The following is a 124,246-nucleotide window of genomic DNA, read 5'->3' on the forward strand; positions in this document are numbered from 1 at the left end:
ACACACACACGCACGCAACACAACACTAATAATGACATTGAAAAGCCTCATCGTCTGTCAACAGAATTGGCGAGTTAATGCTAACTTTATGTGCTGTTAACACAACAGAGCACAACAGAGAGCATTCACACACACACACCTCGTGGGAGAGCCGAGAGATGAGAGACTGTGAGAGAGCTACACGCAACCGGTTAGCTAAACGCAACTGAGAGGCAACTGGTTTTTATTTTGTTTTCTTTCTTTTCTCTTTTAGCATGGGATGCAGAATCAGAAGCAGCGCTTGCTGTACTGTGGTTAAGATGATGGAATGTAGCCTGCACATTGCTGTGGCTTCTTCAGATTAATTACAGTGATATTAATGCAGGATTCTTAATATAAAGCTATTAAATACCAGTTCTTTTTTTTAATGTATCCTTTGCATGCTTGCCTTTGTCTGGAATTTCAAAGCTTGAAAATAAATCTGGCTGCCAACGGTTTCTTGATACAAGTATTACTTATTACTTATTCAGGCAAACTCAACTTTATGTCTTCTTCTTATTTGCATACAGCACACCAAGTAAATAAATAAAGGCATGACACTTGAAAAATTTTGTCGCCGCCTAATTTGCATACATTTGCATTATCTTACCGGAAAATGTATTAACATTGTCATAATTAGCATACGTGCCGCCGCCTGGCAAACACTTAGCAAACAAACAGACAAACAAAATACATAACAACACTCACCAACACACACGCACATTTACTTTTGTTGACAATGTTTTTGTTTTTGTTTTGTTTGCGGCACTGCACCTGCTACCATGCTGTTAACTTAACAGCACTTTGCTCTCCGCTCTCTGTAAATGTAATGCGCGCTCAATGGTTTTATTGCTCTCGCTCTCGCGCTCAGCTGTGACGCATGCGCTGCGGCGTTGCCATCATCCCCCCTTGGCTAACCGCCTGTAGCAGCGTTGTAAACAAAAGTTGTTGAGCACTTTCTCGCGCTCTCACACTCTCCATCTCTGCTGGCGCTGCAGTCAGCGTCAAAGGTGAGTTCGCCTATGCTCGTTTCGCTTCGAATTTGTTCAGTTATTTTCGAAGTTTCAAAGCGAGCGGTTGCGTGTCGGACGACGGCGTTTTAATAAAAGCAAAACTCGTCAAGTTGAGCTAAATCAGCAGCCAAATAACGAGGGAGAGCAAACAAAAAAAAAAAACTTCTAGATTGACACCAAAGTTGTGCGAAATTTTTAAAGTAATGCAATTTGTGCATTGATCAAGCAATCATTAAACATACAAATTACATGCAGGCGTAAGTAATTGCGGTTTCACACACACACACTACAAACGCCGAAACGCCGAAACGCCGTTTTGTCAACAAAAGGCGCGAGTGTGCTCTGTACGAAAATCAATTTGGAATTAAATCAAAATAGATGTACACACAGCAACCTAAAATCGCGTTACATGCTCAATTCTAACGAGCAATTCGGACATTAACCGTTACGCTAAAACGGAACGGAACGTCGCGTCGCAGTGCATTTGTGTCACAGTGTATGTAAGTGTTTGTGCATGTGTAATTGTATGTGTGTGTGTTATGACAGTGAAGTTGACAATAGGCAAATAGGCAGCAGCAAAAGCAAATCATATGCCGCCCACGTAATGTGTGACGAAATTTAAATTTGCCAGCTATGTAAATACAATTGCACCAGAGTGTGCGTTAGTATTGGTGCAAGCGAGATATTCATGTGGATGTGGATGTGGATTACCATAAACATAAACAAAGGATTAAAGCAACAGCAAAAAGCAGAAGAGCGAGCGAAAGAAGAGCAATAAGAAGAAGAGCGGGCATAAACCACAGAAACATTTTTGGGATTACAGCTGAGGCAGAGGCTGAGCGGCTAGGCAGCGGCAGCAAAAGAATTTCCTTTGCAAATAACTCAGCATAGAACATTTTTTGGCAGGCTCACAGGTGAGTTTTAAATGATGCATTACCTCAGTGTGTCTGTGTGTGTGTGTGAGTCTGCTCGGCTCAGCTTGCACTTGCGGTTTACTCTGTGTGGCATGTTAAGTGCAATCCATTATGCAGATATGGATACGTGAGGCGGCTTTCTATGTATGCGTGTGTGTGTGTGTGTGTGTGTGTAACAAAGTTTATTGCTTGAACTAAGGCTAACCGCAGAACTTGTCTCAACTTAACTGAAAACTGTGTACGCCTCAGCCACAGCTGCAGTCAAAAATGCAACAACAACAAGAACAACAATAGCAACAACAACAACAATAGCAACAATGCATCCATCAATATGCGGGCAGGCATTCAATCAAATTACTTTGCTTTTCATTTTCACATGCCAAATTGACATTATTTATATAAATAACATTAAGTATGATGGATTTAACTGTAATAGTTATAAAGCATTGCTAATATTTTGCTAGCATTGAACTCTTTAGGGTACCATAGGTAGGAGGAGGCGGGGGAGGGTTCTAGCCATATGCTACGCACTACGTGACAAAATTTAAATGCCCTCGGGCATAGATGCATAAAAATATAAAATACTCGTTGAACTGCAACTGTAACAATAACCGAAAAATGGAAATTTTGCCACTGCCGCTGCTGCTGCTGAAAACGGAAAAAAAGGGGAATAAACATTTTTCACAGGTGCTACAATAGCTGCTAAAGTTTTATTTTCTGCGCCAAAAACTTCAATGCTAGAAACTAAAGAACAAAAATTGTATAAAATTTTGCAGCCAAAACTAAAACTTTTGTTAAGAATATGCATAAAGCATAAAGTGGAATAAGAGATGAGCGCGCGCGCACGTAAAAAACTAATTGAACAATTTCTGATATCAGTTTTTGGCTAACCTAATTTTTTGACAATTTTTGTTACTTCTTTTTTTTTTCTGGTTTTGTTGGTCTTTGTGGTGAGAACAAAAGTGAATGCCACAAGTTTGGCGGGGGGTTAAAACGAAAGGAAACGAAAGTTTTCGTGTCATTGTGCAAGTAAAAGCGGAAAAAGGCCAAGCTGGAAAAATAGATTCGCAGAAAATTATTAAAGCCAAACAAAAAAAAGCAGTAAAGCTAATGAACAATGCTTAACAGTTAACTTGATGAGTTTTCTCTCTGAGCTTAAAGTGCGACTAGATTTTTATGATTGATTAAGCTTAAAGTCAAGTTGAGCAGAACTTTCTATTTTTGTTTATATGTGCAGCTGCTATCGAAGGCAAATAGATTGCTCATTTAGCGCGCTGCTCTCTAAATTTTTGATCCTTTTAGAAATAGTTAGAGAAGCCAACATGTGCACATATGTGTTTTGGCTAGTAGCAAAATAATCCTCTTAGCTACATTCATGTTTTAATCAGTTCATTGTCACAATGATTGATGTAGGTCGTCTATGCAACACACACACGCACACACACACATACACAAGCACATTCATATTTATACGGGCATTGTTATATTTTAAGTCTAGACATGCATTCGTTACAAGAGTTTTCCCCCTTTTATTAACTTTTTGTTGCAATTTTTGATTCGGGATTCAACTTTTTTAATTACTCGCTCATATTATGATTTTGCTTTGTATTTTGTATTTTTTTGCTTTCAAGCCATGTGCAAATATTGAAATAATATTTTTTCTACTCTGCTGTACCGCTTGTCATAAATATTTTAGCAAGTTCGGCCCAAGCGGTTACTAACACACACACACACACACACACACACACATATGAAATATACTACACACCGGTTCAGTTCAGCCACTGAAAAAATAATCAAAAATAACAGCGGCCATAAAATTGGCGGAAACCAAACGAGAGGCCCAAACAGAAATCCTTTTTCATTGCTGCTGCTGCTGCCACCACGAAAAAGAAAATATAACAACACACCCACACACATACACACACACACATACATACATATGCATATGTATATGTGCTATATACAGTTCTAGTCGCAGTAGCAAACGAGGCGACAGTAAACAAAACGCAGTTTGGAAAATATTTACACAAAAACCAAAGAACTCGAATGGACACAGTTTGACACAGAGAATAAAGCAGCAGGAGTCCCAAAAAAAGAAAAATAATAATAGCGACTAGAAACAAAACTAAAATGCATAGACAAAGTTTAAAAAAATTAAGTAAAATTTGAATAAACTTCGCTTTGATTACAAGTCACAATATAAAAATATTTAATGAAGTAGAATTTAGAGGAATCCTCTTGTATTCCTTGCTGTCATATTTTGGCAATGCCACCTGTACAGTAGAAACTTGGGGGTGCTACAAACAGCGGCCATTTATTTACTTTTCTATCTTTTTGTTGTTGTCACCAGCGCTGTCTTTTGTGTGGGCGGCCATGGGCGGGAGTTTGCCCGCCTCGTTTCGCGTAGCTGTAGCTGTAGCTGTATTTGTATCTGTGTATCTGTGTGAGTTGCAGTAAATAAATATACGCGTATCTGATGGGGATTTATGGCAACGAGCGCGCATCCAAAATGCTTTGCATTTGTTTTGCTGCTTTTGTATCTTCTGCAGGGCGGCCTAGGACTTAAATAAATGATAGATTGAAATTTATATAACCAAAGCGTGTGCTGGGCTCCCCCCTCTCGGCTGCCCCTCATGTTGCACATTTTTAGGCAATTTTCAAGCTAAAAATTTATTCAGATTTGTTCGCCTGGTTTTTCTGCAAAATTGTTGTCATATACACACACACACAAATGCATAAATTGACTAGCTAATAAAATATATATGGCAATTTATGAAGTTGTAACTGTATATGGCTAGTTTGGTAAATAACGTTTTTGTATAGAAAGCGTTATATATGTTACTACGATATATATATATATATATATATATATGCATTTTTGATGATGGAAAATCTGTAGATTTTTAGTCGAAAATAAACAATTGAATGCGTCGCTTTATTGACAGTTTGACAAGCTGCATCGCTTTTAAGATTTAAATATCGAAAATATCGAAAACTGTAGGTAGGGTTCATAATAATTGCCCATATTGTTTGCATATGCGTAAATCAGCTTAATTGTTTTTATTGCATTTTGTTTAGCTGTTTACACAATTTCTAACCATGTTTAATAATTAATTTTTGTGATTTACTTTGTGCCGTCGGCACAAATGTCAACAAAAATTAAAGATAGCAGGCAATAGAGTCTAAGCGACTAGCAGAAGCTTAAAAATCCAACTGAAAAATAAGTTTAATGATTAAAATTCAACATTCAAAGCAATGCAATTTTTGCAATTTGCGAACTTTAGGGCATGTGCAGGGTATTTTGAATTTTACACTCGTGTTTGGCATAATTTGATGCTTCTAATAATAAATTTTGCCGTAGGTATTAAAAAGCAAAACCAATGCAATTTAAATGAGGCCAACGAGCAAAAGCGAGTCAGACTGCGAAGCTTAAATGCATTTAAAATGCCGAGCATGGCAATTGAAAATTAAATCGTTCATTTTAATTTTTTGTGCATTATTCTATTATTTTTGCACATGGCAGAAAAGCAGAAAAAGCAAAAAACAAGCCAAGGGTAAAATTAATGTGCATGCAATGGAAATGGAAATGAAAATGAAAATTGGCAGGACTGCAGTATAAACATTGTTAGCATAAGTGATACAGGCCTGAATGCTATTTGGGCGAAAAATCAAAATACAATCAACACTTGAACAATTGAAACAACAATCAAAAAATTTGCCAATTCAAAATGTAAACCGAGTAGCAAAATGTATAAACTAGCCCCAATATGCATTTTGTCAGGCATAAAATTCAATGCCTGAAATTGAAATATCAGTCGAGAGGCGAGAGCGAGAGTCGAGACTCGAGAGTTTTTGGCAAGTTCTAAGCGCTTAAGCAACAAGCAACTCTTAGAAATATTAAATAAAATTCCAGAGCTATCTACGGCTTCAATAAATATGCGAGACAAGCTCAAGATCCCCCCGAAACAAGCTGAAGTTATAGCTGGCTGGGGGGCGAAGCTTTTAATTTTGGTTGCCGCACTCGAATGTTAATTTCATTTCCCTTGGTGTCTTTTGTCTGCCATGCGTAGCCTTTAAAATTTATATATAAAAAAATAGATGATATTCGTATTTAATTTCAATTTCAAAGGATTTTCCATGTATTTATTCAAGGACTTTATCTTAAGCATAAATTACGGGCCAACGAACGAACGAACGAACGAGCGAACGGCTGCGGGTCCCATTTGTTGCCTCGACTCGTCTGCTCTGCTCTGCTCTGCCGTTCACCTACTTTCTAGCCAGGCACACACACACACACACACATAAAGGTGCACAGTACTTTTAGCCAAACATTGTCTGTGGCGACGCTGCTGGTAGCAAAGGCCCAGACTGGCTGCTGCTGCTGCTTCTGCTGTGTTTGCCAAACTGCGGCTGCCAGGTTATCTTTCACAGTTGCTGCTATCTTCTTCACACCGCATGTTGCTTTCTTTCTCTTTTGACTGTGTGTGTGTGTGTGTGTGTCATGCTTGCGCTCGTCCTGTTTGTCTGCGTGTGCATTTGGTTTTCATTTACATATGAAGCTCCTTAATAATCCTTTTGTGCTTGCAGTCAGGCACAGGCCCAGACCCAAGCCCAAGCCCAGGCACAAGGCACGTGCATACATTTCGTTTTCCGCTTGCTGCGTACAAGGAAATGTTTAAATATATGCAAATCCAGTTAAGTGTAATCATTTAGCAAAAAAGAGAGATGAAACCAACAAATGCTAACTTTGTCAGTTCCCTGCCAGTAGTAGCTCTCGGCTCTGCTCTGCTCTGCTCTGCTTATTTTTTTCAATTGCGAAAATTAGAATTTGAATGCAACTAATACAAAGCCAGCAAGTCACATAAAAGCCACACATGAAAAATAATATTAAAATTAAAATGTAAATAAAGTAAGGCTGGGGGGCTGCCTATGAATACAGCTTTGGATTTTGGGCAGTGGCGCGTGTAAATAAATATGCGAACTCTCGTTCGCCCACAGTCGAAATTTAAATGCCATTCAAAATGTGCTGCCTACTTTTTGGGGGCGAATTTATGGCTTCATAGGGGTTATCTGGGCTATTTGGGGGCGTCAAGGCGTGCTTAATTTTATCTCCTACGCTGATTTGCTCTGCCACATAAACATAAACAATTTTAATATGCTTTTATGCGAATTGTTTGCCTGGAAATATAGGCGAATGTATGAACTTCAAGCCAGAGCGCTGCTGCCTCTGCTAAGTTCAGCAGCTGTTTCTATAGCCTAAGCTGGAAACTTTTGCATTTCAGTCGCATATGTTGTTTGTCAGTCAATTAAAATGAACCCCCCCTAAGATAAAAATAATTCTCAGACTCTACTGCAAACACACTGACACACATAAGTATGCGCACAAACACGAGCAAAGCATTACCAAGTGTAAATAATAAAGAGCAGCAGCAGCAGCAGCGGCGGCAGTGGCAGCAAAATGTGCAAAAAATTGCGCTGAGCAACTGAGAGAGTGAGAGAAAAATCCATTAACGCTTTGTGGCATTGCATTTAAGCCGCCTCATCCGCATATACGTCCGGGGCGACTAACGAGCGGCGTTAGTTTAATTTCTAGCAAAAGCATCAAGCGAAAAAAAAAATATAAGTATAAAATAAAATGTTATACATAATGAATGCAAATGCTTTTGCGCTCATAATTTCATCATCATCATCGCCACCACGAGCGAGTGAGCGACTTGGCTGAGCAACAGCGTCCTCGTCGTCATCATGGTGTTCATCTTTGTGGCGGCATTGCAGACTGCTGCGGTTTGGTTTGGTTGGGTTTTGGTTTGGCATGGTTTTGAGTTTGGCTTGGCTTTTGGGTTATGAGAGGCGGGCAGGAAGTTTCATGTGTCTGCAACGGATATGAAGGCATCACAAACAGGCCGAGGCACACGACGACGAGGGCTGGCGAGCTGGCCGACTCCGACTGCAGCTGTTTGCCTATTTTCACAAAAAAGCACACGGCATAAGGATAACAACCTCTTAACCTAGTTTGGCAGCCAACTGCAGCCTGGCTGGGCTGCCTGGCTGGCTGGTTCCTGTCATCCTGTGCTTATCCCTAGTCCTAGTCCGGGACGCTGCTGCTGTTGCTGCTGCTGCAGCGTTGTTACCATTTTAAATTGAACTGTGCGCATTTAAGCGTAAACTGACAGCTTGGAAAATCGAAAGCAAAATAAATTGTCTAGTGAACTTGGTGGTCCATGGCACAACAGCTGAGCTGATTGTAGCCTTTGGGCTTAGTGTCAGGCTAAGGCACTACGTTGCCAGCCAGGAAGTGTCGCTCTCCCTCTCCCTCTCTCTTTCGCATTCTGGGTATGGCCATTAATTGAAATTCGTTGTGCCGTCGCTGCTGCGCTTAAAGGCCGCCCGTGTTTGGGCAAAAGTTTTAAAAGCTTGCCGGACCCGTGCCATGCTCTGTCTGTGTGTGTCTGTGTGTGTGTGTGAGTGTCACATGCAGCTTGGTCCTTAAAGAACATTAGAAACAGGCGGCGAAACTTGTCGCTCTTGGTCTTAGTTCGCCAGCTCCGCATTAGCTACAGACGACTTGAGGCCGGGCGCAACTTATGGCACCCAACTATCAAAAACTAACCCCCTGGCCAATGTCATTTGCATATATATCATCAAGCCACACCATATCCTTTTTTACCAGACCTGCTCGCGTGTGTATGTGAAAAGTTCAGTCTAACCCTTAAACAAACATTTGCATATCTATGGCCTAACTACTGCTCTTATTTAACAACAGCAACCGGTTCCAGCTTTGCCTTGTTAGCGGCCTTGATGAAAATGCAATTGTTATTAACCAGCCTCGGTTTACCTGAGAGCCTCAGACATCGCAGTTTGAGTTTGAAATGTGTTTCAAATGATGAAACGCCTCTGTATTTGATTAAATTAGGCATGCAGACCGTTCGGGTAGGGGGTACCTCTCTCTCTCTCTCTCTCTCTCTCTCTCTCTCTGATAAGGTAAAAGGTTAATGGCTGAGCGTTAAGTATAATACTTTGACAGCTGCGCTAACTGAACCACTCTACTCCTGGCTCTAATCCTTATCCAGCTGCCGCTGCAAGGCGATCGCTTCAAAATGTCAACGGGGCAATAGAATTTATGTTTTTATAGCGGTGCAACACATAAATTGACTTTTGGTGTTATCTTAACTAGATATTCCGGTAAATCTGAGCGTGGTTTATTACTTTAGATTGCCTGAAGCGGAGTTTCGGACTCGGCACTTATCAAATTAATTTGTGCGGTTTGTAAATATTGTAGGTAAAATAGTTCAGCTGACTTTGTTTCATATCGAAAATGGACCCATTAGAAAATTCATTCAAAAATATATCAGATTTTACAATTTGTAATTTACAGATTTGTTTAATGTTTATTAAATAATTTCTGAGAAATTATATTCATTTAAAGTTGTCAGCGTTCCTAACCTAATTTTTGTAGTACCTAACCTCAATTAATATGTGCAGTTTATAAAATCATTTTGATGTAAATGCTACATAGATAAAAAAAGTCATTAAACTTCATTAAAGATTATGTATGTATAAATCAATTGGATGCATAAACATAAATTGTACTTTAGACTATTTAATTATCGTTTTTTGAATTTTCTTAAGCTTGTATTCTGTTAAAAGTATTTGATGTAAAGTAAAAAGCGTCCCTAACCCAACTTTAGTCGCACCTAATCTCAATTAATTTGTGTAGTTTGTACAAAGATAAAAGAATTCAACTGATTTTATTACAGATTATACCAAAATATATCATTTGACAGTAAAATATTTAAATATAGTTTCTAATTAATGAAAAGTAATATCAATACGTTCGTTCTATACACTTTCTTGCATAACATCTTGCTCACTCACTCTCTCGCTGTCTCTTTCGTACTTAATTTCACATGTTTTGCTTTCTTATGCGCTTTAATCTCACAGTTCTCAGCATTTTCAACTCTTTGCCTCTTAATTTATTTCTTAACACATAGTTTTGTAGCCACTAGCTATAGCACCAATGAAATCGAAAAGTTGCAGCAGCAGCAGCTCACCTGCTGTTTGCTTCCTACTTGCAACCTTTTACCGTTAGGGGGGTTTTACGGCTAGTTTTTCGTAAAGTTTTTGCGCACAGCAGGGCGCACTACGCACGGACACAAAAGTTTTTACACTACGCTACGCCCACGCTCACGACCACGCCCACATGCAGTAAGAGAGAGAGCAGCAGACTTTTGCTACTTAAAGTTTGCTTTTTGTCTTTCCATATCTATCTAACGAAATTGTAGAAAGAACGAAAGAGAGCTAGAGCGAAAAAAAGAAGAAGAAAGAATAAAGTTGACGGACTTGGGGTTTTAGTTATCCAAATTGTGCGCAAATTAATTGAACGCAAAGAACGCAGCAGGCAAACACAACAGAGCATTGGAAGCTCCTCCAGAGCTACCTGGCCCGCCAGCTGATCCTGGTGCCTGCTGACCAAAACGCTTTGGCAGCTCAGGACCCGTTGGGGCAAATTTGTGCTGGCAAAAGAAAAACTGGCAAGTTTTTTCTTTACTTTGCTTGTTCTGTTTTTCTTTCGTTTTTATTTTTGCCACTCATTTTTTACACGCTGCGTTTGTGACAGTCTGTGGGCTTCGTTGGGCTGCCTGCTAATCCAGGACAATAAGTGTTTGTCGTTGGGATTTGGACAATTATTCACGTTAAGTTGACGTCTGAGTTGGGGAGAGACAGTCGCCAACGCTAACTCCAACTCCAGCTCCAGGTTCAGCTTCAGCGTTTTGTTATATTCGACGCGTCCTGCGTACGTTTCAATTTGTCCCGCTTTTCGGGTCTCCATCGGTCCGTCCGTCCGTCTGTCTGCGACAATTTTGTATTATAAGCGCATTAGGTTTTAAGGTGTCAGTAGTGGCACTCGCGTTGATATGTCATCTGGAAGTAATTTTTATTTATTCGCCGCGCTAAGTCGTCTGGCAATTTTATGATGACATTTCGTTTTCTCAGGGATTTTTATTCTTTCGCTTCGTCTGTTTTTTTTTTTTCGCAACATATAAATTTTAATATAAAAGCCAACCCCCCTTAGACCTCCCCCCACCCACACACTTGTGCACACTCTCGAAGCGCTTTATTTGATTTTTGTCGCCACAATAAAATTGCCGAACTGGTAGCGTCTGTGTGTGTGTGTGTGTGCAACTTTTTTTTACGCACTGACAAGTGTTATACCAATATATATAGCAATCCTCAAATGCCGCCGGTTCACATGTGCCGCCCAGTCCCTGGTCACGTACCAAACATAAAAGTATTTACAAATAATATTTCCATATGGTAAGACGTGACAAAGACTCAAATTAGCGTTGCCGTTTATCTGGGCGGCCTCAGCAAATGGCCAAAAACAGAAAAACAGAAAAACAGAAAAACAGAAAAAAAACGAAAGAAGAAAGTCCCCTACGGTCAGGTCCAGGTCCATAAACTTCCGCTCGTAAACAAAAAACGGGAAATTTTGTGCCCTGCAGAAATCGGCTCGTAAATATGGCCATGGCCATAATGCGCATATATCGCCTCTGTTTGTACATAATTTTAATGTTTTCTGATTGAGCCTGGCAAACAAAAGTTTTACCCGAAAAATTAAATGCATGGCAACAGCATCTGAAAATGGCAGCGGACCAACTTCATTTGGCCATTAATTTAATTTCATGTTTGATTTTTTTTTTTATGTTTTTTATGTGCCTTTATATTTATTTTGTTTTTGCTGCTGCGCGTTTTTTGTTTTTATTGTTTTTAATAGTTGATTACTGTTTGGCAGTTGCCGTTTTGTGGCTGTTTGGCTTTGGCCAGGTTTTTGGCATTGAAATTGCCGGTTGGCTGTTTTAATGACTACATTTGGCGGTAAAGTTTTCAAGTTTAATGACTCAAATTTGATGTGCATTTAGTTTAGATGGCCACTGCCGTTCGCTTTTGGCTTTTAATGTGCGCTGCATATGCGAGAAAAGTTTTTCTTTTAGCATAAAAGCGCAGACAGCCAAATAAATTAGAAAAAATAATTGCATAAAAGTTTTCCAAATTAGATTTAGACGGCAGTAAGTAAGCTATAGAAGTCAATTTACTCTATATTTAATAAAATATGTAAAGTATTTGAATTGTCATTTGCAAATTGTTTTAGACATATATTTGCATCAATTTCTGAGTTTATTAATTTAGTCTAGACAATAACTTGCAATAATGTAGTCAATATATTCCAAAGCTGTATTTACCTTATTCAAATACAAATTGCCAAAGCTTCAGCAATTTAAGCTCAGACTGAGCGAGAGAGAGAGAGAGTGAGAGAGATTGGGAATTGGAATGTAAATTCTATACAATTAAATTCGTAAGATAAATACACAAACAGTTATCTAACAAAGAACTCATGTAATTCATTTTATAATTGAGCACATTGCTTATGTTGGATTACCCTAACAAATAGCAGAGCCAACAACAAACTCAATCAACTTGCAGTAGTCAACTCCCAGCCACCCACCCCACTCGCACTCGAATGGCAACCAGCACACACACACAGACATGTGTACCCATTACCCTTTTTGCACCCGTGTTGGGGCTTGGCTTACCTGTCGTTTTGTAATGCAAATCTTTTGCTTTCATCTGCTTGTTATATATCGTAAGCTATTAACCGAAAAAGCAAAGCACAGCAACAACAAAAAATACTCACACACTTCTATGCCGGCTTTTGTGCGTTATCCTGGACCGTCACTTAATGTATGATGTGTGTCTCGTGTAGATGTTTAAGTATTTGCATTTGAATCATTCGTTTGTGCGAAATCAGATTAAATCGCATAATCGAATCTTATGCTATATATAAACGATGACAAAGACTGATGCAGGCAAGCAGCCAACCAGCCAGCCAGAGTTAACCAATAACCAGCAACAAAATGTGAAAATAAAAAAAAAAGATGAAGAAATTATGTATTGTATAAAAATCAATAGCGACGTATTGAAAATCCTATGCACATAAACCGAGGCACGTAGCAAACGTTTTTTCGCTCTAAAAAAGAAAAAACCACAGGCAGCCATAACAGTAGCACCCAAAGTTATACCGACATATGCGGCAAATACTTTTCAAAGTGAAATCTCATGCAAAAAAAACAACAAAATAAATACAAAGTTGCCAAAAGGGTTGCAACAAACAAAAAACAAGAAACCAGTTGAATATTTGGCTTAGTTTTTTTTTTCTTTTCTTTTTGGCTGTTGCCACAGCTGATCTAAGCACAAACACAATTTGGCTTTATGACAAATGATACGAGCTGAAAATGACAGGATTCAACTCAAAGTTGCATTCAATTGAGTTTTTAGCAAATAATTTCATCGCTTAATTAACTTGGCTTTCACTTTTCGAACTAAAGCCTTTTGAGCCAAAGATTTTCAGCTTGTGTCATTGGTCTTTGAGCCAGCTTTGTGGCTTGTTTGTTGCTGTTAAAAAATTCAAATTAACCCAATCATAAAAGACAAGATGAGACCGAGTTGAAACCTTTTTGACAGCACAAACAGAAACTCGCTTCTGCTGCTTCTTCTTCTTCTTTGGTTGGCCTGCAATCTGCCCTAACCTATCAGTACTTTGTTGGCTCACACTTTGCGCCACATTTTTAACTTCAAATTAAGTTTGTGTGCACGTAGCAAACACAACAGTAACAGCAACAGCAACAGCAACAACAACAAATTGAACCTTTTTGCCTTTGATTTGGTTTTCTTCTTGTTGCTTCGCTTGCCTCGCTTGCAGTTTTGCCCAAGTGGCCAAAGCAGCAGCAGCAGCAGCTTCTCAACTCGAGGCTGTGAAAATAGTTCGTTAGCCTTTCAAAAAAAAAAAAAAACTAAGCAAAAACTAAATTGTATTTTAGCCCAAAAAGGGCAGACGGACGGGCTGAGGTGCTAGACTGCCAATGCTTCAATGCATTGCCAGTGTGGGTGATTGGTTTGAGCCAAGCGAAAACCAAATTATTGGCATTTATTTCTCGTTTTGACTTTGCGAACACGACAGTCCCCCCTCAAGAGCCCCCCACCCAGCACAAACACAACTGAAGCATTTAATGCGCTTTGGCCTGGCAAGCAGCAGGCGGTGGGTGGGTAGGTAGGTGGCTGCCATTTTCATGCTTCTAATGCCGCCTAATTAGCAGCTTGAATGCGCTAAGACTACAAAGCAGCTGTGTAACACAGCAGTCGGCCCAAAAGCGGGAAGAGATTTCAGCCAGTCAGTCAGTCAGTCGGAGCAGCACTTGGTAGACGAAAAGTTTTGGCAAATTGAAAATGCGCAAAATGACTTTGACCGAAAAATCCCCAGTGCCAATTGGCAAGTCACAATGGCTAACACACAAAATGCTGACTAAGCAAAGCAGCTGATGAAATATTCCCTCGTAAAGCCAACAATACATTTGCCCTAAGGGAATCTGTGTGAAAATCACACAAACTGTTTACCTAGATCAATGTGTGTAATGTGTGCTGTGCGTCTGTGGCGTCTGTGTTGTTGTAGATGAAAATTAGTTGCTGAATGGATTAATCAATGGCAGGCAAAAAGGAAAAAACACATGCATGACTGCATGCATTAATTTGCGGCATATGAATCAATGATTATGAGACTATACGATGATGATGATGATGATGATGATGCTGATCGCTCGCACACACACACACACATGCGTATTTATGTGATTGTTCATTTTGGGTTGAAATCGAAACGCCGCAGATGTTGCAAATAAATGCGAGCAATAGGGGATTGGGAATTATGTCGTGCCTATATCAGAACACAATGCATTCCGATTTTTTATGAGGCAGAACTGACTAATCAACTGATGGCTTGTTAATGGTTAGATTGCTGTTTTCATTTTCATTTCGAAACCTTTTGGGTTTCACAATTCCAATTTGTGTTCATCTTAATTTTATTTAATGCTTTTAGCGCTAATTTCAAGCCTTTGCTCCCATGGGTGCTTTTAATTTCAGTATAAATCGGATTGAGACATATGTTTTGTTACCCCAATATAAAGTGTTATATATATTGAACATAAGTATATATATAAGTATGCGAAATGTAAAAGAGTAGGTTGGTTTATATCAAAATGCAATGATAAAAAATTTTAAATAAAATATTTTGTGTGTCTATTCTAGTTAGCTGAGAAATTAAAAAATAATTACAAAAAAATATAGAAATAAAATAGCAGCATAGTAAAATTAGTTTTATCATTTATCAGTTTATAATTAAAGTAATATAAATATAAATATTTAAGAGAAGCTCTTCAGCTAAGTAGATATTCTAAAAAAAATTAGATAATTAATATAACTTTTTATTAATATATATAAAAATTCTAATTAGCAAAATTTATTTATTTATTTTTATTGTAGCCTAGATCTCATTCAATGACATTTTTAGAAGTTTCAATTACGATTAGCTATATAACAATATGAAATATACCATTCATAAAAAAAATGTATAAATATATTTCAACAGTTGTAGATTAAAAAAAATTACACAAAATAAAATATATTAGTTAATTGAGCCTTTTGTAGAAATTAATAAACATTTTAATAAGAAAAATATGTAAAAATATTTGCTTAAAAAATTTAATGAGGAAAAATATGTTAAAATATGTAATATGTAAAATAATAAATGCGAGTAAAAAATTTCCCAAAATATTATTAGTTAATTAAACATTTGTAAGATATTTATTCATTTATAATAAGCAAACTAATTAAAAAATAATTATTATAGTTAACCTTACAACTAAAGCTATTATTTAAAAGAAATCGCTAATTGGCTGGCACTTTACAAGGCAACTGGGCTGCATCTAAGATAATCCGCTCTTCTCATTAAGCATAACTCTTTCAACACCATCCGCATCAGCTCTCAGATCCTTCAGAGACGTGACTGGCATTCGCCACTTGCGCCCATTAACCTACGTTTATGATGCTCACATCGTTAATCCATTGGCTATAGTCGCACTCGTCTTCACACCCCCGCCTCGGCCATCATTAAGTCGCTTTTTATGCGCCTATCAATGTCTTGGCTTGGCTTGGTTGGCTTTGGCTGAGCGGAGCTGAGCTGAGCCCAAGCTGAGCTGCAGGCAACTTTTTAAAAGCACTTTTAATTGCTTGAACTTATTAAACCAGCTGCACTGACTAAGCATTGCACTGCACTGCCATGGCCACAGAACTTTGAATCTGCAACCTTCCGCTGCACTTAAGCAGTGCAGTGCTACTTTGTATTTGCCTCATATCCTTCAAAAACACAAACACTGCAAAACAAAATACAAAAACTATAAGTTGCAAAATAAGCAACAACAACAAAAACAACATGTAGGAAACGATGCAAAAGTTTATGGCTCTCGTTGTTGTTGTTGCTGCCTAGACAAAGACTCTGTAGCGTCTGTGTCTCAGGCTCTGACTAAGCTAAGGTCAGCAACTTTTATTTCTTGGCCAACACTTGCAGGCGAACGATTTTGTTGTTTTTGTTGCAAATGGGCAAGGAGCTGAAGCTGAAGCTGAAGCTGAAGCTGCTGCCGCTGAGCTGCTGCTGAGTCTAGAATTGTAGAGCTGCCACGCTGGTTGAAGCATCTTCGCAGTGGTTGCTGCTCTTACTGTTGCTGTTGTTGCTGTTGTCTGACAGCGTTTGCTTATCTTTTTTATTGTTCTTGGCCAACAACGATGGCAAAGTCTGGGCGCTTGCTGCTTTGGCTGCATTTTGGCATTTTGCAACGTTTTTGAAGTTTAATGCCAGAGTCGTGCCTCATATTTCGATGGAACAATAGACGGGGACGCGCGCTCTGGCAAAAACTAAGGCGTGCCAACAGGGGGCGGAGGTGTGCGCGCTTTTCCTTTATTTTTATTTTTTTATTTTACTTTTTGTGAATTTGGTGGTTGTTGCTTTTGCTTTTGGCCGGGTAATCCGCCTCAGTTTAGCACTTGAGCGGCGTCCTCAGCTTTATGCTGCCGGGGCGCACGGATTTGTTTGTGTGTGTTGCTGTTGTATTGTTCCAAAGCTGCTGCTGCCCCCAGCGCAGCTTCCCCTTGATTTCAACACGCGGCACAGCGGCGGCGACGGCGGCGGCGTCAGATTGAGCAAAAGTTGCTATTCCCATTGTTGTTGCTGCTGCTGTTGCCGCTGGGAAGTGTGAACATTTTGGGCAACACTCTCAGGTGGTTGCTTGCAAGGCGAGCGCTGCTCAAAAGGTGTTGGTAATGATGATTTTGAATTATTCATGATTCACGACGATTGAAATTATTTGCGCGCCCCGGCCACAGTCAGAGAGCTCTTCTCGTTTTGTTAAACTTTTGTTGCTGTTGCTGCTGCTGCTGCGCGTCGTGGCAAACACTTATAAGGCCCGATCCGACCCGGGCCTGGGCCTGCCACAACAATGCTCCGCATTATGCCGACGCCGACTTGTGTATTGGCCACAGTGTCTTACCTTACTCGCTTTATGTTAAATCATTCAAATTGAAAAACTACACTAACAGCTGAGGCTGCCATCCAGCCAGACGATGTGCCAATGTTTGGCCAATGTCTGCAGCAGAGTTCGCGTTCGCGTTCGCGTTCGCTCTACGTGGGTGACAGGGGCTCTGCTCTCAGGGGAGTGTGTGGAACAATGGGTTATCGTTAGGGCGCGCAAGTGTCATTTGAAATATGCTGATGTGCTTTGAGTTTGAGTTGTTGTTGTTGCTCTTGCTGCGGCTGCGGGTTTTATTTTTTCAATTCAATTGGATTGCCACTTTTGTTTTTGGGGAATGTTCTTTGTTCGCTAGTGCATAATATATTTGACTTGATCTCGTGTTTTGGCTGCCCTTGAGTTGCCAACAAAACTTTGCTATGCAGACACCATTCGTATATTTATTTTTCCGAAAGTCGCGACAAAAACTTTACGCTAGACTGCCACTTAGATGAACACAACAAATTGCAGTTGCAACAGTCACACATTTGTTTGCCTTAAAGTAATTAAAACTAAGAGTTTTTTTATATATATTCATTTTTAGTTTTCTTTGTTTCATTGCAGATTGTGGCACGCAAAAAAAACAATTTTTAAGGTAAGCATTTTTATATATTTGTTTAAATTTACAGAGCTGAGTGAAAAATAAATCAATTGAGTCAGACTTTAGTTCATTAGACGCAGAATAAAAATGTAAAATGGTCTTTAGATATTCGGAAAAATATTTAGAGCCCCAAAATTTAAAAAATGAGTAAGAAAAAAGTGTTTAAGTTGTAAGAATGAGTCGACAATATAAAAATACATCTAGAAATATCATATCAATTAGAATTAAAGCTAAAGCCTGCATTACATTTGAATTAGAATTCGAAAAATGCATTCAACTTGATTTAGAATTAAATGAATGCATTCGATTTCAATGAATTAATTAAGTTCAAAATTCAAATTAAATTTTAAGTAAGGAATTAACCAAACAACGTAATTCAAATTCACATTGGAAAAAATTAAATGCATTTAAAAAATATCTAAATTCGCAAATTGATTCATTCGCAACTGAATGTATTCATTTATATCTCTGAAATAGAAAAATCTGTTCAAGTTTATTTCATGCTGCCGGCTCGACTTTAAAGTTTGTGCTATCACCTCAAGTTGATCTAAATTTTAAATGCACATTCCCATGCGTGGATATATTGCAGGCAATCAAGCCTATTATAAAGCACTTGATATCAACACCTTCCCTTAATGCTCTTCACACACAATCGCTGGCGAAAACTTCCCACAACTATCCATCAAAGCATATTGGCCTAGTAATTTGCAGTGGTACAATCAGCAGAACTGAACTCTCGGCTCAACTCAACTCAGCTCAGCTCGGAGTTTGTTGTGTGTACTTCCCACAAATTATCACAAATTAGGCGCAGTTCGAGATTCTACACATGGCAGAGGTATTGAGCACATGTTTCAATCAAATTAAATTCGAACTCTGGGCCACAGCTGTAAACATAGTTTTGATGGCACATAATGCAAGAAAGCCGATGCCGATGCCAATGCCAATGCATGCGGCTGGCTGCATGTTGCATGCCCCCATGGCTGGTGAAAGGAGTGGGGGTCAGATTGAGGCTCAGGTAGAATGCCTTCCTCATAAGCAACACGTACGAACAATTCACAGCGAAGCCAGAGGCTGCTCGCATCGACATCGAGGTGCTAATGCTGATCAACAGCAACTGATAGCAACAGTCGTAGCCAGAAATAATGCAAAGAAGCAACAACAGCAGTAACAGCAACAGCCACAGCAACAGCAACGAGCTGAAATAACAATGCTGGCACTTTTGCTATAGTTTTGAGTTGCCTTCGTTCTCTATACAAAATTAAGTCAAAGAGTCGATTCGAGTCGAGTCGAGTTGGTCGGTCCAGCTCCAAAGGAAACCCAAACAATGCAGCCGACGACCGGTCGCAACGCCCGCTGGACGTGTATCTGATGCGGCTTCAACTTTAAGTCCAACAGTCGAACAGTCGAACAGTCTCGACCAGGCGCAGTCTCAGTTCCAGTCCAAGCACCAGTACGTAACACAAATCATCTTCCAGCGCTCACGAAATTGTTGCGCAAACTAAAAAGCCAGCCAAGCAGCAGAATGAGAAAAAATAAAACTAAAAACAAAAACAAAACACACACAGAAATCAGAGTAAAGAGCCAAAGCGTGAGGTTGGCAAAACAAAAGGAGGCGTTGGTGTTGCCGCTTGGTGTTGCCTCAATTGTTGTTGCCCGTATAGCACCGAAGCCGAAGCTTGGTCTGGACCAGCGCTACGTATGTGTGAACTGGTAAAACGTGACACATTTATATCACTTCGTTTGAATCGCAAAATAATAATAAATATAATAGCAAGCCGCCGTCGTTTCGAGGCAGAGACTGCGGCAGAGTCGCCACCGCCGCCGCCGCCGCCGCCGTCGCCGTGCCCATGTGAAAAAGCAAAAAATTATTCAAAGAAAATACAGACAAAAAATTTGACCTGTGTTAAATCGACATTTAGCTGCCAGCTAAATGTTAAACAAAAAAATATATATAAGCTGCTGGAATGCTTTCGATAATTCATGCAATGCTCGCTGGCTGGCATACCCTGGAGTCTCTCTGAGCTGTGTAGAGTCTCTAGCTTTCCACAGAGCATTTGCATTTGCATATCAGCGACTATCTGCAGCTGAAATGTAACACCTCGAAGGCAGTTTATTGCCTCTAAACGTGCATTTAAAATGTTTATTTATTTGGCTTTTAGTTTACTTCGCCATATGATATGTTGTCGCGCCTAAAATAAATAAATATGTAGCGCTAAAAATAGTCGAGATGTCAGGGGACTGAATTTATGAAATGCATGCCCAACCAACTTTTTAATTTTATTTTGGGCTTGTGTGTGAGAATTTGTTGCGAGTGAAATTTGCCTTTTGGAAAATCTTTGTCAACAATTGGCTCCAAACGACTTGATTGTTGGCTCAGAGAGTTTCTACTTTAAAAATATTTCTTTGCTTGCGGTTTAGCCATTTGACAATGCACGAAATATTGCACCCCTGGGTATGCGTCCTGGCCAGGGCCAGGGCTGTCAACGTGCAAGAGCGACGAACATGGACGAACGTCGGATGTATTTGTGGCGTATAATGTTACATCTGCTTAGCGGAAAGATAAATCAACGACGCGACTGCATCAGCATCAGCAACGGCAACACAGCAACAGCAACAGCAACAGCAGCAGCGCCAAACGTCGCACTCAAGTTGACAATGATAAATAGTGAAAAAGCACCAGGCTGGCTTGCTAGACAGCAAACAGAGAGAGAGACATAGACGAAGCTGTAGTTTGAGCTGGGACAGAGTTGGGAAACACCATGGCTCATGCCTCATGGTTTGTGTCTTGTGTGTGTGTGTGTGGGGCAGGCAAGTGGTGAAAGTTGTGCGCTTGTTTCGTGTGTAGCGGGCGTTGATTGAAGTAAAACATTTCGATTAAAGTTTATGAAATGCCAACTTTGCTGCAAAGTGCAAATAACAAAGCGATCCTAGCATCATTGTCAACCATAAACTGGCTACATACAGATTATTATATATACATATATAGAAAAAAGTGTGTGTGGGGCAAAACAATTTTTTAACGAGCTATGAGCAGTTGATTAAAAGTTTGTGCAACTTGCACAAAGGCCAAAGGGTTGAGAGTGCGCTGGCGGGCTAAAAGGCTTGTCCTTGTCCAAATCGAACAGCTCAAGCTTAAAAAATAAAAACTTCTTCTTGTTGTTGTTGCTGTTGTTGCTGCTACTGTTGTTGGGCGCCAGCGGCAAAAGCTGGAGCCGCAGATCAGGTGCCGTTGAGTTTTTGGGTGCGAATTTATGCAGAGACCGTCCGACCGCACTGAGTGCGTCGAACTTTGTAGCGAACTAAATACTCTTTGAGCTACAACAAAATTTAAATATAAATAAAGTGCCAAACAAAGTCGCAAAAGAAGCAAACAAGAAAATATAAAAGTCTTGTCTAGGCGAGGCAGCTGCTAGATTACGCTGGAAGTTGCTGCAAAGGCAAAGGACGCCCTAAAGGACACGCCAGCACTAAAATAAATAAATAAAAATGCTACAAAATGACATTAAAGGTAAAGCGACAAGCGAAACACAAGCCCAACCCCAAGCGAGCGCAAGAGTCTGAGCGACTGAGCGAGAGTTGAAAGAAGTAGGTAGTCAACTCCATGGACTCCATAGGCAAAGCAGCAGTAGGTGCCAACGGAGGCTGCTGCAAGTAAAGTAGTTGAACGAAAATAAAAAAGGGAAAAGGGGCACTGAGTAGAGTTAATGCGACGCAAGGGTGACAGGCAGTCAGTACATAGTTTTGTTAAGGCAAATGCAGAGGGGTGCGGGGGGAGACCCTTAGCTAGGGTAAGGCAGAGACAGTCACTGAAATAGTTCAGGCAATTTCAGTTTCTTTAGTATTAATAGTTCTCTGAAATTTCTCGCTGTGTACAGTAGCTGCTGCTCAACTTGAATGCAAATAACGTTGGCACAACTCAAGTGAAAAAGGGTTGACATTTCAGTTTAGTTTAGGGGTTCGCTTGAGTGTGGGGTGCAGGTAGTGGTACCTTTGGCTCAGCCAAGCGCAACGCTCAGCGAACTGGACATGATGGGCAAGTTTGTAACGATGTTAGGCTGAGACTGCTGGAAGAGACTGTTCCAAGTTATTTATAGGGTAGTTGTCGCATAGGTTTATAAGCAATTAGCCAAGTTACGCCACAGTTTGTGGCAAGAACATCAACAATTTTTGTCGCGTAACGCGCCTCAAGCTGTGCACCGCTGCTGCTCATTAAAAAATTGCCACAAAGGCCATCAGGCATCAGCTGTTTATGCAAATACCTTAACGCGTAAACTGGAGCCAGCTGACGCTATCGATGCAGTCGTGTGGCAGAGTCTTGAGTGGCGGACTGCTGGACCGCCCACAGCTCTTCAGTTGAGTGGAGTTGCATCCCAAGCAGAGACCGAGAGTGCGAGAGAGGCTTAGACCTTGTGTACATTGGGGCGCCATAAAGCAAAGTATGCCCCAATATAAAATGCCAACAGGGTGCCACACTGAGCACATAAACAAAGCGCCAGGCATGACCCACTCGCTCTCTCTCGCTCTCGCTCTAACGCCGCGCTGCAGTTGCATTGGCAGACACTGGGGCAACATGTGCATAGTATGCAAACCTCTAACTCTATATAGCCGTATATACTATATGTGTTTTTATTTACACAATTCGTTATGCCATAAATGCACTGACAGAATCTTAAGCAAATATTAAATCCAACTGGAGAATAGTTGAAAACGGAGCTGGCACAGGATGAATTATTCTCCCTCCACTATCTGCTGGAATTGCTCATGGAGGAGCATCAGTAGATTTAGCTGTTTTCTCTATGCATTTAGCTGGAATTTCTTAAATTTTATCAGCTGTAATTTTATATAGAACACAGCTCTAAAAATTTATTTTTAATGTAAGGTTATTGTTATATGAAAATATAATTGCATTTTTCAATTCTTGTAATTTCTAAAATTCAAAAGTAACAAATAATAAAAATATTACATTGCTAATTTTCAATTTCAAATGCTGGGCATATAATTTCAAGTTAAACTGAAACCAGCTTAGAAATGAATCAGAATCTCTTCTAGATGAAAGAGCAAGATAATTTTTAAGAAAGGTATCATAGTTTAAAATTCCCATCAATAAAATCTGTCCTAAATCTGAGCCTGCTATGATTTGTGGAGAGAATTGATTCTCTCGAGATTTCTTGCAATTAATTTCTCTCAGTGCACATACGTGAATCTGTATGTACGGTTGACATGATAGCGTGGAAAGAAAGCCGTTGACGAGAACGACGAAGCATTGAAAATTTTTGAACTAGTTTAAGTGGCCCATCATGAAGTCCCAAGTTTCTCGTTTGCACCAGGATTGTTTTACTTTATAAAGCGCATGCACATACGCACACAAACATACAAAATATATAGAGCTGCATGGTTATGCAAAGTAATTTTGTTGGCTTGCTGCTTGAGCGCCAGCAGGGGTAGGGCGGGAGCTTTGGCAAACTAACGAGTCAGGAGCAGCAAGGACAACACATAAAGCATGGCCTTAGTGCGTTAGAGTGAAAGAGAACGCACGTGTGTGAGTCTGTGTGTGTGAAGAAGCTGCAACGTCCAGGATCTTAGATGCTCGTCAAGTGGAAAGTTGGGGTGGGGTGGTGAGTGGAGCTGTTGCCGCTGGACTGTGTAAACAGCGTGAGCTGCGCACACTGCGCTGCTTTATTTTTTATTGCCGCCACACAAATTGGCAGTGTGCGTGCTCCGGGGTCCACATGACCCTCTTTTCCACAGCTGCACAGCAACTGCAATGCACAATTCCGCCCGCAAAACTAAACCAACCAAACGTTTGCACACACCCCACCACACCCCTCCCCACCCACCAACCTATTTGAAAGCGCAGATAATTTCATTTGAAGTATGGTAAAATAAAAAAATTTTGCTGCGTTAAAGTTTTTGCTTGTGCTCGTGCTAACGTCGAGTAATTTGTAGACGAGCGAGCTACCAGCTCAAAAGTCCTTGCCCCTCTTTTGCACTCACTGTTGTTTTGTTTTTATTTCTCAACTTGCTGCAGCAGCAGCAGCAGTAGCAGCAGCTGAAAAGCAGCTCATTTCCTTTCGGCTAATGATGTGGGTCAATTATGGCAGTAACTGCAATAGCAGCAGCAGTTGCTCTCTCTCCCTTGCTCTGAGCTTTTGGGGGTCTATACAGATTTTGTCTACTGGAATTAATGGCATTAGTTTTTGTGCATTTAGTTTTGATTAGTGTGGAGAATGCTCTGCCATCGAATGCTTGGCAATTTTCAATTTTTATTTTCAAATTGTGCAATTTGCATTTAAACGCACTTTTTGTTTGCTCGTTGGTCGTTGCTCGTTTCTCGTTGCGATTTGCATTAAACCAAAGCTGAAAGTTTCTACAACTAAAGTTACCCTCAAAAGTTGAATTAAGGAAGCTTTGTTATTATTATGACATCCTTACAAAGTAGTGGAAGTGTCATTGTTACAGAGTTGCTAATAATAATAAGGAAGCTATTAATGTTAGTTTGTGAGGACTTGAAAAGGGTTACTCAGGAAGTCAACCGAGTATTTGATGGCATATTTATTTTCACAGTAATTCGCAGTGCCATAAAAAGAGATAACCCAACAGATTGTTTCGTTTCAAGTAGTTTGGGAAAACCCTACTTAGCATTTGGTAATGCTTTTGGGAAGATAATCCAATAAAGAATTCCTAAATAAATGCCCGAATATCTTCTGTAAAAAAGTACCCGGAATTGGGAAAACCCTACTTAGTTTTTGGTAAAGCTTTTGGGAAGACATTCCAATTAAGAATTCCTAAATAAATTTCGAAATATCTTCTGTAAAATAATTACCCGTGATTTGTTAATAATAAAAAAGAGTAAGAGATATCTTTAATATTCTGTACGTAAGTTCGTATATCACCTTTGAGGAGGACTGATTCTGAAAATAGACCTGTTGACAGATAGCACTCAAATTTGGTTTAATATCGGGGAATGGAGATATAGAGGAATGAGGATATCACTTACTTATTTTTCTTTTATCAACAAATTCCGAAGGTATTTATAAATTCTTTATACTTTTTATAGAATTGATCTTCAGTAATTGATTGAATCCAAACCTTGCCAAGTATTTTCTTAAGTCTACTTCTAACTTTGCCCTGCGTTTCCACTTAAACAACTTCGGTAGCCAAATCTACTTGTTATACCACATTGCCTTCCACAAATATCTTGGGCCAGCTTAGCTGCAACAACAACAATGAACAAAAAAAAAGTAAACCGCATGCACGTTTCGTCTGCCAAGCTGCCGCATAGCTCACACGCCCCCTTCCGCCCCTGCAACCTTAGCAGTTCCATGAGGTGCCCCTCAGTATTGAAGCTTTATACGTGCATAAAAATCAAATCTCTGTGTTGGTTATTTGTAATTTGTAGTCGTTTTTTCCCTTATTTTTTTTTTTTGATTATTTTATATGTCAACGGCATTTTTCTGTATATTTTTTCTTGCAACATTTTGGGTCTTTTTTTGGCAGAGGTGTGCGCCCTTTTGGCTCTGCCGGGCTGCAATTTTTTTATTTTTTTTTTTTGGCTTCAATGCAGCAAAGCTTGAACCCCCTATTGTTACAATATATTAATGCAGCTTCAATTGTGCGCTGATTGGCAATCGAGAATGTGACTTGCATGCACCACCGCACCACCGCTACCCTCTCACCTCACCTTACCTCACCCGTTAACCCCAACCGAAAAAAAGGAAAAAAAAAACGTGGCACGGTTATTTGAATAGCGCTGGCGTTTGCGCCACTTATTAAATTAAAAACACACACACACACACAGAGACAAACATCAATACAAACGTGCGTATCTCTGTGTATAAGTATAGTATGCATATAAATATGGTTGATGGTATTTTTTTTACTATTTAACGTGCATTCTTCGACAATTTGATTGTGGTCGAGCAGGCGTATGAAAATCAATTTCACGCTGAAGCGCACCAAAAACTTTAATAATATTTGCGTCGCGGCACTTAACAGAGAGACAGACAGAAAGATAGAGAGAGAGAGAGGGTGAGCAGGGGTAGGGGGGGGGGGCAAAGATGCAGCAGCAGGGTCCAGCTGCAAAATTTTTAGAGTGCGTGTGTGTGCGTGGGGGATAAAGCGATAGACTGGGGACTATGCGTGTTGCATTCATCGATTTATGGGACGTTGCGCCTCAAAGCGAAATTAAAATTCAATAAATGGCACTCGAATATCCAGTCGGGCGGCCTACACACAGACATATGGACGGACGGACCTAGAGAGACAAGTTGCAAAGATTTTAATGGCTCTAAAGTGGATACAATGGGTCTGTAATGTGGTTTGTAGCCACATTCAAGTGGGCATCATGGCTCTGGATCATGGCATGAGCGCTGGCATGGAAATTAAAATGTTGGAAGCTTTAAAGCACTTGTGAATTAGTTTGGCTTGCTTTATGACTGGAAGATCGTTTTGCATGAGCATCTCTAAAAATTTATATATTCCCACCATTCATTCGGTTCTTAATTTAATCGTCTGCACTATTGCTGGCAAATGCCAGCAGCAGAGTATTTGCAGTTTCATAGCAGCGAAATCAACTTTTATAACCTGCTTGACATGCACCAGGAATTTATCACCTGGCCAACGCAGCGAACTCTCCTGGTAAGTCTCGCCAAAGTCAGCGCTGAAGCTGAAGCTGCAAGCGCTCCAGACACTTGGCATAGTTTGTGGCCCAAGAGAGCAGCAGCAGCAGTCAGGCAATGGATTTTTAGTGCTTGAGCCTGCTCCCTACCATGTTTATGTGTGTGTGTGTCTGTGTGTGTGTGTGTGTTGAACCTACACGTAGCACTAACTTTTGCTTCGAACATAAAGTGCGCGCAAAGAATTTACCGCATAAATTTTAACAAGTAGCAAAAGGCAAAGGTAAAGGCAGAAGCTGCAGCTTGGCCTGGCCCTTGGACACAAAACTTGCAGCCAAACCGCACTTTGGCACAAAACTCACAAGACACTCATAACTTTTTATGTTGCTTCGCTGCACACCCCAAAAACCCAAGAAAAAACCAACAACAACAACAAGCCCAGACCCAGACTGCAGCCCAGCGTCAAGCTCAACTTGACCAGCTACCTAGCGTGTTGCAAGTGTGGGACCACCCCAAGAAGACTGCAACTGCTGCTGCTGTTGCACTTGGCCAAATCCCTGGGCTGTGCTGAAAGTTTTTGGGCTTTGCCGCCTGCCGCTGTTTTTTTTTTTTTAATGTCTTTTTGCGCGCTGCTCATGTGTTTACAAAGTAATTACGCTGGCTGAAATTAAATTCATAAGAAGCCGACGTCGTTTAAAAAGCGTTTTTCTTTTTCAGCATAGTTTCTATTTTTTTCCTTTTGCTGTTAATGCACGTTAAAAGGTTTTTTCCTTTGGCAAGGCGTTGCCCAAACAGTTGGCAACAGTTTTGGGCGCTCATTCAATGCAAAGCGCGGGTGGGGAGGGGGGTCAGACGGCTATGCAGATTAGTGAATATTAAGGCAAGGTATTTAAACGCGGCTTAGCAGTGGCAACAACAACAACAACAACAACAACAACAACAACAACAACAAGAGGAACATGCAACACGCCTCCAACTTGGGTGGCAAGTTGTGAACAAGCGGACTTAGTTGATGCAGCGATGCAGAGTTTAATTGAAACACGAGTAGCCAGCATAAGTGCGAGTGAGAAAGCGAGCGGTTGAGTGGGGCCAAGTGGTATCAATGGAGAGTTGAAAGGTAATTTGAGCCGACTAAGGGTGCAACAAGCTTTAATGGGAGCTGCGTAATTTGATAAGCTGGACAGCGCTGATTTTCTTGGAAATTATAGGTAGCCGCTTGAAATCTGGACAAGCAGCGCTATCAGCCGCAAATGAAGCAACTTGGCCCGCAACACGAGCCAGCCAGAGTCAACATAAAATTATGTAAAAACGCATTAAAAACACAGATAAGTTCGATCTATAAAAAAGCGGGCTCAGATTAATTTTTTTCTTAAAGAAATCTTTTGTGCGACGCTTGCAGCTGCTGCTTCTATAGAAAACTAGCTAACAATATAAAGAAAACAATATTATTGTGTGGCCGTAACAAAAGCAGCGCGTTAAGAGTCGAGGCAGCTTTAAAATTTCGTTTGTAGCCCAAGCAATCTGTGCTAAATATTCACTTTGGCATTTGAATGCCGCACAGGGACTTGCCGCATACAAATGCGGCTAGAATACGGCGTAACGTATTAATTTTGAATCTCTGCAGCAACAGCAACAACAAGAACAACAACAATAGCAATGACAACAATAAGTATAAGCCCAGGAAATGCTGAATGAAAATGAAGATGCCTGACGATACGACAAGTACATCAACTTAGCGTGAGACAGACGTTGACTTTTTACCATTTTGAGTGCTCAGCTCAGTCGGCGCTGCCTGTTCGGAGTGCGAGGGTGAGACTAAATGCCAACCAAGGCAGCCTCTCTCTCTCTCTCTCTCTCTCTCTCTCTCTCTGTTGTAGGCCTTTTATTGCTATTGTCAAACTATTGTCTGTGTGTCTGTGAGTGTGTGTGTGTTTGCTTGAGTTGCTTTTTATGAAACATCAAAATGTCAGTCAATGTCATTAAATGACTTTTATATTACACCTAATACGATGACAAGGCCTCAGTCTGACTGCCTGGCTGGCTTGGTGGCTGCTCTGGTGTATCTTTTTGAGTGTATCTTAAAGATTCTAAAATTAGACAATTGTGACTCTTGTTATGGTGCACGACCCAGCGACAAGGACTGGCGCGCACATGCGAATTGCGGTGACAAAAAAAAAAAAAACAGAAATGTTTATAAGAAAATAAGTGAAACAGATTTCGTCGCTGTGTGTGTGTGTGTTGCATGCTGCGGCTGCTGCTGCTGCTGCTGGGGGTAAAGACCGTGGCTTGCCGCGCGTTGACAGCCAAACAATTTGCTGAAATAAGTTTGAAATTGAATGAAATTGTCAAAAGCATTTCGCATATTTTTCTTGCCAGCGTCTGTGACACACGCTCAAGAAATCTTGCAACTGTCTGGAAAATTCTTATATTTATTTTCTTATTTTTTTTTTTTTTTTGTTTGCCTCCACTCCCTTATAAAAAACCAGCTGAAATTGCTGTCGATGTGTAATGAAAACCATAAAATATTTAATAAAAATATTTACTATGCATATACGAATGCGCCTCACTTGGCCAACAGTCAACAACGTTATGAGGCGTCGTAACATAAATTAGTTTGCTTTTTAGTGTGGCACAAAAGTTCACTAAGTATGTGTATGTGGCAAGGGGGGACCGAGGGGGATTGGTAGCCAGCGAGCTTGATTTATGCTCGAAATTTGATAGCACGTTCAAAATGCTGAAGCGTTTTTCTACACAAGTATTTCATGTGTGTGTGTGTGTGTGTTAGTGTGTGTCTGTGTGCTTTATTTTTATGTAAAGCGCATAAAGAAAAAGTTTTTTGTAGAGTTTCGACGTCATAAACTCATTTTTATTTATGGCCAAGGGACTGTGTCGGAAATCGAAATCGAGTCGTCATCTCAGGCCGAGAAATGAGAGCAACGCCCCTCACTCCACCAACCCACCCACCCAGTAAACTGTCTGCTGGTAGCCACCAAAGTGCATCACGCCATTTAATTATTGCAGCTCTTTAGTTAATAGTTTTAGCAACGCGCAGCTGGAGAAGATTTGTGTAGCGGTTTCATTTTATCTATGCACACATATAAATATACACATTTTCCATTTTCGTAAGCATTTGCTTATGGGGGCTTTAGATAGTTTTGATATATGACTGTTGCGCATGAAGGGAGCATGAAGTTTGTTTTTTTATTTTTTTGAAATCAGCATATGAATAGCTCTTAGCTCTAAGCGGCATTAAAACTGGACATTTATGATGATCTATTTAGGCAAACAAGCTATCGAGAGTCTGTAGATTGTCCAAGGGGCATAATAAAGTCAGTTTCCCGCAGTTTATATCGGACTTGGTTTCGCTTTTCATATGCATATGCGTATGCGAAGAGTGGGGGAGATTAATTTGGAATAGAGCTGTTGGAATTTCAATAGCACAAAAATATGTATAATAAATATATTAACTGACGCCGAACTGTCGTGAAATTTAAAACAATTGCTTGCGACTTTAAGCTTTCATTTGCTTTGCTAATCTATTTTTATTTTTACTTTGCTATTTTTGCTGCTGTCACTTAATTTCAATTCTTTATGAAGCATTTAACATTTTTTATCTCGCTGCCTGCGCAAAACTTTTACTGCCAGCGTCGCTTTTAAATTTAAATTCTTGTAACAGGCAACAACTTGAAGCTAGAGAGCTAAAAGATCTTCTGCCTTGTTGGCCAGGCCAAGCCAACTCCTACTCCTACTCCGTTGTTGCCACAACCATTTTTATGGCTCATTTTTTTACGCGCTGCTTTGCGCGTTTTCTTTTACTTTTTGCTTGATTTCTTTTAATGAAAAATTTGTTACAGCATTTTATATAACGAAATGCAGACGTACAACAATAACAGCAGCAGCAGCAACAACAACAACAACAACATTGTTAAACAAAGCAATGCAGCAGCACCCGCTTGTACTCAAAACATCTCCAGACCTGGCTCCAGCTTCAGCTCCTGTTGCAGACGTTCATTTGGTTGGCTTTGGCTTGGCTGATTATTTTTAACTGGCAAACAGCTAATTAAGTATGGAGTAGCATTTGTTGTTGTCGCGACTGTAAAGAAACAATGAAAAAAATGCCGGTCCCAGCTGAGAAGGTGCAAGTGGAAATGCAACCGCCCAACAAAGTTGCAATAAATGACGTAAAATGTAATGCGGGCTCTGCATTGTCGTTGTTGTCGTTTGCTGCTAACTCACTTTGTCGTAGTTATGTCGTTTATAATAAAAAGTCAGCGCTACTTTAATGGCTGCTGCTGTTCTTGCCGCTGCTCCTGCTGCTGCTGCTGCTGCTTTGCCTCGGCGTCATTTCAAATCAAATGAGTGCCACAGCTGGCAGAGCCAACAGCAACAATAAACAACAAGCATGCATTGTTGAACTTCAAACAAGTCTGCATTGGTATACACTGCAATCTTTGAAGTCACATGGAAATGACAAAGTGTTGTGGGAAACTTTAAATAAAATATAAATTTATATTAAATACATTTTTTGCAAAATTAAATAATTTGGCAATGTTTAGAAACACTCAACAACTTGGGCAAAACCAATAGAGTGACTCTATACTGGGATCCCGGGTCACCCCTGAATACCCCGAAACGAAGCTGCTGGGAGGGAGCATACTTGACCTTCTGGGGACTGAAGCCTCTTTGTGGGCCAAGTTATGTTAACACTAACATAAGTCTAGAAACTCAGCGCAAGAGTGAGAACTGGTGGGCGAAATCAGTAGGGGCCAGGCATGGCAAGAGACTTGATGGGTTGACTGTCTGAATTTTGGTCAAAACTCCCTTCGGATAATCACAGGATTCTTGATCTAAAGATTGTGGATGATGCAACATGCAGACTCTACTTAGATCATGAACAATTACTGGAGGAGTCTCCTGGATTCCTCAGAGTAAGTCTTAGTCAAATGGGGATTCACCTTAGATACTAGTAAGATGAGGAACTGGAGACCTTGAGAACTTGAGGGAAAATTTCTGGCATTTCTGCACTTAATAGGACTGGACACGGAACTGTAGCTCATCTAACAGTGGGAGGTACAATAGCAAACACTCCATTTAATATTAATAATATATTATTAATATTATGTAGCTCACACTTTGCTTGTCGCATACTTTGTAGAGTATTTCAGTAGAGCCAAGCAGTCTGGCTGGTGGCTGCTTCACCCACACACCCACCCACACACCCATAGCAAGTATTCTTTGCTGGTTCCTTTGTGGTTTTTTTCAGTTACAGCTGCCTGCATGTAAGTGGCCTGTAACTGCACTAGAGATGCAGGCAGAGAAACTCGAAGAACTCCACAAGGCTCACACTCGTTCGCAGCAGCACTTGTTGTGTTCTCTACTGGGCTGGGCTGGGCTGGCATATAACTACATTTAGCATTATATCGACATCTGTTCGGCAGAAAGTCATCAAAAGTACTAAAAAGCAAAACAAAGTTGCCCCATGAGCAACCGGCAGCCGGCACAAAAGTTTCGCCAAGTTGCAGCCAGCTTCGGTAATGGTGCAACAGGATTGGCCCACAACATCCCATATAGCAGTTATGGACCATGGTGGGTGGGGGGCAGAGCCACAACCCATAAGCACTTCCCAGTGATTGCGATTTTTGGGTAAATGTTGTACGCTTCGCTTTTTTTCTCACTGCTGCTGCTGCATTTTTGCTGTAAATACAAAGTAAGCAGCTTTGTTCAGCGAGCAAAGAGTTGGCGATTTTTACTAAATAATGAGGCTAATTTATTTGGATTAAGTAAGCAAAGCAGCCAGCAAGCGAGCGAGCAGCCGCTTTAAAGTTTATAAAATGTTTAAGTTACATGCTTTGATTTTCTCACTATTTGTTTGCAGTTTTACTGCAGTTTTGTTTAGTCTGCGTAATGAGCAAAGAAATATATAAAAAAAAAATAAAAAGACTGCAACTGCCTGTGACATTTCTGCCGAGTTGAATCTTTTTCGTTTCTTTTCCTTATTATTGTCTCTGGCAGCTGGCAGCAGTTGCCAGTTGCCAGTTGCAACTGCCAGCTTGCAATCCCGTCTCTGATAGTCGTGTAATAAGCCCAAGACAGCCAACAGACAACAAACTAAATGCATTTGAACTCGGCACAGCCATTGTCGTTTTCTCTCACACATACAGGGATTGAAACTAGACACAAACACACACACACACACATATTTATGTGGCAAGCATGCAACAATCATGTTGATCATTATGACAATATTTGCGCGCACTCTGCGCAATATTTTTTTTCCACAGACAGACCTCGAGAGCCAGACGAGTGAGTGAGCGAGCACATGGCGGAAGTTGACTTTATGCATTTGCGAAATGTTGACACACTATTCAAAAATTATTGCACAGCTTTTTGCCATCAACGCTATCATTGTGATTGCGATTATTTTTATTGTTGTTGTTGTTGTTGTTGCTATAGCTTTTGCCATTGTTGTCAGTCCAATAGAAAATAATAGTACTCAAATGATTTATACAACACTCATGCATATGTAAATAACAAATAAAAGTTTTTGCCAAAGCTCATGTACTATATATATGCATTTTTTTTTCCAATTTCATTACAGGTATGTTAACAAGCTGTAAACAGAGCCGTTGATTTAATTAAAAGTAAATCAAACAAAAAGCGCAAAGCTGCTGGCAGCAGCGCAAAAAACTGTTACGTATACGTATGTATAACCGAATGTATCTCAAAGTTGATTGATTAACAGCATGTTTTAGTCAAATCAATTAAGAGTGTAAACAATTTGCAATTTATATTTTTACCGCAGCACAATTTAAACGAATGTGCTGCACTTTCTGTGGGAAAGTGGGAAAGTAAATGCCAAAGGCTTTTAAGAAAATCGTATAAATTATCTTCCCACCGCTTTTAGAATTTCTACTAAAATGTATGTAAATCACGCAGTGCACTTGGTCCGGCTCCGCTCCGCTCCGAGTTTCCTACACAGCCTACACAGAAATTATGACAGACGTTTGCTTTTAGACTTTTGGTGAAAAGCCGCTTTATCTAAGGTAACAAATCTATTTTGTGGTCTTCCTCAATCGTTTGCTACCTGTTTTGACCTATACTCTAATTGTTTTCATCCATTTCACTTTTGTGTCATGAATATTCCATCAGTTTATCTATCACAGATGACTCAGCTAGTTAAATGTTCTGATGAAATGCATTTAGGGGCGACAGACACACGTTGCGTATTTTTTTTTATTTCTAATATGCATTCTCATTGGCGGGCTATAACATATACGGTTGGCATGTTTCCTGGGCAGATAACAACACAACTTGGCTAATGGCTAGTCTTTAACCTTTTAATAGAGCACATTTTGCTTATCAGCGAAGAAACTTAACAGAACTTTACGCTAGCCGCGCCATTAGGTCGCCTCTTCTGCTAACTCGCTCTGCTCTGTGTGTGGTTTATGAAGATGGAGCCGGTGTGGAGGCCAACCGCGACTTTCATCGCCATACACAACTTCAATTCGAGGCTATAAAATTCCACAACAGCCACAGCCACAGCCGCAGAAACAAAATCAAGCGACTACCAGCCCAGACGCAGACGCTCCGAAATTGTTTAATAGACAACGCCTTTTAGCTTTTATAGGCATTTTTCATGCACCTTTTTTTTGGTCTGTGGGAGCCAGTGAAACGGCCTTGTTATACCCCGGGGCTAATGTCAGTTGGAGTATATCAAGCCGAAAGGATTTGACGTCATCAATTTGTTTTAGCTGCAGTTTTCGGCACTTGTCGAACTATCGATAACATTTAGTAATTTTAAATTAATTATATATTTTGTTACAATAACTGTTTATCGATAGTATTGACTTCAGTTCCCTAAGTGCGCATATCGATAATATCGATAACTTTGCGCAATTACAAGCAATTCATAATCTTTTAGTACCTGCTCATCGATAGTATCGATACCTATCTAATATGCTATTTTCATAAGAGGGTATTTTAGAGTTATCAACTTCTATTCCTTCAACTGTAGCGCTTTGTTTTTTCCCATATTATGCGCCAAATTTTATGCACATCAAGCCAAGTTAAAAGGGCCACCGATTTTGTATACCCCCCCAAAAATTGTCAAATAAAACTAAAGGCTCTAAAATAGCTTTTAAAGTCATAAAATTACATGACTTTTAAGTCATAAAAATTAACGATGGGTGCGTGGCAAAAACACTGAAACAGGAAATACTCACGCACACACACACAACACAGTCAGCACTCAGCTACTTGCATAGAGTTAGAATGAGATACAAAACAGTAGAGCGAAAGATAAAGATTTTTCTACTGCCTTATATGTTTGTTTGTTTTTTTCTTTCTTGTGCCCCTTAATAGAATTTCGCTTAATTTGAGTAGACAGTGAGTGAAAAAAGGGGCAAATAAAAAAGTTTTTCCAACTCTTTTAATTAAATGATTATTGGAGGACGGGGCCATTGAACGCACAAGCGATATCAGGCAATGTCAATAGAGCGCCCAGTACTCGCCACAGTCCAGGCCGAGACAAGAAAAGTGGGGCGCGGGGAGGTAAGAAAAGACAGTAGCGCAAAGCGTAAAGCGTATTAATGATGAATATTTATGTGCGAAGCAGAACGGAAACGGACAGCGCGATGAGAGCGAGCGAGAGAGAAGGGGCTGAGAAATGCGGCATAAATTAGACTAAAGTGTGGTCAGGGTGGGTCAACGTCAACCATCAAGCTGGAAAGTAGCCGTATGGGCTCACTGATAGTGCCACTGAGTGAGGGTGAGGGTGAGGGGTCGGGGTGTTAAAGTTACTGACTAATTATGCAATAGTGCGTAAGGGTCTAAGTGCTCTCGGGTTGGACTACAGATAAAGTTGCCGCCATGGGAATTAAGTCGAGAGAAGGTAACAACATAAAAGTCAATTGTTCTGAATGAAAAGTTAGTTTGCTTCCCAATAGTTTTTTTTTTTCTAATTCAAATGTTACTTTAATGTTGTACAGCTAACTTTGTATGCTGACCCAGCAATTGTAAATCTTGCGGATTTCTTCCAGCACTTATCATAGATCATTTGCTTGGCTTGGCTGCCAGCTTAGAAACCTGCGTAAATTCCGTTTGCCACACGTCGCACATCAAACAAATGGCCGCACGCACCAGCTTCCATTCACACACACACACACACACACAGACTCACGCTCGTTGCCTTCATTGAAGTGACTGCCCCAACACAATAATCCTGCAACTCAACGGAACGTCGCCAGCAATCTAAGAAAAATGCCAACGGCAGCGGTACAAGCTCCAAGCTCCAAGAACTCCCCCTTAGCCAGCAGCTGCTGCTGTCGCTCCATTGGTCCATTGGAGTGAAGCGAGCAGGCGTCGGCGCCACCCTCTGACAGTTTGTCACATTCAAGCTGTGTGGGTGTGTGTGTGTGTGTGTGTAAGTCGGCAAGTTCAGCAGCGAATAAGAAAAATTCAAGTAAATTCAAGTAAATTGATTTTTCTTATGCTTGGGTTTGACTGCTGGTGACCGACCGCTTACGCCTCTGCTATTGCTGTCAGTTGCCCTCACACACACACACACACACACCCGAATGAAAAAAGCATTCGCACTGTGCGCGTACTCAACATCCTTGCCATCCTTTGGCTGCTGTCCTCTATGCTCATCTCAGCAGCACTTTTGTTGTCCCTATTACCCATTGCCAGTTGCCATTGCTGCTGGCTTTTCATACAATTTTGCTTTTGGCGCGTAATCGACTTCATGCTCTTGCTTTTAATGGTATTTTTCCTGTGGTTCAAACTAATATCCATAATGCATAAATATGCCGAGCGAGCTCGGCCCCACTACCTAACCCAAACCCAAGCCCCAAGCCCAAGCCCAATGCAGCTGCCTTGGCATTTACTTCTATCATTTTGCTTGCGATATACAATTTTTTCTCAAGTCTTGGACGTCTTGGCTGCTTTTTGTATAAAACATCGCTTCTTATATATATTTCTTTTTTTTTTTATCATCTTACGCTTTTTACACAATTTATGCGAAAAAATCTATACTACGTCTGCAATTTATTGCATTTTCGTTAGCAGACCATTGAAAAAGAAATGCGAGCGAAAGGACAAAAAAAAAAACACAAAAAATTTGCTGATTTTAATGTTTTGTCAAAGTAAGCAGCAGCTGCTGCTGCCGCGTCTTGTTATTGTTGTTGATTTGTTAATAAACAATTTTATGACGCATGGGCTCAGCATAAAATTCACACGCAAAGCAAATTTTACGATTGGAGCCGCTTATTGTTTTTATATCCTTGATCGATAGGGTAACAAGCGGGCGTATTAAATATGCCAAAAATATTGGGATAAATCATTGGAATTATTTTTTTGGAAAATATCTCTAGCTCTCACACATTATACAAAATTTATGAGCAGTCAGAGCTCATATAAATAATAAATATTTGTGCTTTGATTGTCGCTTGGCTTAGAGCATATGCCAGCGTCGTCTAAGCTGCTTGACAACCTTATGGACTTATTACGTATACGTATTATCTTAGGCAGCGTGGGCATAGCTCGCCGACTATGAGGGCAACAGCTGTCACAATTTCTTTTAGCGCTTTTGCTTTGTTTTTGCTGTGTGTGTGTTTGTTTCTTTTCGTATGGGGCATGTGCCACCTTGAGACGGCGACATCAGTTGGACGCTCAGCTGAAGTAGAAGCTGCAGCTCAGCTCAGCTCTGCTGCCTTAACTGTTAGTCATATATCTTGCCACGCTTGCTGGCTGTCGCGCTGGCTGACTGGCTGGCAAATATCTAACAATTTCTTATACTAGTCACAGTTCTATAATTTCTCGATTTATTTTGTTGCTGCCTGCCTGGCTGTCCTGATTGTCCTGACTGCCTGCCTGACTGCCACAGACAATCCAAACATTATTCAAAGTCAAACTTCATTCGCACTCACAGATTCTCACACACACACACACCAATACACATATGCAGGCAAATTTTTAACCACATTATTTATTTACTGTTCGCTTTGCTTCACGTGCTTTTCGCTTGCTATCTCGCTCTCACATTTGTTTAATATGAATGTTGCTGTATCTATGTAAATATGTTGCACACTTTACGTCGCTGTTGCTGTTGCTGTTGTTTGGTTTTTGTATTTATATCAGCCACAATTTATCAGCGGCCATAACAAAAGGCGCCTGCTGCCATTGTCGCCAAGTTGGCTGCCAAAAACCGAAGCCGCAACCAAAACCCAATACCCCAAACCCCAAAACTGTCGTTTGCCATACTGTCAAGTCAGCCTCCCAGCAACAACAGCGCAACAACAGCGCAACAAACATTAGAATAACAACAAATAGCAATTTTTTGTTGTTTTATTATTTGCTAGCAAAGAGCGCTGCGTCACATTTTCCAACTGCAAATAATAATTTTGCGGCTGAGGCAAAAATTATATTTCATGCTCTGAAAATTGTGAAAACGAAAACAATAATAAATGTGGCAAACACACACGCTCGAATAAGAATATGGCAAGAAAAATGAAAATGATTAGCAATAAACAAGCAAGCGACAAAAACAAAGCGTGACTAACAAAGATCGTTAGACAGTTGCTCTATAGCAGCTTGTTGGCATATGATTAATGAAAGTATAAATTGCTTATGGATGTGAGCAGCTTAGCACATTAAATTAATTGCTAAATTTAGAAATTAGCATATAGTTGAAAAATTAGATATACAGCTTAAATTGGTAAGCTGCTTAAAGCGTGATCGAAGCGTCTTCAATTTATAAAGCTTTGGGCATCAAATTATCGATAGTCGCAAAAGCAGCGCTGAACAAAAGTGAGCAGAGATAGATAGATCATGCCAAAGTATATCTTAGTTTGATTTATTTATTTACTATGTTTTAAATATAAATTATACAATATGATCAAACGTACGACAAATTTCTATCAAACAAATTTCTCAATTTATCGATTATGTAGACACTTTGACTCGAAACTTTGATTAGAAATATTCCAATAAATTATTTTGGTATAAATAAAAATGAATTAGAAGTATTCCAATTAAATATTGCAAGTTAAATAACATAAAATAGAGTTAAAGTCAAAGTGGTGCAATCTAATTTGCCAGCTCTTAGCTAATTTGATTGAGAGAAGTCCTAGTCCAAGGACTACTTTCTCTCTTTAATTCAATTTGCATGCTCGACCACATAGTGTTATTGCTCTAGTTGTACCCTTGCCAATGTTAACATGCATGCATTGTGTATAAATGTATATACTTGTCAGTGTGTGTGTGTGTGTGTAAGTGTGTGTGTGTGGCTTATTGGCTTGGCCTCGTTGTTGTTTTGGCATATTTTATGCCATGTTTATCATTTATACGCTTTTGTTTTTTTGCTGTGGCTGAGACTGAGAGTTGTGGGTGTAAGGGGAGAGAGGCGTAGGCAATAAATTAAATAAATTGTAAAATATCACTTGAAGGGTTGTTTGAGTATGAGTATGAGTGGTTCAAAAGCTTTTATTAAATTAAATATTTTACTGCAATAAAGATTATCAGCTGGCAAAGGCAAATGATAAAACAAATATGCAGACACACGCACACACAGTCAGACAGACAGACAGCCAATCAAATAGACAATGTGACTCACTGACTCTTAAACTGTTCTAGGGTGAGGGTGTGTGTGTGTAGTTGCATATGTGAGCGTTAACATTGTAAGCAGACCATATAAATGTAAATGAACTGTTCGTACTGAGCAAAAGTTGAACTGTTCGCAGCCTGATGCTGTTTCCGTTTCATAGTCCTTGCTACATAGCATTTCCTGCTCACACACACACAGACACACACTAACACACTTGTAGACACACTGACACACATGCAGAGTTAGAGGCAGCCATTTTTTGGTGATGCTACTTGCATGTATATCAGCCTCAGCCTCTCATTCTATGATTTTAGCTCTCATTGCTGCTGCTGCTGCTGCTGCTGCTGCCGCTGACATTGGCAATTCAGGCAGTTCCTTCTGCTTTGCATGTGTCTCTGCCGTTTTTATTTGCTCAAACAATATTCGACATAGTAATTTTATGCTTCGACTGCGGAACACATAAAATTATCTTTTGAATAAATAAAGATAAGAGCCACAGCACAAAATGTTTCCCTAACACAAACACACACACACACACACAGACACACACACATATATATTTACACATTTTAATGTTTTATTCAAAAGGAAACAGCGTCGAGTCAGAGACAGAGATGCAAATTAAAATATCATTCAATGTTGGCAATTTAATATATTATTTTTGATAAATGAATACACACATATGCAAAGGCACTAACAATGCCTGCGTATGACTGTGTGTGTGTGTGTGTGTGTGCGTGTAATACATAGAAATTCTAATTGAAAGGCATGCATAGAAGGAAACACCTACAAAATAAATCTTATTCTTTATGCATCGCCAAATCCTAGAACATTCGTAAATGTTGCTCTACTTTTTTTCCTGGTAATGTTTTCTTTTCCATTTGACATTTGCGTGTGTGTGTGAATTTTCAGAATATTACAATTGCGTCTGCTTGTGTGTCTGTTGCCATTGGTGACGTCACACACACATACATAAGCTGGTCGTTTTAATTACAGTTGCAGCTTTTGAAAGGGTCAGAGACAATTGAATTAGTTGATAAGCCTTATGACAGTCATTAAAAGAGATTTTGATGGGCTTGATATGATATGCCACACACACACACACACACATTTGGACACACGCTTGTTTGGCTAATAATAATAACTGGCCAGCATAGCTTAATGGCTTAATGAGAGCGGACTAGCTGTCAGTTTAAAGGGTTGCCATTAGTTATCGGAGCACGTTGGCCTGCTGCTGCTTAGAAATTCACTTTGGCCCGCTTTGGCCAACATATCAATATTATATCTAGCGCGAATATTCGCCTGATTGGCCACGGCCTTCGGCTGGCCCAAACTATCAGCGCAGCTATTTTGAGTGCACACACACGCCAACTGGTCATTGATTTTAGTTGCAGCGCTTTTTATTGATTAAAAATGTGCAAACATTTTCGCAGCAATTTCGGTTTTAAAACCACTTTCGTTTGAACAGAGAGCAGCACATGAGGAGAGCGCATTGAGGATTTAGTGGTGAGCTGTATTTGGCTTTTAAGTTTGTTTTTTGCATGGACATCACGTATTCAATCAATTGCAACGACGACAACATTGAGTCGCAATGCGAGTCTCTGACCCATTTCACCCAATTGGCCCAAAACTCCACTCAGCAGCAACTTCAATTTGCCGTTTAAGCCAGCCAGCCAGCCAGTTCGGCTATAGCTGCTGTAAAATTAAGCTACGAGACAGGTTGCAGCTGATTGCTGGGCACTGCTTTAGACAGCACAAAACCAGAGCCGCCTGGACATAGAGATTGCGACCACACACAGACACACACGGATACGGATGCGGAGACAATGCATGGGTGTTGACATTTATGTCCAATGCAGATTTTTCGCCCCCAACACAATCAAATTTCTGGCAGTGACGCTGATGTTGGAATAGAGCAGGAGCCGGAGCAGGAGCATTAAAAAGGCCAAAAGGCTCTGGCGCTCAACCGCAATGTAAACGTTTCCATGTTGTTAGCAAAAGTTGTTATAATTTTAGCTGCCTCTCTTAGCAAGCATAGTAAGCAACTTGTTATGCAGCTGCAACAGCAACAGCAACAGCAACAAAGAACAAGAGCAGCAGCAGCAACAAGAAGGAAAAAAAATCGTTGCATACTGCGGGCGCCTTTGAGCTGTGCACAAAATTTATTGAGCAAAGTTGCTGAACTGATGCATCATAGGGATCCAGTGGGGGGGTGGTGGCCTTGTTTTTTGGGGCGGACAGCTGGTATACTTTATCATCGGTGACGACGTCGACGACGACGCTGAAGGATGGCCAAGCTCTGGGTTGTGCAGGATCAAACCACAAAATCCAAACTGATGCATACAAATAAAGCTGAAATAAGGGGTTAAGCTGCTGCAATTCCGACGACTTGCTCGATGCGCTGTAATGAAAAGTACCCAGCTGGGGTAGTACGCAATAGAATGAAGTGGGTAAATTTAATATGTAAAATTAACTAAATCAGGAATATCTTTAGAATTTAGATTATGTTCGCTTTGCATATAAATTTTATTTAATTTAATTTGATAATTTTCTGATGAACTGCAGGGTATCAAAAAGTGCAGCCAACAATGCCCTGGCACTGTCCTGTTTCCTCTGTCCTTCGTGTCCTTACACATGTGCATTACTGTGCATTGGGAGTGGGCTGCGGCTGGGCGGGGGCATTTTTTGGGGAGGTCGCATTAAACGGAAGTTGCCGCTTCGCTATGCGTTTGTGTTGTTGTTGTTGGCATTGTTGTGTTTAAAAAGTTTTATGCTCGTCACGAGAGAAATTTATTGCACTCCGGTGTTCAAAGCTTTTATCCTTTTTTATCATTTTTATTTCTCTCTTTCTCTTTGTCTGTCTGCGTGTGTGTGCTCTCTGTCTTTGCGGACTGGACAGAGCGGTTGTGAAAAAGCGGATGTGATTTATTTGGTAATGCTAATGATGTTTTTGCTGCTGCTGCCAACCATCAGTTTATTTGAGCTTTGGCTGTAACAATTTTTATCGCATGTGTAGTCACAAAAAAAAACAGAACAGAACAGAAGAGAAAAGTAAAACCTGCCCAAAAGTTTTCGGCAGCCGTCAGCAAAACGCTTACGACAACAGTTTTCAACGTGTGCCCAACCAAACAACAAAGCCAGCAAAGTCGGAAAAAAACCTGCACATAAGAAATTGTAAACAGTTTGCCATTTATCTTGCGTGGCCAATAAATCGCCGAACATTTAAAGTTACTACAGTCGTACTACAGTAGTTAATTTCCTTCCTGATTTCCACTTCATATAGGCTTTATTTATGTGCGCAGCTTTAATATCTTGTCACTGGCATTGACATGGAGCTGGAGCAGCCACTGCTACTGCCGGCTCAATGTTTTAATTGTGCGGCTTAAGGTTTTGGTTTATTACAGCGACTTAGCCGCATTGAGCTTTATTAATTGTTGGCCCAAGTAAAAACAATGGGGCAGCAGCCGCTTGAGCAGGGTGAATAGCAAGTGAACGGAAGTGAAGGTTACAGGCAAGGTCAAGCTACAATTTGGGGCAAAAACTTGCCAAGCTGAAGGCATAAGAGACTAAGTCCTGCTGACAAGAGATCACCAAAGTTGTGAATTGCCGCTGGACCAGTACCCAATTCAAAATGGGCTTAGACTTTTGACTACCAAATATATTTTCTGCATAATTAAAGCTCCATTCAACGCAATTATAAGCTGAATAATAAAATTGTGTATGCAGCTGTTGTAAGGCAAGCCGAATAAAAGCCGTAAAATTAAAGTTTATTATAATGGCTTCATAAAAGTGCTTAGAATTTCCCAGCACACAGCGTAGAGATGCCTAATAAAAAATTTGTTGTAGTGACATTAATTAAAAATTTATGCAACACACGTGGCGCTGACTACATCCGTTACAGTTACTATATTAGACTAGCTATGGGTGGGGTGGGGTGGTGTGGGGTGGCCATGTCGAGCTCTATCGATGTATATATACAGTCAATTTGATTATATTCATTTTTCACCTTTCGCTTAAACTTTACGTGTCGTCGTGGCTGTATTTACTCTTTCACTTGCTTTCTTATTGTTGTTGTTGTTGTTGTGCGCTTGTTGTTGTAAATTCCATGTAAATTAATTAAACTCGCTTGGCATACAAAAAACAAATTGCCCAACAGCGGCAGGACACGCTCTCCTGCGCCTACGTTCGTCAACATTTAACGCAAGCGACTGGCATACATGGCAAATTATATATTGCATGTCAAAGGGCAACAGACAACGCTGCCTGTGTCTGCCCTGGCTCTGGTCCTAGCCTGGCCCTGGGTGTAGTGGGTAGTGCCACTTAATAATTTTTTATACGCCACAAATCGACCGCACGATCAGCGGACGCCAGTGGCGACCATATGGTCAGTGAAGCGCAGCGGCAGCGACAGCAACAGCAAAAGAGTGAGAGAGACACACAGAGGGAGGTAGAGTAGGGGGACGCACAGGTGCGCGACAACAATTAACGAAATTTATTCAATTTGCACCGTACACACACACACACACACACACACACACACATACACATATGCATATGCATTTATTTTTGCGCACTAGGACTTTTAAAAATTTTTAATATTCCATATCATGTTGGGCATAGTGGCTGCGTATGCAAAATATAAAAACAGCTTTAATTGCAATAAATTGTTGCATTAAATATAAATAAATTTATTGTGAAACATGCATGCACTTGTTGTCTTAATTTTCTCCAATTTCCTTTGCTTTGTGCTTCGAACTACAAACGCATATTTTTAATTAATATTCTTATTCGAACAAATGTCGCTTTTGGCGCGTTCATAATTCATCTGAATTTATGTGGCACGCGATTTACAACATGCCACAAAATTTAATACTCAATTGCATTTCATACTACTAAATTTAATATGCGATTTCATAGAGTTGCGCGTGGCGGGGGACTATAATTCGGTTAAAATATGCTAAAATTGTTTTCTCTAGGCTAATGCCTGCTAGCGCGTATGCTTAAAATTCAAAACATGCGGTTTGCATAGGGGAGAATCTATCGGAACGATTAGCTGCAATGCTTTAGCATATGCTTCTACTATTTGGGTTAAAATTAAAGCAGTGAATACAATTTATGGTTTTCAGTTGCAGGCTAGTGGAAATCGAAATGAAAATCAAATTAAAATTTAATGGAATTGGTTTCATAAATTCAATTTTAGCCAAAAATATAAGTAAATAGAATAGTATTTGACAGTCGGGCACAGCCGACAATGTGAGACCCTATAAATATTCATAAATTTAACTACTGATGAAAGATGAGGATGGAATGCGGAGAGGATGAGGAGAGGATGAGGAGATGATGAGGAGAGGATGGGAAGAAGATGAGAAGATGATGAGGAGAGGATGAGAAGAGGATGAGGAGAGGCTGAGGAGAGGATGAGGATTGGATGAGAAGAGGATGAGGAGAGGATGAGAAGAGGATGAGAAGAGGATGAGGAGAGGGTGAGGAGAGGATGTGGAGAGGAAGAGTTTACAGAAGCAGCCTAACATTCAATAGAAATAGATTAGATTATGGAGCTTAACATAGAGAGATAGATAGATAGAGATCATAGCAATATATAAAATATCTTGAAATGAGAAAAAAGAATTTGGATGAACACTTCAATCCGATTTTATTTTACTTAAATTTGTTGCGAGCATTAATCTAATCAGTTATAATAAATATTTGTAGTAAGTTAAACCCTAGACAATTAGTTATAATGCAGCTCACAGATATATCTCTGTGTATAGACTATAGACACAATCGGATATAATTATCTGAGTTCATTCATTAGCTAATCGTCAGATCCTTTCATGTTCCTTTGCATTATTGTAAAGAATTATAACAACATTATTAGTTACTCATCCACCTCTAAGAGGAAAAGTCAAATTCCTTGGATATCTTATTTTATCCAGGACGCAGACTAATAAGAACTCTCTCAACAAGTGATATTACTGACTGACACAATTAAGGACTCTGTTATGTGTGTGGGTGTGTGTGCGTTGGTTTCCTTAGGCGCTTTGTTGTCATATGCTAAGCCACACTTTTCAGCTACATTTCCGCCATACAAAGCCCAGAGTAAATACACAAGAGGGACGCAACCCCCCGCCAAGCCCAAAGACGAGAACAAGCTCTTGGTCCTTGCTTCATTATGAGCATGACGTTGAAGAAAACGCTTGCGTCAAGTGGCAACAGCAGCTGCTTATATTGCGGCTGATGTGGGTGGGTTGGCAAATATACATACATAAGTATATATATAAATACAGGCTGTGCCGCGCTGCCTCTCGCTTGTGGCAGAAACAATTAAAAGCGTAACCGAACTTGTAATAATACAAAATGTTTACGCCTGAATGGTCGCTTTGTGCCGGCAGAACTGACAACTGTGCGTCGTCATTCAAGTGCTGTTGATGCCTGCTGCTTTGGAAAATTAATAATTTATTTGTTTTGTCATTCAGCATGGTAAATAATGAGAGAGATTTTCAATAATCTTCTTTGTTAATATTGAAATTAATTTGTTTACTGTTATGCTACTTAATTAAACAAAGCGCACAGACACACGCACGTACGCATTTGGTTGAAGCACCCTCCGCCACCCTCCCCAATGGCACCTACCACTCGCTCCCCCAAACAGCTTACCACAGCTCATAAATAACTAAGAGCCATAGGGTAGAGGGGAGGGGGGGGAAGCTTGAGCGCAGACCAATCTATATGTAAATAGTTTGTATTTACATGGCTGCATTTTAAAGCCTCCGACAGGATTTTGTCCTGTTCAATTATGCAATAAATTTATCACTGATTCTCATGAAATGCAATCCACAGATGAATGCACTTTGCCTACGGCCGCCCTGCGGCTTACCTAGCCCGAGGCAACTCTCCTCTATCCAATCCCCATCCCCTCTCTCTCACTCTCTCTCTCTTTTCGCTTGGAGCATTGCATTGAATAGACATTTCAAATTGCACATATGCATTTCAATAATGCAGTCTCTTGAAATTATGAGAAATTATTTATTAGTCAAATGACTTGGCACTTGTTATTGCTTTTATTGTTGTTGTTGCTGCTGCTTGTTAGCTAATGTATCTTAAAGTTGCAGCTATTAATTTCAACACTGCGTGACGCATTTAAATTTACATAAAAACTATAAAAACACAGACAAATTTAATTGCAGCGCATTTGTTGCTCTTTTCAACACAACAAATTGAGTGAGAAACATAAAATTTTCACGCCACCCCCACCTCGCCCCTCTTCTAACGCATAATGACAGAAACATGTTCGGTATACAGCCCACGACACATACTTGAGTTCGTTGGAACGCCGCAGTTTCCACGTATGTGGATGTGGATGTGGATGTGAAGATTTAAACGCGACATATCTGTTCATCTATATAAAAATCTCACACCGTGGCCTTTGGCTAAATGTGATGAAAACAGCAAGATGCCCAACGAGCGTATGGGAACGAGGGAGCGGCAGGGGAGATGAAAAAATTAGAACAACTTAGCGACAAGGGAATAACAGAAAATAAACTCAACACGCCGCCTGTCATCATTTATTTTGTCGACTCTCTAGTCTAAAAACAATTCCCAAACTTATGGCCATACAAACAAGAGACGCTGATGGGCTCTGCCATCATAGATACAAATAAGATAGACTGTGATCCAAATTTAAAGCCAGCCATAGCCGAAGACCGCGACATCGAAGCGTGCATGCCCTGAAAGGTGGTGAAAGCTAAAAATATTTTGTCGTTGTGTGCTAATGAAAAGTATTGTATCTTTATTGGCTAGCAAAATTCCATTAGCGATTCCATTTCATTATTTTAGCATCTTCATTACAAAGTCGTCAGAGCTATCTTGAGTTATAGGGTATAGATATGGCTGAGGAAAAGCTCTGCCGCTCTATCCTGCTGTCTCTTAATGATGTGTGGCTGCTGCTTCAGATTTTGGACAACCCATAGAGCCGGAGCATCCCACTACAGAAAGCCCTGTCATAGCACCAATACACACACAACATACGCACAAGTCATTAAGTGTTAATTTAATGGCCAGGAGATCTTTGTCACAGATAACAAATGCATGCATTTTTATACACAGCGACGCACACACGCACCCAGAGAGCTCAGAGCCCAGAGCCCAGAGAGCTCGGAGACAGGCAACAAGAGTTCTTTTGGGCCTCTATCTGAGTGCTGGCATCTCTTACAAGTTTGTGGAAAACATTTTGTGCGCAGCAGGTGATATATGTGTTGTCTGCTTATGGCAACAACCAGCAACAGCAACAGCAACAAGCAACACTAACGCCTCCTCCCCCAGGTTTTGGTCATATGATATTTGTGTTGTCGGATTTGCTCGGTTTGTTAACGCTGACAGACAATTAAGTGTTTGCTTTATGTTTATTGGAATGGATTTGCCGCAGCGTTGCGCGTTTCTCTTAACAAATTGATTGATGACAAGCGAGCCAGCGCCACATCGTCAATGTAAAAGAGCGAGATGCCCGGTGTATGTTTTGGTGAAATAAAGTCTTGAATTACCTGGCAAGGCAACTGGTAGCCCACCTGGTCATCAAAATCATTTTTGAGAGCTACTTTAAGTAATAAAAGCGCTAAGTAACCAACTAGCTACAGTTGGAGGGGGCGTGGCCGGCCGGCCGACTGGCTGGCTGTTGAGCCTATGATGACGCCGTAACGGAAACTTTTTAATTAAAATTCGAAAAATTAATTAAATATTTTTGTGACGCCAGCGTGCTGACGATGACGATGACGACTTTGAGATTAAATTTCCTTTTCAACCTACCTACGAAATGCAAACGCTGAGCGAGAGAGTGTTGAAAAGTTTGCCCAAAAAAAAACAAAATAAGAGAATGAAATTGAAAAAACAAAAATAAAAGTAAATAAATAAAATAAGTAAGCAGCAACAAGCCAAGGCAAAGAGAAGAACAAGAACAACAACAACAAGTTGATAAGACAGCGGCAACAATATCAAGTGCAAAATGAGAAAATTCACTTGCTGTAGGCAAACAACAACCAGCAGCAGCTGAAAAAGAAGAAGCAGCAGCAGCAGTACTAGGAAAAACGCTGTGTGAAAATGCCAAAGGGGCTAAGGGGTAGACAAAAGCGCCAGTTGTAAGTTGCCAGCTCAAGAGGAAGAACTCGACGCTAGACAAAAGAAAGTTTTTATGCCTGACAAACACAAAGAAAAAAGTGAACGGAGTAGCGAACAAATGCCAAATTGAGAAAGGAGCCAAGCAGGCCCAATCCCAAGCCTAAGTCAAAGCCATAGCCATAGCCATGGCCAAAGCGAGCGAGCGAAAGAAAGATGAGCAAGCAGCAAAAAGCAAACACTTAATGATGTACAACTGATAAGCCCAAAGATGACACACACACAACTGCAGCAACTGCGGCAACTGCGGCAACTGCGGCCGAGTCTAACAACCAGTTGCATGCAACCAACCCAAGTAAAAGTAGGCAGTTTATGAAAGGTAGAGAGACTAGAGACGGTCGCTCGCTCTGCACTGCACTGCATAAAGTATGTCAGATAATGTGGCTAAATGGCTGCGCAAAAACTAATCAGAGATAAAAATGCATAAGAGAGCGCAGTCAAGATCTGACACAAAACTAAGCTCAGATAAGCACTGAAATGACATTAAGCAAACTTGCAAAAAGGCAACTTCGCTTAAGTTTTGTTAGCTAAACGTCCTGGCGCGCACTAAAGTCCGCACCCTTGTGCAAATTATAGCCATCAATTTCAAGCTGTAGCTCTGCTCATAGGGGCGTGCCCCGTAGCTGCTAAAAGAAGAAAAAAGGGTGAAATTAAAGCGCTGACCCAAAGTTCTCTAGTTAATGTTGCCTATCAATCATTCGCACACTTGATGGCCAACAAATGACTACAAAAAGCAAATGTGAAGCAAGAGATACATATTAAAGGCAAAAGTTGCAAGGTCAACACATATGTACATACATCTGTATGAAGGATACGGAGGCCACGCAAATTGCGAGCTTCAGCCTCCCAGAGGTCGCCAATGCTACTCCCAATGCAAAGCAGACTTGACTTAACATTTTCTGTTAACCTAACATACTGTTTAACAGAGAGCCTAGCTCTCACTGCTTTCTAACTTATTGCTGGATGTATTTAATTAATAATTATATGAGATATACCAGTAAAGTAATTATTAGTAATTGTTTGAACTACTATTTGGATTGCTTTGATTTTAAAGGAGATTGAATGATTACATTTCATCAATTAATTCAATGATAATGATTACAAAAAATGTAAAATCCATGCGGGATTATTCAGAATATTCAAAATTAATTGCTTTATTCATCCTGCAAGACTATTGCAAATATAATAATTATGCATACCAATCTTAAACTAACGATCAACATACTTTGCTTAAATTATACCAGTAAAGTAATTAATAGTAATTTTTATAGTCACAATTTATATGGCTTTGGTTTTAAAGATTTTATTACAAATATTTTCGGTTTAATCAACTATTTTAGGATTGAAATTACTCAAGATTATTCAAATAATCGAAAAGAATTTCCTAAAGCTTTTATATTATTTTGAATATTTATTTTCCAGCACGATAATTGCAAATAATATAATTAATTGTACCAATGTTTAACTTGCGATGAACAAATAGAGATAGGCTTTCATTGCTAGTTCTTGGCAGATTCCTGGGAGAAAATAGAAAATTGTATTGATGAAAATAATCTAAAAATAATATTCAAATAATTTAAAACTATTTAGTAATTAAAATAGAAACAATTTCATTACAATTATTTTTCAGAAAGAATTAAAATAATTAGTATAATTAGTTATTGGCTTTTAAACATTTAATTGCCATAGAAATCTTTTACACAATTTGCTTTGTCTTCAGCTTCAACTTGCGAGCGCAAATAATTTTTTCTATTCGCCTCAAATTTGCACTTGCAATTGCTTAATTTTATTAGTCTTGCCATACATTCATTTAATCCAATTGCAGGCCGCACAAGTTTGCAGTTGCTCTCAACTCAGCCAATTATGCTAAAGTAAATAACAATCTGACTACGTTTCCAGCTGTGCGCGCTGGCTGTGCCTCATAATGTTTCCCAGGCTTTTGGGGCAGCAGAAAAAATGTTAAAAACTTAAACAACGCTGACATATTTCCCCAGATGCCTTCAAACTTTTATATGGCCCCGTAAGTTGTGCAGCCAAAAAGTCTTTCGAGTGGTAATACGAAAAATGTGATGTCAACGCAGCTACAACTACAACGAAAAAGCAAAGAGCACACACACACACACACAGAAAAACACATACAAGGCATTTTCCATTTCGTGTTTAATGAAAAATGTCAAATAAAAGTGCCCAAAACAGAAGCATCGCCGGTAAATTGCAAATGCTTTGTGCGATGCCTTTCAGCGTTGCAGTTAGTCCTTGAACAGGTAGTAGGAGTGGCTGGATGGCTGACTGGCTGGCGGCTGTTCGCTCTTGGCTGTTTGCTGGCAAGGCAGCATGCCAATAAAAACTGCAAACAAAAGCAGCTCACAAAATGAAACACAAGTAGTTGGGCTGACGTTGAGGCACTTTGGCAAACTCTTTGGCACACTAATTACTATTTATTTCAAACGAAAATTGCTAACGAGCAAAAGATATTACCATAGCCATTAAAATCAAAAGCAAAAGAAAAAGCACAAAAAGCTTGAGCACACACACACAGTGACAGAGATGGATGAAGGGGAGGGGAACAGGTTTGCTGGCCGTTAGAACAAATTATTATTTTTTATGATTATTTAAATTACGCGCCAGTAGCCAAACGTAGAGCGCGCTGCTGCTGCTGCTGCTGCTGCTATCAGTGGCACGTTGGGTTAGCATACACGCTTGGAATGTCGGTTGCAATTTACAAAAGGCCGCAGCAGCAGCCGCCGCAGCAGCAGCAGCAGTAGCAGCAGGCACTTTGCAGCTCTTGTAGCTTCTTCTAATAGTTTTCATCAGGCTGAGAGTCGCCTCGTTGGCCGCGCGCTATTTTTGCCCGCAGGCTTTTAGTGCAATTGGCTGGCAGCTTGTTTAATGATCATTAAAGATGAAGACGACACACGAGTCGGAGCCAGGCAGTGGCAGCTTTTTTGATTCAAAGCGCTCTTGACCAGGCCTTAATAAATGAGCACAGGTTGCTGCTAGTCGGCCAAACAGCAGACCTGTTTTTATGGCCAACTCTTTTTGGCTTGCGGGCAAGTGCCTTGGACTCACTCTAATTAGTCAATTTTTTATTATGTTCTCTGCCGCTGCTGCTGCCTCTGCTGCTGCTGCTGCTGCATTTTTTGTTTTATCGTGTTGTTTTCTTCATTGCTTTTTACTTCTTTTTACTCAATTAAATCTGCAGTGGCTTCAGTTGCAGCCAGCAGCAGCAGCAGCAGCACAGGCACTTGAGTAAGCAAATGATGTGCAGTAATTAGTATAGCCCCTATACACACTTAAACATTGTATGCATGTATGTGTGTCTGTGTCTGTGTGTGTGTGCACTTCAAGTTGAAGTTGTGCTGCAAGTAGAAGCAACGTTCGTTGCTGATAAATAATAATTTTCTTGCTGCTTGTGCAATTTTTTTTGCTTGCCGTTCTGCTGTGCCAATGCCACAGGATGACAGGTGCAGTGACAACCACACACACACACACATACACACGCACGCACACAAGCTGCGCTGCTGACACAGCCCAGCAGGACGCAACTGCATGCGCTGAGTAATGCCTTGGGGCAATGCTGATATTTTTGAGCAAGAGCTAAAATAAATCTCTTTGCTATATTAAATCGACTCAATTGGGCAGTCGATTATGCATATTTGCTTATAAATAATGTTCCCACTGGGCACAACACACACACACACACACACACACACACACACACACACACACACACACGTGGCCCCAACATTTATAATCAAGCAGCAGTTAACCGCAGTCTCCGACTCCGCTGCCTGTTGCAAGCTCCTTGCTCTTGCCGCATGATGTAGCAGCATCTTCAAGTGAGCAAAGCCAAAGCGATTCAATGCTTTTTGCTCCAACCGGTAGCTCGCTTGTAGCTACATTACATAAATGAAAACATACATTGTGGCTTTGCAGATTGCACGCTCTTGTCTGCTAAAGAAATTGCTAATACGCACAGTGGGCGAAACAATTAGAAAATCTTTAATTCACACTTTTGCATATCAAATATAATTATATTATAATTTCAAATTCGAACATTTATTTTATTGAAAAATGAACAACTTACATTTTATTCAAAGTTCAAAATATTCAGAATTTAGAAATTCATAGATTTAGATTGAATTGGCTAGTCTATCTATTCAATAGTCTAATCACCTACATGACTTTGAAATCTCTCATTATTTGCCTGAGCAATTCTAATACGCAAACAGTTTATTTGCGAGCAAATGTGAAAGGCTACAAAAGCGAAAAGTCAGCGGCTTAGCTTAGGGTTAGGCCGGGCCTGAAGCATAATTAATGATTTGACTGCGCATTGTAATTAGCTGGATGATTGTGCAAAAAGTGGCTAATAATTAAATGAATGACTACACCTTTCACTTTAATTAATTACAATGTGTGTTGGCAACATTTGCCACACTGTGCTGTCCCCATCAGCAACAGTCTGCAGTCCGCAGTCCGGAGTCCGTAGTCCGGAGACACTGCACTTGTCCATGCATCGGCAACCTTTGGTTGCTTTCTGTGCCATTCGTTGCCAACAAATCGTGCAATGATGAAAGCCATGGACAAACTCTTTGACTTGTATGTCTCTCTTTTTATATTTCTTGTGCATTTTTGTTATTACTTGTGCCGCAGCTTCTGTTCTTACTGTTTTTATTATATTTCTTGTTGCCAGTGTTGTACTTTTTGTTGTTCTGTTGCTCTTGTGTATGTTGCCGACAACGCTTGGCGCTTCAAAACGCTTTCATGCCCATTCAGTGCAGCGTTTGTTTGTGTTTAGGCCTAACAACAGCTATGTTAGGCAGGCATGTCCGCTGCTGCTGCTGCTAGCTGCTGCTGCTGCTTTGTGTAAAAGCGACTAATGTGTCTGTCTACGGAAGCCATTTCGTGCCTTTTAGCTGCGAGTCAGAGACGCGAGTCGCGAGTCTCAAAGCTGCCAACCAGTTTGGCTGGCAATGTCTTTGGGTTTGTTTTGCTTTGGCATAAAAAAAATAAAAACTGTAGTTAATTCGCCAAGTAATAATATTATACTCGTACTTATGAATGTCGTCTGAGCAACATGCTGTGCAGTAGTAGCCTTAACCGTTCTAAAGAACCTGCCACAGCGGCCCCTGCAGGCTAAATTGGCTTGAATTTTACGGCTGCTCCTGTAGCCTTTGCTGCTGTTGTTGCTGCTGCTGCTGCTGTTGTTGTTGCTGCTGTTGTTATTGTTATTATTGTCGGACAGGCAAGTCGCACAAGCACAACAATCGACGATTGGCCTCGCTTCGACTACAACTTCGGCCTCGGTTTCGGTCTCGGTCTGTATTTAAGCGACATCATTCATCTGCCCGCCCATCAACAGCAGCAGCAGCAACAGCAGCAGCAACAGCAACGCCGGCTGCACAATGCCAATGACGACAGACGCCTGACGATGACGATGAGTATGACGATGCTGGGTACGAAACATTGCGCATGATGATGATGTTGATAATCTTCATGATGATGATGATGACGACAGCAATAATAATAACAAACAACAGCAGCAACAGCAACAACAATGAGCAGTCACTGGCAGGCTGTGAAACAGCCCTGTGGCCCATCAGACAGCTCCGTAGTACAAAGTACAAGTCCGCATAATTATAATCAACGTCATTTAACGTTGCCGGCCGTCACTCAGCGCCAGCAACAGCAACAGCAACAGCAGCAGCAGCAGCAACAACATGAATAACTTGTAAGCCCTGAATGCCCCATCAAGCTACAATAAGTGTATCTCTTGGATACATTTTTGATAACAGAGGCAAGAGCATAATAACTTTGTCATTAGGTTAGCAATACATTAATATATGTATGCCCATATAATTTAGACAACATGCCGCGAGAGTTTACTGTAAACGACATTTCGTAGAAAAGCTCTCAAGTAACAAGCAGGCAACAAACCGTTAAGCTGCCACCCACTCCCACTCGCTCTCGCATTCGCACTTTGCTGAGCTTTTACTTGAGTCATTGCCAAATAATTTACTTAAACACGCATTCGAGTCACTAATGTTGCCACATAAATACCATTTAGTGCTTAAATACACACACAGCATAAAAACTAAATATGTATATACAGTATGTTTGCTAATTTTACTCACTTAAATTGCTTTTCAAGTGGAGACGGAGATGGAGTTCGAGATTGGCTGCCTGCCAAGCAGCCGAGATGCTCTCTCAGCTATTTAGCGAAATGGCTGCAGGGCATTTCATTTTCGACATTGTCTGCTAGATTAGCTTTTGGCTCAACTCTCTTCTTTGGCTATTACTTCGCTTACGACGACGTTTGTTGACCTTTGTCAAGCCGAACACGCGACTAAGCGCTTAAAATTAGTGCAAATACAGCTCAGGCAATCGCCTGGCTGGCTGGCAACTCCAACTCAGAGACGCGAGTCGCGAGTCGCTTTTGTGTATCTAGCTGGGGCTTTACACTGCTAAAGCGCCGGAAGTGCGCTATTTATAACAAATTGCCGCGTGTTTGACATTTAACCAAACGTCGACCGAGACGCTGACTGCGACTGCGACTGCGACGTCGATGGCTCTGCATTAAAGATTCAAAATGTGCTGCCCGAGGGCGCGTTGAAATTGTAGGCGTTGGCCGCTGCCGCGTTATCAAATGTAACCGCACACCAAATATGCGCACACAGACAATCCCAAACTAACCGACTGCTCTGCGTGGCTATGCGCGTAGCTTAGTCTATAACTGTCGCTGATTAAACCGCCGAGCATTTAATACAATCAATCCCTTTTGGCTTTTCCATTGAATAGGATACTGACGGTGGTGCTGGCGTTGGCGTTGCAGTCAGCTGCGCAGTCGGGCGGGGTTCAGTTACGCGACCTTCTTCATTAAAATTATGACAAGCTGTAATTAACTTCGATTTGCTTTGACCAACGCACTAATTGCGTGTGAGACAAGGGAGTGATACGCGAGCTCTAACCAGTAGCTAAGAGCGGTCTCTGGTTAGGAGAATTGATGTAAACTTCAAGTGTCACTCAAGTCGAAAGCGAACTGGTTTCATAAATAATTACGCTCTATATATATTTGAGCTGTTGTTGCAGTTAAAATTAGTCAGAGATGTGAGTGAGTGGTGAGTCAAGCAATTGTGGGAACCAACACTATGAGTAGCTTCAATGGCTTTCGGAACGGAAGAACTTAGAGAGATGAGTCAAGTTGATAATTACTGAGATTTTATCTGTTTGCGCAAGAATTTGAAGGTTCATAAAAATGATTAAGCTCACAAATATTGCGGTTTCGTTTCTTTTTTTTTTTATGTTAAGTAAAGCTCTTAAATTTGTTTTCACATATTTGCAATACTCGATGCTCTCACGCTGGAAACTGCTTATTAACACGAACTCAAGCTGGCAAATATGTATTTACTGCTCGCTTCCTTTTTGACGCCTTCAGTTGCTATCTCGCTTGCACACTCTTTGTTCTTTCGAGAGCTGCGTGATCAGGTTAATTAAGGCTGAAAAGAAAATGTTGACGAACTGCTTGTCGTACCTTTCAAAATTGAACCACAAGCAGCTGGGCCGGCCGTCAACCAAGTTTTGTAGCATGTAAATACAAATATGCGTGTATCTGTGTGTGTGTGTGTGTGTGTAGCTTATAGATACCGGTTGATAATTTATGTAATTATATGCATTTAAACATTGCAGCACGTAAGCTCGGCGAGTCCAAGCTGCGTCTTTTGTGCTATTATAGCCTGGCATCAAATTATAGCAATTATATAATTTTTCTTTCCTTCACTTGTCGTCTATTTACAGAGGGTCGACGCACACATCCGCCAGAGCCAGAGCCAGAGCGTCCAGAGTGAACGTGTATGTGTAACTATTTGTGTGACAAGCGCAACTAATGAGCAACAACAACAACACAACATCGGAAACAGGAAGAGACAACAGCAGCAGCAACAACAGCAGCCAACGAATGAAAGTAAAACTGTGTTGCCATTATTATCATTACTAAATAATCGTAACTGTGATAGCACCAAAGAAAGCAAGCACAGCAATCACCAGCACCAGCAGCAGCAGCAGCAGCAACACACATATAAACTAAACAGTTGCTGCCGTGCGTAATTACGTTTCAGTGATTTTCAAACTAATAAATGTCGTACGCGCAATTGCCAGCAACAGCAACAGCAACAACAACAACAATTTGCTAAAGCCAAGCAGCCAGCAAAACTTCACACAAAATGGCGCACAAAATGAGGCAAAGAACAGCAGCAGCAGCAGCAGCAACAGCAGCAGCAACAACAACAGACAGCACACAACGCTCCACAAGAGCAACACGAGTCGGCACGCATTCAAGTTCAAGGCGGTCATCGTTAATCACATGTTTTATATCCTGCCACACGTTCAGCACAGTGCTGTTGTTATTACTGCTGCTTGCCACAGCCCAAGCAGCCAGCAGCAAGTTGACCAGTCGCAGCAGCAGCAACGGCAGCAGCAGCAACAGCACAATAGCCGCCACAGCAGCAACACAAGCGACGCCAGTTTGGGATCATGCCATCGATTTGAATGAGGATTTTCGCATACTATGGCAAATCATTAATCAGGATATAACATTTGAAATACAAGCACGTACATTAGGTTACGTCGGCTTTGGATTCTCGCCCGATGGGAATCTCGCCGGCGCGGATATGGCCATCGGTTGGGTGGACAAGGGTCAAACCTATTTTCAGGTGAGTGATAAACCAGAAAAACAAAAAACAAAGCAAAACTAAAAGCAAAAACACATTTTTGCTGCTCAACAATTTTTCATTCTGTCGCTTAACGTTTTCATTTTCGCAATGCGTGCAAGCGGAAATTAAGGCAACCAAACTAAATGAAAAGTTGTCGCCTTAATAACAAGCAATTAATTTTCAAGGCTGCAAGCAAACATTTTTTGATAAATATTATTAAAAAAGACAGCGAGACAGCAAACAAGACAACGCATCGCAGCACCGAGCAGCGCAGAGCAGCAAAAGTAGAAAAATATTTTAGCACTCAAGTTGTTGTGTAATTAATTTGTTTCCGCGCAACAACAACAACAACAACAAGTTGGGAAAGGGCAGCTCAAAAGGCGCGCAAAATATATGTACATATATATTAGGGTGGGTCGCTTTATTGGTGAAAGAAATTTACAAAATGTATCGAAGTCTTCGGAAAATTCTAAGAATAATTCCCACGCCATGTTAAAATAAAAAGAGTCTTGTTAAAGGGAAAATTTAGTTCTATACTTAGCACGAAGATTAGCTGAGAACAATATAAAGGGGTGCTAAAGAAAATCACTTCCGCTTGAATTTCACTTCAATTTCAATAGTGGGCCGCGGAAAGATTTTATGCGGAATGGAATCAGCGCTCCATTCGCTGGCATCCAATGCTGATATGGATTAAATCCCTCGGAGCTCTGGGTCAGCGAGGAAATTTTTACTCATAGCGAAATTCAATTTCCAATATCAACGGACCATTCCATGAAATGACTTTGGGCGGAATAAATCAGCGGAATGATTTTAAGCGGAATGAAATCAGCGCTCAATTCGCTCAATTCGGATAAAATCCCTCGGAGCTTTGGGTCAGCGCGGAAATTTTTACTTTTAGCGAAATTCAATTTCCAATTTCAACGGACCATTCCATGAAATGACTTTGGGCGGAATAAATCAGCGCTCAATTCACTTCGAGCGGAATTTCACTAATAAGAGAAAATTGATTTTAATTTCTATGAAGCCAACGTTAGTTTTTTAATCAATTCTATCTACAGCAAATATTCCCACAATTTTCTTTAGCATTTTGTAAATTCTGTAGGGTAGACCCACCCTAGTACACCTGCGATGTAGGATGTTTTGGCATAGCGTAGGTCCTTCAACTGCACGGCATATGAATAATGACAGGCTCATTTGTAAGGACTTGACGGGTTTTTATTCAAATATTCGTGTGCTCTCAATCTTGGGCTTGGGCTTGGGCTTGGGGCTTGGGCTGGGGCTTGTGCGTGTAGTAAGCGGTAAAAGCCGAGTTATTGCGCTCGGGCAGCAAGCTCAGCGGCTAAGGCAACAGCAAAGCCAAAAGCCTGCTATTACTGCAGGAAGTTATTAGAGTTCATGTTAAAGAATTTACGTCATGCCATGGCTTAACAATAATTTGCTTTAATTTAGTTACAAAAGCTTTCATAATGCAATAAATGTTTAATTTGATTTCATTTCTCTTGCTTCTGGCCATAAATATTGAATTCTTTTTCGCAAGTTGCTCAAAGTTTTATTGCAGACAATCTGCAAGCGCTTTAAGTGCCTTAGCGCTAGTCAAATTTTAAGTGAGACCCCACGTTGGGCGCCACATAATTTTGAGGTAGGCTGCCCCCAACGTTGAATACTTCTCACTGTTTTCTCAGAGTTGTGTTGTGTTTTTATTCTTATGCCGACAACGCCTACAACGACGACGTCATTTGGCAGTGTTAGCTATTGTGACCAAGGGACTTACTACAGCCGCTAATCCGGCCCCGCTCACTACCTTGGCCACAATGCCAAGAGTAATAGGAGTCGTCACTACAAAGTGTCTAATGAAATGCGAGTATTGCGTGTTGTGGTTGCGTAGCTCTTCTGCCTATTGCTATTGTTTTCTTCATTCTGCTTCGCTCGCTTTCGCTTGCTCAGCTCGCTCGCTCCGTGTCGCTCAGTATGCGTCTGTGTGTTTTGCCAGACCAGGACAGATCTGCGTGGTGCGGTTCTAACATGGGTCGGTTTAACGGCGGAGTGCTGCGGCAATGTGTCGCACACAAACAGCACACTTGTAGGCATTGACGCAGGAAACCCTCTTCGATTTCCCCTCACACGCTCTCTGCTGGGTTCTTTTTTTTGCTGGTATATGTGATTTAATGATTTTGCGAGGCAGCAATGTCAACCACACACACACACACACACACACACACACATACAATTGTGCACACCATGTTATTGTTGTTGAATGTTAAATACCAGATACATTAATATGTCTGTCTGGCTGGCTGGCCTGACCCATTGTCTGACTGTCAAGTCTTTGCATTTGTGTGACGGTGTTAATTTCACATCTTGACGTGTTGTTGGTAATTGGGAGTCGCTTCAAATTGTATACACACACACACACACACACGTAAATTGGCACCCACACATGCTCACAACGAGTACACGCTGTCTGAGGTCTTTTTGCTTAAGCCACCCACCCACACCCACACCCACACCACACTCTTGTACCTTTGCAAGTGATACCTTTGTCTGGGTGCTGATTTGTCAAAATGCTACGCTCGTTGGTCACACGACGTGTCAAAGGTTAATTAGAGCTGAAATAGATATGCCTATTAATACAATAATTAAGTGTTGAAGTGTAAGTAAAAGCTGAAAGCCTTATTAATTGTTAAGCCTGCGGCCCACACACACACACACACGCACAGACAGAGACGCTTTGCAATTATCTAATGGATAACGCATAATTGCCTGCAATTGTTAAATAATGATATCAATATTGATTCTGAATTGCACAACAACAATTGCACTAATTGGTTTACGGCCAAATCGCCAAGCTACGGATGAAGCTTCAGCTTCAAGTGCACTGAAAAATAAAATTTGCCTGTTTAATTGTACAAATTGGCTTTAAGTGTCAAGACCCCGCACACTAGCAAACTAAAGTGTCAGCCCAAGGGCAAATGCTCGACTTGACCAGCCAGCCAGGCACACAATGAATATGAAATGTCTTGGCAAACAACCAAAAAATATGCAGACATTGACATAGTTCTCATTACAACACAACTATATTGTTTGTTTGTATGTGTGTAGTATATGGGAATTTGTTGCATTTTATTATTATTATTATTTGCTTGACATAGTTTAAAGTCTTAAGAGGCTGCCATGTTGTGGTTAAATTCTGTGTGTTGTCTTATTAACTCTTGTGGAATTTGCCATAATTGAAACTTATTTTTTGGCCTCAGCACTTTCACCCACCGACGCCGAACTATACAAATAGTCTAAAGCTGCCTATTGGCCGCCCATTATGTTCAGATGGCTTTGAGATAAGCGGTTAAGTCGGCAGGCCACACCTAAGAAAAAAAGAGTTAAAACATCAAATACAAATTCAAGTAATTTATGTTCAACTTCTATTAGTGTCTTCTGTCTGTTTGGGAGGCTGTGAGTGCTTATCAAAATTTTAATTAATACGCATCAGTGAAAAGTTTACGAAAAATGCTTTTTAACGCAAAAGCTGCCCCAAAGCCATTGCTCTAACGTTAATTAGTGGCGCGCAAGTGGCAACTTTAGCTGTACACAACAAAATAATACAACAAGCCATTAGCTGGAGAGCCAGGCGATTAGTATCTTTAAAAGTACTTAAAAGGTCATTACACCACACAGAGCGAGAGAGCGAGCCGAACACAACTTAGCCAGCGACTAATTATTTAATTTCAAGTTTTTAAGTATTTCGCTCTGACAGAGGCAGAGCCACAGACAAAAAGGCAAGAGCTGTCAGTCATCTTAGCTTTTTGGCCCCTTTGGCGCGCACCTAACCCATTAAGCATACCGCATAGAGATAACAGATCCATTATAGAAGAATTACGAGTACGCAGCATCGGCGTCATCTTTCGCTAATGACCATCGATATCCATGTCGACGTCGATGTGGATGTCGATGGTTGTGGCAACGTTGTCTTCGTAGTACATCACTCAACCTTAACTGACTGGGAGCGGGAGCGGGAGAGTGGCCAATGGCCCTGAGACAAGAGCCCAGAGCTTGGGCTGGGTGTGCGTAGCAGCTCTCTCTCTCTATCTATTTAGCAGTCATGTGTCCAGCTGTCGTTGCCACATTTTCAAGTGGTTACAAACTGCGGCAAAAGTTAAGCGCTGCCAAAATTAAAAACGAACAGCAAATGCGCTAACACAACAAGTTAACGGAAAAACCTTTTAGTTGAGCTGAGAACTAGATGGAAAGCCATTTGGCCACCTTTTGAACTATTGCCTAGCCTGGCCCATTGGCATTGTTTTTATATCGAAGCATTAGCACGTTGTTCTATTTGAACGTAGTGCGTTGTTAATTATAAGTGAATGATTAATTATGGCCAACAACGCTTAAGCATCGACAACACATCTCTGGGGCTCAAGTTGCTGTACTTTATTTTATGCTCTACTCCACTCTGCTGTTCTTCTTTTTTTTGTGTGTTCTGCTCTTTGCTATTTGTATTCGGCTTTGGGATTGGGACTCCTCACTGGCTTGATTGGCATATGAGTAATGAGCTTTTTGTTTCTCAGCGTGCGCAGTTTTGATGCTCATCGCACAATTGTGTGAAATTGTTTTCTGTTCAACTGCTGCCCACACACAACAGCAACACAACAGCAACACAACAGCAACAGCAGCTTGCATGTCATCACTTGAGACGCAGTTTTTTATTATTGTAGTTTTTATTTGAACTTTTTGTCGGTGCTTACTTTCTACATTACTTTCTCACAGCTGTTGGCTGAAGAATGCGAATGGCGTGCAGAGCGCTTAGAATTCAATTAGTTTTTATAGACATTATCCAATTTGCTGTAGCTATTGCTATTGCGTTGGCGTTGGCGGTGGCGATGTGTGCGTGTTTTACACATACACACAAATGTATCTGTATCTATAACTGTCTATTAAATGTTGAAGCGTTTCGCGTGCTCGTGCCCATGCCCATGCCCATGCATTGAGTTTGCTCTCAATGGGCAGCTATTTTTCTATTGTTCCCTAAACATTATTTGTTGTAGTTGTAGACACGCACACACACACATGTATACACTTCATAAATCATAAATATATATGCCGGCAAATTATATAGATGAGTCCGCCCGCCCCCAACACAAGCTCAAGCCACCCACAAAATTCAATGACTGCGCATCGAGTGTGCTAGTAAATAAATAATAGTTAAATTCTTTTATTTGCTACTATTGCCAGACGCCAGACTTGGACATTTTATTATTAAATTTTATGCTGCGTAGACCTTCAGGCCATGCATAGTTTCGAAATTGAAATTGAGAGCAAATTACGTCAATTGTGCGTACACAAAGTTGAGACTCTGATGAGAGCGCACAGTGTCTGCAGCAAGTCTTTGCACACACGCACGCACAGTTGAGCGATTGTTCCCATGGCCATAAATCAATACAGTTTTATCTTCAAGCCAAGTTGGCTGCATTCTCTAATCGCTGCAAGTTGCAAGTGACACATGCAAGTGGCTTAACTATTTATGAGCGAGAGAGGGACCAACCAGCATGTAATTTAATATCCAGCGCTGTTTCACTGCAAATCAATTAACTGCTAAATCAATTTGCAATTTATGCATAAACTTTATAATCAATAGTCTTAAGCGTCTTGACTTGAGGCAGCCCAGGACTGCAGTTGGCCAACGTCAAGCGCTGCATTAGAGCCCAAGACATAACAATTACCCAGGCTTTTACTAACTGCCAGGCAGTCAGCCAGCCAGTCAGCCAGGCCGCCTGTGTTGTTGATGGCCTGGCTAAATCCGTTAGGCTATAAAAGCTATAAATGCTCAATTACAGGAAGTAAATATGCACACTTGATGCACAATCTTGCGTAGATGGTTGGCAACGATGACTTTTAAAATTATCAGAGCCAGAGTCAGTCGAAGAGGCCAAGCCAGAATGTAGGACAAGCCAAAGTTTAATAACTTGTCTAAACTTTGTCTCTGTGTGTTTGCTTTGGCTGCATGCGTGAGAGAGAAATTTAATTTCATTAGATTCATGTGACATAAACCGTTGGCATCGTGTGTCTTGGGCCTGGCATTTTGATAATCTATTACACATGGCCATGGCCATAACGCAAAACCTCAAACCTCGAAAGCCGCAAACAGCCGCCACAAGCCGCCGCAGCATGCAACGGCCGAAAAGGAGGACACAGCTGTGCAGGGAGCGACTCTAAGACGGCCTGGCCAACATGAAGGTGGTGGGTTGGGGGGACTCTCAGTACGAGAGCTATTAGTGCGTTGTCTTGCCAAGTTGCTGTCGCTTGGAGTCGCTGCTTACAATGCCAGTGCCAAGTGTGCATATTTGCTTTGGACCATCTTCTTCTACTTCTCGCTGTCGTCTTCAGCCGCTGCAAGCGCAAAGACAACGATGATAATTGCAAAAAGTACCGTTTGCCGTATGCGAAAGATTTTCTTTTGGCCAGGCCAACAAGCCAACCAGCCAGCAAGCACTCTGCCAATAATTTCAGTTCATGTGTAGCCTCCTCGCATGCTTCGCATTGCGTTTGCAAAATATTTTTTTGCGCCACTCCAAACAATTTATGAGCGTTGAAAAGGCTTAGAGAGAAGGCCCAAACGAAAAGGGGGCGCAACTGCCAACAGCTGAAGGGGAGGGGCAGCGGCATTGCCTGTTGATTATGTTGATAATGTCGACTGTGGCCACAAAGCGAAACCGGTTAAAAGTACATGGGGCAGCAGCATCTTCAGCTTGCAACTCCCAGTCCCAGTCTCAGTCTCAGTCTCAATCTCAATATCATGCTGCAGTTTGAGAATTACGCTACTCATATTAACGTGTACCGTTGCCCGTTGTCGTTGTACCTGTTGTTGCCGTCTCCTCTCTCTCTCTCTCTATCTCTCGCTTAGCTGCGTACAACAGCAACAGCAACAGCACGACAGCGACCCGAATATGGTCAAAGCTCTTTTAGCCATGTTTACACGTTAAGTGTGTTTGTGTGTTAGCTGTTTGTTCTGCTATTGTTGTTGTCATTATTATTGTGTTGTTTACTTTTTGCTCGTTTTATTATGCTGCGCATTTCTTCCCAGGCTGCAGCTCTTGTTGTTGTCGTTGCCATGCTAATCACATTTTGATTATAAAAACAAGCGCAGAACAAGTGATATCTGCAATAAGATAAAGCCAAGTGACACATCTAAAGCTGAACACACTAACAACAGATGCGGGCTGACTGAGTTTTGGCCTTTAAGTATAATTTATATTCGTATAAAATGATTTATTTTGAGCTTTAGCCATTGTAAATTATAATATTTATTTTTAATGAACTCTTGTTGCTAGTATAAAGATAAAATATTTAACAGCAACTCTAACTTATCATATATTATATATTATATATATATATTATATATTATATATTATATATTATATTATAATATTATATATTATATATTATATATTATATATTATATATTATATTTCCACTAACTTATTGCAAAATATAAACATAAATATTACTCAAGTATGCTAAATTTGGTTTAAATTCTAGAATTGAGTAATCTGACTGAGGAATTTGTATATTAATATTTAGAATTATTAAAGCTACTTAATGTTATGTTAGCTAAATTGTGTTGTAAGTGATTTCAATTCACTTTGCCGCAATCAAGAATTTCTCTTCTATTTTATGCCACCTAAGTAACTTACTATAAGCCTTACATATTTAGGCCAGCAAGTAAGAAGCAGAGAGAGAGACGGCAATTAATCCTATTAAAAGTTTCAAATCCATTTAAGCACTTGGCTGCATGCGTAGCTACTTAATATGTACTCGAAGCTGCTTAGCTGCTAAGCAGGAGCAAACATTATTAAGAAATCATAAGACCCACAACGGCAGCGCTTGCAACATTTGGCGACAGCACAAACTGCAACAGCAAAAAATTTAATCAGCTGCAGCCACCAGTGGGTTGAAAGCATATTTATGCATAGATTTTTAGAGAGAGGCTGGCAACAACAACAGCAAATAGCATTAGAATAAAAAAGAAATCCAAGTGCAGCAGTAAGTGCGTGTCGAGCTGCTTTGGCTATTAGAATTTTTCCATTGGGATGAAACGACGCATACATGCGGCAATTTTTATATTCATCATTAATTAAGCGCTAAACAGCCGCCCGCTGTGCGCATTTATGCCTAGAGCGGATTTAATGCGAGTGTGTGAGTGTGTGTGTGTGTGGAAACAGCATGACATCATTGGGGAAAGGGAAGACATAGTCATCATCTATAGCTATACACACACATAAACTATATACGCAGTTTATTAAAAACTGCATGGAATTGATTTGAAAATAGCAGCGACGTGGGGCAAGCGGCAAGCGGCAAATGTTGTCGGCAAAAGAAAAACAGAAATATTCTGTTAATGCCTATGATGAGGCTGCCGCTGTTGCTGTTGTTGATGATGATGGGACGAGATCCCCTGCCAGTCTGGCCTGTGTGTTAATTAAAAGCCACTGGACGCTGTAGTGAAGAGTGGAGTGCAACAACCTTGGCATTTCCTGGGTACTTAGTCAACGCGCCAACCTCTTCATAAATACTTACATATGTATATATAGAAAGAGAGAGAGAGAGAGCGAGAGAGATGTATATAAATACTTTGCTTTTATGCAGAGTTCTCTGTATGATGCGTAGGCTGTGAGCTGCTGCGTAGACCATTGACATCGGCCCACTCCCGATTTTCAATTTCAATTCCAAACTCAATCCCAAGCTTGCAGCTCTCCCTAACACTGGTAGCTGCCTGGGCATTAATGGCCGCTGACTAATGATGAAATGCGCGGCATTTGGCTCTGGCTCTGGCTCTGGCCCTCGCCTCTGCCTCCGGACTGGACTGTGCGTCGTTTCATTTATGTAGAAAAGGATTAAGGCCATAAACCAAACGGTTGACGTTGCAGCTTAGCATGAAAAATGATTGCCGCTCGACAGTGAGCAGTGAGCAGTAGTCAGGCTAGTCGGTAGTCGCTTTTTGGGTTGGGTTGGGAGTTTTAGGTAGGTGTTAAAGCGGTCGTGGCTTTTGCGGCTCTCCACGCATTTAAAAAATGTGTCAGTCCCAGTCCCTGTCCCAGTCAGACTCTGACTGTTCGACTGCTCGTTTGTCTGTCTGTCTGTCTGTCTGGGTCTGGGTCTGCTGCAAGTGCAGTTCGTGCTTAAGATATTGTGTGGCGGGGCGTGGCTTTAAGCCTCTAAACTATGTGCATTTAATGACACTTTCCATAGACTTGATTAAGGCCAAAAGTGCGCGCTAAGGTCATTAGCAGAAGTAGCTTAAATATTTATACGACTCAGGACTGACTCACTGCGAATGCGAATGCGAAAGCGAATGAGATTAATATGCATAAGCAGCCGTGAGCTAATTAAAAAGCCACACAAATCATTTGGCAAAAAGTAAAAAAAAAATAGTCATAAGCTGGGCACAATTAGCAAGGCGTATAAGCTGGCATTTAAAAAGATTTAAATGCGGTCGATTGCAAAATAAATAGAGACAACCTTTAACTTTTTTGCATATTTTTATATATTTTTATATTTTTCATATTCGATATTTGAGCTCGCTCTGACTCACATTTTGTTGCTCTTCAACTGAATTTACAGCTTGCATTTGATTTAGCTGCATTGAAGCATTTTACATTTTTGCAATTCAATCCAGAGCATATTTATTTTATAGCTTATAATTAATGCAACTCAATTGCTGCAGAGAAGCAAAAAAGTTGAGCTATGCTTCAAGGATTTCAATTTTCTAGATTTTTACTTCTACTACAAATAAATGGCTTTGGCTTTCGATTTGTGTAATGCATTCAAGCGGCAGAAATCATTTTGAAAACTTTTATTTTGCTCTCTCTCTCTCTCTTCTGTTGCTGCTCTCTGATTTTTGTTTTGGAGTGCGCATCGTTGTTGGAGACAAAAACAATCAACCAAGACCGAGCCGAGTCCAAGCAACAAAGCTTGACCACAAAGAGCGGCGCACAGACAATGGGAATGGCACCCAAAGGCGCACTTACCAAAGCTACATGTGCACAAATCAAACTTTGAGCCAGCAAAAAATACATAAAAGAATAAAACCACAGTTACAACAACAACAACAACAACAACACGTCTAATACTTTGGCGTTTTATTAAAAAACCGTAACTAATGATGCCTAAATTCGCCATAAAAATGACGCGCAGCGCTTGAAGTAAAGCAAACGCACAATATGGTCCATTAGTGCGCCTTTTTGTTGAGCCATTAGAATCGTCTATATATATAGACATGCAATTGCCGGCCGTTCAGCAAGAGCAAAGCGGCAGCAATTTGAAACAATTTTAATAAAAAAACAAGCAAAGCGTAGAGCGCTTAAAAATTGAAAGCTCAAGCTCAAGAGCCGAAGCCGCAATACACTTGCCAAACTGAGTGCGCAACTTGCGTTTGGCTTATAAAATTGTTGGCTTTGTCTTAAGGAAGTGCAAGCGCCCAGGCTTTGGACTATTTTGACAAATGTTGGTGAATTTCTTTTTATTTGTTGCCAGCCACAGTCCAAAGTTTATATTGTGCTTCAGTCAAAGTCCAAAGAGCTTTGTCACTAACGCTTTGCTACTTTTTGTTTGCCTGCATAAAAAGTTTATTTCCGTCTCATTAAAGCCCAAAAGGGAAGAACTTTGTAGCTGCTGCTCGCTGACGAATTCCTCGCGCTTTTATTTACACCTTTGTTGTTGTTGCTGTTGTTGTTGTTGCGCCCGCAAAACTCAATTTGCAAGCCCTTTTTGTTTTGGCAAAGGTAAAAAGCCGCAGCAGCTCCAATGCCAAAGCCAAAGCCAAAGCCAAATCCAAAGCCACATGGCTGAAGGCGCGTCAAAACCAAACGGAAAATACACCAATCAGCATAAACAAAAAAACCCAACAGCAACAGCAAAAAAAAACAAACAAATAAACAAACACATATACACACACCAATACATATACAGATAGCAGGCAGACATATGTATGTACATTGCTCTACAAAGGGCAAAGGCGAAAATAATCAGTAAAGTAAAATCTGTGGCACACCCACCCACCCAGCAAAGCTTCGGGTCTACAGGATATGCATGTAACTGTTTGGTTCGATGAACTGAAAATATTATTGTTTTCAGTGTAGTGGGTGGATTGTTGGGTGGGGTGGGGTGGCAGTTGCTAGCGCTACCGTTTTACCTATGCGCACGAAAGGCTGAGCGAGCTTGGAAAGCTCCTTGAAAACCTATTGAAGCTATAAATCCTTTGTGTTTTCAATTTTTATTTTATTGCTCTCCACAGACCCGAGCTCAGGTTTTTGTGCTGGGCACTGCCAACACACGGGGCGTATGAGTGCTCGCGCTGCTGCCGTCGAGGGTGCGCTCTGAGCGTGACTCAACCAAATAGCCAAAATTCATTGGACTTCAAGAGCGAACAGATTCTCGTAGTACATTGGACACCCGATTGCACAAAAGTAAAATTTAAACAGATACAGCAAAGCACTTGAGTGGCGCGTTTCATTTCGTTTGTTCTGCACACATTTCGTTTTTTCGTGTTTTTTTTGTTGTTTGTTGTGGGTTCGTTGTTTTATTTTTATTTCCATTTCATGTTTGGGGTGTGGGCTGCGCCATGTGCGCTACAATTTAAGGCAATTGAGTTAATCTAGCAATGAGTTGTTTGGCAGGTAAAGCAATTGCTTTGACTACGTGTAAGTGTATCCATTGTGGTGCTGCTGCTGCTGCTGCTGCTTTTGGGGGTTGCTCTCTAAGCTCAGCTGTGTCCATGTCCAAGTCTCTGAGGTGTTGTGTGGCAAATTATGCAGCTGGACGGGAATGGGGACACACACACATCGAATGAATTTCTATTTAACTGCTGAGTTGCTCACCAATTGCTGAAAGCAATAAATTTAATTCTTGTTAATTTGCAGCGACAGACTAAAATTGTAGTTGAATGGCAGTAACTTTTAAAGTAATTGGCTCTTTTTAGGAATTCAGAAGTTAACCAGCCAAGTCCAGCTGCTGATTTTCAAATCAATTTAGAGCATAATGCCGAAGTCGAATAAACCAACACACAATAAATTAATAAATAAATGAACTAAGCAAAAAAATCAACGAAATCGATTGTTGCATTGTAAGATTTGACTGCAAGTTTTATTTGTGCATGACATAAGTTTATCGATATAATCGATTAGGATTGTATTAAAAATGCAATTTATTTATTTATAAAACTGTTGGCTTAAAGTTAAGACTTAAGCTTCAGGGGAAGCAGCCTTAGCTACTGGGGCTTTCGGCTAGGAATGTGAGGACTTATCTAGTGTTGGGTGACTTATTCTACTTATTTATATATTTGCATATTTACATTTTGGCATATTTACATTTTAACTTAACATATATGTTTCCATTTATTTCTGTTTATTTGCTTGTCATTCATTGACTGCTTATCATAGAAATCTTTCTAGCTTGGCTTTCTTGAGAAAGTCGTTAATTATTATAATATTTTCTATCGATGGGTGTGATAGGAGGGAGTGGTTTGGGGTGTGACTTATTTTGAATTATTTAGTAATACTAATCGCATTGTTTCAGCTTTGATTTCTTAACTTAAGTGCTGCATAAAGTTACTGAGTTTAGCTAAGGCATATTTAAATATTTTAAAAGGTTTCAAAGGTCACATTTGCCGTCATTTATAACTGTTTGTTGTTGTTGCTTTGCCATGTGCGTTGGTTTGCTTGTTTTTCTCTTTGCTGTTTACAGTTGTTGCCTTTGCCATTTAAGCGTAAAAATAAATGACTTCTTAGCCTTTGCAAAAGTTTTCTTTTTTTTAACCTCAATGAGGCTGAGTGGGGGCATTGCGTGTCGACTTTGCCTCTGAGACTAAAGTGCACCAGCAATAATCGAATTTGAGTGAATTAAGATTGGGGAATTGCTGCGAACAATAGACCAAATGGTTAGGGACACACACACACACACAGAAACACACATATGTGTGTGTATGTTTGTGTATTGCGATTTTGTGTGGCTGGAAAATTATCCTTAAAGCAAACAATGAGCTAACAAATAAGTATGTGTGAGTGTTAGTGTGTGTGTGTGTGTTTGCTTTGTCCCCTTGTGCTGCTGCCATCGGTTTTTTATTTGTTTACCGATAACACTTGGCACTAAAAGGGCGACTGCCTGCCAGGGATGTCCTGACAGTAATCAGGCGCTCAACAAATAGCAACAAGCCACTCATTCAGCACTCTTAGTCTTGCAGCCTTGCCCCCTTTTGGCCTGTCCTGTCCTTGCCTTATCCTTTGCCTCGCCTTTGCCTTGCCTTGGCCATGTCCTACCCTAACCGATACACACACTGCATATCTCTTAGTGTCTGTTTGTGTTTGTATTTTCATCAAATAAAATTGACACACACAAGTGTTAGCCGCTTTAGCTGACAGCTTTGCTGTGTGTGTGGCTCTGTGACTGTGGCAAGACATGTAACTTGAAATCCAAAGCCCTTAGCAGCTGACTTTAAGCGCTTGGTTAATTTTGCTTGCTCTTGAGCTTTTGATTTGACAGTTTAGTTAAATTAAATTGAGGACGAGCAAAAACAAACTTGATCCGCCTACGCAATTCCAAATTGCCTTTTACCTACATCAAAAACGTCTTATATAACAATCTAGTTATAACCTGAAGCGCCCACACACACACACATACACACACACTCACATAGACAGACACTAAGAGATATACAACCCTGTTAAAGTTCAAAAGCGTTTAGGGCATTGGGGACGGGGCCGGGAGCACGTCAATTGAAGTTTTAACATACAAATGTAATTAAAACGTTTTTCACAGACGCCAAAGGCAACAACAACACACAAAGCTCAAAGTAAAAACGAAATTGTGCGAAAGTGTGTGTGCCTGATTATGTGTGTGTAAGCGGAATTGTCCAGAAAAAGGGGAAGTCCCCAACAACAACAACAGCAATAGCAACAAGAACGTGAACAGGCCCGTCTCGAAATTGTTGCCGGCGGATGCAATAAGCTGCGATAAGGTGTTCATTCCCTGGGGCATATTTTGTGTGGGGCTTGGGCTGGGGCATGGGGCAACTTGTCAAAAATCAGAGAAAGAAATGGAAATGTGCCAGCAGGCGCCAGTGTCCCCCACTCGAGCGGGAGAGACACTCGAGAGTTCTACTTTCGCCAAGGCGAAACAATGCCAATGTCGTTGTTAACCTTTTTGCGTCGCCCTCATGCCTAACACTTTGCTCCTGCTGCAAACAAACAATGATATTTACATTTTTTTTTTTTTATCTGCCTACACGCTGTTTTTTTTTTTTTTCTTTGGGTTGAGGCTGGCTGCGTGAATTTCCCTTGAAATTGGAGCAACGAGGGCTGTGTGCACGTTTGGGCATTTATAAAAATGAAATAAAAAAGGCCAACTCATATCAAAGCGATCATGGATTTATAGCCTTAATAATAGCAAGCGCTACGGCATACGGAAATTGCCAAAAAAACAACCAAGAAGAGGCAGCACAGAAAAAATAAAATAGAATTGAGGCGAGGCGAGCCTTTGTTATGCCAAAGCGCAAGCCAGACAAGTAATTAGGCAAAGGATTTGCGTCTTGCTTTGAAATGAGCAATTCCCATTTTATATTTGTTTGTGTTTGTGTGTGCTCGCAAAAGTATGCTATAAAAAATGAACGTGCGCCGCTGCGTAATTTGAGCCGTGCAACAGGCGACAAAAATGTCAATAAGCTGTTGAGTGCAGAAGCCGTAAACCGAAGCAGAATTAAATTAAATAGTGCCAAGGACTTAAAGCTTAAAGCCAACTGCTCGATAACTGAAAAGTTGAAACCAAGTGAGAGAGTCAGACAGACAGACAGACAGAGATGTTTACTTAGTATTTGCTTGTCGCCTGGGCACACACACACACACACACAGGGCACACATACACATGTGTTTACGCTTTGCTTTTGTGACCAAAACTGAACTGCACACGTTTTGGCCCCCCAGGGTTGACAGTTTATCAAATTGCCGAACAAAGTCAGATAAAGCAAAGATGCTGATGATGATGATGGGATGGGATGGGATGGGGGGTGATGCAATTGCCGCTGGCACATGAGCAAATTCAGTGAGAGCAGCAGCTCATTAAAATAATTTTGCACAAACATTAATGTCAAACAGTTTTGAAGGCTGCCATTGCCTTTGCCTTTGCCGCTGCCTTTGCAGCAAGCTGCATTTGACATTGAGTGTTAGCAAGTGGTTTTACCGTTAGGGTGGGGTGGGGGGTGCACAATTGCTGCGGCAAAAGTGTCAAAAACGCTTAATAAACGTCAATGTCAGAGCCAAATACCAACGAAAAAAAAAAGTGAAGAGAGACTTTTTAACAAAACACTTTTGGCTGCCGTTGAGATTTGTCAGTCAGTCGCTCAGCCGCCCAGTCGCCCAGTCGCTCAGTCTCTCAATTGAAGCACAACAACAAAATGAAATACAAAATCAACGCAATTGAATTGCGCAGTCAGTTAGACTGTCAGTGCGTCAGATTGGGTGCTGCCTGTCTGACTGTCTGTCTGTCTGTCCGTCTGTCCGTGTGTGTGTAAACTCCAACTTCAAACCCAAATCCAAATTCGAATACGTTTGTGCCAAATTCTAGAGTTTCTGCACACTTTCATTTCATTCGGCGTTTGTTCATTCGCTTGACAAATGGAGTGTCATAAATGCAGCCCTTAAGGGCGCACAGCAGACAGACAGATAGACAGACAGCCACCACCCAACTAGCCTATCGCATTTTGCTTTTACACACACACACACACACACATAGACAAGCAACACCCACAACTCAGTCTAAGCAGCAGTTCGACTGTCGCTAAAAATGCACAAGGGGATTTTAAATTTATTTGAATTTGCTTTTAGTTTGCCAACTCCCTGCCCGGCCCATCCATCTCTTAATCTCTCGCTCACTGTGTCTCTGTGTGTGTGTGTTACATTCAACAGATTTCGCTGGCAGCCGTTACATATCGCATTTAAAAAGTGGTCTCAATAACAGCAGCACAGATAGAGATAGAGAGACACCCGCAGCAGCAGCAGCAAGCGCGTGAAAGAGACAGAGAGAAACGTCAATGTCAGACGGAAATCAACAGACATTGCAGCCAAAAAAGTGACAGCCATCAGCTTAACAATATGACAAATACAATTTTTCGTCTTATTGTAATTTTCTTTTCACCCTATATACATATAGACGAGAGTGTGTATATATATTTGTCATAATTTCACTTTACTACAAAAACGCATTAAAATATAATGCGCTGGGTTTGGTCCCCAGAGCGAGCGAGCGAACGGGCGGGTGGGGCCGTCAACTCTTGGGCGGCGCTGGACAATTGAAAATGATATAAAATAGTCGCTCATTTTCTGTTTTTGTCATCAGATCTGCCGCTTGTGTGTGTTTTTTACGACTCAACGTGGGAGTGGGCGACGCAATGCTTCAACACCCCAAGAGTTAATTTTGAGTGACGTGCAAAGTTTGTTAATTGAATTTGCCTGGCTTTTGATATGTTCGTATGCATGCATGCACGCGCTACAGTGAAAACCAGCTAAGTGGGTTGCTTACATGACATTAATTGAGCGAGCGAGCGGGAGAGCGAGCACAGTTGGGGGTTGTCTAACAAGCCAAAATAAAATTACCAAAAAGGGTTGAACGAAAAATTGTTAATGCAAATGGGCTTGCTTTAGCTGTCCCAAGGGCACAGGCCGAGATTGCGGCCCAAATACCAATGGGATAATTTGATAATATCGTCTGAAGCAGTTGACTTTGTGTGCCAGCTAAAGATAAGAGCTTAATTTATAAATAAATAGCATAAATATGCAAGTAAATGGCAATTAAGTAAATATGTTATGCTAGTTGCCCTACTTTTAGTACGCACTGTTAATTTTCGAATACCCGCAAGCGCATTTTTTATGCCCAGCCCAGCTCGGTTTGTTTGCTCTACATATTCACTATATGTTTACTCATTTTAATAGGGCAGCGGTTACTGTTTTTTTCTACTGCGATTTACTTGTTGAAAGCTTAATGCATCAATGCATTTTAATAACTCTAGCAAATTACTTGGCCATAAAACCCACAATGGACGGACAGATAGACAGACAGCTTTTTATTTAAACTGTCTAATTTATAGTTAATGTAACATTGCAATGCATTCAATTTCTATAATGAAAAGATTGATTGATATTTTAAGTACAAACAAAAAGCAACTGCTCGTTGTTGTTGCTTTTGCTGTTGCTGTTGTTGTTGGGCAATTTAATTTAAATAAAATGCTTGTCAGTTCAACAGTTTGGCAAATCAATAAATGCACATATATGCGATATGTTTGGCATATAGTGAGTGCATTGCATGTCAGCAGCACTTTGTTGTTGTTTGCTTTCATAAAATATTAACGAGCAATTTGCAGTGTCTGCATTTATCAGGCGTAGGCAAACAAACTGCAAGTTAGCATAAGACGAGGAGCAGCTTAAACTCTGCACAGAGGCCAACAGACTGGACAGACTGGGCAGTAACTTGTACGTATTTAATTTGACTAAACTGTCGTACCAAATGCACTTTGGCTTATGAGGTCGGGCAAGTATATTAATTGATAAAGTCGCTTGCAGCGTTAATTTGCACAGACTCATGTCAAAATGCCTGCCAATGCCAATAATATCAACACACACAGAGTCGAGCGCAGAGTTTGGATTTGTGTCTGCGGGGGCTTCATCTGTCTCTCTGTCTGTTCGTCTGTCTGTTTGTCTGGATAGCTTGATGACTTTGCCCCGTGGGCGCGCTCTTTTTGGCGCAGGCAAAACCAACACAGCGTATACGTAATCAAATGTACATAAGCTTGCCGCTGCTGCTGCTGCACATCAAATGCGCCTTGCCTCTGATGCCAACGTCGTCAATTTCTAAGCCAAATATTACGTGTAGAGCAGAGCAGTCTTTAACATAGATCAGAGTAATGCAGACAGACAGACAGACAGAGCGACAGACAGACTGACTGAGGGGGAGTGCACAGGAAAACAATTTACAATGCCACTAAAGTTGCTGCTGCTGCTGCTGCACAAGACTCTGGCAATGCCAAAATGGCAGATGCTTGTGCTCGAGCTTAGAGCAGAGAGGGTGAATCTAAAAGTAACAAGAAGCTAACCACAACTACTATAGAAATATTCAGTCTTGCTTTGATCTGAAATTTAATTTGCTGCCTTAAAGATCGATTGTCTGCCACATTCATTTGTTGCAAGTGCCAGCAGTTGGGTTTTCCTTGCGGCTTGCTTTCTGTCTAATGGTTCTTTGTGCCTATGCTCACCTGCTGGTTGCAATGCCCCAGGGCCCACTACATATAGAACCAACACATATAAATCAAAGCTGTCCGACAGCATTTTGAAAACCTTTCTCAAAACTTCTTCAGCTGCTGCCGCTGCCGCTGCTGCTGCGGTGGCGGCTGCTGCTGCTGCACTGCACTTTAGCCTAGCAAACATGACAATAACTCGCCAGACAACCCACTATGCAATATATATATACAATATATAGATAGATAGCTGGTCTCTAGCATTTTGATATTTCTGTCTTATGTGTTGTGGCTGAGTGCAAGCTTTTGGGGCAGGCAGCTAACCAACCCTTTTGCTGTTGTATGTGTTTTGGTTATAAAGCAAAATCTCAACATGTAACGAGATTGGGCATTAGTCTTTGTGTATCTCTGTGGAAAGGGTTGTCTGCTTTGTTGTGTGTGTGTGTGTGTGTAATAAGTTTAATGTGTGCTGCGAGCATATTTTAAGGCGCTCCTCACCTCCCCCTCTCGCTCTGATGGCTGCTAGTCGCTTAAGCTTTTCGCTAGCCAGCTGTCAGTTGTTGTTGATGGTTGACTGCCTGCCTGCCTGACTGCCAAACTGCCTCATTGCCTGCCTGCCTGGCAGTCTGCTTACATTAGCAGCATCCCAAGCCCAAGCCAGAGCGCCTTGATTCCTCGCACTCGCACTCGATGTACTTCAAGTGTACACTGTACACTGCACACTGAACTGTCCCAGCTGACGTTGAATTATCATAAATTGCTAAAGTTTGTTTTTGGCGTAACAAAACTTGGGACTTGCCACTTGCCACTTGCTGCTGATGCTTTCACTGCTGCTGCTGCTGCTGTTGACGATGGGCATATTCGTATATGTATGTCAAAAGTTTTCATCAAGCGAAAATCAGCACAATTAGTTGACTGTTATGATGCCAAAGGGTTCAAGGCTGGGTGGTTGTTATATTTATGGGTATGTGCATGGGTGTGGTGGGGGTGGGGGTCGTGTGTCTCTTACAGTTAAGTGCAGTGACAGGCTTTGCATAAGTTTGTTTGCCTCTCTGCTAGCTACGTCAATGTTGCATAATCCTATTAAATTCTCGTTGCGGCTGAGTTTTCCACAAAATAAAAAGGCAGCGAGCAAAGGTGCTTAATTTGCTGCTGCTGCTGCTGCTGCTGTCGCTGGCGCTTTTATTGATTTCGCCTCCATCTACTTCAGCTGTAGCGTCGTGTTTACCACCAGCTCTTTCACATATTAGAGGCGGCAGCTAAAAGGCATTAAAGTCTTGACAAGGCTATTAAATGCTTAAGAAGCAGCGACGTTAATGACAACATCGAGCAGAGCAGAGCGCGCAGGGCCAAATGAGGGCGTCGGCGTTTGCTCAAGCAAAAGTAGTCGACGCAAAAGCTCGTGCACTGTGCTCAAGGATTACAATTTACGAGTCCTGCGAACCATGAAGGTGTGATAAAATTTCAGCAATTAAAAAAACGTGTGCGTTGACAACGACGACGCAGACCAAGAAGAACGCAGTCCCAACAAGAACTTCGCTCCCGTTCTACCCGAAAATTGCAAAGCTGCTGCCATGGCATGCAATTCAGAATGAATGAAAAGTTTCTCGCAGGAGCTTTGCCAGCTAAACGAAGTCAAAATGCTCTTTGTTTTGAAACATAATTACGCGAGCAATTCAAATATTCAAATGGAATTGTAATTGCAAATTAGCAATGAATTGTTTAGCGCAATTGCAATTAATTCAGTAATTGCAGCTTGCCTAACAATAAGCGTTAAATTAATATTTCTATGTTTCTATAGTTTATAGTGCTTGCAACGAGTTGAATGACATTTGAAGGTTACTCCGCGTGTGCATAGAGTCTCTTTTTTTTTAAGACGCGACATTGGCGGCGTTTTGGCTGCACGCATAAAAAGTTGTGAGCAGTTAAAACGTCGTTGGCATTTGAAACATTTTTGAGCGCCAAAGAGCAACAGCAGCAGCCAGAGAATATTGCAAATTTATGCGCCTTCCTTTTGCATAATTACCCCACAACGAGTCATCCGCAGGGCAGCTCCGCTCTCTCTCTACTCATTCCGCTTGTGGCGAACGCCCACGCACACGTTGATTTTGATAACGTCGCTTGGGTGCTTGCAACATTGCAGCGTGTATTTTTAATTTCCGTCGTTGCTCACAGTGCTCACAATTCTCACGGCATACGCGACGTATACGCGACTTTTGGCTGTTGTTGCGATAAGCGAGAAACATGTCAAGGTATATGCGTGTATGTGTGTGTGTGTGTGTGTGTGTGCGTACAGGTAGATAATGTAAAATTATAAGGGAAACTGTGCAAAATAGCAATGGGCATGAGGGGTGGGGGAGTTCGGGGGAATGGGAACGGAACTATGCGTTACAGATCTTGAATTATGCGTTTGCAGATTGCAAAACAGTCAGACAAAGCGACAGGCAGCGCCAAAACTCTATCTCTTGCATAGATATACAATATATATGTATGTCTATGTATGTGTGTGTATAAATTTTGCTGGAATTTATGTTAAATGTTTTGTGCAAACTTTTAATTAGCCAGCTAAATGGCAAATGGCGCAGCGTGTGATATGATTAATGAAATGCTGGCATGTAATTGTGGCGCCACAAAAGCGCCACGCAGCAAGCAGCACGCAACGGGATGATGTGGGTGGCGCTTCGGCGGTGGAGTGGGATATAAATTGGGGCAAATTAATTGCAACAGCCTCAGGTGTGTGAACATTTTTGTTGTAATTAGATGATGGAAAAGCTGTGTGAGAAATGTGAGCGCAAAAGTTTCACTTCATAATCGCGTCGGGAGCGACAAACAGCTCGAGATAGTAATGAAAAATGTAAGAGCATTAGCCAATATAAATCAAATGTAAGTGGATGTGGGTTGTGGGTTGGGCTGTGGTACTAAATGTGGTGCGTGTGAATTGCCCAAACTGACCAAACAGCTGTGGTGCAGATTCTCTCTAAAATGTGGGTCCAGAGCAGGCGATTTCATTAATGATGTATATCATATAAATTACAATAATTAAGCTGATAAACTGTAGCAGTCGAATTTTAAATGCGTTGCTGAACTTATTTCGCATAGCATACTTTTTGGCGTTGATCACTTAATATGAACTGATTTTCTTGCACTCAATATGCGTAACTAAATTAAAAGCTATCAAAAACTTTGATACAGCGTCAAAAGCACAAGCGACAGCAAATAATTAAATCAATAAAATTTTAGAAATATTTGCGCATAGAAAACTTTCCAAAAATTCCATCAGCTTCAATTACGAGCGCTGTCTGGGGTGGTGGTGGCGACTCTTGCAACATCATCAAAAAAATTTCACCATGCCAAATCAAAAATAGAAGAACAAAAAAAAACTAAGAGCACACACAAAATTTATATATAACAACAAGTTGTGCTCTGCTGCTGCTGCTGCTGCTGGCGAGGATGCGCCATGAGCAAGGCAAACATGACGCCCATTTGCAGTCAACTGCCAATATGTGAGGCCAGTCAGCCAGGCCAACAACAATCACAGAAGCGAAGCTGCCTGCTTGCCTAACCTACCAAACGTAGCTCTATCAACAGCTTCTTGCGCATACAAAAAAGCAGTCGACTACCAAATATTTTCAACAGGAGGCAGTAAATATGTGTGTGGGTGTATGTGTGTGTGTGTGTGCATAAGAATTTACATACACCCACGAAAAGAGAGAGAGAGGGGCAGGGCACTGGAGATGGACTCATCTGTTGTCTGTGTTGAGGCCTGCCCAACACAACATGTGCCAAAGAATCGAACAAGTCAAGAGCACAAAAAATACAAAACACACACGCACACACACACACATACATATATATATATATATGTGAAAAACTCCAGCCCTTTGCTTTCGGTTTGACTCAGCGCTGGCTCAACTACTCTACTTTAACTTGATAAGCCTGTCAAAACAGAGCGTGCGCTAGAGTGAGAGCAAGCGACTTTTAAATTATTTTACAAAAAATACACACACATGCACGCACTATAAGCAAAACAAAAGGCATGCTCTGCTCCTCTTCTGTGCGAGATTCTGTGGCAAAGGACAACAACAGTTTGAAAGCATGTTAAATGATATAAAAATATGTCTGGCGCCCAAAGGCAGGCCCACAAAAGTATGCTGCAAATTAAATATTTTGCTGCATTTTTTATAGCAATTAATAACCAAGAAAATATTATATATATATACGAGTATATATGCATATATTTATTAAAGTAAACTCACGCATATATTTTCCTTTCATTTTGTGCTTGCAGGATCGACACGTCACGCGCAATGGCGACACTGAGCCTGTGGTGGATCCCTCGCAGGATTATATGCTGATGCTGGGCTACGAGAATGCCACGCACACTGTGCTGCGCTTCAAGCGCAAGTTGGACACATGCGATGCCAGCCATGACATTGCCATAACGGTAAGCACAGTCGACAGTCTAATAGATATATTGGCCAAACTTTGGGCCGCCAAGTGAAATTTATGCACTCACTTAACAACAACAACTCCTAGACTTAGTCTCTCTCTCTCGCTCTAGACAACTAGCGTATTGACTCAGCCTGTTTATGCATGTGTGTGTGTGTGTCTCATAATTTATGTTAATAAAAAGTTTCTTATGTCTTGAGTTTTGGGCTGATGATATAAGCGTTGCCATCAAAATACTAAAGTGATTCCTGCGGAGAGCAAACAGCGGCACGTACTTACTAACACCCACAACCCCCCACCCTACAGCTAACTGAGGGGGAGGGAGGGGGCAGCTCTGACTGTATATTGGGGTTGTAGTGCAAATAACTACAGCAGGGAACTAGCGTGAGTTGTACAAGTTGGCGCAATATCCTTAAGCAAATATCAACACAAAATGTTCGGCTTACAATGTAATGCAATCGACACATGAGCGTAGTCTCCAAAGGGGGTACTTAACTCAATCAATTTTTCAATCAATTTATTTTCTAATGTTATATTTTATTTAGAATCTGTCTTGTTATTTTATTATTTTCATTTGTTGAATTCTGTTGTATTGTCAAACCTTTTTAATAATTTGAAATTCAGAGTAAGCTTGAATGCCTTTGGCCCCCTTTGGGACACACCACTGTACGCTGGCCCTTCCACAGCAATCGTGGGCTCTATCAAAATCGCAACACTCCTTGTCATTGGCAGCTTGAAGCAAAAGAAAAAGTCATAGTGATAAAAGTTTTATCACGTAAAACTTAAGCGTAAATCTTAAAGAAAACTTTCTGGTTAACTTAAGCAAACAAGCATCACACACACACACACACACACACACAAAGACTGTGTTGGCGACAAATTCTCACACTTGGAAAAACCACAAGCAAACAAACACACACACACACACACAGACACACAAAGACATTTATATTGAGATATAGTTGGAGCCTAAGTAAGGCAGCAAAAGAAAACAAAAATTAGAAAGAGGAAACAAAAAATTATGCAGAGTCGCGTGTGTGGCACTCTATCTCTCTCTCTCTCACTGTTTCTTTCTGGCTCTCTCTAGCGTTGTGTGTATATTTGGTTATTGCTTTATCTAAACGGTTTTGCCGTCTTGTCGTATGTGGGGCTTTGGTTGGCCAAATTGGGCCGACTATTTTATTTGTCTAGCGTATTAATTGGGTTTTGTCGCGTCAACAAGGGCGCATTGGCAAAACCAAATCTTTACCAAATCGCCCAGACAAATTAGTTCGCAATAAGCTTGTTGTTGTTGTTGTTGTTGTGGTTGTTGCTGTTGCTGCTGCTCGTTCGCACAATGCAAACTTTTAATGAATTTTTGTTGCGCGCTGGCCTTTCATTTAGCTTAAGTTTGCACAAAAGTTGGCAATTTGGTTGTTACTTTTGTTCCCTTCGCCTGCACTGTACTTTACTTTGCATTTGTGCTTTATTTCTGCTTTGCTTAACTTGGCTTTGGCTTTGGCTTTTAACGATTTGCGTTTGCGCAATTTTCCAGTCAAGGTATTTTGCATCTTTGTCCATTCGCGCGATTAATATTTTTGCAAACTACTGCCCCCCCACCTCCCTACTGCCGAAATAAAGAGAAACTACCCAACTGAAAGGGTTACACGCAAAGCAGAGAGCGAAAGAGCGAAAGAGAGAGAGAGCAAGAGCCATTTGGCAAATTAAGCGCCATTTGTTGTGCGTGCTGGCAGCTGTGAGGCGCGTCGGGGCGGGAGGGTGAAGCTAGGGGTAGTTAAATTAATAATGTATTGTGTGCAAAGCGGTTGCAGGTGCGCTCTGTTGCGATGATGAGTGTTGGTTTTGGTGGGGCACTTGAGCTCGGGCGGGGCATAATTTGCATTTCACTTAAAAATTTATTAATTGTTTGAATTTTACTTTTGTTTAATGAGCGGCAATTGTGCAAATTAAAACGAAATTAAGCGCTCGAAACAAGGTTGAGTAACAGAATAAATCAATCAAAGAAATTAACTATCGTCGAGGCGAGTTGAGTGTGTGGCATAGCTCAAGTGCTTGAGAAAATAATAAATAATAAATATGCTTATCACATTTTTCATGCCACTTCAAAGCGCAGTGAAGCCAACAGCATATGGTTTAAGCCGAGCTACTCAAGTGGCATAATCAACCTACGGGCAACCCCCCGGGGCAGGGGCAGGGGCACACCACTAAACAAAATTAACCCACAAAAAAAGTATGAAGGAAAACTAAAAAGGCGCTTGTATTTTTAATATGCTTATAACTAGCAACAACGAGAAATTTCCAGCTGTTTAAGCCCATAATGAAATTCACATTTAAATAACTTTTTTCCTGCTAACGTTTTTTTTTTGTTTTTTATTTCTGGCTCAGTCAATCAATTGCTGCAAACCTTTCAAGTTGCCAGTGTTCAATTAAGCGTGCATAAAGCAGCGTCAATAAATTTCTCACATTTTTTTTCTTGGTATTTGCGAGCAACCCCTAACAAAAAACAACAAACGCACACTGAACTGAACTGAACTGACTTGCCCTTAACATATGTGACGCATAGAAGCTAAAAGTTCAAAGTTTGCCTGTCTGGCAAATTGCTAAGTATATAAATATATATATATGTATAAGTGAACATACATGGCATTTAAAGCGCCCACTGTATGTTTATAAAGTTGTGTTTATTTTTATAATTAAATGTAACAAGCGCGCACACACACACACACACACGCGCTCAACCCTTTTGGCCATATAAATAAACAGCAAAAAAGCGAAATATACATAAATAAATAAGTAAAAAGAAAAAACTGCCAGCAAAGCTAAATAAAACGCATTTATTGCAAACCGCAAAAACGTCAACCACAAAAACCGCCAGACGCTGGAAAAATATCAATCGATGTGGGTTCATTTGTGTGTAATGAACATTAATGAAGCGCAAAGAGCGTGACTAATAACAAAATTACCAATTGGCCAACCATCAGCATCACTCCCCTTCGCTTCATGTCGCGACGTCAGTTGGCGTCCAAAGCCACACGCCAGCCCGGGCAACTCGAAATGGCCGAAAGTTGAAAATGTTGAAGAAAATTCTATTATTATTTTATTCTTGCTTTGCCAGCAGACAGCGTAAAAGAATTGAAGTCGCATTATAATAAAAATGCGCATAAACCATAAATGCCATTAAATGCGTCATTTCAATTTGATTTCTGTGTGCAGATTTCGCGGTATTGCTAATGTAGCCACGCCCCCCTTCCCACCACCCTCCCCAGTCTCCCCCCCCCCCCCCACACACACACACTCCATGGACAGCAGCAAAGGGAAATGTAAATTTGGACGAGTAAATTTGTTGGCAAAATGAAAATCTTACTTGCTTAACTTTGTCTTTATGCGTTTTTATGAAATATTCTGCGGACAGAACAGCTTGTCAGATTTCATTTTGCCAAAAAGTTTATTCCTTACAGGAGATTTATTGATTTTCAACTACTTACTGTTAGATGAACCGCCTAGGCTAAGCTTAATGACAGGCACAATTAATGCTCAAATGGAACCCAATTTATTATGAGTACTTAAGCCAATAGACGAATTGTCATTCGTTTTAATTAAATCTCTTTCAGTTTTAATGACATGGCACGGCCAACTAATTATGCAGCAACTCTAAGTGCCTGCGAAAATCTCTGCTTCTTCTTCTTCAGAAATTGATCCACTCGAAAAAAAGTTTTATCTGCACGCTGATTGGACATTTCAATAAATGTCCTTTGGCGCATTAAAATTAATGTTTCTGGCGAGTCGCGAGCTAAAACTTTGATTTATGCAAATAATTAAGTAATTACAATTTATGCTCTAATGCCGACTGCCGACTTTGTTGTTGTTGTTGTTGTTTGCTTAGGACAAATGCAAATTGAAAATTCGAAAACAAGCGGACAAGCTCATTTCAAATGCAAATTTTACTCCAAGCACACAACGCGCGCTTACACGTTCAACATTATCAACATTGCAGGGCCCCCATAAGTGACAATTAACACTAATTGTCATTAGAATAATTTCATATTGTGCAGCAATTGTTGTTGTTTGCGGTTCTCGTAATTGTTTAAGCTTGCCGCGGCAATTCAAATGCGAAAACAAAAAAAGGACAAGCTTTAAATGAGCGAAACTAAAGCTGGGAATAAAAAATATTGTTTTTAATATTGTTTATGCTAGTCGCTCTACAACTTCCTGCCACTGGCAGTGTAATGGAATTATGCAGCGAGTCCTGCTACACACACATGTTGTTACAATTTTTGCTATGTGTTTATTATTTTAACACGAAACTTGCACTCCAAAGTGTTGCCGTTGCCTTTGCCTTTGCTCCACTTGTAAACAGTAATTTTGCCCATTAATGGGGCACACACTCGCACTGGGTTAGGGTACGAACGAACGAACGGACGAACTGTTCGCGTTAGGGAGCCCATAATAACTTTCAACACACTCATATCCCGTTACACATAAAAACTCACACACATAACGATACGATACGATACGATATATACATGCACATAGGTTGTAATTGTTATTGTTGTTGCTCTTGTAGTTGGCGAGCTGGCAAAACAAAAAGGCAACAAGTCAAGTCGACAGTAATTTTCAACACTTACAAGCGGCCAGGCCAGCACCCATAGACATATAGAAATGTTTTGCAATAAGTCCGAGCGTGTTCTCGAAAACTAAATCGCTAAGCAAACAACTGAACAACTTCAACTTATATAGAAGAAGAGCATTAGAAATTAGAGCTAAAGCATTAAGTCTTACTCTAGCGCTCACTGTTGAAGCGATAACATACTAGAAGTTATCGATAACAATTGGCTATTGCATTTAACAACATTTTACACTATAGTCAACTTAATTTAAATTCCTTATTCAATTGCAAAATAATATTAAATTGTTGAGCGTTTTCTTTTAGCAGAACAGCGCCTGTAACTTATTTCTTGCTTTGACGTTTGTGCAAAATGCTTGCCATAAACATGGACACCAATACTCACACACACACATATATATTTTGCCTTAGTGTGTGTGCAGTTTGTCACGACATAAGCTCGAAATTGTATAGGAGCTGTTACTGTTTATAATGGCGAAATTCGCGTCACAGCAAAACGCAAAAACCAAAGCAGTGACTTTTATAATGAATTATTAGTGGATGTGGAGCAAGTGCGCCAGCAGCAGCAGCAGATGAGGAAGGGGGTGGTAGGGCCTGGGGCGAGGACTGTTGGTTGCTTGTGTGGTATTTGCGGGTCTTGCGGTCTCTGCTTGGCACTTAAAAATTTAATAGTGCTGCAACCAATAAAAAACGCAACCCATGTGCATGTAAACAAAATTTAAATTGATTTAAATGTTTAGAGCTTTTAAAGTTCAGAAAGTTCAGAGGCAAGTCAAGAGGCTGCCAAAAAAGCCTTTCAACTCTCAACATCAGCAGGAGGCTGTGCGATAAAAACCAAAATAAATGCCATTTAGCTGGGAGTCAGAAAGTCAAGTGTAGGTGTAGCCACAACAACAATTTTGAAGCGTTGGGTTTGGGTTTGAGTTTCGAGTTCGAGTTGAGTGGTTACAAACCCTTTCAAATACTTGAAAGTCCATTAACACGCTGCTGCCAGCAGCTGAGCATGCATTTTAGCCAAAAGCATTTAATTAAGACAACAAAAAATGGGAAACTTGAAGCTTGTTTGAAGCTTTGCTTAATAAGAGCGCTTTGAATTACAAATGCACAGCAAAAAATAATACATCCTGCTGTTGGAATATTGAATGCATGGTTATGGTTATGTGTGCGCCTTTGAGGGAAGCTCTCCTTGTTGTCTAATTCATATTCATTTGCGTGTATTGTGTATTTTGGCAAATACTATTGCACCAAAATAGACTAAAATCGTCTATCTGCATAGTTGAGCTTCAGCTGCATCCCCTGGGGTATGCTACAGTATTCAAGCAAACTGGCATATCCGTTGCTTTATTACATTTCGTTTAGTTTTTGGCCAACTGACCACTTTTTTGCGGTTACTTTGTGCATCCGTGTATGTGTGTGTGTGTGTGTGTGTGTGTGTGTGTGTGTGTATTCCCCTCTATATATGTATGTCTTAGTTGCATGGGTTCTGCGGTCTTTACGGTCACTGCCATGGTATCAGCAATGCAAAAAAAAAATATATGTATATAGCTTTTGTAAAATGAATTTACTAAACGAGTTAGTTTTACAAGCAAGCAAAGGTAGCGAGAGGTGGTGGAGTGGGGGCGGGGCTGTCACTGCGCCATTTGACCATAAATAATATAATAAAATAACTACAGGTTAGCAAACAATTCGCAAACGCTCGCTCTGCGGTCGAATATTTTTATAAACAAATTGGTTTCTATGCTGTTTGTCCGTTTGCATGTTGTGGTTAGCAATGCTTTTTGCCAACGCTTTGGCCCCAACGCTTAATTACTTGTGCGCTCTAAGGATGCGCAAATGTTTTTATTGTTTTTATTATATTTTTTTTGAGTTTCTTGCCTGTTGCATTTGACACTGCCAGCGGCAACACGTTGCTGCAACACTGCTGGCTGCTCGCTGCAAGCTGCAGGCGTTATTTATGGCCTTGGCAAAAACTTGACTGAGAAATGGCCAAAACGCCAAGCAGCACCAGCACTTGCCACTAAAAGCACCCACAACAACTGCTGCGCTTGACTGCGAATGTTGCATCGTCGTTTGCTTTGTTTGTCATTGCATTACTTTGGCTGTTAAATCCCGCACTGTGAGTTTTGTATTGCGTCTCTCTCTCTCTCTCGCTCTAACTCTCAATATTTGTCGCTTTGGGCCATTAAAACAAACGTTTCGTGTTGCGCTTCGTTTTGGGTTTTTGCGTTGCTTCTACTTTTTGCCCAGGCGCTCACATTGCCCATGCACTTCTAGCGCCCCCCCACAGCAGCAACAATATACAACACATAAGCACACACATGAACACAAGCACACACACACACAAATACACACACAGAGGCAGCACACTCATCACACTGCGAGTAAACTTACAGCGCAAAACGCGAAAATCACTGACCAAAAATAAAACGCAGCAAGATTGCTCTTGTCGACTAACAGCAACACCCAAGTCGAAGCAACAAATGCACTGCCATTGCTTGTGCTCGAGTTTGCAGATAAATATACCAGTCAGTTGTTTTGAGTGTATATATTATAAATGTGTATAAATAAATTCAATTGGTGTATAAGTAACTTCAACTTTGTCAGAAGTAATTAAAAATAATACACTTAAGTATTTTACATATAGTAAGTATATCCATGTGATATTTAGTCTCACCATGCTATGTTGCATTCTGTTAATGTTATATATGTATAATAATATTCAAATAATAACGGCTACACTAATGTTAAGAGTTTACATGCACTGCTCATACTGTAAACTAACATACACACATATGTAGTTCTAACAAAGATCACTGCATTCATTATTTGCTGTTAACCCAAACAACAGTTAAATTAACAGTTTCCATTAAATAGCAAACTTAACATCGATAAATATCGATGCTGACGCTTGAACTGTCGCTAGTGATTGCAAACTTTTCGTTTATTTTCACGATAAATCAAAAATAATTTCACATCAAGTGATTATAACGCCACAATAAGTCGTTGCAACCTTTGTCTGTGTATAGAGTATATCAAAGCTGCAGCTTTTGACCATTTCTATTACGCGTTACCGTTACCAACTGGCGCGAATCTCAGCCAGTTTATACAAGTGCGCTCCTGCTGAAATTCGTTGCAGCTCGCAACTCATGTGTAAAAAGGGACAATGACAGGCTTTGGCTTTAATAAAGCGACCAGCACTAGGCAAGCCGCTGCCAGAATCGCAACGGCTCCAACTCACACACACACACACACACATACGCGCACACACAAGCAACCAGCATAGCCGTCATGGCCATCATATCGAGTCATACACCCAAGTGGCAACCACTTTTTGGGTACCGTTGCCATACAGGCAGTTCTAGCTGCCATAATCACACACACACACACACACACACACATGGAATAGAGTGAGAGAGCGAGGTATTCGCACATGGCGCTTGGCAGTTGTTGGTTGTTTGCTTGTGTACTTGATTTTTGGGCAAAGCGGCAAATAACATTTTTGTTTGGCTTTGACGTTGTTGCAATTGCAACGGTTATTCCATTTGCTTGACAAATATACGATGACGCTGAGAACGAGTACGCAACGTTTAGCTTTGCGCACAGCAACAGCAATAGCAACAGCAACAGCAACAGCAACAGTTTCCCATTTAGCAGGCAACAGTCGAAACTTTCAGCGAGAATTATGCGCATTTTTGTTTTGGTGGCGACTGTATAAGGCTTAAATCCAACTGCAATGCCTAGGTTAATGGCCAAAGTGTGCATGTGTGTGCTTCTGTGTGCATGTGTGTGTGTGTGTGGTTGAGCGTTAATTTGAGCTTACTTTATAAAATTGTGTTGCATACTTTGGGGAGCTGAACAGCCCGCTGGGCATCAAGAAGCGATAAGACTCGACGGCAGCTCAACTCAAACACAACTAGCGAACGAACGAACAAAAAAAAAAAAACAATTGAATTTCGGCTTTCTATGATGACAACAGCTCTAATCCTGTTGCTGGTGGTTGGCAATTAGCAAAGCTGTCAGCTGTCAGCGATAAATTGTTGCCAGCCTGCATCGAGAGCACTTTAAAATTGCCTGTGACGCTCTAAATGGAAACAATTTAAGTTTAACAATTTCCAATAATTTTAGCTGGCTTGACACATTGTTTTAACGACATGCATTTAATTGATATTAAGCGGCTTAGCCAGAATCATTTAACTGCAATGCTTGCTACTTAGAGCTTAAATTCATAAACATTTCCACTCACTCAGCCACACAGCATGCATCAAATTTCTCGTTATTAATTTGTAGGCTAAAGCTGCTTATAAACTAATGCGAAATTTCCACAGCTTTAGACCAGAGCTGAGCTGAGCGTAGACAAGACAATATACTACCTGCTCTAGATCTGGAGCTGCTTGCTGGCTGAGCTGAGCTGCTGCTTGGCATAAATTTAATTAGTTTGTTAAGTTGAATGCAATTGGCTCAGCACTTGACATAAATAAATGCAATTATAGTCAATGCCTTACGTTAGACAACAAAAATCATTAAGCTACTTAAGTCTGCAAACAATTTGGCATGGACAAACACACACACAGACACACACACACACACACCTGGACTTGCATATGAAAGACGTCAGCATCAACTAGCTGGTCAAAAGTTCTGCTGGCAATCAGAGCGACTGACACGGCAATTAGAGCTCAACACAAAAACTGCAACAGACTGGGCCTTTATGCAAGGCGTGTGAGGGGGGGGAGGGGGAGTGGCAAGCACTTTGCATATTAGTTATTGAAATCAGCTGTCGGGAAAGTTGCAGGCCACACGTTGCAAATAGCGCACGAAAAAGCCATTGATGATTGCATTGGCAGCATCGTTGCAAACGATTCCTATAGGCCAAGCTCACAAGAGTCTAAAACGGCCGACGTGACTATGGCACACACACATACAAATACACAGGTGGCAGTAGAGAAAGAGAGACACCTTTTTGAAATGTTTCTGGGGAACGCTTGATTTGATTGCAACCTGGCTGGATGGCTGCTGCTCTTAAGAGGCAGCTCAACTGCTGCTGAAAGTTTAACAAAGCCAAGGCGTGGTAATGGTTGAGCAGGGGGTGGGGGGCACTTTCAACAAGCGTGCGAATTTATGTGTTACTGTGTGTGTGTGTGTGTGTGTGTATTTTGTTCTATTTATAATTCAATTGTAAATGCATTTCAATTACGTGCACATTAAACAAGCTTGGCAAAGACCAAGTTTTGTGTTCTGCTGGCCCTGGCCCCAGCCAAAGCAGTAAACTGCAATGACCTAAGCTGCTCACTTGACCATTGCCCATTAGCCGTGTTCGGGGCTGCCGTACATGCATTTCATTTGCGCTTTTGGGACAAAGCTAAAGCGAGCGAGAGAGAGAGAGAGAGCGCATTATTAAAACGCGTTGAGATGGCAAAACACAAAGGCAACAACCGTAAATGCTAGAGCCAAGTGCTATAACAATTGCAACTGCAACAACAAAAGGGCAACAACATTAATATGCTTGTAAAGTTGGCAAAAGAGCAACAGAGTAGAAACGTTGAGTAAGCGGATTAACTTTCAAGCGAGCTGTAGACAATAACTACAGCGCTCGAATATAAATACAGACAAACTGAATTATATTGATAGCATGAATTTCTATTGACAAACTTTACATAAAACGAAACTCAACTCAACTCAAACATAAGAACAATTTAAAATCAGTTATAGCTGCCGAACTAGCTGCACCCTCACTCAGTGTCCTTCGTGTAATAACTTGTGCCTTCAATTTATATTTTAGCCGCTGCTTGCTTCAATCTTTTGCATTTGCGATTCGAATACTTGCAGCGCAATTCAAACCAAATTGCGGGCACACTCTTCTCAAAGAATTTATCGGGCAGTATATCTGGATTTATGTAATGACACAGAAAGCGCCTCACCTTGCGATCCTGCAGCACAACACAAAATGATAAATGTTAGGGAAAAAGCTGTGTACCCACCATAGTTGGCGATGTTTGCAAATAAATGCGCTTGGGCGAGGCCACAAATAAAACTGCGCCAACATTTTCGAAGCTCTGCTCCACCGGCTTAGGCGTCGACAGCACTGCGGACCACCAGTGTCGGATGCGCAGCTGCAGCTCAATCTTCTGACGCCATTCCTTGTAATTGCTGGCACCCTGCAGTCGCGGAGTTAGCGCCGCATGTCTATGCGCCAGCATTCTCCAATCGAATATTAAATCATACAATTTTTGAATGTCTTACAAAGCAACTGACTAGTCTGAAATTTTTGTTAGTTAAGCAAAAGCCTGAATGTTCCTGGAGTGTCTGCATTAAAACTCAGCGAAGCGTTAAGTACAACTGGCAGTTTTTTATTTCCTCTTTTTTTGGGGCCGTAACCAAGTGGCTCTAATGAATGCCTGTGCCGGCGCCTTTTACAATTAGCCACAACACAAGAGTCACCAAAGTGCAGCCCACCTGTAGTCCTTACACACACGCACACGCACACACACACACACACACACACACACACTCACAACGTCTTTGGCAATTAAGTTCCAGGCCGAGCGTTGACCACACGCCAAATGACCGCAGCCAGTTTGCTTTCATTAATTTTTGGTTGTAATCCTTGCCGAAGCTTTTCATTTCATTCTAGTTGCCGTCTCAACCAGCTGTTGTGTTGATTTTGTTTTCTCCCTGCTCCTGGCTCTATGTGTGCGTGAGCATAGTTCGTCGCAGGCTTTTTCACACTTTGTTTCTAGGTGCCGACTACCCTAAGTTATTTAAGGCATGTGCATTATTTATGAAGGGTTCAAAAATGCCCATCAAATTGGATTTCGACATATTTGCACACAAGCGCTGGAAGTTATTAATGGTTTAAAATGCAAAAACTTAAATTTAAAATTCGAAAATTGAGTGAGCTTAAGGCTTAAAGTTTTAGCATATATAAAAGTCATATTATTACGTACATCATATACATTATCTTATGCTAGCTTAAGCATCATTTAAATAATTGAAACTTCCAGCTTGAGTAATGGCTCAGAAATTTGAAAGCAACTTAACAGCAATTTAATTTTAAAATTTGTTCTTTTATTCAGATGCATCTATCATATCAAGGCCTTGTTTAATAAATATATTCTAAACATTTCTCATATAGATATTTTTTTTATGAATTCCTAACTGAATGTTAAGAGCTCTTCCTCTTTGCAAGCTCCCATCTTGTTAGTGCATTGGCTAGTCGATTATTTCACACCTTTTCCATGTGTTTTTTGTGACTGACTGTTCGTTGGTGTTTTTTTTTTTATACAGTGGTCATGTTTTTACAACTGGGCCATGTCCAGTAGCGCCGTAGCCACGTTAATGACTTCTGTGCTGTGCCTGTCGCACGGCAAATGTTTTAAAACTGTTGTTGTTATTGTTGTTGTTGTTGCTGTCTCTGTCTCTCTGGTTTGTTGTTGCTGTTGCTGTTGCTGGGCGATTGCCGGCCGGTTAGCGCGTTTGCCATCACCGCCCGCAGTGTTTGCCAGGATAGCGGCCAACCGACTCATTTGTAAAGGTTTAAATTCTTTTTTGTATTTTGTGCTTGCGCTGCTGCAGACTTTTGGGGGAAAGGGATTTGTTAATTAAAGTATTGTCTCCTCGTTGGCTGGCAAAATGAACAAGTGGACAAGGACTCGTTGTTGGTGTTGTCGCTGTCGTTGTCGTCGTTGCTGTTGTTGTTGTTGTTGTTGTTGTTCTGGGACATGGGCAGTGACTATGCTGACCTCTCTGGCCTTGCCGTCAATTGTCGAACATGCTGCTACAGTTCCACTTAACAGCTACAATGGGCACTTTGCCACAATGAATTCAAATGGACGCCGCCGCGCACGGGGCTGAAGTATTTTCAGTTTTTTTTTTGTTTTGTTTCAAATTCCTTCCGCAACCTCCCGCTTAGTTGTTGCTCTTGCTGTTGCAGTTGCAGTTGTTGCTTTTGTGTCGCACACATAGACACGTAAACACAACACACACGTGCACATGACATGCACACAATGACAGCTGACTGTTGGCTTCCAAAAGCCCCCAGAGGCGTACGAGTCAAGCACAAACAGCAGTGCTAAAGCAAGAGAACGCGCTAGGGACGAGCGAGAGGGGAGAGGGGAGAGGGGAGAGTGGAGCTGGTCAGACCTCTATGCGAAACTTCCTGCTGGCGGGCACATTTCATCCGACGCAACGCAACGACGACCGTCGTGTTGTGATTCTTTAATGAAAGCTTTAATTTGGGGTTTACCAATTAAAACTACGTGGCAAATGAAAAATACATGCAAGCCACATGCATTAAACAAAAAGAAAGCTCAGCATGGAGTAGCAGCTAGATGTAAATACATGTATACGCAGCAGTGTGTGTGCCTGTGTGTGCGAGCTTGAGTGGTGTGTGTGCACTAGACGTGTAAATTAAAGTCAAGACGAGTGCGCTGGCGTGTTAGCAAAGCGAATGAAAAATTACGAGAGTGTAACTGCAAATTTGGTAATGCTTAAGCTGGCTTACAGCACTCTATGTGAGATTGCTTGTGTGTGTGTGAAGTTTGGCAACATGGGCAAATGCATTAAAAAGGTTAAGCAATTAAGTTAAGTGATTTTTTATTGGTTTGCGTAGGTTCTTTTCAAAATAGCAACTAATGCAATGCAGAAATCACTTACAGCTTTAAACTTTGAGCAAAATAGTTGATGAAAATAAAACCTACAATGCTTATAAATATTTTAAAAGATTTTTTGTTTATTAATTTGCTTAGTTTTGCTTACAACGCGCATTTTACCTTCCGAGCTTCATGCTTAAGTATTATCAAATTCTATCGACTTTGTTGTATAAAGGCTTATTAACTTAGGATAAGTCTTGTCCTGTAATTTAAATGATTTAATGCAATTTTTAGTACGCTGACGGCTTACAAAATTTATTTTTTAAGCTATTAAACTATTTGATACCCACTCTAAAAGCAGCAGCAAGGCTAAGTCCCGGCTCGCTGCTGAGGTTTGCAAAAAGCGTCAACATATTAAACGAACTAAACAACACCTAAACGCTCCGTGACAGACTCCTGCAACACTAAGGACCAACAATGATCTATATGAGGCCACTGTTAGGTGGTCTACCGGTCTACCTAACCCAACCCAACTATTTCCTTATTTTTATTTTTTTGACATTATTAGGTTGGAAATCTCTAGATTTGAGTAAGCAGTGCTTAAAGAAACTTAATTATTTAAAATATTAAGTTAGGATTGGGACCAATCAATCTTTTTTTCGTTGACCTCTTAATAAGCAATATGTGTCGATTATTTAGTCGAGCTGTATCTAGAGCTTGTGGCTAATTTGGATTGATTTACTGTTGGTGGAAATTCTAAGCAGATTTTTCCAACACTAAATTTTGCTCTACATGTATTAAATAATAAAATACCGAATAATATATACACTACTTTTGCTTCTATCTAATGAAAACTGTTGATCAACATTTAAAGTACTTGCTAATTTTGCTCAGCTACTATTTGCCAGCCTGAGTTTAGTTAACTCAGTAAAAACTCCATTAATTAATAACGTCGCTTAAGCAACTTTTAAACCATAGCCCAACTCAAACTCTTGGCAGTCTGGCTACATTAAAATGCACGAGCCTGGCAACGTGGCTGTGCAGCTGACCAAACAACAAACAGCACCTGCCCACAGCTGCCAATGGCCGCAAGGCGACTTCCGTTTCCTTCCGTTGCTCACTACGCGCCATGCAACTCTTTTTTTTTCCGTACTTAATTTAGCGTTACACATACACGTCAAACTCAGACAATCCGTGTACACGTCAGCAGCGACATTATTGTCGTTGTTGCTACAGACGTCGTCGTTGTTGTTGTTGCTCGGTGGCGTTTGCTTGCTGGCAACGCCATTATAACGCCATTTTGTGCAGCCCTTTTGGTCACTAATTTTTTACACATTTTTCAACTCTCCATTATGCTCACCTCTTTGCATTTTGCTTTTTTTTTTGCAGAACGACACGATGCGCTTGCTGTATATGTATCACTCGCAGGATCCACCTCACGGCTCCGTGCGTCCCGGCACGCTGCCCGACCCGGAGCGCGCCTTTCGACCATATCGACCCATGGTGCTGATGCAGCGCGCCCAGATGCAGATGCCCGCGCCACATGATGAGCGCGTTCGTGTGCTCGAGCTACGCAATGAGGACGTGGAGCTGCCGGGCGGCGACGCGCCATTGTTCTGGTGCAAGATGTTTAAGCTGGAGGATATCAATCGCAAGCACCATCTCATACGGGTAAGCAGCGCCATCGCCATCGCCAATGGCTAAACGTTATTAAATAACAATGCATAATTGAGGCCAAGTGCATTGAGAGCATTCAGCATGCGGATGGAATTCGTTTTGGCTGCATTGTCTGCATGTCTCCGCCTCGGCTTCGGCCTCGGCATAACCAAATTGAAATATTAAAAATTTATTTTATACTCGCCTCTCGCTCTGATGTTACTTGGCGCTCTTGGGGCGATTACGTTATCTCTTTTCCACATTGCTCACCATTCACCATTCACTGTTCATTTTCTTTTCATGGGCAACGACAACCGACAACCAACAGTACGAGCCGATTTATGATTCATCGTCCAGCGTACACTACTTGCAGCATATAACGCTCCACGAATGCCAAGGCTCACACGCGGAGCTGGAGGAGCTGGCACGCGAGCAGGGCAGACAGTGCATGGGCGCCCGTTCCATACCGCTGGCATGCAATGCCATTGTTGCCTCCTGGTCGCGGGGCAGCGAGGTAAGCAACTGATTTTTTACCATCTCACACCCCACACCACTGAAAACTTCAACTTAACTGAGCTGAGCTCAGTCTGAACTGAACTGAACTCATCCCAATGCCCCCACAACCATCAACGTCAGAGCCATAACCATGCAATATTAATTTAACCTTCGCAAATGGTTCCTTTCAACACAAAATATAAGTAAAGCGATGCACCTAGAACACCACGAATATTGAGGTACTCTTCATCTAGATAGTCAATGGACCATAAGAGTCGATTCTCGGTAGTGGAGTTCTAGTTGGGCGACGACGAATTGTACCCCCCACTACGACTCAGTAGTAGCTTTACCGCCCATACAAATCATTGGTGAAATTAACGAGCTACAAATGATTGGTGAACTTAACATGGGCAGTATAAATTCACTTCAACGACTTCACCAATCATTAATAAATTCATCAACACCCGACTGAATTGTAATTTGTTCTACTTCTGCAATAGCTAACAGTGGTGTAATTACTGCATGCTCCTTATTGATGATATCACCAACAAAATCATAAATCTCAAGAACACCAGCTCTGATTCTACTACATATTATATATCTAAAAAATTGACATAACATGTCATCAGTAAATTTACCAACACCCGACTGTGATGTTTCTTCTTCTACTTCTGCAATATCAAGCATTGGTGAAGTCACTGCATGCTCTTTAATTGATGAAATAGCCAACAAATTTGAACACCTAGTACCTTCACTGATCACCACCCTTACGAAACATTGGTGAAATTACCATGCTGATGTCATGGGCTAGATACATCCCATACAAAAGATTGGTGAACCAATCACACCAACAGCTTTACCAATCACTAATAAATTCACCAACACCCGACTGTATTGTTTCTTGTTCTACAATTGGTGAAATCACTACATGTTCTTCACCACGAAAATCACAAATCTCAAGCATAGGTGCTCTTCTATAAGTAGCTACCATTTCCAATACTTTGTAGTTAGTTGTGGACCTAGTTAGTTCTATCGAGCTATTAAATTGTTATGCCCGCTCGATGGTCAGAGTATCGCAATAAAGAAATAGCTTGGCCTTCTGCCCTTTTCTTTTTTATTTTTGGAATCTTTTTGGCTATGCTTTTCATAATTTCATCACAGGAGCGCCATAATGCAGTGCCATGTGCGCTGCTGCTGCTGCTGCTGCTGTTGCAGTATTTGAGGCCGCCAGGGGGCGCTCTTGTGCAGAGCAATGCAATGCAATTGAATGGCAAAGGTTTGCTGCTGTTGTGCATTTAAATTGCACATGACCATGGCATCAACTTCCGTCCTCCATTTACCATACTTATACATATACAAGCATACAAATGCATGTATGTATGTGTACATAATGGCATGTACATATATGTAAAACAAACAACACTCCATAAGCCATATTTGTACGTTTTGGGGGCTTTTGTTTTATGCCAAACACTCGAGCTCACACCCATTCAGTCAAGCTCTTACTCGTTCTCGTCCTCGTGCTCATGTTCATATTCTCTATGTATTTTTCTCATTTTGCAGGGCTTTACGTATCCACATGAAGCCGGCTACCCGATTGAGTCGCGACAGGCCAAATATTATTTAATGGAGACCCATTATAACAATTTGAAGCCGGACTTTGCCCAATTGCATGCCAGACAAATGGCGGATAATTCTGGTTTGAAAATCTACTTTACGCACGTGCTGCGACCAAATGACGCTGGCATATTGTCAATCGGTAAGTTTGCCCATATAGCATATAGCATATAGTATAGTATGTATGCATGTGTGTCTCTGTGTCTGTGTGTGTGGCTGTTGCCTGCAGCTGTGCAGCGTCTATTTGTATGTGTGTATATGTTTTATGCAACGGGAGCTGGCATATATGCAACTCATGTCATGCAATTTATGAGATTGCCGAGACCAAAAACGACACACACTGCTGGCTGCTGCTGCTTCTGCTGCTTCTGTTGCTGCTGCTGCTGGGAGTTGCTCTAGCTGGCAAACTGACAGCAGGACAGCCGCATTGGTGGTTAGTAAAACAAAAGCTTATGAATTTTATGTATGCGATGCTATCTCGCTCTCGCTCTTGTTCCGTTGATGTGCTGGTTAAAGGTGTGTCCTGGCGGAACAGTTCCAGCAACAAAGAGTTTGCCATTGTCTCAATGCTCAGACTGCATTCACAATTTTGTACAATAGAAATCTATTTTAATTGCTTATTAAATGCGCCTCACAGGCACCCACAGCAAACAGGGCCAGACCATTTATAAAGTGAATTTATTAGTCAAAAATTGCTTCAAATGTTCGAGCTCTTCAGCTTATATAAATGAACAAAATATTCGTTTAGGAAAAGATAGAAGAGTTAAAAGAAGAATATTGTTTGGCTCATCCGAAACACTTGCCAGCTTATCAGTATCTATTATCAAAAAGCTTTTTATCAGTTAAACTGCAAGATAATCATAACATCAATTTTCGAACAAGATTTACCTGAGCCAAACATTAAATTAATCATTATTTTGCTAGTTATCGCAGATTTTATTTTATCGAGAAATTTATTTTGTGTCCAGTGATGCTAACTTAATTTTTTATCGGCCAGATGTGGACTTTTTCAACCGTCAAAAGCAGGAAAAATTCGCCAGGAAAATACTGGCGGGAATTCTGGCTTTTTTGAAAATGAAAGCAGCTTTTTCAATCTTCCATTGATGACATAAAAAAGGTCGCTGACATAAAATTTAATAATTTTAAGAAAATTACATTTATAACATAACATTATCCCTGACTTTTTCTCCAATTTTCCCATTTATTCACTCAATTTCCCATCAGCTGTTTTCTTTCTGAGATTCCGTTTTTTAGGCCTTGCTTCAAGTCAAAAACAGTTTTTTTCCCTGATCAAAAGTTGGCAGCACTGATTGTTTCGCCTTCACTTTTTATTTCCTTGACAATTTAATTCTAGGCTACAATTAAAATAAATAAAAAAAATAAAAAATTAGGCTTATCGCGCTATTGTTATATTTTATTGTATTAAATCGTTTTACAATATTGTATATATAATATATTTGCTCTAAGTTTAATTCTATATTGAGTTTATTTTGAGCGCTCTTCTTCAATTTGAGATCAACATAACTCGCACTGGCGAGTGTTTGCTACAATATTTTTCTACCTTAAGCAGTATTCATTTTAAATTCTTGAGCTAAACATAAATAGCGTGCCTGCTAAATACTGCAATCTCATAAGCATGACCAGCCAAAAACTTAATAGTTTTATGTTTCTTGGGTTAAATGGACTGCGCGCATAAACAATTTATATGCAGCTTATCAACTTGTGCAACTCATTAAGTTTACAGCAGGCAAGTGCTTGTAAAAAATCACTCAGCTTGAGCTTATAGCTATAATTCTGTGAGGGTTTTTGCTCATTTGTGGCAAATTCGCAGCCTGTTTTTAAGCTTTTACTCCACTGTGCTGTTTTTCATTTATTAATTTATCGGACAAGCACTGGCAAGCGCTTTTTCTATGTAAGCCACCTGCCTAGGCTGAGGCTTAAACAAATTTTCAAGTTGTCTGACTCACGCCCACTCCCTCGCACTCGCTCTCTGCCTCTCTTGCTCTTGGTTTTTTGTCGAATATATATTGCTCTGACTGCGCACAGGATAACTAAAATACTAATTTCACTTTACAATTTGTTTTCTATTTTTATTTTATTTTCTGTGTATTTTGTTTTGTTTTAACCTTGCAACTCTCTGCTGGCTTTTATTGTTCTGCTGCTGCTCCAACTTCAACTGCTGCTGCTGCTGTTGCTGCTGGTTGTTGTCGTTGTGCTAGGGCATTTGGTTTTTGTGTTTGCCTGTGGCCAGAAGACACTGTGGTCGCCATGTTGCTCTTGTTGTTATTGTAATTGCTATTTTACTTTTGTTCACAGTCACGCAAACCAATATAACTTTGTTACAACCGCACAGAGACATGGCCAACACAGTTGGGACCCCGACCCCTCTTATATATGTGTGTGTGTGTGTAGAAGTTGGCGAATAAGCCATACAGGAAGCGAGTAGCGTGCGAGCAAGCCTCGTCAGCTTACGCTTTCGTCAATGCCTTCTTGTTTTTTTGGGTTTTTCTTTTTGGTTAGGTGGGTAGGTGTTGCCAAAACTTCCGTAGCATTACGGCGTACTAGCCGTAGATTAATACATTTTGATATTGTGCAATTTCTAAGAGCGTCTTACATAAAAACTCTAAATGAAAATGAAAATGGAATTTATATTTTGAGCGCCGCTTTAGCCAAGAGTCTTATGGGGGCTTGGGTGGTTCTTATGGCCGCCCAGTTGCCATTGCTATTGAAATATTTAATTGGAATTTAACGCATACCACACACAGCAGAGCAGTCAATAAATAAAAATGTATACAGACACACACACACGTACAGTCGGAATTATTCTATATACAGTAAAACAAAAAGAAATAAAATGTAGCCGGCTCGTTATAAATTGAATTACGTTTTTGGGCGCTACAAGGATATGCCAAAGCTGTTCGATACATACGCATAAGTAGCTGTGAAATTGCTCTGTATGCCCCCCAGACGCACGCCCAGCCTGCCCCACTGGGTAATCTATCTGACTGTCTGCGTCTGCTCTCGCTCTCGCTTTCTCGCTCGCGCTCTTGCGCAAAATTTAATTTCAATTTAATTGGTTATTGATATAGCGCCCTGGTGTATGCAATGTCGCTTTGATTAATGCTGTTGCGGCTTGCGGACACAGCAGAGTTTTTATGCCACCTTGGTGCCCCAGCAGAGCAAGCAGAGCTTACTGCTTACAGCTTAAGCCATTGTTTAAACAATATATATACATATATATTTATATATGTATTGAAGTTGCACAAATCTCATTTGTCAACAGCAGTTTAAAGTGCAAAACAATAAAAACAATTTAATAGTTATTTACTTTTCTTTTGCTCTCTGTGCTGCACTTTTTTTCATTTGTTTACATTGGCAATTAGGCAACTTCAATTAGCTTTGCATAATATTTGCTTTGATTATTTGAAATTGCTAAAAATACTCAACGATTTCAATTTTTTTGCTGTCTGTCTGCATTTAATTTAGCAAGCTTAAATTAGTTGCCATGGCGCAAAAGCTTCATAAGCCGGCCTGCATAAAATATCAATTTGAATATTGCATATCAGTTGAAAAGCCGAAATTGCTGCTACATTTTGTAGCCAATAAAATTGTCGCTTGCCTCGGGGTGGAGAGCAAAGTTTTTTGCAGTTTGCATTGGCATATTTGCCATGGTTATTATAACTATTAATTTTCATAGCACGCTGCATGGCTGCAGCAGTTTGAATATTTGTTCTATTTTATTTGATGCCTAAATCAATTTTCAATTACAGTTACACAGTTACAATTACAAGTTGGCTTTAAAGGCCTGCTGCTGGTCATTTCACAAAATGTCATGCTGGCTAAATCAATCAAATATGCGAGACGCGGTGTAGCGTAGGGAATTAGGGCGACAGAAACAAAATATACAATATACAAAATATCATCAATTTAATTTGAAATTACAATTCGAGCGCGTTTATCAAATGTTGCTAAATTAAAGTGCCAACAACGTTTGCCAATCGTTGATGTTGCAGCGGGGCCGTATACGTAATATAGAAATTAAAGCGAAATCGTTTTCAATCACTAACATATAGAAATTAGTTGCTCTCTCTCGCTCGCGCTCGCTCTCTTGCTATCTCACTATTTATTTGCTGCTTTTTGCCAATTTCCATTCAAAATCAAATTCAATATTGGCCAAAGCAACGCAACGTTTTGGCTTTGAGTTTGAGTTTGAGTTAGGGAGGTGGCTCTATTTCTATTTGATTTGGCCAGACAACAGCAGCAATTCATAACTGCATATTTTTCAAATCGATTTTTAACGCTCCTGCTGCTGCTGCTGCTGCTTCTGCTGTTGCATATGCAGCATGCGAGTGTTGCACACGCCACTTGGTTGACAGCGAACACGGGGCCATGCCAATGCAAACTGGTGACTATATCAAAATTGGCTGCAACTTTTCTAATTATTTTAAATGGCAATTTGTGTCACACGCGCACACAGCTGACAGAAATTCAATTTCTCTTCACTTTGTGCCGCCCACGCTCTGGAGCTCTTGATTTTTTTTCGCAATTTGATTAGCATTCTTTTTGTATTGCGGCTTCGACTGGCAAATATTGACTAAATTCGCATTTGACACAACAATATGCGCGGCGTTTTGGAAAAATTCAGGTCACAATGTTGGGCTTGCAACTAACTGTGGCATGTGTGGTGAATTAAATGAAATTATAAATGTACTTTAAGCAAATTATACGCTTGACACTTGCAAACAATTTCCGAGCAATTTTCTTGCCGTTGCATTTTTGACATTTAGGGCTATCGATTTAAGCAATTTGTGTGGGGCTGGCTGGCTGGCTGGCAGCAAATTAAATCACATTTTACGAGTATAGCATTAAAATTGCATTCCCTGGCACAATCAACTAACTGCACGTATGTCATTTTGGAATGTTGCCTCTACACATGTTGCAAGTTGAGCATAACCAAGCCATAAATACACACACACACATTCAACTTCGGCCTGCGCCGCCGTAGCCGCCGCCTCCACCAACGTAGCTAAAATAATAACAATAAAAAAATGTATAAAAAAGGTAAAAGCTACGCGGATTTACTGGCACACAACAATAATAAAAAATAAAAATGAAAATACAAAAAAAAAAAAAGAATGAAGCAAAGTATAACGAAATCAATTGCCAGTCTGAGTGTGGGGCATGCAGCAAGTTGGGGAAGGGTTGCTTGCCAGCAATGCGAAGCATTTGCCGCGAATATTTTGATTGGCATACTCACAAGCCACCCACGCACAACAATGGAAATGCCAAACAGTGGCAACAGCAACAGCAGCAGCAACAACGAGCGCGACAGCAATGAGAGCAATGTACAATACATGAATTTCAAATATTTTTTGTTTCAACAAGCCAAGCGACACGCGTCCCTAATTGCACTTGCCTCTCATGTATGCATGTATAACGTGGCGTATGCGCAATATTCCACAACATTTAACTAATTGAGACAGCAAACAGCTAAAAGGCAAATGAGCAAGCATTTAAGCCAAGGCAAATGCATAATTCAATTTCGCCAAAAAATTTAATTTTTCCGAGAGAGACTACAAAGATTTCTAATTGATATGCCAAGCGTGTGTGTGTTCGTGTGTGTGTGTGTGTGGGGCGTAGGTGTTCGCTTGTCGTTTAGTCTGCACATTGCGCTGCATTGACAAAGTTGTTAACAAACATCAAAAGCAGCAATTAAAATGTAATTACACGTTTTACGCCAAATCGAATTAAAAAATCAACGTTCAAAGTTAAATAGAGTGCCAAAGCAGCAACGTTGATTGTGGCTGGATAGCATTGTGGGTGGTGGGTGGTGTATGGATGTGTTCGTGTGTGTGCCATGCTAACCAGCAAAGCTTTTGATGAAGCTCGCTGCCGTAGTCGAAAGTCGAAAGCGTTAATTAAAAGCATTCTACACACGCTCTCTCAACATTTGCAGGCATGGATCCCAATTGGCGCCACATTATACCGCCGGGACAGAAGCGTGTGATATCCGAGGGCCAATGCATTGAGGATTGCACCGGCTATGCATTCCCCGCTCAGGGCATCAACATTTTTGCGGTCATGATGCGCACTCACCAAATCGGCAAGGAAGTCAAGCTGCGTCAGGTGAGTACAGCCCCCCTTATCCCCGCCCGCGGGCTGGGGTAAATCGGCAAAAGCCAATGCTAATGAGCAAACTAACTTTGCAGATACGACAAACCGAGGAGCTTCTGCCAATTGCACACGACAGCAATATAGATGTGGCATATCAGGACTTTCGACGTCTACCACAATCGGTGCATTCCATGCCTGGCGATAGACTCATCGCCGAATGCATTTATGACAGTTCGTCACGAAAGGCAATTACGCTGGGTAAGTGCTGCACATACAAAAACATATACACACACATATACACATAATGTGTATCTATGTGAAGAGTAAATAAAAATTGCAAGCACAGCCATTGCAATTGCAATTGCAATTGTAGTGAGCAAAAGTGCAAAAATGTGCCCCAGCCAGCCAGCCAAGTGGCGTGCTGTTGTCGTTGCCTACGTAGTCCTCGTTATGACACATTTAAATCAGCCCAAACGATATGCGACAGCAACGGCAGCGGCAGCAGAGCCAGGCACCGTTATGCTGTGCTGCAGCAAATGGTAAAAGCGCACGAAATGCAAAAAGGGCGCCAAGAAGTAGGCAACAGTAGATGCATTGCAGTTGCATGAGCTCGAGCGGAAACTGGACTGGAGCAATGGAGCTCGAGCTGCTGCTCCTACGACGTCATTGTAAAATACATAAACCAAGACATTGAAACATTTCACTTAGCACGAAGACTGCCAGGTGTTAAGCGGCCGTGAAGGTAACATGGGAAGTTGTGGGCGTGCCACTCTGGGGCGGGGGGAGCGGTAGTTTATGGGCAAAAGAACTGATTGTTATGTTGGGTGCAAAGCCTGCAGCGACAGCGCAACTGACAGCTGTGTAAGTACCCAGCAAAGTGGACAATGTGACAGACAGCACTAAGAAGCGACACAGAAAGAGATAGAAAGAGGCAGCGCAAAGAGGAAGCAATTAAAAATGTGAAGCATTTAAATAGTTAATAAAGTTGTTTATAAATATTAAACGTTTGTTAAAGTGAAGAATTAACGATTGCACTTCTGCTTCTGTTTGACTTGCAATAAAACGACTGACGACTGATTCTACATTGTAGTTGGTCATTTGCAGCCTGGTCTGGTCATTAAAATGAATCTCCATTGGGCAGAGTGTTCTGTATACAAATCTAACGTAAATTTGACTTTCTTGCTTGCTGCACAAGCAACGCAGACAAATTGCAATCTGTAGTAAGTGAATGAACGCAGTGGCAACAATTGAGTGCAACTCTATGGAGACACACACAGACTCGAGTCGTAATAGACAAAACCTAACGATGTTGCACTAAACGCAAGCACAAATAGACAGATATAGACACAGATATAGATAAAGACTTGCAGCAGCAGTAAATAGGCAGCCAGGCGTATGCGTTGCAAATATAAAGCTGGAAAGCTTTCCAACTCAAATAAAGCAATGCTGATGCGACGACGACGACGACGACGATGGTGTTGTTGATGGGTATTGCTGCTGCTGTTCAGGCTGCAGCTGCTGCTGCTGCCAACGCAAACAGCTACCAACCAATGACGTCTTGTGCAATATTATTATGAGTTGGCGCCGCCGCCGCCAACGGACGCATAATTTTGCCTTTTGTTCATAGCCAGTGAGGCGGCAGTTCTTCAAAAAAAAAACACGTTGGGGTGCAACTTACCTGGCTGGCTGGCTGGCTGGCCAGGAAACTGTCCTCGTCATCGCCAGAGCGCGGAACTTTTTTGCATTTTGTGTGTTGTCAACCGTGCGAAATTTTTCCCTTTATTTCATAGCATTTCATATTTTCTTTTCTGCCTTTTGTCGGTTTATACTGCGATATATATTTGTTGTACTGCTTTTGTTTCCGCTGCATTTCTTATGCATTTCGTTTGCTCGCCTTTTCCCTTTACAGGTGGCCTCACAATGAAGGAAGAAAGCTGCACCGTGCTGACACTTTACTATCCACGCCAAAAGAAACTGACAACGTGTCACTCACTTCCCAGCCTACCCACAGTGTTGCATTCACTTGGCATCGAGCAACTCGCCACGTAAGTCCCGCGCTGCTCCTACTTACTATACTATACTATACTATACCATATTTTTTGCTTACGAATTTCATACAATACATTTTTTTATATATGTATGGGTGTATGGGTTGGAATTTTACATTAAGCACCATACTGTGCAGTCTGGAGCGAACAATGGGAACGAAAGTCGCCTGATAAGTCAAATGAGAATTGACAGAAGTGAAGAGAAATTGAAATAAGGGACAAAAGCCTTTGCAGAATGCACTTGATCAATAATAATTAATGGGAATCTGCTTGCATAAATGAGCAAGAAAATTAAGAATTCAATCATTTATCGATTTATTGTCCATAAAGCTTTATTATCTATTCGAATCTATAGTCTATAGTGTTAGTTTGTCGAAAAAATTGACTCAATTCAAACTTAAAGTCCATTTAATTAATCGATACTATCGATAAGTTCAACTGTAGCTGTAGCTTTTGAAATTCCCCAATTCAACGGTGTAAACTCCTAATTGACAATATTTACAATCAATTAGATTCATTCATCGAAGGCTTTATAAATTTTATTCATAAATTCATAACTGATTTAGCAACTTATACAATGATTATTCAAGCATAAATGCAAATTTCAGCAATCAGCATCCGCATTCGCATCTGAATCACAATTTGGCCACGGTGCAGTTGCATACGCAGCCAACAGCAGCAGCAGCAGCAGTAGAAGCAGCAGCCACCGCCATCCACTCGACGTTCGCTCTTGTGTATAAGGAAATTCGGTTTATTTCTCTGTTGACTAAAGTAATTGGTGATTTAATGATGTTGTTGCATAACCAAATCACCTAACGAAGTCGCAGCTGACTCAGGCAACAACAAAGAGCAATGAGTTTAACGCAGCTCCGAGTGGGTTTGTGTGGTGGCATCTGCTGCGGCTTGAAGTACTATTTACCCATCAAACAATTGGAAAATGAACTGCTTGTATACTGTGTACTCTAATTGCGAATGTGGAAAAATAAATGAGGAGAATATGCCAAGCGAGGGCACAGGCAACCAATAAACCACAAAACTCAGTCAGCACGCCTAGGTTCTATTTAGAAAATATTGATTTCCATTAACCCCGAGTGCTAAGCAAACAGCCAGGCTAGGCCAGGCCAGCCAAGTATAGTTCATTTCCATTCAGCCAGGCAGCCAGGCAGCCCGAGCTAGTAGCTCTTGACTCTTGAATTCAGATGCGTTGAAGCATAATCACCTCGGGGCCATAAATGTTGAATTAAAGCGTAGCTTGAAAATTAGTCGAAATTAAACACGAATACAAAAAGTCACGAGATTCATTTTGAATTGATGACCAGCTGCCAGAGTCAAGTATTTGTATTTGTGTGTTGGAGGTTGGGACTTGGGGGCGCCACGCGCCACTCGCTCTATTAATCACTTCCTATTGACACAGTAGCGAGGGTCAAGAGAAAATCAAAGATAATTTTCTATGGTAAGGACTACATTCTTTGCTTATTGCTTTCGTTGCCTGACGCAAATGGCATAAATTGATTAAGACAGCGTGCCAAAGTGGAAGCGGAAACAAAGCCTTAAATAAGTTGAGCAGAGGTAGCAACAAGCTGCAAATGAAAATTGTGGCAACTTGCTCAAGTCTCCGATGCTTTAACTGTCACTCACCTGGGCTGGGAAGTGTTGAGACGCATGTAAAAGCGTTTAACTGGCATTCATGACTCCGATTTTCAACTCTCTCTCTCAGTCTCTTGTATTAGATCATCTGTGAGGCTTTTCAGACTGATATCTATCATAGGCACATTTCAATGATTTTCCTTTGCATCGACAGTTTTCAATATTCCATACATATATTCGATATTTTTTTTTTGTTGCTGTTCACTCGTTTATTGCTGTCGTCATTGTTTGCTGTGTTGTTGTAAGTGATTGTGAGGGCCTGCCATACATTGGCTTTTTGTCCTGACACTGCCGCACAATGTTCATTCATGGACCACACACACACACACACGCACACCCACACATAGGCATACCGAGGCTATATTGCGTACACCGAAAATCGACATGAATTGATAAAGTCATTTGCAATTGTCTGTCGTTATGGCTCGGTCTGGGAGTTACTGTTGTTGTTGTTGTTGTTGTTGTTTAACGCGTTTGTTGTTGTTTACTTTATACAATGGCATGCAGTGCACTGGCATTATTATTGCTGTGCTGTTGTTTTTGCCCTTGTTGCTACTGTTTTTGGTCAGTTATTATGGCTGCTGCAATTTTGTAACGCTTAATGGGTTCAGCCTGGCTGCATGTGCCTGAACCGAAAGTGCGAATGCGATATGAGGATTAAAATTCATAATGAAAACTCAACAATCCAACAACAACACAATCAACAACAACAACAACAGCAACAAAAACAATAATAATGAAATTTCCATAGTTGTTTTTCAACTACTCCCGCATAAGAGCATAGCACACAATGATGTCCCAGGTACAACAACGTGGCCTGAAAGCTTTGCCTCTGGGGCAGCTCTGTCTGCTCTGGTCTGGTCTGGCCGGACCACAAAAACCGCTTGAATGCTTCGGGTTTAATTAAACAATGACAAAAACTAGATGAACAGACAATAAATAGAAAGCACGGCTCTAGCCTTTGCTTGTTTATTATGACTATGTCTCTTTTTTTACTGAATTCACTTGGAAAGATAATTAAGCTGATTAGTGTGCCGATTTCAATTTGCGAATGGCAACAGTCTCATCAAAAACGAGGCTGTTGAGCAAAATTAAAGTAAGCGATTGGAATATGATTTACCTAGGATTGAAGCTAAAATAATATATATATATATAAATATATAATATTTACTCAAGTGTTTTTATTTTTTTATTTAATTATTAATAATAAGCATCTTCAATATCTTTTTTTACTATTAGAGTTATAATGCGTTTAATATCAATTATCCAGTCAACTATAACTATATAGAGTACATTGGTCTACGCATAGCTAATTTTAATTATTGCGTGGCAAAAGTGTTTGCAATTCAAAAATGCAATTATAAGCCAACATTTCAGATGAATGACAGCTGAATTTAGAGGCTGCCAACTTGACGCTCTATAAAAAATCCTCTCGATGAATTGCGCATGCATTAATTTGGTTTAGACTTTGGTATAGTTTGTTGTTGAAATTGCCCATAGTGTAATAGTAAAACACACACACACACGCATGTATCGAAATCTATGTAGATTATTAAGCTGCTTAGAGTTACAACTATGCAAAATTTTGTGGCCATTTGAGCTGCTGTTCATAACCGATAAGCTAATGACACATGGGTCAATCCAATGAGGTGCACTACACTAATGTAATTAGAGCTCAGTTGGCAAGGCAACCTCTTGGCTCTCGGCTCTCGGCTCTCGGCTCTCTCGACTAGGATGCTTATGCTCGAAATTCAATTAAATCGGATATGCAGAGATTTTGTGCATAGAGAGAAGTTAACAAGTAGCTGGCAAAACTCAAGTAAGGCCACTGCCAAAATTGTTGGCAGTTTAACTGTAGCTCAATTGACCAACTCACCCACACACACACGCACACGCACACATATACATATACAATTGCAAGCAGAGCTGGAGTGTCGAGTTATGGACAGGCTGACTGGCTGGATGGCAATATTGTCCTCGGCGTCAGCGTCATGCAAAACTCATTGAAGTCGTTAGCGTGCTTATTGGTGGGTGGACAAGTTGGGCGTTGGGCGTTGGGCGTTGGGCGTGCCACAGGACAATGCAGGCGCTCGAGCTCATTGCAGCTGGCAGCCATTGACCAGCCACTGGTTGTGCTTCATTGATCATACGGCCACACACACACACGCATACAGAGGCGTTGCCCATGCAGTTATTGGCTTAATTTACGTTTGGGTTTTTGTTGCCTGCGTTCGCTTTTTTACCAGAGTTCGTCTCAAATAATGTGATAGTGGTTTTTACAATTTACGCACTTGTTCAGGGCATTGAAATTAATTTTAATTGCATGAGTGTGTGTGTGTGCTTGGGTGTGTGTGTGTGTGTTTTAAAAATGACCCAACATTAAAATCACAGTAATTATTCAAGTTGTGCACCATTTTTCTTCTGGTTATGCAAATTGGCTTCATTATGCCTTTTGCCTTAATGATTTAAGGCACTGCCACGCCCCTCTCACCCCCCGGGGTGCCTCAGCCGATAAAGCCTTTTGCTTTGCCTTTTGCCTACTCAGAGGCTCATTAAGTCGCCGATACGCTTGCCTTGATATCCTTTATTGCTTTATGACTTCTTGTGTTACATTTTCGTTTATTACGTGTTTTCATTTTTATTTATCTCCCTTTCTGCCTGCAACTGCAAATGGCGCAAGGATATCAAATTGCTTGACAGCATGTGGCTGCGCTTTTAAAGGATTATTAAATACTAGAGTGGGCACCTTTAAATGAGCGTCCATTTAATGCTATTTTAATAATATTTTAAACAACAGCATTAATTACACGACGCTCGCTTAAGCGTTGCCAAAGGCTTTTTGATAATTATTTTATTTTTAATTAGTCGCGTTGATTATGTTTCGCTGCAGTTAATACAAATTAATGCCGCATCAAATGAATTTGCTTTGTTTTGCGTATTTATTAAATCCCATAAACTTCTATTATGCCATAGCTTAGCTGGCTGGATGCAATCCATGCTAATTTAGCAACAACAAGCCCAATTGCTGTACATCAATTGTTGAACAATTGCATGTTATTTAATCCAATATCATAACAATGCTTTAGCTTTCGAGCTCTTTTGTCTCATTGGCTTCTAACAACAGTTGCCCATTTGAGCAATTTTAGCTTTCATTTGTCATCAGAGCCTGCCCATTGCCCATTGCCCGTTGCCCAGTTGTTGGTCGTTCTGCCAATTGCAATTGCAATGCCAGTTCAAAATTGAATTTCAGGCTCACACACACACACACACACGCATATGAGCAACATAACGCTACATAAATAAACCCACTGCAAAGCGCAATGCAGTTGCCTAGCCCGGCGGGGCTGCTGCTGCTGCTGCTGCGGCTACCAAATGCATTTTGTGCTGGCTTTGGCTTTGGAGCATTGTGACGTGTGCTGGGCTGCGCTATTGGATTTTATAATCAACAATGTGGTGGGGTCAGAGGGCTTTCGTGCTGCGGCTAAAGCTGCTGGCTCATAATTTTAATTATACTGAGTGCCAATGAAGTCAACAGCGATAAGACTAAAACGGCCAAACAACCAACCAACCAACCGATTGATGCAGATGGATGCTGAGGGCTTGCAGCCCTGGCTGGCTGGCTGGCTGGCTGGCATTTGTTCATTGGGCATTGTGGACAGCGCGTTTGGGGGCGTACTCGTCATATCAGATCAGCATAATCTATCTGCCTTTTAGCATTAGCAACAGATGTGTGTGCGTCGGCCACTGCATTTATATTTATTATGGCCACAGGAGCAGGGAGGGCCCGGCCCGGCTCGGCCGTGTGTGTCGGTCACGCGGTGTCCGTCCGGATATATTAGCAGCGCGTCGAGCAAACGGTACGCTCAATAAACCACAAAACATTGTCCAGCTTCAGCTTCAGCGGGGTGCATGTCAAAAAGCGAGACGCGGCTGCACAGGACTGCACAGGATATGAGGTCACAACAACAACAACAACAATTGAACATATGCAGGCAATATTTTATTTTATGTGTACATTATTATTATTATTAACGTACGCACAATGGACCACACACACACACACACACACATCGATACGGAAGGGATTTATACAAGTGGCTAGCATTTAGTTTTGTGGGCGGCACAGCGTGTGTGGTGGCGAGTGGGTGGTGGGTGGTTGCCTGCAATCAATCCGCAGACATTAATATTTTTCGTGTTGCCAACCGCAAATTGTTGCGGCTCTCGCTTGTGCATTGCAGCAGCAGCAGCAGCCACTTCACCCCCCCAGCCCTCTCCCTCTTTTCACAGCTTTGACTGTCTGTGATATCAGACAACCCTCGATGCGAATTGAGTGGAATCATAAATTAATTAAAAGAGATTTGTTTGCGGCTTGCAAAGGATTCAGACACCACACACACACACACACATACAAAGCACACGGAAACAGTTACAACAAAAGCAAATGTGCGTTCGCTGATGTTTTTAGTGCTGCTAGAAAATTAAAGCAACATTTTTCGTAATGCTTGCCAAAGAACAAAATTAATTAGCTTAATTGTAAGGGCGGCTCGAGACGGCCACGGGTACAAAATTGTGTAGGCGGAAGGGGGAGGGGGTAGGACAAGCAATCATAGAACGCGCAAACGAAACGAAGCGAAATGAGTGAATGGAGAGAATGAATGAAATGAAATGAATGTATAAGGAATTTATATTGCATGAGTTGACCAGTGGCGGCTGTTCAACTTTAAAAGGGGAACTAACAAAGCCAAAATGATTAATTATAGACTCGTATATTAGAATTTAAGATTTGTAATTATTGAGAAATTTGAGTCAATTTCAAACCAACCTTCAGTCAGCTTCCCAACCCTTTCAAGCTGGAATTAAATATTCCAAACATTTAGAGGTTCATCGTTTTTTTTTTTATTTGGTGTATTTGGTTTTAATAAAATAAATATTTTGTGCATCTACCCAATTTAATTTGAGCTGCCCAGAACGATAAGTGAGCTGAAAGGATTAGATGGAGATTGATTCAATTTTAACATAGTAATTTTTGCTTAATTAATTTTCCATTTTCAATTAAATATTAAGACAACAAATGGTTTAATTAAAAACGATCAAATTTATGCAGCTTTAAATTGTTTGATTGAATGGCTTCAATATTTCATTTAGTCACATATCACACAGCAATTTATCCTTAATCCAACGAAAATCAAATATTTGCTTCAGTTCTTTAAAGCAGATGGAAGCAGCTTGACTTTAAAATCAAAATGATAAATCCAAATATTTAAAAATCATGAAACAAGCTTAGTTATGCTTATTCAGTTTGATTAGGGGGTTGTTGCAGTTGCATTGAAATTATCTTCTAAGCCTCAGCATTAGTCATTGCAAGTTGTGCAAACAGTTCCAATCACATCCCTTGTCAAAAGTGTGATAACCACGCCACTGTTTGCCGCAGCGCCAGCTGCCAACTGCCAACTGCTCTGAGGTTTTACACTTTTGGCCCATTTGTTGGGCTTTATTTTATTTTTTTCTCTCTTTGCTACTTGCCTGCCTGGCTGGCTTTGTCTGCTTCGTGCTTTATTCGTGTGCGGTTTTTATTTCGTTTGGTCGCGTCACCCTTGGCATACCAAAGAAAGCAAAAAAAAAAACAGTAACTGAGAAAGAAAGTAACGTATTTGACGCGTCACAAATGAAAATCTAAAAGATTAATTAGCTCAAGTTTCTGCGCAGCAGCTTCTTACCCCGCAGTGCTGCCACTCAGCCTCAGCCGGCGTAATACGCGGCGTAAATCTGCGCCGACTTACCAACTTAGCAGGCTCCAACTCCAACTCCGAACCCAACTCAACGCAGACGAAGTTACTCGAAAATGTTTGGCAAAGCGCCTTTATTTTCGGCTGGGCAGGGGGGAGTTGCTGTAATAAATTTTAAGTCCTAATCAAAGTTGACAATAATAATAAAGTTAATAATGTTATTTTGCCTTTGCGTCTTTTGCAGTGACTCAAATCCCGTGCTGATTTCATCACCGCCCGAATTGGCTGGCATGACACTGGAGGCACGTCTAATATCCTACGATTGGGAAAATCAATTTGGTGAATTTCAAGAAGCCACACGCAAGGGCAGCTTCAAGCCCATCTGCTGGGGAGCCAAGAACCATGTGGTGCCGGTGAGTAAGCAGTGGCAATTTATGTTCGCGATAAGCTCCAGCTCCGCCAGCTGAAAGTCAACCAAATGTCAAGCGATAGAGCAGAAGCTTAAAATACGCTGCAAAATAATTAAATTCGCAATAAAGATACTTGGAATCGAAGAGACAAATACAAAGTGTGGCAAACTTGACTACAAAGTGCGCATATCCTTCGAATGTGTGTGTGTGTGTGCTTGACTAGCGAAAAGGGATGACCGAAGCAAAGCACCGATGTCACAGTTGAAATCGCATTAACCCTTTTCTATCGACTCTTTCGCTCTCTCTCTCTCTCTGTCTCACTCTTTGTGCTGTCTCTAATCGCTGGCAACATCATTTTGCGCTGCTTTTCGCTACTTTACATCCATCAGCTTAATCAGCTAAATTGCTAGACAATATCTGGGATAATTTTTCTTGCTGCCATTTTGGTTGAGACCCACACACACACACAAACACAGAGAAGGACAGAGGGACACAAGGACTCTAGACAAGTGCTCATTTATTCATCGCGTATAGTATGGGGCAAAAGACATTAGGGGCATCCTGGCTGCTGCTGCTCCTGCTGCTGGCTCCCACTCGCACAGCCCGGATAATGTGGCTGCAGCAAAGCGGGTAATGTCTACCGGAAACCGCACGTTATAAAGTGCAATCAATTGCAGTTGCCTGCCTCACTGACTGCCTGGCTGGCTAGTTTGCTGGCAATGGCCAACATTTGAGTTTGTTAGCGCCACTTTACAGCCCCGTCGAGCGAGCGAGCGAGCGAGCGAGAGAGAGCGCTGCTAGTCCGAAGGCTTGAAACAGTAACCAGTAGCCAACCGGGTCACATATATCAGCCGCTGCACGTACAACATCGACAACGATCATTCTAATGGGTCACACACTAAAACCAAGTCGCAGTCGCAAGCAGCTGCCAGCTGCCAGACCGGCAGTCACACTAATTCACGTTCCATGGTTCAAACAATTCGTCCTCGCTGCCTCGCTGCCTCACTGACTAACTGACTGCCCGACTGACTGACTGGCTGACTGACTGACTGGGGTATTCCCATATGAACATGCTTCTAGTCGCTGGAAAATTGTAGGAAATTGCTTAAGTTGGGATATTGTTGCTGCTTTTTTTTACACACACACACAGACAGAGACAGAGAGGATGGCAGAGCGGGGGGAGGAAAATTATCAACGCCTGAATTGTCATCGATTTTCCGTGCTATTGCGTTAAATGTTGTTGGCCATTTCACTTCCCCCCTAGTCCCCATTTGATGCTTCCTTTTTTATTTCATTCCTTGCTTTTTTCTACTTTTGCTGCAACCAGGCCAATAATTCATTGAGCACTGCCTCAAGCTGTGACAGGCCCATTGAATTTATAAACCCTCCCAGCGTCCAAATTAGCAGACCAGAGTGTATAAAATAAACTTAAACCCAACACAAACTTTTGCCCAGCCGACAAATTTTTAGTAGCTCGTTGGGGCAAATCAAAGGCAACGCCAGAAGATTGAAAGGTGAACGCCGTTCAATGTAGTGTAAAATAAATATGCACAACACAAAAAACAGCAGTTTGGCCCATTTAGCAGCAACAAAAACTAATGCATTAACATATAGAAAGACTGATTCTGATTATATATAAACAGCTTGCTTTCAAACTTCGCTGAGCTGGAAGGCCTAGTTAGCAGAAGTTGCAAAGCTAAACTAAAGAAAATTATAAACTTTACAAAAGGGTAGAAAGCCAGTTAACGTAAATAATAAACGAGCTTAGCATAAAATTGTGCATTCAATTAATTTTACTGCGCTAATATTTAATATTTAATGCGTAGTTTTTTTATTCGAAATTTTCGTATTAGCCAATTGAGGCCAATTGAGCCTGCTCAGCTTCCACTTACACATGAGTTTAATTTTAACAGCCGCAATTAACTTTTGTGCCAGAGGAATTAATTTCGAAATGCGGCAATTAATTTGTAGTTCCATTTAAAGCCAGGCCAGGCAATCACTTTGGGGCGCTTAGACAAAATTAAATGCAGTGTCACAAAATGCCAAAATATATTTTTAATCCCCTAAGCGCACAGCATGTATACATAGGTATCCTTTTGTGCGAGCAATCCTTTTCAAAGTTACACCTGCAAAATGTAAATAAAGCTAAAAACATTTTGTCATTTGCCTGACAAAACTAATTAGCATAGAATAGCAGCAGCAGCAACAGCAACAGCAACAAGAGTGAATAGAATAGAAAAAATCCCATAGCATATTTACCAAATGCCTCACATATCAAAAGCGAGTTGGGCAGCAGCGCCAAAGCGAAAAGCAACAAAAAGTTAAATCCAACACCCAATCCAACAGTTAATTAGCATGTCAAACCCAAAGCTACTTACACACACACACACACACACACACAGACACATACATATCTTAAACATTAAAGCAGTCTCGACAAGCTAATTAAAGCTTTAAATTTATGCAGACAACAAATTGCACATTTTATAATATTGCTGCAAAGCTCAAGTCAGCAACAACAACAACAACATGCACTCCTTTTCAATTAAAATGTCTGTCAGTGGCAACAACAATAACAAGCTGCTAGTCAAACTCCCGCTCCCCTCCACCCACAGAGTCACAACTTTATGTTGTCCACACTCACTCACACCTGGGCAAATGTCTATCAAAGCCCAGGGAGCAGCATAGACCACACACACACACACACACACACACAGCCGCACGCACACACCCGCAAAGCGCTACACAAAACGCCTTTTGAAAAATTTAACAACCCACAGCCACAACAACACCAACAATAACAACAAGGACAATAAGCAAGCAAACAAACAAACGTAGCTTTAGCTGTTGACTCCTGAATCCCTGATTTTCGTTGTCCGCTGCCAACGCCGCTGCCATGTCGCACGATTTGCATAATATTATTAGTAAACACTCGTTATGAAGTCTCTCTCTCTCTCTCTCTCTCTCTCTCTCTCTATCTGTCTCTCACGCCCACACACAGAAATGCAGACATTTACTAGATTTAGATTTTTGGACTGCCCGTAAAATATTTGACCGCAGCCATTAAAGATGGTACACCCAGGAGCGGTAGTCACACCTAAACGCCGATCCGAGCCGAGCCGAGCCGTTGCCCATTGCCTATTTATAAACACAAATTTATGCAGCGTAATTAAAACGCAAAAATTTTTGGCTAGAACGACGCAATCTGATGCCATCCATTGTGTGTTGTATACCGAGAGAAAGAGACAGAGAGAGAGAGCACTTGGAATTCCAATTGTTGTTGGGCATAGCGACTAGAGAATGACATAAAGTATGCTTAATCAGCGAACAATAAAACTGTTGAGATTAAACAAAATTTTATTGCTCAATCTTTAATTTGAATTTTTGTTGCCTGCGCAAGCTTTGATAAGCAGATTTGCTATCGATCGATTAATTGTGAGTGTGACCAGCTTTACCAAAGAGCAGCCATCGATAGCAATTCAGTCTTCATTTTAAGCTAGAGAAAAGTTGCACTGGGCTTGTTTGGCTTAAGCAATGCTGCATTGCCATAAATAAACGCTTTTAATTTCCTCACGCCCACAAATCCTGCGAAGGTTGCAGCAACAGAAGAAACCAAAGCAGAATTTAATTAATGTTGTAATTTATGCGATGCGAAGCCAGCACTAATGTTTATCCATTTCCTCTTTTTGTCTGTTTGCTTGCAGGGCTCCGAGTTTCTCGAAGGCTACAGCATAAATGTGACCAAAACCTACAAGAAGCACAAGCGGTGCAAGCCAAAGCGCGTCTATGCGGCCATTACGGAGCGCACCTCGCCGTCGGCGGATCTCAGCGAGCTGCCCGTGCTGCACGAGCTGGACAACAATAACATCATCGAGGGAGCGGCGCGCAGCAGTCGCAGCTCCGCGACTGACATCCATGGAGGATTGAGCGGTGCTGCCGCCCACAAGACTTGCGGCCAGCTGGCCAGCTGTCTGCTGTGGCTCTGCGCCTCTTCCTGGTGGCTGCTGCTCATGCTCAGGACGTAGAACGTAAACGGCAATGGCAGCGGCAGAGAAAACGTAGCAGCAGCGGCACTACAGGCACCACCGTCTATCTAAACTATATACATATATTAAATACTACAACTCTCTTTAACTATAAACGACCGCTCTTAATCCTACTGCAAATACAACTACAGACAACAACAAGAAGAAAGAAAGAAAGCACGAAAGAAAGCAAATCAAAGCATAAAAATGTTGCAAAAAGCAAACACAAAAAAATAAAAATGAATTGCAGTTCTATTAATTATGCATGTTATACTAGAAATTCTGTCCACCCCTCCCTGAACTGCTGTACTCCCTGTTTATTTTACTGCCATGTCTCTTGCACATTTTTGTTGTTTTTGTTCTAGCATTTAGTAAATTATTAATGATTTTTTCTAACGTACCCTAAGCAGAAAAGAAAAATTATGAAAACCCGCAAAAAAATATATCTAGTAATTAATCAAGAAGCAAAACCGAAAAGCAATAATTAGTTGTTGTTGTCGTTATATAAAATATACAAAATAAAATAACTATATATGTATATGTATACATCATAGATATCTACGTATAAAACTAAATACTAGTGCAGTCATTCCTTCTATGATAGTTTTATTACACACACCCACACACACACCACACACACTTGAATAGATATGGGGTCTGACTTATATAAAGCTTGAACGCCTGATGATTTTTGTTGGGCATTGCAAGACACAATCGTAAATGAAGTAATTGAAGTAACTCAGTCGAGAATGTGGGCATAGATTTAGAGAAACATAAAACTAAAGCATTAACATAAAACATACTTAAGTCCCAGTTAAGTTTAGTCACTTGCAGTGCGAGCAAACTAAGGAACTAAGTTCAATGCGCTAAGAAAAAAATACTAAAAGCTAAACACACACACTCACACACACACACGAGTATATTACACATATAAAATTATACGTCCATATAAACAAACACAAACAAAAAAAAAAAGAAAACGAGCAAAAGAAAAACTAAGTAAAACATTTAGTTGATGATGAAAGACTTGCGACTTTACTTTTTATGTCACCGCGTAACGGTTTAAACGACTAAGCAGAAAAATATACATTTAGTTATAGAATGAGATAAAAGTGCATAAGAAATGGTAGCCAACTATGCTAAGCCGTCAAGTTGTAAAGATTATGTTTTTTCCTAAGAAACTTTGATTAAATGAGTTTAGTGTGCTAAGCTGGAGCTGAGCCACTGACAATTCAATTTCAGATCCAAATCAACTCAACTCAACTCAGCTCTGGCTCAGACTGTACATTTTTGTTGATTTATCGCTATTTGTATACTTGCTATATACTACTATTATTTATAATTACTTACACTACTTACCACTAAGTTATCTTCAGTTACTAAGCAAACTCAACTCGTATAATACTCCATTTCTCTCTCTCTCTCTCTCTCTCTCTGTCTACACTCAAAGTGTTGGCTCTCTGTAACTACTGTAACTTTCAAGCAGCTTCAACTTTATGTTATTTCATTCAAACTATATACTAAAGCTAGCACTAAGTTGTAAATACTTTCTATTTGATAAGGCAACTTGTAGGGCAAACTATGTAACTCGGTTTTTCAGCTAAGATGCGAATTGAAGCAAGTGAGGAAAAGCTAAGCATTATACAGGGTGTGTGATTAGAAATTTGGAATGGGCATAGTTATATATAGACTACTACTATACAGAATACTCTTAGCCAGCGTTAGGCGACAATGTTGAGGGCTCAGGCTGAGGGCCGTCAGAATCAGCTCGAAAGTAGTAAAAATATACCATATACAAATACATACAAGCATACATACGATTACGATATACATACATAAATAAATCTATATATATATATATATATATACATGCATAACTATTACTATAAAGTCTATATATACAATAAAAAATATAGTATCTATAAGTAGTTACGTGGTTCGTAGTTGTAAATGTGAATGTGAGTATTTTATACAAGAATAAATAAAAACTGAAAAAAACAAACAAAAATATTATAAAAATATTAACATAAAGCAAAAGAGTATGAATAAACCGAAAAGTTATTAAAAACAACAAAAAAAAAAACAACAACAAAAACTAACGTTACAATTTTTATACAAAACCCGACAAGCAAAAGCAAATCATAATGATTGCTCTAAAAAGAAAGTCTATACATATATGTATACATAAATAAAACTATATATATATATATAGTGTAGTATATATTTTTTAGGTTTACTGCTATTAACTGGCGTTAACTATGAATTAGTGGCAAGCTGGCAAATGCAAAGTTGAAACAATCAAAATAACATATTTAAACAAAAACAAGAGCGAACATTTTGCGCAAACTGTTGAAAAGTTTGCCACAAATTAAAAACTATTTGCGCAAACCCAAATACACTCATACACACAACACACACACACACAGAGAGAGAGATACAAAGCATACACCTACAAACAAAACTTTAGTCCTGTTAGAAATGAAAACTCAAAAACAGAAGCAGCGGCAGAACAAAAAACAAAACAATACAGCAAAAACTCTAGTAAAGTTTGTTGTGCAAAGGACTCGAGAGAACTGCGCCTAGAGGCGTGCCTGTTAAATATGGGCCAACTTGTTTGAGGCTTATATGTATATAAAAGTACAGTGGACAGTCGCGATTCTATATTCTGGAACAAAATTATAATTTCCGTCTTTGGGTAAAATAAATTCGCCTGATATGAACAAATTTCACAATTCTCTCTATTACACAAAAATGAAATTAAAAGTTCAGTTTTAGCTTCGCTTTGCGTGTGTCCACTGTATATTAGACACTTCCAAATATAGCACTTGACGAGCAACTTTTTAATGGGCGCTGAGCCAGGCACTTTGTGCACCCACTCAGCACACCTCGCCCTGCTTTTCCACTGACTGCGCCGCAAAGCTTTGACCCACTAAAACTAACTGAGCGCCAATGACAACGCACAACAACAAGTGTGTCTAATTAGGAAAAACCACAAAAAATGGCAACAAATAATAAATATAGGGCGGACGGGAAATTCCCAAAAAAAAAAACAGAACGAACAAGGGTTTTTTTCATAGCTTGGCTTTGTCATTGTCAACCTGGCAGTTTTTCTTACAATTCGTTAGGCTTTTTGTCTAATGCTTTAATTAAACTGTTGCAAAACACAAAAAGATGAGCAAAAGCACAGCAGATAATGAGCCAGCAGCATCGATTGAGCATTTTGCAACAACAACAACAAAAAACACAACACATAGCCACAGTTACACTGAAATCAAGCAAAAGTATTCATATAATTTAATTAAATGCAAACAAAAACGGTTTTGGAAAATGTACTTGCGATAGTTACGACAGAAAGTCAGTAAATAGTTTAAAAAACTACAAATAAACAAAAAAATTTACACAAAACTACAAAAAAAAAAGTTAAAAAAAAACTAAACGGCAACTATATTTAAAATGCAACAAACACACACAGACAAAGTCCCAACACACACGCACACACATATGAAGACATTTGGCAAGCATTTGAATGTTTATGCTGTGGGCATGAGCAGAGGATTTGAAAACGGATTTGAGCGCGTTAAAGGACTCTAAATCGCATTCACTTGTATGTTTGCAGTCGAAGTTGCAAGCTGCAGTATTTTACAACTATAAATAAAGTCTTAGTGGCAAGAGAACAACAATTTTTAACGGCCGTGTGTGCATTATACTTTATAAGCAGTTGTGAGAAATATTCTTAGATTTGCGGCCAGTATAAGCCAACTTCATGCAACATTTTCAAGCCACACGCTTGTGTGCAAGAAGTTCCATTGAAACGCAAGCTAAAGTAGCAAAGTAGAAAAAAGTCTGTCAGCCTTTGTCATTGGGCATTATCTGGTGCTGCTTTCATTATCCCTTTTAGCTGTTTGCCAAGTTGCTTGAGCTGACTTGCGCTTTGTTCCGCCCTGGGCCAGGTAACTAATAAGTTACTTAAAACTGACCCAATTAGTTCGCTTGCATCAACTTGCAGCGCTTGTTTACAAGACTCTATATTAATACCGCCACAAAAGCCAGCTAATCCTTTGTCTCTAGCTCAAAGCCATGCTTCAGCCTCAAGTACAGTCTGTCGAAGTGGCACAAAACCATACACACACACACCATACACATACACATAGATAGCAACTTAGTAGTTTGTATGTCATTAAGACTCCTCTATTGAAAAGTTTTTATTTTCGAAAAAAAGAAAGAGAGAAGCGAAACCTATAAAACAAAACACAACCTACCTAAAGCGACAAAAAAGAAAACCTAACTATTTTTAGTGTGTACCTTGATTCATTTCGAAGACAAAAAGTATAAGCAAGCAACCAAATGAAAAAGAAAATGTAAGAGAACTTCCTCCCCTAGCAAGCAAAACGCCTAAAAAAGAAGTAAAACTATACATATACTTAAAGATATGGAGAGCAACCTAAACCTAAACACAAAACGTAAAAGTAAAATAAAAGCAATAAAAAGCAAACGCATAGCTATCAAATATAAAGTATAAACTCTAAATAAAATGAACATGAAACTAGGCTAAACAGAGACGAGTATCGTATAAAATAAAGCGTAATAGGGTACTTATAGCGAATAGTAGTAGGCGATTGAGTGAAAAAAGTGTAGCATACTTTATAGGACGGGCAGGCCTTTTGGCCGCATGCGAATGCGTTGGAATGTGACATCAAATGGCATATGGCATATTCATATATAAAAATTAAAAGAAAACAAAAAAAAACTATTTTAATGTAGAGCAGTTGCGAATATTTAAATGTGTCGTTAGTAGTTGAACAAGTAAATGAAAAACTAAAACCAAACTCTAAGAAATTAAAACCCAAAATAGTAGTAGCATTGTCGTTAGCCATAGTAGCAAAGCATAAAAGAGCGAGCGAAGAACATACATACCAAACATCAATCAAACATACAAATATACAAAAAGAGCAAACTACATAAACATACTTCATAGCATTAAAACAAAAGATAAATGAAAAACTAAGCATCAATGTTTGTGTATAAGTCCTGCATGAAATGTAATACAAATACATAAAGCATACATACATAGATAAATAACAGCATATGCATTATATACATAGTAAGGCAAACTATATATACATATATGCCTAGTGAGATGAAGAGCGTGACTACCCCTTGCTACCCTGAACTAAGCCCTAAAAGCAAAAGTATTACACCACAGCCCATAGCGACAGCCACAAGAAAAGTAACTAAAATTAAAGCATAAACTAAAGTATCAAGCATAATAGTTAATACACAGTCGATCATAAGATATAGCCAGGCCAGGCAGCTGCTGTGGCCTGGCGCTGGATACTGGCTGACGCAGCTGTACTTGGCCCCCCTCCCCCGCCCCCGATTCATCAACCTCAATCAACAACAATTAACCAAAATTCACAGGCTAACCGCAGCTTCTGCTCAATTTAAGTCAAGCTATAATGCTAAACTAACCTTAAAACAATGCCCCAGCCCCTTAGAGGCAACCGCAACGACACAGACTCAGACTCAGCCTAACCTCAAGTTGTCAGCCAGTTCCGACATTTTGGCCATTTAGAAACATAAATCTAACAAATGACCGGCAAGTTTTTTGATACCAAAGCAAAAGGTTCATACATATGTATGCATATATTGTAAACTACACTAAAGTGCAGCTATTGTGAACATATTTGCATTGTTTGATTGTGAGCCAGTTTAAGTTATAACTAAATCATTTTGTAATATATTAAAACCACAAGCCTAAGCAACTTTTACAAAATAAAACAAAAGCAATATAAATAAATCCGAATGTATGTTTATTATGCCGTACACACAACTACATTAACAATTTCAACCAAACGTATGTATGTGTGTGTGTGTGCGCCCAAAGATATGCAATATTTTGGGCTTTGTTGCAATTGTTTCGCAAGCAGCAAGCATACAATGAATTAAATTAGTTCCACGCTCTCACACACACACACACACATACAAATGCATAGGTGCGCTTCTTTAACTGTGTCAGCAGTTAAATGCATTGCGTATTTATTTATGCTAATTTAGTTAAATGCAAATTAATTACATAACTGCTCACAGCCATGAAAAGCTGAAAAGCGTTGCAAGCGCCGCAAAATGAAAATGTTTACAAAACGCTACAACAACAACAGCAACCAGAACAGCAACAATGCCCCCTGCTCTACAGCCAAACAAACAAAAATAAACAAACAAAGCCTCGAAGCAAAAATTATTTTTGCATCATTAATTTACATTTATATTCAATTAAAGCGCAACACACTGTTCACAAAAATAAAGCAAAAAAAAAATTGGATTATGTGCCGCTTTAAAGGCGCGTGCCAAGTGGGCGTGGCTGGCCTACAAAACTTGGCAAACTTGGCTAAAAACAATGAGAAAAGTTGCAGCAGCAAGTTTTGCGCAAATATTTGTTAAGTGATTTGAAGAAATGTTGAATTTATTAAAAACAAAATATGCTTAGCGTTTGATAAACTTATATGCCAAACGCCATTAAACAATTGTTTCTGCAACAATTTGCATTCGTTTCTATTAATTAACCATTTAAAACGCACTTTGCTGTCGCTATGGCCACTTAAACAAAGTCAACAGCATATTTAAACAAAAAGTATGCCCGAAGTGCGAGCTTGTCAACTTTTTGGCGAGGCTATTTCAATAATTCGCAATGCAGACTGCATAAAATGCAATATATTGTATGTGTGCATATAAAGTAGAGTAGCATGCTGTTTGTTTGTTTGTTTATTTGTTCGTTTGTTTACGCAGCATTTTAATGCTGCTCATATGTTGCGGTTGCTTTGCGCTGGTTTTTAAAATCAGTTGAACGTTTTGTGCAGTTGTCAGTTATGTAGAAATTGCTTTACAAGTGATGCATTTATAATAATTTGCATATTAAATTATTTTCAATGGCAATACAATGATTTTACACTCACAGACACACACACACAGCACACACACACACACACACACACACACACACACTAAGGTATATACTACCATTTATATATAAATTACAAAAGCAAAAAGTCCCTCAAACAAAATGTGAACACACAACCAGAACAACAACAACCCAGCAAAGAAAACAAATTTGCAAAGCATGAAAAAGAAAAAAAATTAATAAAAAATGAAATAAAAATACATTAATATTAAAAAGCGTTTAATTTGCCAACTATTTAAGTGCCTGACGGGTGGGCTGCGGGGGGCATGGAATTATAGTGATAAATGTGTGTGGCCCCGCAAGTTGCGCTTTGCGGCACGTCCCTCCCTGCGTGAGTGTGTGTGTTGGTGTGTTTGTAATCATTAAGCAATTTTAACTGGCATTCAATTGCACAAAAAAAAATAAAGTGGTTTAATGGAATTATGTGTGCACAGAGAATGAGAAATGTGAGCAACTGCAATGCATGCAATGATGGCAATTTGCCAACATGGCGTATGCTTAATGAGCTGAGCTGTATGACAACAATGAATAGCTCTTTCG

The 124,246-nt window shown here is 40.6% G+C and overlaps 2 protein-coding genes across 2 annotated transcripts; one reads left to right on the forward strand and one right to left on the reverse strand.

Moving 5' to 3' along the window:
* Positions 1–1,085: 1,085 nt before the first annotated feature.
* Positions 1,086–118,581, forward strand: LOC108600372 (MOXD1 homolog 2). Its single transcript, XM_017987909.2, has 12 exons — positions 1,086–1,945; positions 17,962–17,992; positions 56,177–57,090; positions 79,641–79,796; positions 94,403–94,684; positions 94,998–95,183; positions 96,728–96,923; positions 102,738–102,907; positions 102,991–103,153; positions 104,805–104,940; positions 112,561–112,729; positions 116,431–118,581. The coding sequence occupies exons 3-12, from the start codon at positions 56,602–56,604 to the stop codon at positions 116,749–116,751; spliced, it is 2,268 nt and encodes a 755-aa protein (XP_017843398.2). The 5' UTR covers positions 1,086–1,945; positions 17,962–17,992; positions 56,177–56,601; the 3' UTR covers positions 116,752–118,581.
* Positions 90,054–90,685, reverse strand: LOC108600373 (maker766). The gene is made up of 2 exons (XM_017987911.2): positions 90,404–90,685; positions 90,054–90,352 (listed from the first exon to the last, which is right to left on the reverse strand). The coding sequence occupies exons 1-2, from the start codon at positions 90,620–90,622 to the stop codon at positions 90,194–90,196; spliced, it is 378 nt and encodes a 125-aa protein (XP_017843400.2). The 5' UTR covers positions 90,623–90,685; the 3' UTR covers positions 90,054–90,193.
* Positions 118,582–124,246: the final 5,665 nt, after the last annotated feature.

The sequence above is a fragment of the Drosophila busckii genome, chromosome 3L (genome assembly GCF_011750605.1).
Source record: "Drosophila busckii strain San Diego stock center, stock number 13000-0081.31 chromosome 3L, ASM1175060v1, whole genome shotgun sequence".
NCBI lineage: Eukaryota > Metazoa > Arthropoda > Insecta > Diptera > Drosophilidae > Drosophila > Drosophila busckii.

Bases quoted from the DNA above. Each gene is read 5' to 3' on its own strand.
- LOC108600372 (XM_017987909.2), top strand. From the start codon at position 56,602: ATGGCGCACAAAATGAGGCAAAGAACAGCAGCAGCAGCAGCAGCAACA. The intron at 79,797-94,402 runs GTAAGCACAGTC...TTTTTTTTGCAG, and splicing joins GCCATGACATTGCCATAACG to AACGACACGATGCGCTTGCT. The intron at 102,908-102,990 runs GTGAGTACAGCC...CTAACTTTGCAG, and splicing joins AGGAAGTCAAGCTGCGTCAG to ATACGACAAACCGAGGAGCT.
- LOC108600373 (XM_017987911.2), bottom strand. From the start codon at position 90,622: ATGCTGGCGCATAGACATGCGGCGCTAACTCCGCGACTGCAGGGTGCC. The intron at 90,353-90,403 runs GTGGGTACACAG...GTTGTGCTGCAG, and splicing joins TGCAAACATCGCCAACTATG to GATCGCAAGGTGAGGCGCTT.